We start from the raw sequence: 144,179 nt of genomic DNA on the forward strand, positions 1-144,179 counted from the left end.
CAAACTGTACATTTCCTGTTTAAACGGAGGTGTATTTTGAAAACAGACGATGCCCATAACAGGCTGAACGGATCTTGATGTGGAAAGTCAATGCCCATCGTCAATATGTGACAAGGTCAGGGTGAGAATGTGTTGATGCAGGGGTTGGGGGGGGACAGTAACTGTTTCAGGGTGGCTATGGACCTGCTAGCCACCCCTTAGGAGCACCACTGGCCATAGCCATGTTTCATATTGGTTGGAAAAAATTCATTAACACCATCAAGAAACATCAAAGTAAATTAAAAAAAGTTCAGGTCACCATTTACTGCCTTTAAATTTGGGCACAACTGGTCCAGTAACATTGGTACACTTGATACTTTCAGCGATTTGCCGAGTCTCACAGGTGAACCTGACCTAGTCGTGGTTTTGACCGACAGTTACTTTGTAACTTAGACAATCTGAGTACAGATTACTTTTGTCTGTGCTAAGTGGCCAAGGTCTACGTGCAATAATGAACTCCAAGGTGTCCGTGAAGGCCATTATTTTTAGTCACATGGACACCTTGTCTCAGGCTTCTGCTTAGTTAGTAATGCATAATTACTTCATGTCAGGAAACTAATGTAGTAACTATCAGATAACATGCAAAATGAAGGAGACCACACAAGAGTTCAAAGTAATATTTTCTGGAATGCTTTTGCTTGCATTTTTTTCCCTTGCCAATATTGACTCGTTTTTTTGGTCAATTTTCTCTTTTTATCTCAAAAAGTTCTTTTTTTTCTTTTCCCAAATCCAATTCAAATTGTATTCTTTTTCTTTTCATCTTTTTCTTTTTTTTTGATCATCTTCCAAGCACCCCATTCCTCCATCTTTATTGGCAAAAGCAAACATGCTAGTAAATTAGAAATCCATTTTTTACAAACAAAATACATGAAGAAAATACATCCACATCCTGCAAATATAAACAGTAACAAATCCAAAACTATTATCCAATAAACATTTTACATTATTTTTACACCATTGTGATAGTAGCATACAGAAGATAGTACAAAAAGTGGGAGAGAGACCTCTGAATCCTCACTTACACGAGCAAGAACCCTGCCAGGATTTTTGTCCTACACAACTGCCAGTGACCTCATGTTAAAAAAAAAAAACAATTCATGAGCAAATTTAAAGTACTGAGTGCCAAAGAGAGACGCTTCAGCTTTCCATCGCACACCTGAACCTAATCCGATCGCCACGGAGGTTTCAGTGGGACAATGAGGTCACTGGCAGGAAGCTTGTGAGTCATCAGTCAACAGTGAGATATGCAATCAAAACAAGAGCGCTACTGACGTTGTAGGTGGGAGGAAATCGCGTCATGTGTTTCAAACAGTTCTTCACCCATGGTGCAAGTTCAAAGGAGACAAATTTTCTGTTACTGCATGTAATCCAATGCAGGAAGAGATCTGCAAGCATACTGTGCTTACATGCACATCTCTCCCCGCATGTTTTAATGTAGTGAGGCTGCTACAGTTAACGAATAGGCTCATGTATCTCCTTTGTTTTGGGGCTTCAGTCTGACTGGTTGTGTTACCGGATATGATTAGTTGAGGTGTGATAAGCATACTTCAAACAACACTTCATTAGTCTGCATGTAAACAAAGTTATTTGTTTCAGGGCAGCAACAAAAGTAAAAAAAAGTATTTTCTGTCACTGAGCACATATGAACTTAATAAACGGTATTCCTCCCACCCCAAGGATTCTAAAGTATAGTATTTGCAAAGAAGGCAAAAAACGCAAAATAAAACTTTCGTCACTGACGGTGCACACTTTGGTTGCACTTGTAGAGTGGGTTTAGAGTGCTGTCCGACAAAATTCAGGTGCAGGCGAAGCTGCTCAAATCCTATCATGAGGTGCATGACTCCCACTGCATTCCAACTGAGTGTTTTCCACAGCTTAGAAAGTTGTTGTTTTTTAAAAGAAATGTGCTACGTAGATGATAAATTTAGTGAAATAACAACGTCTGACGGGTTCAACACAAATTAAAAAAAATACACCTTGCGAATAAGCAGAGACGCTAAGCACTCTTGCTTGACCTTTTCTACCTGACTCGACCTTGTCATTTGTTTAAAATGACAGAAAGAAAGAAAACAAAAAAAGTACAACAGTAATTTCTCTTTCAAGCATTTACAAAATTTACAAAAGTAAATCACAAATCTTGTAAAAATTCAGCCATGTGCTGATTGTGTAAGGCAAAGAAAATTATATTATATTAATATATATATACATATATATATATATATATATATATATATATATATATATATATATATATATATATATATATATATATATATATTTTAAAATCAACTGTTCAGTATTACATTCAAACACCTGTCTATGGATCTCACATTTTTTTTTTTTTTTCAAATGGGTGATGTGATCCTTGTCCTGTCAGGCCCTTTAGACGACCAGGAGACAGAATAAAACAAGTGGAAAAATGTTACACACTCTTAGAAAATCTAGAACACCTGTGTGGGTGTTTGTATTTACACAGAGTGGCACTGGACATTTAGTGAGCAACAAAACACACGCGGGGAAAGTTTTAATATTTACTACAAGACTGTATCTGACGTGCATGGACACGGCAATTTGTAAACATAGGTTAGATTTATCTATTGCACTGGCATCCTTCTGTACCTGCACTGGCTCTAATATGGGTATGGTACAGTGTCAGCACCTGTGGGTGCTGGGCAGGGGTGGCTCTGTTTATATAGAACATGCAAACTAGCATGTAATCATGCCAGCAGTGAGTCACTGTCAAAAATATTTGGATCTTTAAACACGTTGGGGCTTAACCACAGCAAAACAAAGTGAACAAAGTGAAATGGAGAACCATACCATACTGTGCCAATATAGGTACGGCACAGTGCATTTACGCAGTGGAAAAATAAATAAATATCTCTCTGGTAGCAACAGAGAAAGTTCTATGGGTGGAGGAATGGCTGTCTCTAAACTAAGGACAAGATTTTTCAAAAAATTGGTGAGAAAAGAGCTTAAATACAGTATGTATAAAAATACTATTCACAGTAGACACAAATGTTGTGCATTACTGATATTAATCATCTGGTATGCACACTGAAACTTACATAGGTTTTTCTATCTATAAGAACAACTTAACATTTATCCTTCTCAGCAAAAGTGAGATGTTTTAAATAACCGAGGGACACAAAAACTGTCGGCCCTCTAGACTTCTTGTGATGTACAGTAAAGACGATTTACTTTGATTAGAGTCTAAAATTACTTAGTTTGAAATACTGGAAAGGAAAAAAAAGGTGAGTTTCGTTGTGTTGATTTTATCTGCACAGGGGGGGATAAAGTAACGATGGATTCTGCTGGGGAGTAGGTCGCGACGAATCACAATGCCTTCATCGTCTCCAGGATCGGCTTTCGTACTCGTCGTCTTCATCGTCGTCTTCTTCCTCCTCCTCTTCCTCCTCCTCACCAGGTAAATAAGAGCTAGCTTCCTTCTGTTTGGATGAAAAAACATAAATGTATTGTATGTATTGTTTACGTTTGAACACTGAAACTGATGAGATTATGTGACAGTTTACATTGTGTCACATCATTGTGTCACATCTTGGGTCAATGCTACATGACATGAGTTTTTCAAATCTGTACTTGGACACATCTATAGGCACGACTTCATGTGTGAAACATAAAATAATTGATTAGCTGGTTAGACTGAGCTGCAGTTCTGAATAACAATAACATAATAATAAGAGATTTTCTTCCACCTGTCTGAGATGAGAAACATATCTGTAGGTTGAGACATAAAAACGAGGCATGAAAGAGGTGTATGTCACTTCCCCCCAGAAAAGTTGTTATCTATAAAACAGAGTCGATGGGAGAAACGCTGACACATGCTTACGAATATTTTGGATATGGAAAAACTGCAGATGGTGAGGTAGAAACTTGATTTGTAGAAACAGTCCAATATTTTTTAGTGCACACCATTTTTCGCTTTGGTTCGTACGTACATTTTTGAATTATGGATCCCTATGTGCTTTCTTATAAATGAGACCCCAGATCTAATATGCAAGTGATCAGACAGAATTTGTGTGCTCAAACATCACCAGGCTATCTGCATTGGTTGCTGTGGTAAGGACGTTTGCATCAGTAACCACATAGCTACGCTGGTGACACGGTTTTCTAAGGTAGAAACGAGAAATGGAGGTTTAGCATTTTGCCATCTAAATAACTGTTGCACCAGACAGACAGACATCCTCAATAGCGCTCTGCTAATCGTAGCATTGATTATGCTAGGCACTTCCATTATTCTGGATTTCATGTCATGGTCGTGTATCACATTGCCAGTAACTCAAAAGACACTTTGAAACTCGATTTGAGTGGACAGAGCGTTTGATTCTGTAGAAATCGGATTGGAAATGCATTTCGAACCCCCTCCAAATGTGGTTTGGATCTGATTTGTTTTGTTGACTTGACTTCATAAAATCAAGCTCTAGATACAGTCTTAATATGCCAAAAATGGATTTGGGCTGGTGGTCTGAATGATGCCCAACACTTCTGTCCCTTTCTCTCTGAGGCCTCAGACACCAGCCTGGCACTGCTATTCATCAATGGGTTCTCTGTTGAAGTATTCTCGTCCCTGTCACACAAAAACTCGTCCCTTCAGGTCATTAAACTCACTTGCACTAAACAGAGACTGCGACCTCAAAAACCCAACCAAAAACAGAAAATTACAGTATGAGGATTTCACCTGACAGTAATGCAGTTTTTACTCAAAGGGCTACGATGCTCTTAGTACTGCGAGGCTTGCCCTGATTTTCCATGGGGAGCAGCAGTGAAAAATTTAAAAGCACTGGAAAGAAATGTACAAGTAAAAAAAATCTGTGAATATAACTAAAACTTCCAAAAGTTCCCCCTCTTAGGATTTCAAGTTGTAATATACATGGAGCTCCTTTCCTGGTTTCTGGGTGGCTTTATGTTACTCATGATAACACGTGACGCCATGTTCGACTTTAAATGCCTGGGTTTTTCTGTCATACCGTATTGTCCTCATCTTTAGCCTCCTCCTCCTCTGGCTCTGTTGTTATGGAGGGCGTCTTGGGCTTGTACCAGGAAATCTGCAGCACACGACCTTTGAACTTAGCTCCCTGGTTAGCAGCCTAGAAAACAAAACAGCAGTTCCAAGTTTTACATTTATATTTTAATATCATTTAATTTTAGGTGATTAGACAGAGAAAAGAGGGCAAGAAAAAAGGTAAAGATGGACTGGTCCAATTTAGAGTCATGTGACTTACATTCTCTGCTTCGCTTCGCGTCTTAAAGGTCATGACGACACTGTTGGCGTCTTGGTCGCGGACATCCTCAATCTCCCCAAATTTCTGTTGAAAGAAAAACAAAAAAAAAAATCTCTATAAATTGCAGTATAACTGTTCAATAATCAACCTAATCATGTTGTCAGTGTAACTCCTGAAGCTGTAACTAAAAAAAAAAAAACAAAAAAAACAAAAAGTAACAGTCCTCACCACAAAGTGCGGCATTAGTTCTTCCTTCTCCTCCTGTGTGACCCCCAGAATAGCCAGAGCTCTGGGTCTGTGGTCAACCACCATGCGGTTTACAGTCCCGCCTCGAGCCATCATCTCCCGGCTTCGGCCCCTGCCGCGACCCATGTGCATCGAACCAGGCTCCAGTGCCATCTTCCCTCGGCCCCGACCTCTACCCGCTGGGGACCTGATCAAACCCAACCGAGTCGCCTGAAAGGGAACAGTTTGAGAAGTTTAAACATTAGAAAACAAGTGACTGGCTGCTGATTTTTCAATTACACTGACAAGAATATCTAGGCGCCACCTGGCTGTGTTAAAATAATCATTGCAAACAGATGTATGAAAATTCACCAGATTGTGTGCCTACTGTGTTTTTCAATGTGAAAAACAAACATGCCGTGATAAAACAACTTATCATGTGTGTACAAAAGAAAAAGAGAGCTTAAGCTTAAACATTGTCTAAACTTGATTCTGGCCTCCTCCTCTCTCACTCTCTGCCCTTTACCATTAGTTGTCACTCCTCCATTTTTAAAGTGACATCTCCTCGCTTCCTAACCACTCAACAGCCTCACAACCACTCTCTCACTTCTCCCTCTAATTGTCATCCTGCAATTTTCTTACAAGGACCAGCAGCTCAAACTTTAATGAGACGCGGCTCCATCAGTGTAGGACCTGGGTCTGATTTGGCTTCGTTAGCGGCTGCTCCTCTGGGCTTGCTTAAGTGGCTTCAGTTTAATGTGCAGAAGAAGGGCTGGGTTTGGATGGATGGAGGGGGGGGGGGTTATGCATTTTTAACAACTAGTTAATTTAGGACCCGCAGGGGTAGAGGAGGAAAAAAAAAAACATGCTAGGCAGGGTGTTGCTAACAAAATCTATGTTCTTGTTAGGCTGATCCTGTGACACAGACGACCTCATGCGCTGCCAGTTTGGAGGGGGGAGGAGATGAGGGCTACATCTGATCTGACTCTCAGCCTTTGATGCAGCTTAGAGCAATTTTCTCTTTTCATGGATAACAAAATAAAACAAAAAATACATTTTCTGATGCACAGTCACAGCAAATACACTCACAGGCCCCTTTTACACTGCTAGATTTTCCACTAATGTTGGGCCGTTTTGCTGGCAAGCTGCAAGCGTTTAGACACACAGAGCTGGATTGGAGAGTTGATCCGAGATGCCCAGTTTTCGACCTCGTAGGGTAGTCATATTGGCAGAACCCTTTTAGTTTAAACAGACCGAGGCGGCCTTCCCCAACGGGAGGGGCTGTTGAAGACTTGTGGGAGGAGCTGTTGATGATGCCACATGTGCGACCCTCTGGCGGTGGATAAACAGGAAACAGCTGATAGTAGGAATTAGCGAGCAGCTAGTAGCAAGAGGGAAACGCAAACCTGACAGACACTGTAAAGATGAGCAACTGGGGAGACAAAGAATTGCGCATCCTCCTTGCCCTCGCAAACGAAGAGGCCATTAACCGTCAGATGACAGGGACGGTGAAGGACGGGCCAGCTTACAAGAGAATGGCCAAAGGACTGACCGGCTGCGACTTCCCTCCCACGTCACTGTTTACGTCACACGCTGAGCTACACGTTTTGTTACTTGCTCGCGCCCCCCATTGCCCCGAAAAAGGCGCATTCTGTATAAACAAAAGTAGGTAGGCGGTATTTTGCTGCACTCCCCGATTTTGTTTTTATACTGCCAATGCTGAAAAAAGTAGTTATGGTGGAATGAAGCCTCATGAAGCATTTTCATTTTCACCCACTAGATGGTGCTCTTGGTTTAAAGAGAGAGGCTAAAGAATAGAAATCTGGTGTGTTTTAAACATTTTGTTGAACAAAAAGCGCCATCTAGTGGGCTCAGAAAATAAAGAAAGTAATTCATGAGGCTTCATGAGGCCATCACTAGAAAAAAGACTGATTGAGCTTTCCTACGAATTTGCACAATTCCTATTTAAAAAGGGCTACAGATTCACGACATGTGAAATGTCAGAAATAATCATGAACTCAAATCTTATAGCATCAATAAGAAGATATGCAGGTTAACATCCATATGTTTCAAATTCCATCAAACCATATTGTGAAATACATTATTCTTACCATGTATCATGAGTATGGAAAACGATATATCTGGGGATTTTAACCCACCTGGATTGATACAATGCTGTAAACTTGAATTCAGACATAGAAAGGCTGTGTGACTGCAAACTGTCTAGCATGTGTCTTTTTATTATTATCACTCTATGCCCTTTAATGCTCATTTGTAACTCACAAACTGATCATACATTGATACCTACATAATTAAACTCTAATAAAATATCCCTGAAAGCATGATTTGCATCCCCTCTTTCAGGTTTAATACTACCAAAAGTGACATTTAAATTGTGCAGAATTCATTATAGTTGCAATGTATGACTTTCTTTGACAAGAAATTTTCTAGTTATTACATTTTGACAAACCTCATAGACTGACTGTGTATGTACATCAGCCAGCCATTGTATACAATACTACCTCACTTAATTATTCAAGATGCTCAGTGTTAGTGTACACTAATTACACAAATTTATTATAATACAACATATACAGCCTGAGTCTACAGAGGCCCATTCAGTCCAATTACATTCGTAACAGAGCACCTGTACACACCGATCAACTGTGAATTGGCTCATTACAGATTAGTGCTCAAGTGTTTCAAAGCTTCCATTCACTCTAACTGAATCTACACCGATTAACCAAAACATTCAAACCACTGGTGGGGAAGTGAATAAAATAAATAATCTCAATACAATGCAATGTTCTGCTGGGAAACCTTCTTTCCTAGCATTCATGTACGTAGATGTCACTTGACACGCTTCATCCACTCAAACACAGACCAAGCACACCCCCTCATGACGACAGCACTCCTCAAACAGACACACGCGCCACGCCACACTGCAGAAACTGAGCAATGTGACAAAGAGCTCAATGTATTGACCTGGCCTCAAAACTCCCCTGATCCCAATCTGATCAAGTATTTGTGGGATGTGGTAGACTTAATAACTAATCAATTAATTTAAGAAACTAATGATTAATCAACAACAAAATAATTGTTAGATACAGCCCTATCTAGATGTGCATGTTATTTTCTCTTTTCTTCTTCTACTCAATCACGCAGTGCTGAGTGATATATGCAGCCATTATCTTGCTTGCTGACTTCCTCTGAGGCATTTCTTGGTATCACATCCTCAAATTCAGCCCTCAAGAAAAGTGCTGATGATGAAAGATGCTGTCACTATCTGTCTCTTTGTGACTGATCCGTTTGTCGCAGTGTTCGCTATGTTTTCAGATTGTTGGCCTGTGGTTATGTACTGCGCATGTGTGTGTGTCTATTACCTCCACCTGTAACTGTCCCAATTTTCTCTTAAGGTCTGTTGTATCCTCTCCGGAGCTCATCTTCTTGTGAAAGTCCAGCTCAGCATCTAGCAGTTCCTTCTGGGCCTGGTCACAGGTCATGTAAAAGGAGGTCAGTTGTTATGTTGCGCACACTTTCAAAACAGATTTACACTGACAGAACAGAACTTAACTTGACTTTCTTTGTGTCAAGGAGATGACCCACACCATCTGAACAGGCCCAAACTTACATCAGTCTTGGTCTTGGACTGGTTGTGGTTGGTTTTGGCACTGGAGACCTGGGAGGCAGGGTTCATTTCATTCTGCAGCTGTGCGATCTTCTCCGTCAGCTCCTTCAGGGTCTTCATGATGTTGGCTCTCTCCTCGGGTTTCATCCCTCTGTTCTTTTCCAGGCGGTTTATCAAGGCCTGGAAGAAGGAGGACAAGCAGTGAGACAGCAGAAAGTGTAAGAGACGGGAACAACTGTAAACGAATGAGTAAAGATTACAGAAGAGTTTCAGAGATAAATGAAAGGAAGGGTCGTTGAGGCCAGACTTACCTTCTGACACTCAATCTGTGTCTTTAGCATCTCTTGCTTCTTCTTCCTCATGTCCTGCTGGAGTTTTAACGCCTCCTAAATGACAAAAAAAAAAAAAAAAATCACAAATAAAACACATTCACGGAGGATGAAAAGACAACATTTGCTGCTGGTGGATGTTTCATTTCTCAGTGGCGGCCTGCTTCTCGCCGGTGGCCCCCATGAGAAACAAATGACTAATCCCAGCTCTGCTATTCTCGTACCAGTCAAAATATGTATTAAAAAATAAAGCCGCATGCCTGTTTCTTCTTGAGGACTTCCTGTGCTTCTAGTGCTTTTCCCGTTTTCCCAAGGCTCTTTGAGGATGACTTGAGGGCTGTGGAAGTGTAGGGACCCTTCTGGGTGTTTGTCAGTGCAGGCGCCACCTGAGTGCCCCAGAGAGAGAGACAGAGAGAGCGAGCGACACATTTAGGTCATCTGAATGAGCTTGTATACAGCTGCAATAGACATGAGCTGTTAAGTGCCAACAAATGATTATTTATTCTCCTGCACTGCTCTTACTCCGATATCTTCTTAAGATTTGTGAGACTGGCTGGGCAGTGTTACTGGACTGCATTCGTCGTGTCTTTGAGGTCTCTAGATTCATAGCAATGACAGTGTTCTCCTATTTGCAATGGCACACACCGCAGGGCTAAGTGTGTTGGTCCTGATATTGGTGTATTAAAAATATTCCACCTACTTTGTGTTGTAGCTTCTTTGACAGACAACTGGCAGACAAAGCTCTCCCTGTTATTTGGAGAGCCTCTTGATGGAGGCACTGACTGACAGTCCTGATAATATCATACTGAGAATGCCAATGCGCTTAACTAAGATAATTATTATGGTTAACATTATACCTGCTTAAACATCAGCATGTTAGCATGTTACTACTGTGCGTAAATACAGCCTCACAGGCCTGTGTAATTTGGTCAACTTAACTTATCACTCAGTGTTCTTGATATTATCTGTATCCTGCTGTAGATATGAACAAGTGTGTGATTTATTTGAAAATGCTTTTTCTTCCGGGGCTGGCATCACCTGACAGACACACACATACACACACAGACTGAAACGTACAGTGACCATGTCTGTGTTTGGGTTCAGGCTGTCCGGCTTAGTTGTAACTGTGACCCCAGGCGCTGCTGGCACGCGATGCTTGGGTACAGTCTTGTTCAACACGTATGCTGCTGGATTGTGCTGCTTGATCCCCTGCAGATAAAAGGAAAGGGAGAAAAATGTCTCTCCGATGAAAGGATGCAAAAGTGTGGCAAGGCTGAGGGATCAGCACGAAAAGACAACGGGTATGTTTCAGCTCTTCATACTAACCTTATGCATGTTGCCGTGCTGCGGCCCCTGGCTGGGCGTGATCCCGGCAGCCTGGCTCCCTGAGCTCTGCTCCTGCTGCTGAAGCCCTGTGGCGTTGGTGCCAGGCTCGCGGTGCCAGTACACACGGATGAAGCGGTTGTTGAGGACTGCCTCGGTGCTGGATATGGCCCGTCTGGCCTCTTCGTTCTTTGTGTACTGGATCAACGCTGCCTCTGGGTCTCCTCCAAACACAACCTGGATTGAGAGTATAGTGTGCAAATCAGTGATGTGTAAAAGACGAGACAAATTCTTCTGCAGAACTTAACTTCGTGAAATTGAGCTATTCGTTGTTTTTGTCCAAAATTCAACATATTCAAATTACAAAGTCATTTAAATATTTATTTTCCAAGTTGTGTTGAGACTCAACACATATGTGAGCCATATATATTCAATGTGATGTCCTGCAACTTCTGTGAATCCTGCATTGTATGTCTGTTATGGGTTATGAGTTCTTCAATTCTCACATTTCCAATAATTCTACCATTACTAATCCTAACTTGTCAAAATGACAACCATGAAAACAAAAGAACTTTGCAGGTTCGCTTAGTGCAAAGTAGCAAATTCTGAATTTTACCTGGATGTTGACGATGGTTCCAAACTTGCTGAAGTGCTCGTTGAGCTTGGTAATGTTGTTGAGCTCACGCGGGATCTTGCGCACCTCCAACTTGGTGTTCACATAGTGATACCTCTTGGGAAAAGTGTTCTTGTGTTGGTTGTTAAAGCCTGGCCTGAAATGAGAAGAAGACAGAGTTGTTGACATCTGATGTTTGCACACAGAATTTGTTTTAAAGAAAGGAATTCTAGGCATGATCACTAACAATGAAACAGGCAGTGGAAAAAGAACCCAGACTGATGACCTCAGGTTCGAGTTTCTGCCTTCATAATGAACTTCCTGAGGCCATATAACAGTTATACTTGAAAGAAGAAGCATATGTCAACCATGGATTACAAGTAGAGCCTTTGCAACCGAAGCATCCTGGTCATGGTGATGTGGTGTGCACCTGCTTCCCACAACTGACACAAAAGATAGGCTCGTGACCTATGAGTCACCCTGGCTTGAAACAAGGCTCCCATTGCAGTGTCAGGAAATGGGGAAGGCAGCGATTTGTTTGATCAAATTTCAACCGGTCAGCTAGTTTCTTCAAATGTCTTCACGAAACAAGAACTTCTTTTGTTGCAACTTCGTTTTATCAGTGTGGGTTTGAGTTGTTGGGATCCTTGCACAAAACCCTGATGCAAGAAGGATTGTCTTAATAGGTAAGACTTCAAATTTCCTTTGATTGACACTTTTAACATGTGTGTTTCTTTTGAAATCCTTACTTCTCCATCCAGGTCTTTTTAGCTGCCGGTCCCTCAGCTGTACTTGGTCCCATTGTTCTCTTCCTGCTGTCCTGCTCCGTGTTAAAACGGGACACATTAGTTCCAGGAGTGCTGGCTGCAGTGGCAGGCTCTGTCTGGATCACTATGTTGGCAGCTACAAGACAAACACACAGACGAAACAAAGAGAAACAATAAGCATGAAGAGCTTTTGCATTTTTCTACATCCACCACAATGCTGTCATCATCATACAGGACTATCATATAAAACTAATTAACTTCTTGTCTTCCTTTTATTACAGAAGCATTCACACTTTTCCAATCAAATCCCAGTTAGTCTAGGGAAGAGTGTGAGTACTAAGCAGGCCATAACTTGTTACCTCTCGAGCCTTGTCCTTCACTGGAGGTGAGGCCGATAAGGTTGGAGCGCTGGGTCTGCACCCGAGGGATGAACTGCCGGTATGGGTTGCGACCTGCTGCAGTCAGGCCAGGCGATTCTGGGTTATAGCCCTCTGGATCATAGTTATCTAATGTAAAGAAATGAACACACACATAAATGACAAACACACTAAGGCTTAGCGGGAATATAAAACATTTTAACAGTCATTAAATAAGTGGAAAAAAATACAAAAATGAACAAAATGATCAACTAAAATTAGTACACAGTGCTGCCTGGCTACCAGTGACTTATCTAGCACACGAAATATTGTTGAGAATGTGGTGAGTTTCAAGTGTCCAAGTGACAGCAACCTGTGACAGTCTATGTTAAATACAGCTCTGAGTAGGGATTAAAATAAATATGTAATATTAAGAATAATATATACAAGCGAAGAAAATAAATTAAGGTACAACTGGATAAACTAGATGAAACTTCATAAGATGATAATTCTTATCCTGAGCCACAGCTTACTGTAAAACAATGGCAACTGAACAAAATGGGACCTTGCATGTGATTGTGAATTTGGCTGTCTCAGTTGAATTAAGGTCAAGTTTGTAATTAACTAAAAATACACCCTCCATTTAAACTAAGCCTTAGCTTCTTTCTGTTTAACTGGAATTATTCATGAGCCAAATTACGGGAAAAGCACTCAACAGAGTAAGATGTAGCAGTGAATGTTAATTGCTCTCAGCTTCTTTGTCTCTTTGGTTGATAAATAGTGCTACCCTCTGGTCAACTGCTGTTACTGCAGCCTAAGGAAAGACGAGCATCCACTATGTCACACATGGACCAACTTATGATAACAGGAAACACAAGGTACCTAAAAGTCCACAACAAAACAACTTAACTCTCACTACCCCAGTCCTTATAGTTCAACTTTGACTTTATAAAGTCATATCTACTATAGTCAAACACAAAAGAAAAAAGAAAAGCAAGAAATAGAGAGCAGGAAAAACAGAACACATTTCCCCAATCTGAATAGGAAAAGCATCGCTGCTTACATTCAGACTGGACATATTGGGGACGAAGAGACACAGATGAGGACGAGGAGGGAGGAGGTGGAAGAGGAGGAGGAGGAAGAGTAGGTGGCAGCCCCACACCCGGCGGTCCGATAGGAGGAGAAGAAGTGATCGCCGTTTGGTGGTTGGGGGTGTCAATCCCACTGGTTGCTATCAGTGGGGGTCCTGAGGGAGACAGAAGCCCAAGCTAGTGTCTCAGGTGTATCGCAGGTATGACAGTGAGTCTTTGGTTTGTGCTACTGAAATGTTTTTCATGCCACAGAGGTTGTCTTGATATGACAGTGAAGGTGGCAGGAAGTGATAACTGTTAAATGCAATGCTTCAACTTTAAGACAAAACAATTATTTTGTTTTAAGTGCCAACATATGTGATTTCTAGGAGTTGCAATTATGCACCTGAGTGGCGGTACTACTTACCAGTCATGGGGAAGACGCCCGGTGGTGGTGGCTGGCCATAGGGTGGCATCGCCGGCATCCTGAGCGGAGGAGGGGGCTCAGTGATCGGAGGCATAGGCAGGCCGGTGGGGGGCATAACAGGCGGGGGAGGGAACGGAATCATGTTTGGTAGGTTGACATCATCGACGATGAGAGGGTCGTTGCCGTGGTCGAATGGACAAAGGTCACCACGAACACAAAATCCCTTTTCTGTATGAGGCAGAAGACAGGCATCATAAATTTGCTTTTCATACATATGTAGATATTTTAGTTTAGGACAGCATAAGCAAACATCCTCTTCTCTGTAACTTTTTCCTCAGATACTCGAGTATCTATTTGTAACCTACTGTAATCCTTCTAAGGGGTTTGGGCCCTTGGAAGTAAAATTCATTCAGAAAAATAAGGATTGAAAGGAAATATGAACAAATGAAAAAAGCAATGAACAAAATGAAAGCTTGTCCAAGTTCAAAGCAGCTAAGACATACAGTATTTACCCTACAGTCTCATTAAGGACCTGGCTCCCTAGTGGCTGAGTTTGAGCACTGTGACAGATAGCAGTGTGCTTCAGGGACAGTGGGTAAGTTTAAACCCTCTTGCGTCTCTGGGGAGAGGTGGGAGCGAGCATGCTTGCTTTCCTGCCTTTCACTGGGGAGAAGAGAAGGCGTGCTAAACACTGGTCATTAGTGATGAGACTAAACAAGGCAATCAATAACCCTCATGGGAAGATAATGGTAGCGTTTATGTGGCAAACTTCAATGACCACATCGTGCACTGGGGAAATAGGCTCGTCAATAAGCTCTGGAAGGAACTTTTCAGCCAAAAACAAGAACTGATAAAAAGCAGGAAAAAAAGGCAAAGAGGAAAAGATGTCTGCCTCTGTTCTTACCATCGTAGTCCCTGCAGCGCTGTTTGAGCGAAGCACTCTTGTTGCTGAACGGCTTGCCAACACCATCTTGCCTCTGGGTGCCATAGTAGCCGGACCAGCTGTCTGTGGTGCTATCGGGCAGGTGAGCCGGTGTTGCTACGGGAACACCTCCAGCTCCCGAGACTCCGGCGGATGACGAGGAGGAAAAGGGGTGCGGAGGCGTGGGCAGGGGCAGGAGAGGTGATGGGTGCTGCTGCTGGGAGCTGGATGTGTTGGTGGAGTTGTAGCAGTCTGTATCCTTCCTTTCTAACTCAAACTTTGATTTGAAGTCTGTTAAAAACAAGCAGAAATAGAGGTTAGCAAAGCGTGAATAATTAGTACAGTAGAATAACAGACAATAGCAGACATTTAAGTTAAAAACAGCTACTTCTTTATCTTGCCAAACACAGATTTAGATTACCATAACCTTGCGGGTGATAAGGCCAATTCCAGACCGTGTTGTTGAATCCAAACTGATGTGATGGCAAAGCTGTCCACATTGCTCCTTTATCGATAACTCCCAGAAACACTGATCAACAATCCAACAGAAAACAATACAAACGGCTACATCCAGGACTCTGGTCGGTCTACTCTCAAAAATCTTGAGCACCTCTGTGCACATTACACTCAGAATGTCTCCTGCAGCACGTCTGCATCACTAATGCTCAGTTCGACTGCGCTGACGGGAGCTTCAGGAACCTCTACACTCCTGGGTCTGCTCCTCTGTGCTGTTGTTATTGGCTGTGGGGGGAACCTTCTCACCTCTGCCTCCTCTGTGCTCCCTGTCCCTGCTCTTTCCTCGGCTGCCACTCCTGCTCCTGCTGCGGCTTCGGCTCCGGCTGTAGCTCCTCCCACGGGGGCTGCCCCTGCGGCGCTCGTGACGCTCCCGCTCGCGGTGGGAGTCACTGCCACTTTTCCCGTGCCGATCAAAGTCGCGGCGCTTGCGCTCATCTCGCCTCCTGTCATCGCGGCTCCTGTGTGGTTGAGGAGTTAGAGGGAATGTATTTGAATAACTATCTTTTTGCCTGTTTTAAATGTAAGAGTCTAACAGACATCACAACGTTCTTGCAGGATTAAATCTTAGAGCAGCTAGGGCAAATGTGTGTCTCTATGACTATATCAAAACACACAACACAACTGTTACTTACAGTATAGCAGTTCTGGTATTGTTGTATTTGTTATTGACTAGGTGTGTTATAGACAAGGGACAGGTTACTCGACACCAGGGCCTTCATCAAGCTAAAACCAGGACTCGTGGGATTTCAGACTATACCCACATGTTAAGATCTCCAAACAACCAGTCAGTGCAAGATGTTTTTTTTTTTAATCAGCAGTAGGAAATCAAGGACCAGTGTATTGGAAATGTCAACACGATGACTAAGGTGCTGTATGTCTTACATGTCTTGAAACATATACATACCTGGACTCGTTGAAGTTCCTCAGAGGACTTCTTCTCCGCCTGTTTTCCCTCTCCTCCTCTGGAGTTTCAGCCTTGAGGGAAAAAAATAGTTACATGATCCAAACTCTTCTCCATTTTATGTTTTTTTTTTTTTTTTTTTATAAAACAGAAGGACATTTATATGCCATGCCCTAATACACAATGAATTATTCATCTAATCCTTTATCCAGAGCCCCTTATAGAAACAGAATCACCCTTGTTTGCTGTGCCTCCTTATCTTTAAAAGTTCTTTAAAGAGGCTTTGATATGTGACATGACTGATTTTCCTCAGGCAATACATTAATTTTCTAAGTCTTATTCTAGTTGATACATTTCTCAACAACTCTTCTTACCTCCACAACATCAGATTTCACTGCAGGTGGTTTGACTTCTTCTTTAGGGACTTCCTTGGCAGCGGGATTTCCCAGGTAGTTCTTAGTTGTCAGACATTCAAAAAGTTTATCGACAAATCCTGTTGTCTCTGTAAAGATAGCATGAATCATGTGAATAGATTTAATCTTTTACTTGAATTATGTGCAGTTTTGCCCATTCCCCCTTAACGAGTATATTTACCCTCAGGCATTAAATGTTCCTCCTGAATCACACTACACTAAGAATTTCTGTGCTCCTGGCTGCACTAAATATATCCAGAGTCTAATAAACATCAAGTAAGTAACGACAGACACAGCAAAAAAAAAAAAAAAAAAGATTAAATAAGGAAAAGCTACTTGATAAAAGCTTAACATAACAAAAAGACACAACGACAGAAGTGCAATCCACAAAAAAATTTCAAGTGCTAATTTGAACAATTTATTTTAATGCAATCTTTAAGTATTTTATTTCAAAGATTGTAGACTGTAGGCCTAATAGTTAAGTTCTGACAGGCTCTAGAGTTAGTATGTTCATTCGTGACCTTGTGCTGTGCTTTTGTACAGAAATAAATAAGGTGTCAGAGAATTTTAACTTCAATCAGCAGCTGTTCGGGGGGAAAAAAAGCTAAGATGTCATTACAAGGGCACAGAACTAAACTTAAGGTTTCAACCCTGAATTCTCAACACAAGTAATGGCTGAGATGTATATTCATCATCAACCCAATCAAATTCTGCAATTGTGATTGTACTCTGCAATTACAAATAAAGTGAAACCAATAAATCATTTCATCCATTCAAGGGTAAAAATCACAATTCAGCTCAAGCAAAACAACTTGATGCTTCATGTGATACAGACTGCAGACATTAGAGGGGGGAAAAAGTACTTTCATATTATGTAACACACCCTCTGGTGGCCATATTGATGATCCACAAGTAGTAAAATTGTGATCATTTACAGCTGATTGCAGCTATAAATCTATAACTTAAAGTAACTAGTAGCTTGTTTGTGCAATAATGGAAATCTCAGCTGGAGAAAAACCTCCTGCCCAACTTTCTTGACCAGCAACAGCATGTTGCATTCACTCACACTGGCAGAGAAGCTCTGCACAGCTTTCATACCTTTTTGTAAGAAGACATCAAGCTGATCGGCACAAAGTGCTTTCAGCTCTTTCTCCGGTTTGTCCTTCTTCACAAGAGCCACCACATAGTTGGCTAATGCAGACGGGTCAGCATCACATCTGTAAGTTAAAATATAAACATTCTCAGTTTCAGCTTCTACAAAACTGAGAGAGAAAATGGAATGCAAAGTCATAAGTAAACCATCTGCAATTTGCTGTATGTCAGTGAAGTGTGCTGTCCAGTGGTGCCGAACTATCTATGCATGCATATCAAAACAAACCTGAACACAACAATACCTGCAGGGAATAACACTGCTGCAAAAACCTCAAAAAATAGCATCCAAACTTTTAAACCAAATGACCAACCATATTCTTTTTCACACAAAATATTTACACGCCAACAGGTCATGCTATAAGTCCTGGTGGGACTATTACAACACCATTACAGACACACAAAGCCACAGGAAAGAAAGCAGTCTTGACAACTCCATGCTAATATATAACCAGCTACACAACTAAATGGCTCATGTATTGGAGAAAACTACCTCCACTTCCACTTGGCCTTTATCAACCAATAGGATCAGAGTTTAATGTGCTTGAATAAGCTGATATCAGTGAGAATTGTTTTTGTAAAGTGGATAAATGCAGCACTTTTGAGAGCATGTCTTTATATGTGAGACAGTAGATGACTGTTGCTGCGTCCCCTCAACAGTGCCTGTGGGCATGTTGCTCCTCTTTATATTTATTATAATATTAAATAAAACATTTAACACATATGAAATCCATGAATGTAGCTATGTGGGTTCTTTGGCAAGAAGTGTATCCTCTTATAAACACAGTGTGACTTTACATGTAGAGAGGGACAAAGAGTCAGAGTGTGTGTAGCTATAGTAACTCAAAGAACAAACACTTCATTATACATCCTTAAACACATCTATGACTCAGTAACGTGGCGCTGGATATAGTCTAACAGATTCAACACTTATTTTAAACTCGAGCAACAGCATACAAGTTATCTGCTGTAGCTTAATAGCTTGCTAAAGAGCTGTGATAAAGTCAGATTACCGTTGGCTAACGACGTGCCTAACTACCCATACATATAAGTGCGCCAAACACTCGACTTCGTGCACAATTTTCATTTGTTTAACGTTAGGTAATGCGAAGTCCCGCTGTCTCCCTTTGCTATGAAAAGCCAGCTAGCGGCAATGGTGGTTTGCTAACTCGTGCAAGAATTTGCCATCAGATTCTAGCAAGCCCCCCCATTGATGGCTGGCTAGCCCAGTGGCTAGCTAGCTAGCGTAGCTACGTAGCGTGCAAGCTAAATGTCATTTCGATTCAACACTCACATTGGCTCCAGGAGTTTTGCCAGCCACGACTTCAAGGCTTCAACATTCTCTATGATCATCGTGAGAAAGACTATAATACTGTCTATGAAATGAAAGTGCGTTTCGATAACCCTGCTTTCATCGTCTATAAATTTATAAGCTTTAAGGCCTTCTGTCTGTCTTCACTGGCAGGTCGGACAAAAGTGTTTTACGGCATGGCAACACAAGTTGAGTTGTCGTAACGCAGGCCAGACGACGGACGTTATAACAATATCGTGTCATTATTCAACCGTCATTTATTTATTTAATATCAGCGGCCCTGCCTTGTGTATTACAGTATATAATATTAAACAAATAATTAATAAATGAATAAAAGTCATAATTCGCTAACGTTTGCTAGATATCTAAAGATACGACTCGTGAAAAGTTCTTCGGACTCCATTTCCCAGGAACCCATGCGAGAAGCTGATTGTGGGTGTCATCAGCCAGGCACCGGTGGCGTGGGTTTCCCTTGTCAAACTGGAAACTATTTCTACTGTTTCTTCTGTCTAAACAACAGACTAATTAGTTGCTCTTAATTTGGGTCAAAATGACGGTAGGTCCAATTCTCACTTTACCTTCTGTACAGAATGATTAATGCGGGTTTATAGGCAGTGGTGGCGTTATTTTTCATTAATTTACTGTAGCTGTTAGCTAAGTTAGCTAACATGAGCTAACGTGTAGTTGTCGAGCAAACTGCAGAAATAGCCTTGAAAGAAACTGGACTCAGCTGGACGAGAGAAAACAGCTGTTTTCTTGTTAAACACGTTCATTTTTTTCAGCTATTTAATATTCTGTTCTCATCTAGTGTTTTCTCGAGCACTCAACAGTTTCTTTGAAGTGTATTTTTCTTACTAAATCACCTGTAATCAGTCCACTTGCAGCTGTAACTGTAATATTTCTCTAATACACTGGGATGTATCTCGTCATTGTATCCCAGGAGCGGAAGGGAACAGCAAAGCTGGACTATTTGAGAAAGATTGAGACAGAGATCCAGGAGAAATGGGAGAAGGAGAAGACATTTGAGCATGATGCACCAACCACAGTTGGGGAAAGCACCAAGTGAGTATCTGTTTTCATGAGAAAGGACCATGTGTTGTATTCCCAAAGAGCTTTGCTCTGTTACACACACACTTGCAATTCACATAAATTGCCGTGCTCATGAATGTCAGAGCAGTTTTTGCAGGTGTACTTCCTTTCTGATGCAACTATAAGCACTCAGTGTTAATAATAGGTATTGCAGTAGGTATGTTGTTGCCGTTGGGAAAACACACAAAACAAGCCATGCAAGTGTGGGTGAAGCTCTGAACTTGAGTAGTGTAGTCAGCACTGGTTGCTGCATGTCATTTCACAGTGTACACCACTTTGCTTGGGAAAAACATACCAGATATGAAATCCTTATGGTCTCAGCTCCATATTTTACATATTTTAACTAACCTTTTTTTCCTTCCAGCAAAACCAAGTACTTTGTCACCTTCCCCTACCCTTACATGAATGGCCGATTGCACCTGGGCCACACTTTTAGCTTGTCAAAGTGTGAGGTAAGGTTACAGACAGAGAGGAATGCTAAGAAATTAACTTCCTCATTTTGCACCTATGAGAGATACTTGAGATGCAGATATTCACCTCATAATCCCTGGTCTCTAACTCACTGCTGTTTTTTTTTTCTTATAGTTTGCTGTTGGTTACCAGGCTCTGAAAGGGAAGAAATGCCTCTTCCCATTTGGGCTGCACTGCACAGGAATGCCAATTAAAGTTAGTGTTTTCTTTTCATTCATCCATCATATGTAGTTGTGCAATGATATACATATGTTAGGGTTGTTTAAGGTATAATTGCCTAACATAATCTTTCCACCTGTCATTTAAAAAACACAAGTTATCACCAACTACAGTCATTCGTTAAAATTAAAGGAAATAAAATGACAAACCCACTGCTGCATTTACTGATATTTTACTCAACATTTCGTACTTCATCCCTGTCTTCAACCCTTACACACATGGCCTTTTCTTTCTTTCTGGTATTCATGAATGATGCACCCATATTGTATCCAACAGGCCTGTGCGGACAAGCTGAAGAGAGAGATGGAGTTGTATGGAAACCCTCCACAGTTCCCAGATGAAGAGGAAGAGGAGAAGGAGAAGCCAAAGCCAGCTGATGAAATCATCATCAAAGACAAAGCAAAGGGCAAGAAGGTCAGGATCTGAGGGACTGGACTGATGACATTTTCCACATTGGGAAGAAAAAATACAGAATTTTGTGAATTATTTTGTCACTTACAACTAGGAGTCATACTAAGCTTTCCTTTTGTTTCTGCATTCACAAAGCGTGTGTCAGTTTACATCATTTTTATCTCTCTTTTTTTATTCCCCTGTTAGAGCAAAGCAGCGGCCAAATCTGGATCTGCCACTTACCAGTGGGACATTATGAGGTCTTTGGGACTGACTGATGAGGAGATTTCCAAGTTTGCCAATGCTGAGCACTGGCTGGAGTACTTCCCTCCTCTAGCTGTCAAAGACCTCAAACTGATGGGAGTCAAGGTGACTAATTATAACCATGTAGCTCTAGTAAACAACTGTCTTTGTTTTGTTTCTGTATGAAATACAGTTTACTGTTGAGCCTACTTGCAATGCCATTAGGCTAAATTATCTAAACGTATGTTTTAAGAGGTACACATTGGAGTGACGTGCCCGTTGCTATTCATTTGTTTGATGCCCTGAATTCACTAGAATGTATTCACCCTGAATGTTATTAAATCAGGTTATTCAGTTAAGTTGAATGTGCCTGTTATCACTTCACAGGTGGACTGGAGACGTTCATTCATCACCACCGATGTGAACCCCTTCTATGACTCCTTTGTCAGGTGGCAGTTCATCACACTGAAGGAGAGAAAAAAGGTCATGTTTGGCAAAAGGTGAGATTGTTTAGAGGTTTCTACACCGAACAGAAATTTAAACACAACACTTTTGTTTTTGCTCCCATTTTCACAGGTTTAAATTAAAGATGTATGACCACTGTTTGCCTCATGTAATGCTCCTTCACATAAGCCCTTTTAAATAGGAATTGTGGCAATTTGCAGGAAAGCCCAATCAGTCTTCTTTCAGAATTGGCAGTTTAAAAACAAAATCGCGGAGTGCAGCGAAATGCCTACTTTTGTTTTTACAGAATGTGCCTTTTTTGGGGCAATGGGGGGCGTGAGCAAGTAACAAAACGTGTAGCTCAGCATGTGACGTAAACAGTGACGTACTCCAAGGGATGCCACGGCTGGTCAGTCCTTCGGCGATTCTCTCGTAAGTTGGCCCGTCTTTCGCCGTCCCCATCATCTGACGGTTAATGGCCTCTTCCTTTGCGAGGACAAGGAGGACACGCAATTCCTTGTCTCCCCAGTTGCTCATCTTTACAGTGTCTGTCAGGTTTACGTTTCCCTTTTGCTACTAGCTGCTCCTTCCTGCTATCAACTGTTTCCTGTTTATCCACCACCAGTGGGTTGCACTTGCCGCGTCATCAACAGCTCCTCCCACAAGTCATCAACAGGTTGGTTCCGCCAATATGCCAACCCTATGAGGCGGAAAATTGGGCACCTTGGATCAACTCGCCAATCCGGCTCTGTATGTCTAAATGCTTGCAGCTTGCCGGCAAAACGGCCCAACATTCGCCGAAAATCTGGCAGTGTAAAAGGGGCTAAAGAGTTGATCAGGTTTTTGAGTGAGGCCTGTGAAGTGTTGGCCTGCTCCTCTTCAATGGCTGTGTGAAGGTGCTGGATCTTGGCAGGAATTAGAACACACTGTCGTACATGCTGATCCAGAGCATCCCGAACATGCTCAGTGGGTGACATGTCTGATAAGTATGCAGGCCATGCAAGAACTGGGATGTTTTCAGCTCCCAGGAATTCTGCACAGATCCTGGCGACATGGGGCTGTGCATTGTAATACTGAAGCATGATGTCATGGTGGCAGATGACTGGCATGACATTGGGTCTCAGTGTCTCATCACTGTATCTCTGTGCATTTAAACTGCAATCAAAAAAGGGAACCTATGTTTGTTGTCTGTAGCTTATATCATACCATATCATAACCTCACTGCCACCATGGGGCTCTGCTCACAGAAGTGCTCACTAACACAGATTTTTACAAATTTGCGACCTGTGAAAAGTGCAAGCAAAAACAAGTATATACCTGTTTTACTTGTTTTATAGCACTGTCCTTCAGAAAAGTAGGAAGTGCCCCACATTATGTAATATGATAATGTCTTATACTTTACCTTTGTTGCTATCGGGATTGGTAAAACCGTCTTGCCTGAAACAATGTCTGATACCAATGTCATTTCTTTCCATGGGGTAACAGCAAACTGAATATTTAAATTAAGACACTGGTAGGTAACTGATGTTAAAGTTATCCGTTTAGTCTCAGGCAGTTTTATTTGCATTTTACATTTGTGTTCTTCCAGTAATATAATGTCACTGTCCCTGACTTCTCTGCAGGTACACCATCTACTCCCCCAAGGATGGACAGCCATGCATGGACCATGACAGGCAGACAGGAGAGGTAAACTTACCTGGCTCAATGAAATTATGAATTAATTGTGGGAAACAAAACTGTGATATGATTGCATATGATAAAGTGCGAGTCCTGCAGCAAACACTAAAAGGAACCATGTCACAATTTAGCCATTTTTTATATGATTGATCTTTAATATACTGCAAATCTACCACTGGGATCGCCAGTGACTTTATTTGTCTTAATATTTTTGCCTATTCCTGCAGTTCACTAGGGATGTAGATAATTCCACATAGTAAATTTTGCAAATGTTTTTTTGCCAAAGAAAAAAAGAACAAGTCCTTTAAAACAGTCTTTTACTTTGAGATCATTTGAGACCTTTATTTAGTCCGTTTTCTTCCAACTAACATTTTCCTTCACCTGCAGGGAGTTGGGCCTCAGGAGTACACTCTCATCAAGATGAAAATAGTTGAACCGTACACAGCAAGATTCAAGTCCAAAGTCTTTTATAGCAGGTAACAAATTACAAACACTAAGCTCTATACTGCTAACATGTTTTTAAAGGAGCAATAAATAAAATCATTTAGGTTTGCTGTTGTGCACTGCCTGTAGAGCAAAACAAAGTGTGTCATGAGCCACTCCTCCCTCTACCTCTGCTCTCCAGCACCCCCCCCCCCCCCCCCCCAACTCAGCTTCACTCAGCTTCACTCAGCTGCCCGATAAACCCGCTGCGTCTTCCCACTTTAACCTGAATAACAAACCAGGGCTCGGTGCTCCGGTTGGATCCAAACGGAGAGACAGTTAGAAGTGTGGGGACGTTAGCGTTAGCACTAGTCGGCTGCCTTGCTAACGTTCTGGGAGCCTGCTTCTCGGCTCTGGCGAGCTCTAGCGTGGGGATGTTAGCGTTAGCACTAGTCAGCTGCCATGCTAACGTTCCGGGAGCCTGCTTAAGTGTGGGGACGTTAGCATTAGCACTAGTCGGCTGCCATGCTAATGTTCCATTAGAGAGGAATGTTAGCGTTAGCTCCCAGAGTTAGCACTAGAGCCACTACGGCTACTGGAGTAGCTTGCAGCTATGGAGCACTTCTACCAGCTCTTCTAGTCACTGACCCTCGCCTCCATCCCAGCAAATATATTACATTTATTACAGGTACCATCATCATTGAAGTAGGCAGGGGAATAGCTAAACACAGCCGCCAGGCTGACTGCTGGGCTACATTTTACAATGCTAATTGCAAATGTTAGCTGGGCTGCCGGGCTACACACCTAACACAACTGTAACGCCTGACCCATTGCTGGGACCAAGCCGCTAATAACTCAAGCTCCGGACATTAACCCATGCTATGATTGTAACATTAAATTTAATTGAATTGACATAGCGACATATGCTTAATGTTACTGTAACACTAATTAAAACAGACATTTGACTTTATTCACATGAACGTACATGAATGCGCACCGGGACCGGCTTGTAAACAATGGGCTGGAGATCAACACAGAGAGAGGGTGTGTGAGGTCATGCTATACTCCAGATGAAATTACACCTCTAGTTCTTCACATAGCAATTTTTTAATTCCTTCAATCTAGAAATGATGAATTTCGCTTATTGCTCCTTTAAAGATAGGAAACTACAGCACAGACAACAAGTTTTACATTTACTTAAGTATAAGACCTCGTCCACATATACACTGGTAATTTTTTCATTATCACTTGTTTTTGTTTGTTTTTTGAGGTGTCACAAATGAGGCAATTTTGTGCATTTAGTGCTGGCTCTATCTCACTAACAGGACTTGCATGTTCACACATAAATGTACAGTTACTCCTTCATGTATAGAGGAACAGAGATACGGCAATGTGAAATGGAAGTCACTGCTACATGATGCAATACTCCCTCAACACAAACCCCACTGCCAGCATTGCTGGTTTTGGATGAGAGGCTTTTGATTGGTCAACATTATCATCTTCTTCTTTGCCTGATTGGCCAACATGGCTTTCAGGTTAGGGTTATACCACCACCTGTTGGTGTAGCATTGACAGTGCTTCAGTTGTATTATTGCATTCTCACTTTTTAAAAATGGTGATTATGTGGACAAGATTTCTTAAATATTTTTATTTTTTGAGAACAAAGGTGGAAAAAAAAAAACACGTTTTCCAAAAATAACAGTGTATGTGTGGACCAGGCCTGATTCTCATCTTGATAAACATCACCACAAACTCAAATTTGAGACAAAAGTAAAGTGCTAATGCTTTGTTCCCCACAGCGCCATGAAAGGCAAAAACATCTTCCTGGTGGCAGCCACTCTGAGACCAGAGACCATGTTCGGTCAAACCAACTGCTGGGTGAGGCCCGACATGAAGTACGTTGCCTTTGAGACAACCAGCGGGGACATCTTCATCTCCACCATTAGGTCTGCCAGGAACATGTCTTACCAGGGCTTCACGAAAGAGAATGGAGTGGTGCCAGTGGCCATGGAGTTACTGGGACAGGTACTAACTTTGGGCATTTCTTGCTTTGAGCTGCAGATAAATTCAAATTCATATCAGACACTAAAGACTAAAACCTAAGAGCCAAATTAGAGGTGCAAAGAGCACAAACAACCTGATTCCTTTTTTACTTTTGCTTTACCCTTTCCTTCAAACTAAATGTGGCACTGCTTCATTTTTGTGTCTTTTTAGGATATCCTTGGTAGTGCCCTGAGTGCTCCTCTGACCTCCTATAAGATCATCTACGCTCTGCCCATGCTCACTATCAAGGAGGACAAAGGTATGAGACAAGAAGTCTGGAAAAATAGCAGAGATAAATTTATTCGGAGTGGCTACAATGATTGATTTTTTTCAAGGTTTAAATTTGTCACATTGGTAACAGCTTCGTAGTTCTTAAAAGACTTCTTTGCCAGCATCGCTCACAGCAGTCAGAATACCCTTGAGTAGGGGCGCTTTACTCTCTCTTTTTTTTGTATGTGCCAACTTGAACTTGAGTTAAATGTATCTGACAGTTGGTGAATAGTTCAACAGAGGCTGCTTGAGATGTGTCGATGTGTTTATAAATGCCCGTGTTTGAAAAAAGAAAATGTAATATATTCCCGCTCACATTGCTCTTGGTATTACTTTCTTTAGAAAAGTCAGAAAATCGGCACTGAGCTTTATCCCTTATTCCTCTTTGTCGTAGATATTCTTAGAGGAGCTTGCGAAAAAATACTGGGAGTCTCAAAATAGCAGGCCAAGGTCATGATAGAATTTATAAAGTGGTGCTCTGTGATGTCAAAGGATGGAAATAATGGCTGCTTTTTTGACCTGGGGGGAACATTAGTAAACGTATAAAATGGATGTAATTGCACCCAGAGTGCCTCTGTTGTGGTGGAAGTCGGTAGTATTTATTTTTCCTGTCTGTAATGCTCGAGGGCTGTAGTTTGTCTGTTTGTCTTCATGTGTCCTGTTGATGAATTTTTGTAAATCGCCTTAATTTGAATTTCTGAATGACTGAGGTGACATGCCAGAATTTCAGTAAGAACGAATCCTTTTATTTGTTTTTTCCCTCTTCACGTTTACTCAGTTGCTCCAGTGTGGTAGCAATGCAGTAGCACTGAATATGTACAATGTAAATTAAAATGACAAAAACATACTCCCCAGTGTGCATTAATACATTTTACATGTTGCCTTGTCTACGTTCTCCTCAGGTACGGGGGTTGTAACCAGCGTGCCTTCTGATGCTCCTGATGACATCGCTGCTCTCAGAGACATCAAGAAAAAGCAGGTGAGGTTGCAGACCTTTAAAAATGTCTAACGTGCTGCCGTTCAGTAAGCATTTATGCCTCAAATGAAGTCTGCTGCAGAGAAACACAGAAAACGGAGCTCAACTGAAACTTCAATGACAATCTTGAAATTTTGATTTTGAAATGTATAGACAAGACCCTTTGGGTCTTAGGCCTTTTTTGGGGTATTTGTACTGCCTTTACTTTTAAGCTCATATCACAGTCATTATAAAGGCTACATACACAGGCTATATCTTGTTTTTGTCAGGACAGTCTGGGCTATCCAGATTTGTCATCATTCCATGTCCTTCTATGTGCCTGTATTTTATATTAATTTTTATGTCAATGAAAAAAAACAAATCTGTGTGACTAAATTCTTACATTTTTACATGTATCTGACCATAGCAAGTTGGAAGTAGACATATTCTGCCATATATGAAGAGGGGAGACTCTCTGGAATCTGGCAATATAAGAACCATGTTGCTGGGACATTCTGTCACTTCACTGTTGTCCAAAACATGTGGTTTGTGCCAGGCAGACATGATTGCCAGTATTTTTTCATTATTGCAGGAAATTCCATTGACTCATTCACAAGTCAAAAATGTGTTTTATCTGAAAGAAACATGCAATATTTACATTTAAGATAATAGAAAAATAGTAATAAGATCTGTATAATGGATTGTGAAGAAATTCGTCAGGTTTTTATTTTGTAGACGATCTGTATTTACAGTGTGATGGGATGACAGCACAATGATGTGTTTGGTATCATCGGAAACCTCTGGTCCTGTGCTTTCATGTGATATGCGTGCCATTTCTGTGCAACCCTGCATTCACGGGTAATCTATCCAAGAGTAATGTGTGTGCAAAGCTGTATGAAAGCTCTGTTATACTTAATTTTAGTGTAACTTCATAATTTTTTTCCCCGTGTGAAAACATTGGAGTATCGACAAGTGCTTGGAATGTGCTCGAACGGTTGCGGAGAAAATCCACAGAGAAGAACAGGTGTGAATTTGGACACACTTTGTGTCGTTCGGGCCCATAGGGTTAAAGACACACCCATTGTTTAGGCATGCACTACCTGTTGCACGCTGCGACCACAGTCTTAACTAAAACAAGGAAAATGGATGACATTACCCCACAGGTTAAGATACTGCACTTGCTATTTGTGTCTTTCAGAATTGATTTTTAAATTGTGAATGAAGCTTTAAATAACCCTGCTCCTCCATACATCGGAGATTTTCTTCCATTTTATGTTTCAGCCAGATCAATAAGGTCCTCTACTGCTTTTCTTTTGAATGATCCTTGTGTGTCCCATAAAAGTAGCAGAGAGAGTGCCTTCTATTTTTATGCTCCTTAACTGTGGCACTCACTGCCACTGGAGAACAGAATGGAGAGCTCTGTCTGTATTCTTAAAAGGAAATACAAGACCTACAAGATCTTTTTAATGTGGATTTCAATTTGCAGTAATGGTACAGCCTTAGTTAAGTTTTAATAATAGATTTTTACATTATTTTATCCGTGGTTTTTATTGACTTTATTTATAACTTGCATTGTTCATTTTTGTTTTTATTTTATTTTTGCTATGTGAAGCACCTTTGGCTACATGTTTGTATGACAGGTGCTGTATAAATTAAGTTGGGTTGCTCTTTATTAATATGGCTCTTAATGCTTGCATTTCCAACAGGCTTTGCGGGAGAAGTACGGAATCGAGGACAAGATGGTGTTGCCTTTTGAGCCGGTAAGCTGATCTGCTAAAGTCAGTTCAATTTCACTCAGGTTGCACTGAACCCACTAATTCAATTAAAAAGACAGGTGAGAACAAATTCAGTCCGAGCTGCTTAATGGAGCCCTGGTGTGTGTTTTGTATATGTGTCAGGTCCCCATCATAGAGATTCCAGGCTACGGGAACCTCTCTGCTCCTCTGGTGTGTGATGAGCTGAAGATCCAGAGCCAGAACGACAAGGACAAGCTGGCTGAGGCCAAGGAGAAAGTCTACCTGAAGGGATTTTATGAAGGGGTGAGAAAACTTAGTGGTTAATGAGTTAAGGCAGCTGCATAGGTCAGCAAAATGCAACCCCTCTGCAACGCCCCCGCCCCTGTGGATTTAATTTTAGTTTTGAAGCTTGTATGATATATCTGCAAGACACAACCCAAATGATTCACAGCTTTAGGTGAGGCTAAATTATTTATTAGCTAGCTATTGGCCATGTGTTGCCTTCAGGCAGTTTGGTTCTGTCTACTATTGAAAAACAGCAGGCTGAATTTGTACAACATGACACACACATATACACACATACACAGACGAGACTTGGAATTTTTCGCTAAGCCCATTCCTTCCTGTCACAACATTATGACATTAGTCATGTTAAAATGTACAAATTCAACTGCCGTAACTGTCAGCAGATTGTAAATATGAGCAAACTAAGAATTTAAATGCAGCCACTGCGAGGGGCCACTCGACAGCACGTCAAGCAGCGCGCATATCATATGTGTACACTGAGTGTGTGTCTTCCCACTGAGCAGTTTATGATAATTTGTGGTTGTAGAATGCACTGCGGAGACATGGCCCACTTCTTGTTGACTGAACTGTCAGAACTGTGAAAGAATTGCATCAGTATGAATGAAATGTTTCCGTGAATGAATTCCCTTATCAGATCATGCTGGTCGATGGCTACAAGGGGCAGAAGGTCCAGGACGTCAAAAAACCCATCCAGAAGATGATGGTTGAGAGGGTAAGACATACTTTGTTTCTAATGCATGTGTTTGGTGTTTCTCATGTCTGTGCACTGTTACATAGTATCTTACAATTCCTCATATGTCTTGCATGATAGATGATTTATATTTACCTGTAACAATTTTGGCTCTGTACCAATTTATCACAGGGTGAGGCCATGATCTACATGGAGCCAGAAAAACAGGTCATGTCGCGTTCAGCTGATGAGTGTGTGGTGGCTCTCTGTGACCAGTGGTAAGTGCCACATGAACAAAGGAAAAATGAGTGAATATTACGATAGCTTTTTTAATCAAATAAGTTCATGCTAATAAAATAAAATAAGAAGAAATGACTACAAAATATGGCCATGGTTGGAGATGGTCAGTGATATCAAGCATAGAATGACATTTGGGCTTTCTTTGATTTTTTTTAAAATTATGTTAACGTTATGTGTGTCTTTCAGGTATTTGGACTATGGTGATGCAGAGTGGAAGAAGCAGGCCAATGAAGCCCTCAAGTCTTTGGAGACGTAAGACACTGACCTATGACATACTGAATTCCAGTCCCTGTCATATTTTGCATTCTGCAGTTATTACCTGTGCTTGTGGGGTGAAGCAAAACCTTATTATGTCTAATTCTGCGTCTACTTCCTGTGTTTTAATGAGCTCTATTTTTGCACTATAGATTCTGTGATGAGACCAGAAGAAACTTTGAGGCAACTCTGGCCTGGCTACAGGAGCACGCCTGCTCTCGTACCTACGGACTTGGTGAGTCTTGTCTCTGTGATTTGTGTGTGTGAATTATTGTGTCAGGAATGCAGCACCTGTTAATGTAGGTGACGTATACAACTTTGTGGCTGCCATCATTACTGCATTTTTCACAAGTAATATTGTTTTTTTTGTGTTAAAATTCTCTGCCAAAGATGAACAGGATTTAAAGATTAGACTAGGGTATGATTAATATTTCTGGTCTATAGGTGGAGACAGAGGACTGATGATTAAGCACCTAGCAACAGTCTGCCTCTCTGTTCATACAGGAATAGATGCAGACTGAGGGCCAGCTGGCATACAGTACAGGCCAGTGCAGTGAAGTCTAGGCTTTTTGTAGACTCCTACTGTAGAAATCTCCCCACACATTTTCAGAATATGAAGCACAAAGTTTCACCAAATAGCATAGCAGATGGACAATCTGGGATGCTACCTGATTTTACTTTAAGGTGCAGGTACGGCGGATTTGTTGTATGTTCTCAACAGACATAGTTTGTGTACCAAAAGCTTCAAAGTGAAGACACAAATGATATTTGTAGTTAGATTAAGTGTTCACAGAGAAAAGATTAGTAGAGCAGGGCCGAGCAACATATTGATATTATATCAGTAAATTAAGTGAGACTTGAGATTTGGGATATTGTGTCCTTTCCCAGTTTTAAAGGCTGCAAGTTTCTGGACTTAACCAGACTGTTATAGCTGTTCCATTATTGCCCTTCACCTGCTCAGTCATTCTGTTTACATTACTGATCATTTATTAAAAAAATCTAATATAGTAGCATTTCAATATCAATATCGAGAGTTTTGGCCAAAAATATCAGGATATTTGATTTTCTCCACATCACCAGACCTAATGTAGATTGTTTTTTATGCAGAGAAACCCATGAGCCATAGACGGACTATACCCCAGTCACAAAGTATATACACTGTGTATTTATGTAGCTACTGCGTCTAAAAGTTTCATTAGTTTAACCTCATAGAAATTGTGTGATTTTAACCATTGACACCTGGTTAAAGATATCAACAGGAGCTTACTGGGAAAAAAAACAAAAACATGAGCTTTGTGCATTTCAGGCTGATTGAGTAGAAAATTACAGTACCCAAATTAATTTTGAGGAAAGGCAGCAAATCAGTGAGTGGAAAAAAAAGAAGCTGCTGGTGTCTGTCAAAGCAGCATGTTGGCCATTTGTGGTTTGGTTGAGTTTAGTTTTAGTTAAGTTCATTTGATGATAAAAGATTTACATCTCGGCTGCTTGCTAAGGATTACGCAACGAAGCCCATGACTTACTCCATTGTGTTAGTGTTTTTCTTGGCACCAGAATGTAACCAGCTTGATAAGATGGCAAACGCAACAAAAGATTTTGTCAGCTCAGAGCAGACAATAATTGTCTTTCTTAATAATTTTGTGGCTCTTGCTTTCCCTCCTGTGGTCGTGTGTGTGTGCGTCTTTCTCTGTGTCTGGATTTGTGGTTGTGTGTGTGTCTGTGTGTGTGTGTATGCCTCCTGGTTACCATAGGAACCCGGCTGCCTTGGGACGAGCAGTGGCTGATTGAGTCACTATCGGACTCCACCATCTACATGGCTTACTACACGGTAGCCCACCTCCTCCAGGGGGGTGTGCTCAGTGGACAGGGACCGTCACCACTGGGCATCAAGTATGGACACATGGCTGCACACAAGAATAAATAAGGATTAAGCCTCCTCTCCTTCTCCTGTCCTTCTCTCTCTGCCTTCAAACAATCACAGATCTGCTTCACCTGAGGGAGAAAAGACTCCAATTTAATCACTAAATGTAATCATTTCGAATGACAAGTGTAGCTTTTCAGACAAAGTCGATTTGTAGCTCGGTATTCATCCGTGAAATAAAATAAATATATAAAATGTCCACTCAATGACAAATGCTGAATTTTAGACACAGTTTAGAAAAATCAATTCATAGCTCATTGTTCATTTAAGTATCCTCAAATTTCTTCCCCAGGGCTGAGATAAAATAGCAAAGAGAAGTGAAACATGCTGTTAAATGTTGCACTTAGTTACTCTTCACTTTGCTTCAACCCAATAGATCCCTCGTTCTACCCTTAACCATTCTTGTCTCTTTCTCCTCTCCCACAGGCCCGAGCAGATGACCAGAGAAGTGTGGGACTTTATCTTCTTTAAGACGTCTCCTTTCCCCAAGACAGACATCCCTAAAGAGTGTCTGCAAAGGCTGAGGAGGGAGTTTGAGTACTGGTACCCTGTGGACGTCCGTGTGTCAGGCAAAGACCTGGTGCCCAACCACCTGTCTTACTACCTGTACAACCATGTAGCCATGTGGCCCAAAGACAAGTGAGTTTGCCTTCTTGATTGGCCAGTGCAGAGAGTAGGAACAAATGTATAATCGGCAAGATTCATAGCATGTATTGTGCTTTGTAGCATTCAGGTGATTTTAGATCCAAGGAGAGTGTCTGTTTTAGAGGAAAGAAGTGCAAATAAACTTTTTTTCCAGCATGATTGTAACTCTTTCTACACAGAAATCATGTGATAGGGCCACTACGCAGCCATTGCTTCTTTTTATACTATACTATACTATACTATACTATTCTAGGTATCATGGAAGCGAAAGAGGCGTGAGGTGTGTGATATTTAACGCAACAGCGTCTGCCTCCAGTGTGACATAGAACATATGCGTTGGCAGTGCTTGCAGTGGGTGGTAAGGAGCCCCGGACCTCATTGTCTCCCCAGTTTGCGGACATTTTCAGCCACCGCGCTTCTTGTTGAGTTAGCTGCTAGCTGCTTTTTAAATCTCCTGGCGGTGGGTCGCACATGTGAGACATCATTAAAATATCACACCCGCCCTGCCCATGGTCCCATCCTGCCAACTTTCCATTTTACACAGACATGAATTCAGTGCTGTTACGTCTGCTGCTGGCTTAGTTGTGAGACAACTCTGTCCCCCCATTCTGTGATCGTATTTTTTTAAGGGGATAGGCGAGGCAGAATAACAGCGCAACATTCCCACCCTGAACAGGCAGTGGAAAAGGGGCTTCTGATTTTATTTATATTAGTGATTATTTGCGCTATGGAGTTTTTAATTGGGACCTACTTAGTTGGTGTTTCCTACAGGTTTGATGGACTCTTACTATTTTTACCTTTTTACTTAAAATTTCATTTAATTTTTTTTTTCTTTCTACAACATGAACCAAAATGCTGACAACAAGAAACATCTTGGGGTGTATTTGCTCTAAATGTTAACAAAGAATTTTGATACCTGTTAATTTTGAATGTTTAGTATTTATCAAATTTGTTTGCACTAGTATGTGACTTTGTGATTTTAAAATGCAAGCATCTGGTTCGGGTTAACTGGATTATATTGATGATGGTGGTAAAAATGACACTAATGACAACACTCTCTCTCGTTAACAGTGGGAAGTGGCCACAAGCAGTGCGAGCCAACGGACACCTGCTCCTCAACTCTGAAAAGGTGTGTCAAATACTAATGTGGGGAAATAATCATCTGTTTAAATTCATCATAATTTTAAAATTTGATATCAAAGGGAACTACGCCCATTTTCAAAATTCATTTATATTATTTCTGTAGTCTAAGACAGTCCAAAATTATCAGTTAACATGAACAACTCTCTACCAAATCCAAAACCTTTAGTGCTTAAACTCAAACTTGCGATGTGATAGGGTGTAAAGTCTGCAGCTGCTCGATAGACAATGAATCAGGAAAGATGTTCGAAACGACACTGAGAGCACTCAGGGGAAAATTTCTGAGTAAATGGGTACATTTTCTCTTTCAGAACTGAGAACACTACAATACAATAAAGCTCATTTGGGTATGAAAAAAGAAAACAAACACTCTGGGGGTCCCCAAAATCAGCCTCCCATTCATTGTCAATGGAGCAGCTCCAGACTTTATACCTGACGACCTCACAAGTTTGAGACTAACTTCTTTTGGGTCTCATTTCTAAAACAGTGTATAGAATCCCTACTAAAAGTGTAAGTGTGAACAAAAGACAAAAATAGCGTGTGCCACAAAATATTCTGATTTATAAAACGGTGTGTACACCTGACAGTGTGCATTTTCCTTTTGTATATCCAAAGTCAACTTAGATTAGCCTCATATCCTGTCGTCTGGATGCCCACATTCAACTGTATGTGGTCAACGCACCCCATTAATGTTGCTACATAGGAATGAGCCTGCTGATTGATGATTCTTTACGGTGAATCATGGCAACAATCCAGTGTCACCAATGTATTTATATGTTTACAGCAATGAGACTGATTTCTTCACACCTTGCCAAAATGATCACGATAATCAGTGTTTTTCCCAACCCTGCAATGTCATTTGAAAATGGAAAAGTTTTATAGGTGAACACAATTAAGTAATTTATTAATTTAAGTTTGTTATGACAGTCTTGTCCTGCTTGTTTTTATACATCATGACTTTTGTGTGGGAAGTGACGTACACCTCTTTGAGGCCTCGTTTTTCGCATACACAAGGCTAATAAATGAGACCCCTTTGTTTCTGGCTTTGATAGAGATTAGCTTATGTTCACAAATATTGATTGAACTTACCTCGGCCATAGAAATAACAAATTTAAACTCTTAATTCAGGAGGTGTTTCCCTTTTTAAGGTTATTTATCAGGAGAAAAGGTCTGGTTCCTTCTGATGTGGTCTTTTGTCTGGGTTGTTGAAAGACTGAGTACCAGTATTAACATTGTTATATTTTGCGGCGAACCTTTGCATTTAAACACTTGTCTTCCTATGTGCCAGTAATTAACTTGTGTTTGATGCTGTAAAGAATTTTAATTACTCTATGTGCTGTTGATTCGCACTTTCCTTTTTTGTTGATTCAAACAGAGACAGTCTTTGACTCGACGGTTTTATTCCACCAAGCTTTGTAATGAACTTGTGTGGGTGGGCGTGCTCGAAAGATTCTGGCTGCTAACATCTGTTTTTCTTTTCACCAGATGTCCAAATCAACTGGAAACTTCCTCACTCTATGCCAAGCCGTTGAAAAGTTCTCAGCAGACGGTGCGCTAACTTTCTTCTTGATTTATCTCCCTCCTGTGTTTTGTGTCTGATCGTTTACTCTCTTATCTCTGCCGTGTTTCATTGAAGTGTGGGAGACAAAACACATCAGGTGTACGTGTAGAGCCCATTACAGAGTGTTTTCATAGTGCATGGGCCATTACACTTGATTGTACTATAAGCATCTTTTATCCCGCACTGAAGATAATTAGAAAACGCCCCGTCTTAATAAGATAACTGAGGTGTTGATAGCGGGTGCTATGAGCTATTGTGTATGCCAGATCCCTTTTACTGCACTGTAAGTAATGAGTATCTGTATGATGGTTTAGAAAGTATGCTTAAATCAAAGTGTAACCAGTAAGACAGTGTATATTCAACCTAATCTCCCCATGACTAATAATTGAGGTCCAGCGACTTTATGATTTTGGAATAGACTTTTTTCCAAACAATCATGATTCGTTTGAGATTACCATGACCTGGATGACTGACACTCATGAATTATTTTGTATATGCATGATCGTCATTCCTGTCTGTCTCTTCAAAAGACCAAAAGATACAGAGGAAAGAAATATAGACTCCAAATCAAATATTTATAGGAACATGAGAGGAAGACAAGATTTCCTCTGAGGAGTTGAGACCAAGAATGAGACTTGATGTGCAGAGGCAGAATTTGTTCCTGAAAATGTAATTTAAAGCAAAAGCCTTATGTCTGTGAGTGAGGCATAATTAATAATAGTAATCCCTTTTGAATATTTGAGGCTTGTTTTGTTCATGTCTATATGTTTATTTGGTTTTCTGTCTGTTTTCTAGCAATAGTCGTCTGATCTTTTCCATCAATACCTGGTCGGGACACAGATTAACCCTTGTTTCCTTCCTGCCGCCAGTATACCTCAGATTGAGTTGATCCATCCTTTTTGTGTGTGTGTGTTGTTATTTCTACCCTCTGTGTTTTTTTATGTTCTGAACAAGCTGAATAATGGATAGATGTGTCTGTTGTGTCTCTGGAAGCTGTCCTGCTGTGGAAAACTTCATAGTCTGACAGCAGATAGACGTATTAAGTTGACTTCCTGTCTAAGAGCTCAGAGTGAAGTCTGCTGGGTATTTGAAGTTTTCTCGGACTGAAATTTTCCACAAAGTCTCTGAAGCTCACCTGGTTGTCAGAGTATTTTGCAGAAGAGAAAAGATGCGCGTTGTTCAGTGTTTGCATGCATACCATAGGTTTTAAGAGGACACATATAGTTGAATATTTAGTTCAAGCAAATTACGAAGGCAGTGGTGAGCAGTGTTTCCCCACAATTTCACACATATTGTCCCTCTTCCACTGGTCTCTATATGTCCTGCTCTTTTAATCACCTCTGCATTTCCTTTCCCAGGCATGCGTCTGGCTCTAGCCGATGCCGGGGACACCGTGGAAGATGCCAACTTTGTAGAGACCATGGCCGACGCTGGCATCCTGCGCCTCTACACCTGGGTGGAGTGGGTGAAAGAGATGATTGCCAACCAGAACAACCTGAGGACAGGACCTGCAGACACTATCAACGATCGGGTCTTTGCCAGGTAGATGCAGGAATTCATTAAGATGGGGTGGTAGTGCAGGTACTGAGATATATAGCTCCCATGAATTATTTAGGATATCACATTAAGCAAGGCCGTATACAGTGCATGGGCTTTGGGATCATGGGGATGGGGAATGCAGGGCTGAATTTCATCTTTGATAACTCAACCCAACATCCTTGAACAACAGGGTCTTTGCCGTGTCAGTGGGCATGGGAATAGATGTAGAGATTTGTAGTTAAATAAATAAACAAAAATTTGAGCATGAATTATGATTTATTTACTGTTTTTTTTAAATCATTGAATTTTAATATCTATAAAGTTTCAAAAAAGGGCAAATGCCAATCATAAGACGCAGTACCAAAGTGTCGTCTTCCAGTTGTCGTTGTTATTGTCTAAATAATATTTCACATTGGTGAAACTGAAACCTACAAATGTTTGGACTTTGAACTCGCAATTAACGCAACAGTTGGCATCTTTTATGAAAATAACTTCGTGACATCTTTGCTGAAACTGTCACTATATTCTGAAAAGCCGTGTTTCCACCAAAAACTTTAGGTATAGTAGCTTGAGAATGAAAAGTAACCCCTATGGACAGGCAGTGAGTCCCTGGATCAGTTTAGCATGTCTACCACGGACGGTACTCTTAAATGTAGGTGGGATTGTTGTCACTCAGCGCTCCGTCCAGCTTTTGCTGTGTTTCCTCTTCACCACTGATGCACAGGGAGGTCTGTACCTCATTTATCGTCCACAGGATGGGGTTGCACACGGACATTTTCAGAACAAAAGAGAACAGGCTAGAGTGAGACTCTCTCAATGGGATATTTAAAAATAGCAGGTTTGTGCATTGAGTCCTTGTTAGGCGAGAGCAAAAGAAAAAGGAAAAAAAAATCATGTCCGTCCTCTTCATTCTGCCTATGATGGTATTCGCTAGAGTGGACCGCAGCACACCAAAAATAACCAATCAAAGCCAGTGAGTCTCTACCACAGCTGTCAATCACTCTGAACTGCAGTCAATCTGCCAAACTTGGCAGCGCTGATCAAATATGAATCAAGATTTTGTAACTGCATTGCCTATTTCTTGTCTGAAATGTTTTTAGAAATATACTTAGCGTACTGTTTAGCTGAAACACAAAAGAGCTTGTGACCTAGCTACCATTTTAGAGACAGTTGACGGACATCCAAAGCCCCACCCATCAGCCAGACCAAGTTTCTCCTTTTACAGCTAAACAGTACACTAAAATCCAAAAACATCTGTCTCATTTAATGCTGTGTTATTAAAGTAACAGTTTCAGCAAATACAAAAAAAGTTAATTTTTTTATAAAAGTTACCAACTACAGCTTGAAGAGATTAGTCTGTTATTAAAATCACTCAGTGGGTTCACAAAGTATTTCATCTCTAGTTTATATTGACAAGAAATGGAATATTGATAGCATGTTAAGCACTGGCCACAAACATTGGATTATGTACAAGGTCGTAAAATGAAGAGGGATTATTTTGAGATTAATGTTGCATTGCAGTGTGAATTTGTGATATCAGGTTAGTTGATTTTTGAAATAAAAAAGTATAAATAAAAAATACTGCGGCTAGTTGGCACTCAAAGGCAAGAGATGAAACCAGGTAAGTAGAAGCAATCTAGTCCTTTAGTTTGGCCAGTTCCCTTAGAAAATCCTGACCTATTTTGTCTCCGTACTTTTCAGTGTTGAAAAGCGAATGTTAAACTGGCTTTGCCGACTGATTGCAAGGATTTTGTGTCCTGTCTGTCTAGTGAGATGAATGCAGGCATCTTGAAGACGGAGCAGCACTATGACAGGATGATGTACAAGGAAGCTCTGAAGAGCGGCTTCTTTGAGTTTCAGGTAAAGAAAATGTCCCTTAGAAAAAAAACACTGTCTAATGCACGCTTAATCATCTTTATGTCTTAAAGACAAGTATTCTTTTCATCCTTGGTAAGCATTTTAAGATGTTATGAATTTCGCAGTAGATAGAGCATAACACGACTGAGGAAATGAATTTCATCCTGAATGTGTGGTGAATTCACTGAGACTGAAGATAGTGTTTGGGATAGTTTAGAAATCACATAACACGATGATGACCTTTACACTGTGTTTTGTGTATATGTTTGCAGGCAGCCAAAGATAAGTATCGTGAGCTTGCTATCGAGGGTATGCACAGAGACCTTGTCTTCCAGTTCATAGAGAGACAAACTCTGCTGCTTGCCCCCATCTGCCCACATCTTTGTGAATACACCTGGGGTCTGCTTGGCAAGGTAAGAAAATATAGATTTGGAATCATAATGTAGGTTTCACGCTCCGAGTTGCCTGTGCACTCTGACGGTGGGTTCAAGTGTGACTTTCATCCTCTCTGTCTTTCCTGTTTATCTCCCTCTTACACTCGCAAGTAAAACACACTGTATGAAAGAAACATTTAATCTTCCTGTGCTCACTTACATTCACAAAACACCTGGGAACAACAAGGCAAGATAACATGCTTCATGTAGGTCTGCAGTAGCGCTTTTTCCCACTGCTCATTTACTCGTGTGAAATGGCTACTTACACGCACACACACACATTTCCTCTGTTGGTGTACCCATCCACCAGGAGCCTGCCTTCACACAGTGGGCTTCTTTTTCTCATCAGTATGAAAGGAATGCACACACTGTTGCACGCTCCCAACAGCACAGAGAGCCGAGAATATTTTTAACACTCGAATTTATGAATATGAAAGAGTGCTGCTGCTCTGGAGGTGTTTTTTTTTTTTTCCCGGTTGTCGCTTAGCAACAACAAAAGCCCCACACAACTAGCGTTTTCTCCAATCATGTGTTCAGCTCCGCTAGCAAAAGAGCTAAGAGGCACTCAGTGGACACAGTGGCACACACATTAGTCTGGCATTCTAACACATAGTTAATACGGTGTGTGTGCCTGGTTTTGTTAAGAAGGTGGTCCGACCTCTGGCTGTGTAGTTAATAGAATTCTGAAGCTCCGGTGGACCTTAAACTTTGGCTGTTTTTTTTTTTTCTTTCTTTCTTCACACACAACACTTCTTGAAACCAAAATACATCAACACAAGTCCTTCCCTTTCACCCGTCCACCATCCCTAATTTCCTCTTCCTCTCCCTCTCATAGACTGGCTCTCTGATGAAGGCATCGTGGCCCGTGGCGGGTCCAGTTGACGAGATTCTGATCCGTTCCTCTCAGTACCTGATGGAGACGGCACACGACCTCCGACTGAGACTCAAAGCATACATGCAGCCCCCAAAAAGCAAAGTAAGGAATCAGCATATGTTTTGTTGCTTCACATGCTACACTGCCACTGCACTTCACTGCTGTAATAGCTTTTTTAAATAATTCTGAAAGTGAATATTGATTTCAGAATTGACTGCTCTGTTTTTTAAATAGCTTTTCTCCAATCCAACACTCATCTCGAAGTGCATCAAGTTTGTTAATTAAATCGGAGACAGACAGAGTTTTTTTCCCTCAGGTGTTGTTTAAGAGTTTCATGGTTGTTTGATCAGGAGCACAATGAGGTAGAAAATAATTTAGAAAAAGCACAATAAGAGGCTTGAAAATATCACTACGCATGCTGAAAGTAGAGTTGAGGGTCAATAGTAATTTATCATATCTGGATCTATTATAAAATCCACTTATCATTTCAACTCACTTATTGAATCTGTTAAGATTTAGAAATGACTAAAACCAAAAACTCAAGCTTTGTTGAATGAAATATTTGCTGTGAGATAAACAGTTACCTGTTTGGGGGTATGTTTTGTTTTTGTTGTTTGCTAATTAAAAAGAGTGAGGGGATATTTATTTGACTTGGAGTTTAATAAATCTGTGTTTATCTGTTTGGAACTAGGTTTTAAAAAGCAGTTTTTCAAGTATAAAGAGTTGCCTTGCCACTATCATAAGTCTCTCTCAGTGTATTTAGTCAGTTTTTGCATTTCCAGGCCACTTTTATTGATCCTGTGTTAACCATGGATACAAAATATCTAGGAAACCCCCCTTTCAATGGTCTGCACCCCACAGGTCGACACATAGCGTTTAGAGATTATCGATGTGCCACTGCATCCTGTAAAGCCAGGGTCTAACGATAAAAGGATTTGTTATTTGTGATATATGGCTGCTCCATGAATAAAATTGACTCAACTACCCCTTTAAATACACTGAAAGACTTAAGTCTGTGCTGCATTCACAGCAGTAAAGTTAGTCTATTGTTTGTTAACAGTTTGGCACTTCGATAAGTGGCTCGAGGCAGCTGGGAGAAAAGCAAAACAAGTATTGACGAGATTCTAGACAGCCGATATCTCAGGCTTCCAGACCGCTGGTATCGATTTGCTGTAAATGTTTTGTTGCCATGGAGGCAAGATGGAAGAATGATGGGGAAAAGGAGACAGGGAAAGATGGGAGAAGCTGTCTTTTTATTGTAATAATGGTAATGTTTTCATACATGTATGTGAAGGAGACAGATAGATTGTGGTGGCAAATGAGGCGCTAACCCTGACTTCTCGCATGAGAGGACATTTTGCCATAAATTTATACACCATAATGGTTTTGTGAAGTGTATATTTTAACAATGGGCTAATTAACAAATAAATATCAGCATGATTAATGATTCTTTTAATAGTAGACATTTCGTCCTGTGGACATGAAACTTCCCTCACAAACACAATGAAATGCACACACTTACATGTAGCAACATGAACACCAAAAGTGGAGTTATAAAATGTATTTCTATTAAGTGTTTTTATCTATATTTTGATCATGTTTAATTTATAGTGGTAATAAACAGTCACATCAAGACTCTTTGCAAACACACATACAGGCATGCATACAGTACAGGACTAGAGTAGACTTGACAGCTGTCACATAGAATAAGTTCAGGGATCGTCTTCATTGTAGAAGAACAGACGCACACACAAACAGCTTACTTCTTGAATAATCTAAACATCCTTTGCTCCCCACACTTGTATTGAATAAAATGAAAAACCATCAAAGTCAAACTGACTATGTAACTTACTGTATGGAGAGTTTGGAGACATGAGACGAACCTGAGATGCTCCTTTTTAATGCCCTTTTTTCCTTTACAGAAAGGTGACTCAAAGCCCCCAGCCAAACCCTCCCATTGCACCATCTATGTTGCCAAGAGCTACCCTCCATGGCAGCACAGTGCCTTATCCCTGCTCGGCAAGCACTACAAGGTGAGAAACTTACACACAACATTCGTACACTACATGTTACATGCAAATGCACAGGGGTCCATGGCTTAGTGATGCACTGGAATACTCCTGCGTCTTAAATGACCATTAGCCATAGCGCTAACCAGAAGGACAGAGTGGATATTCTCTTTGCTCTTGAAGTTGTGACCCATTCAAACTTTTTCCGCATTTGATGCATGAAATTTAACTTTTAACTTTGTCGCAGAGCAGTCAGTTCATTTTTTGGTTGCATGTAATGGTGCATAATTTTTGAAAGTAAAAAAACAACAGTTGACAATGGCCGTGTTTCCCAGGTCGCTCTTAGGGCTAAGAGGCTCTTAAGCCTCCCGTGAAAGAAAATTGCATTTCCCAGATCGCTCTTAGCTTAAGAAGATCTTTCACTAAGAAGGAGTTATAAGATCGAGCTGACCCACTCTTAACAGTCTTCTTAGCAACCAAACGCTCACAGATCCAGCCGCGGCAGGCAGATTAATATTACACTAAGCAAGGAGATGTTAAAACAGTGCTCACTGTATATATTTTGATCTATTTTATACTTCATTTATATTGTTTAGCATTAATTGGTGACAGAAAAGAATGAATTTCATTCTGCAGGGAATGCGTGTCCTCACTGTGCATATGACAATAAACACTTTGAATCTTGAATCTATATGTTTTATGAAGACCCTTTGTGCGCTCAAACCTGTGGCACAAGTTATGCACCGAAATCTGGCGGAAGAATGATAATAATAAGACGAAAAATAAGTATGAGGAATAACAAGTGTGTTCCTGTATGTGCTGTGCACATCAGGCACACAAATAAAATGAATCATCATGACCGTCATTTATCATAATTTGTCCGTACATATCCCACATCTGCATGCACATATGAGATAGTTTGCCGCATCCAAAAAATGCATCAGGGCGCAACAGAAACGCATCCACCCTCCAAACCTGCGACATTCAGATATCAGGCAACTGACAGGTGTAATTGAGCTCAGCTGGAACCTCATCTACTCTTTAAAAAGGCGTTGCCACATCACGCATGTGTGAGATACCATGGCTGCTTTACAGCATATTTTCGCTGCTAAACAACAGCGTCACCGTGTGCGAAGCCAAACCGTATATGTAAATGCATTTCTGCGCCAGCACTTCAGCCCACTCGACATGCTGTCAGACCGGGCTGTCCAAATGAAGTACCGGCTGAGATACAACGCCTCATCAACTAGTGTCTCCACATATCCGGAGGGCAGCCCGGTGCAATTTGGCCCTCAGCCCGGAGGTGCAGTGCCTGGCTGCGCTGCGTTTTTACGCAGTGGCAAGCTACCTGGACGTGGTGGGAGACGGCACCGGCCTCAGCAAGGCGTCTGTGTTTTTTTGTTTAAATATAATACATTTCCTCATGATTCTCTTACCAAGACTACTTGTTATTTAGTTGTAGTCTTGTTTTCATCATGAAAATAGGTCATTAACAAATATTTATCGTCTTAGTTTTTCATTAGAATTATTAGAACACACATACACACGAGCAGCAGGGAATTAGTGCGTTAGGTAGCAGCGTTGTGTGTGACTTATGCGCTGATTAAGTGGTGGGTGATCGATGTGACTGACATCGATTGATTTCGTTTCAGCACCGCGGTAGTGGCCAGCTCCTGTTAAGAGCTTCTTAAAGAGTGATCGTAAGAGCGATCCTAAGAAGGGCATTAAGAACTAGGGGTGTAAATCACCAGCTTCATCACGATACCATATTATATCGATTTGTTTGGATGATGATACGATGTTTGCTGATATCACAAAGCCTGTCACGGTACGATTTTGATTCGATTCGATTCAGGAGCCTGCGATCGATATGACGCGATATCATATGCCCATCTAACACAATCATTTACATCAACTCACAAAAACAACTAGAATATGATTTGACCATTTTATTTCTGAGCTCTGTTTGTTGTTTGAGTGGAGGCGCACTTGCCCAGAAATGGTGACACAGACGTGCTATGTGAATTTCAAAATAAATGTGTATCTTTAAGATGATGATATAGATCGATGTTTTCATTTTGCATCGATATAATCGGATCGTTAACCAGTGGATCAATGTATTGTTACACCCCTATTAAGAACGCATCTAGGAAACACTCGTATCTTAGCGACCCTTCTTACCAAAGACGTTCTTAACTGTGCTCTTAAGATCGCTCTTAACTGGGAAACGCGGCCAATATGTGTTCTAAAATAATAAGTAAAACAAATAAATCAATACAATGTAAAACTGCCTATGTATGGTTGTAATTATGCACTAGAGTGTAATTTCACTACCTACTGACAGGTGCTGTATGCATAACATGTTTTCCCCGTGGGACAGGAGATAACACAAAATCAATGGGCAGTGTATTGACAATTAATCTATTGTGCTGGCCTGAATTCATGGTCCGAGTGTTTGTGAGTGAGAGTAGAATACACACACTGCAGGAGCCAGCAGTAATGGACAGAAATCCAGCGGGAGCAGGAATAAAAAAACAGTCTCACACAGGGCTCTACTGTGCAGTTACCCAGTACATTTGTCTCTGTCTGTCTGTTCCTGTGTTTTGCGTGTCTTACCTACCTTTGGTTTGTTTGTTTTTTTCTCGGTGTCGGTCCAGAGCAACAACGGGGCTCTTCCAGACAACAAAGTGATAGCAAGCGAGTTGGGAGCCCTGCCTGAACTGAAGAAATACATGAAGAGAGTCATGCCGTTTGTTGCCATGATCAAGGTAAATGTGGGGGAAGTGGGGGTGACAGTTAAGTAGCTTTTGTGCGTCTGTGTCAAGGCGCATCATGTCCCCTCTGTATTCTTCTATACCTCTAACGTGGGCGATGAATCAATACATATTTGCCTTTTGTTGGATTAAAAAAAATCTACACATATTAGCACTCATAGTACTTTTTTTGTGTTTTTATATTTTTCTCTGCATTGTTCAAGTTGAGTTTGTTTACCGCCTAAGACGCTGTTTACTCAGCGTGTCCATTAGGACTGCTTCTGATTGGTCAAAAGTCTGTCCTGGTAAACCTGCTGAAAAGTTGGAGTGTGTGTATTCAAAAGCTGCTTTATTTCTTTCTTATTCTTTGTGTTTTTGTGTTCAACAATGGCAAAACTGCAGCCAATACTGTTTGAATGACAGTGTTACATTGAGATTCCAATGAAATGTCTGGAATACGTGGTGTTCAGAGTTCAATGGTTTTATTGATTGAAAGAGTACAAAACACACTTTTGACAGGCTGTCTCAGATTGTTCTTATGTTTGTTTGCTCCATTGATAAATAATAGAAAATGTTTGTTGTTGTTTTTTTCATTCCATCAATAGTTTGGCTGTATGACTGTATGTCTTTGTCCAAAATTCTTATTCCTACCTTTCACACTTTGGTAAATAAAAAAAACAGGTTTTAATCCTAAAAAATCTCATGGTGGTAGCATTAGACTTAGCATATAGTGCTTAACTGTAAACTAAAACATAGGTTCTTCAATATATAAATACTGCTTCCTTACATGCTGGCGTTTTTAATCAAATTAAAACTGAATATCTTAACTTCCTGTCCATTTCTCAGGAGAGTTCATGTCCATCGTTCACACTTGTATGATTGACTCTATTTGGGTTCTGCTTCGTGTTCTGTAGGAGAACCTGGAGAAGAACGGGCCCAGAGTCTTGGATCTTGAGCTGGAGTTTGACGAGCGGGCAGTTCTGATGGAAAACCTGGTCTACTTAACCAACTCTCTAGAGGTATGTTTGTGATCCAACACTCCTAAAATCAGACATGGCATTTGAGGATGACCCCACTCAGAAAGTGTCTGTCCCAGCTGAAAAACACGCCTGAGGCGTCTGCATTTTTGTGAGTCCAGAGTTAGAAACTGATGTTATAATACAAAATGTGTTGAGGCTGAACAACAACCCCAAGCAGCAAAACACATCTCAGCTCTAGCGCTATGTTATAATGTAGTATCCTTTCAAATGTGAGCAATAAACTGCGGTCTCATTTAACACCGCACAAGTCCTGAATGAGGTCAGATTGTAGAAATTATGTGCACACATTTAATTTTACGTCCTATCATACGTTACTTATAGAACCACTATCTGTGCCTGTGCTAGTGAGCAATAACTTTCCATAAGCACCTCTCAGTTGTAAGAATAAAAGCCAACTCAGATCTCATTGAATTTCTGCTCAGTATTTCATCAACGCTGTCTCACCATCACATTCCTCCCCAGAGTGCAGAGGAGAGGGCTGGACTGCATGCTGCTGACACTCATAGCTGTGGAGCGTACCAGAGCTGTTGAAATACACACATCAAATAGCATTAAAGAACGGCAGAGGAGACATCAATAGTTTTTAATAATAAATTTGAATACTGTGTATATGTCACCAAGTACGCTCTTAGTTTTCACATAGTTTTCATGGGTGAAATTGCTGCAGTGAACACCACTGCATGTGCACAGACTGAACTGGAGATATTGCAGTGGCTGCCACACACACACACTCAGCCTTCTCCAGCCACTTTACATACATCTCCACATGCACATATGGACTGTGGAAATTAGTAAAGTCTAAAAATATAGCCAGTGATTGCTCTCACAGTCGAAATTAAATTGTGCTCACCTATCAAACTTCCATGCATCAAAAGATGTCCCACGGTGGAGGATACCACTGATTGTTGCGATCATTTTGGCAAGGTGTGAAGTGATTCGTTTCTTTTCTGTGGATTCTTTATGATTTCTATGCATCAGCATTCATGAGGTGTTTTGCATAAACATTTATAGTTGAACGTGGGAGTGTAGAGAGCAGGATATGAGGCTGATCCATATGCAGACAATTCCAAGTTGATTTACGATTCATAAAGGAAAGAGCGCATTGGCAGGAGTACACGTTTTTTCAAAGCACAATAGTTTTAGCTTTTGTCCGCACGTACACTTTTAGTACGGATCCCAGGCAGTGTTTTATAAATGAGACCCCAGAACAGTTGATTAAGCTCTGTTTGTCTTTACAGCGTTGAGCTGTAGCTTGCAGTTGCAGCATTTTGGTTTCCACAAAACTACCTCAGCTTTAAAGCTGAGTTTCGCTACTTCTGCAGAACTCAGTTGAGACAATCCCGAGCTCGGTTGTCAGTCAGAAAAGCCCTTAATACTTTTGTCTGCACAGAAGCTTAGCTGAGTCGAAAAAGTAAAACCCAAGTCCCCGGGATGCTTTTGTGAAACCAGCACAGATTTAACCGCAGAAAGAGAACTGTACATAATCTACGTCAAACTAATACCCCGAATCCAATTCCCATGTTTCTGATGAATCATAGCTTAAGACAAGCTGCCACACAGAAGAGAAAATGATAGAGAAATATGCTGTGTCATGTCGGACTGAATAAAGGTGATGTATTACTCACCTCACAAGCTAAAGCTATGAATGGGGTTCAACCTATTTGACAGTCATACTCCACCTTAAATCTCTCTTTCAAGAAACACTTGTCTTAAAAGGTGACTGTTCATAAGGATGGTCAGTGCTTTATCCTGCAGCTGGGGTTTGAGATACTTTCTCTGACTTGTTCTTGACTAGTTCCACAATCAGGGATGGTATCTCAGTTTGAGATTGCAGGACTGTAATGTGGGACAGATTAGTGTTAAGCCAGATGTTACATCCCTGATCTCTGCAGGAGCCTGGTTAACACCACCAGCGTTTGCCAGTGTGCATACCAAACACACCTGTACACACAGTATCTGGCAGAGGGACGATCAGCCGGTAATTGTTCTTTTTCACATTGTTCCTCCTCTACAGTTGGAACAGATCGACGTCTTGTTTGCATCTGAGGCTGACGACAAAGTGAAGGAAGACTGTTGCCCGGGGAAACCGTTCAGTGTTTTCAGATCAGAGGTAAATGCTGTCGGATGTGTGCTGGCTTCTCTTCTGTGTGTTGTGTGTGCTTGTTTTTCAGTCACCTATTTAACAGCTTTAAGACCTGCATTTTTTTGCATATTCACAATTATGTTCATGTTTTTGTTTGTTTGTCTCTGTAGGTGCTTGTTTAGCTGTGTGCATCCCTTCTACAGGAGTGTTTGTGTGTCCTTGATGAACAAACTGTTTGCTGTACACTCAAATCAATAATAAAATTGTGTGTTTGTGCGGTGCATCTGTTTCCCTAGCCCGGAGTGTGTGTGTCCCTGGTCAACCCTCAGCCGTCCAACGGCCAGTTTTCTACAAAGGTTGACATCCGACAGGGGGACAGCGGAGACAGCATCATCCGTAGGCTAGCCAAGGTCAACAGACTCATTAAAGGTGAGTCAGATAAATAGACATGCAGCATGAATTCAGACACTCTTGTCAGGAGCTTAAAAAAAGTCTGTTAATTTACTAATCTAAATAGGATGAAAATATACACTGAGTTTTAATGAAAATGAGCCGTTAGGGCGAATTTTCCAAATGTGTGTGCAGATTATTAATCTTTTTGGTGGAAAAAGTTACATCACACGTTCTGGTGGCTCAGCTAACTAACACACACATTATGCAACTGATGTCCAACAGCCGAATCTGGCCTGGGGCTACTGTCCCATGTTATCCCTCCCCTCCTTCTCCATTCTATCCCATCTGCCATAACTGTGCACACGGACTGGGGAAAGGAGTGACCAGAAAAACACCAACTAGCTTTCTCGTTCTCATTAACAGTTGACATTTTCTGTGCTGTTGGTGTGAAATTGTTCCTTTTTTTCATTTTAGAGCTAGGCAGCGTGTCCTGAAATTTAGATCAGTTTTGTAAAGGATGTACCAATGTATATTATGCAACACGCAGTAATTTTTTCCCCTCTTTATTTAATGTGATAAAAATAGTTTGAGGGATGTTTCAATGTTTCCACCCCGTCTGAAAGCCATCCTCTCTATAGGCCCCAGCTCTTTTCATGAGTAGTCCATCTACATGACTTAACCATCTTCATATCCACAACCAAGCTATGTGCTTTCTGTGTTGACCATTTACACCCATTCTATACTGGTAACTACATTATGGGCAAGTATCTTTACCAGTGTGCCATTAGCACAACCAGCAGCATCCACCCTTCAGCATATCTGCACAAGCAACTTAAGAAATAATTCCACTCAGATTCCACCAACGCCAGGCGCTCTGCCCTCTCAGTGTGGTTCTTTATCTGCTGCTCCCTATTGTTTTTCTTTTGTTTGAAGTTTTGTATTTTTTAAGATGCGAGCAGATTTGGGAAGAAAACAACAAAAACAGTGTTAAATTGCATTAGCTTCTGTAAGCACAGTTCAAAGTGTGAGCCAGTTTGCACTGTAGCCTGTCCACTCCTCTTCCTCCATCCTTCCTACTCCATCTTCCCTCCCTGCTCTGATTTCACCATCTCCTCCATCACTTTCCCTGCTTACCTTTAACCTTCTCTGCACCTTTTCCCTGCCATCTTTTCATCCCTCCCCTGTGTCCCACCTCCACCACTTGCCCTTTTATTCTATACTTTCTCCACCCCTTTCTCTCTTTCTCCCTCTTTTGGTTCTCACTTTGTCTCCCTCTCATATCTGACTCCTGACTCTCCCTGCCGCCCCTCCAACAGATCTGTCCAGAGTCAAGTTGATGAGGTACGAGGACCCCGTGCGGGGGCCTCGCCGGGTGCCCATCCTGGGACAGGAGGAGCAGGGCAAACTGCCAGTCTCCAACAAATCTGTGTTCAACGTCAATCTGGAGGAGAAGAGGGTCACTCTGGTCGACAACGGCCTCACTGTGGACATTGGGGACACTCTGGTTTATCTTGTTCATTAGAGTAATCACTCTCTCTCTGTCACACACACACACACACACACACACACACACACACACACACACACACACGCACGCAGGCACTTGGGCACATTCAGCAGTGAATTATTTGTAAAAGGTTCAGATGGGTCATTTCGACTCAAAGCCATAACACAGTGACTCAAACAAATGTGTATGTTTTTATAAATCATGTTTCAGTTCTGCAGCATTCACTGTTGTACACGTTGTTAGATTTGACAGATATGCAGGTTCTCATGTCACCTTTTCACTGTTGAATGCGACCTAATATCTGAAAACTGGTAAGACCTTTAATGTTCGCTTCTATTTTTCATTTTTTAAAAACACCTACGGTTGCAGTACATTCAGATCTGTGTTTGGCCTGCACAAAACAGAGATGGTTCAGGGTCTTTATAATGCTAGTCCTTGGTACGTAAATTTGATTCTTTTATTGGTGTGAAAAAAAGTACAATTTTGAAAAATACCCCAAAGCTTCTCTTGAAGATTAAACACCACAGTTTGTATTCTGTCCGGTCTTTTCGTCTGTTGGATTTACGTTAGCGCTTGTAATTTTTCTCTATAGGTCGCTCTTTCCTCTTTGATATGATGCACAATAAATAAGCAACTATCTGTATTATAACGATTTTTAATAATGTTTTTTCTTCTAAAAGGGCAAACAAACATCAACCATGTCCTATTTTGTCGCTGGCCAACCACTTATTTTGTTATTACGTTGCAAGACTGCGCCTGGATCCCCCTGTTGTTTTCATATAGATGGTAATGTGTCTGCTGTGTTGTTTTATACATTGAAGGTGAGGCATATCATTCCCTCCTGTTTTGTCAGCTTGTCAGACAGCTTTCCTATTTTCTTGCGGCGGATGGTGCTTGTCTGACTTGTGCTTTCCAGAGAAATAATAAAACCTATGAAATATTCAGTTTCTTGTTTCCCCACTATCCTTTCTGTGCTATTTTATTATTTCTAAGGACATAAATAAAATGAGTGTTACCCACAAGAATAAAATGAAAAAAGACGTGTGTCATGGTTCTGGTGAAGCCACTGAAGACTTTTGCCATTATAGTGCAGATAGTGAGGATAATCTTGCAGCATCAGCAGTCTTCTCATGAGGACAGCGTGCACGAAGTGTAGCTGTGAGGGGTTAGACGTTGCAAGGCTTCAGCATAAATACACGAGGGTGTAGGTTTCATCTCAACATTGGGGGAGATGTATATGAAACAGGAAATTTTGAGCATCAAACACTAAATTTCCTTTTGCTCTGGTGAATTTCTAAGCACTATGCGCCCTTTCTGCATTCATTTAAGGTGGAAATTTCTTTCATTTTGAAAGTCCTTTGCTACTTTCATGTTTGTATTGGGTGGGACATGTTCTAAATATTAAGGGGGGCGTGTCCCCTGTGAAATCTGTGCCTATGACGACACGTACAGACAATATTTACGGGTGACTTAGAGTGGGGATATGCAAAGGAGATGCAATAGCCAATACACCTTTTTAGATGACTGAATAAACAAAATATTAGCAGAACTGAAGTGTTTTGCTTTATCACGTGGGTCGATCTGCTCTTAAAGGAAAGGTTCAGCATTAGGCAAATATAATTATTTGCTTTGTTGCTGAGTATTAGATGAGAAGATCGATACTTACATGTTATGTTTATTGAAGCCACACAACCACCAGCAGCAGTCTAACTAAGCACGAAGACTTGAAACTGAAAAACAGCTAGCCTGGCTGTGTTCAAAGGTTTAAAAGTCTGATTACAAACACCTCTACAGCTCACTAATTTACACATATGTAGTTTATGAGTTTAGAGCAGAAACCAAATAGTCTAAACTGACATGCACATGAAAAAAAACAGATGATTGTTGAAGCTCAACTTGAATGTAATTGAATCCAGGCCTCATGTTACAGTCTGGTCTGATATTGACACAAATGACCCTACCTGTGCTCTTCAAACTGATGCTTCATGACTAAATTTTAAAGACAAAATGAGCAGGGTTTACCCCAGCCCATAAAAATACACCCTTCTCAATCATCGCCTGTAATCCACTAGATGAGTGTGGTGGTGTCTGTTTCTGCAGAGACCCTGCCGGCCGCTTGTATCTTCTTATTTTGCTGTGTTTGGAATATTTCTGGGTGTCAACCTATGGGCCCCCAGCCAGTAACAGCGCTCAGGGTGTGAGGGCAGGACTCTCTAAGAACATAGATTCCAGGGGGCACGTTCAGTCTCCAAATGGTGTGCACCATTTTGATATGACATGTTTCCTTGAGATGGTGCAGCACCACTCATTTGGTGGGTGTTTCAGAGGTGCACTCAATCAGCAGCGACATGTATATAAGCTGGATTCAGGTAGTTTACCTACTTAACATACATTTTTTGTTTTTATTTCACAGTGGGGTTCAGTGTGGGTTTTTTCTGGGTACTCCAGCTTCCTCCCACAGTCCAAAGACATGCAGGTTAATTGGTGACTCTAAATTGCCCGTAGGTGTGAATGGTTGTCTATGTGTCAGCCCTGCGATAGTCTGGTGACCTGTCCAGGGTGGGCTGGATGAGTGGTTACAGAAAATGAATGACCTAAAGTCGGCCATATTGAAAGCTGTGCACCTGTGTAATACAACTTGGTGTCCAACACACCACTGTTTCTGTTTAAATAAACATCATGCCATGTTTAGTCGAGGCTAAACGCAGCCCAGGTGCTAGGTTGAGCTGTGAAAGCGAGGCCATCTTTCAAAGTTGTATTTACAAACTGCAGCCAACAAATCCTGCTCATATACTGCTTTAAATTTAGAATCTGCATCTGCCTTTTTTTAATAGCACAGAATACACTGCTATCGTATCTCTCAGTTTCAGAGCAGTTCCAGGGGTTTGCCTCTGCCAGTTGGTCTCTGTGGTCTCGGCTTCAAAGGCTTTTGGGAGAATGATTTTCCATCAGGGATCACTATTAGTCAAACAACTGCCAACGATCAAATGCAAATCAGCTACATTTTCAGAGGAGCATTCCTTTTGATTTCAAAGATCCCACACAACTGTGTATTCTTTTTTTTTTAAATTTTATTCTTTTTGATGTTACTTTCTGGGATGCACACAAAGAATTAATGCCACTATAATACATTTTCATCATGCCGAGAAGGAGCTTCAGTTAAAAATGTGTCCACTTTGCATGTACTCACACCAAAGTTTGTGTGTACATGAGAGTGAACCTCCAAACCCACTCTAGTTTAACTACGTGTCCCTCCACCACGTAAAGCTCCCCTCACTTCTCTCTTTCTGTTACCTTCACACACACACACACTGTACATCAGTCTAAATTGAAAGGTCAATGTCAGAGCACAGGAAATGCTTGAATGCAGACAATCCCCTCTTAGCATGAACCACACGTGTGTCTTTTGTTTTAAAATGCATCTTTCACTTCCTGGCTGTTCACTGTATGAGCGAGTTTCTGTCTTGAGGGTAAGTACGTCTTTTTAATTAGTTTAATAATAACAACAGATGCCTTTGAATGTCATGGGTCAAACAAACAAACTGTTTTGATTTAACTTGTTTGAGCTTCTGTTTGACCTCCATAGTTTTGACATCATTTCTTAATGTGTCATACTTGTGCATGTCTTAGATGTGCAGCGTGTCTCTGTTACACTCTACAAGTAAACATGTAAATAAATAATGACTTTTTTTGCAAGAGTTCTGACTCGCTGGTGTGTTTGCGTTAAGCGTATGCATGCATTCACATCTGATTATTTTTATGCAAGGCATTTGTGTTCATGCCCCCTGATGTGTATCTGCCCTCTCTGCATTTGCTGTATTAGCAGGGGGCGCAGTAAAGTCTCAGACAGAAGACAACTACAAAACTTATCTCTGTCACACAGCTTCTGGCCGAGCCATCCGACTGCTGGTTTATCTGCTCCGACACACACCCTCTCACTGGGGAAGTGTCACTCCGCACCCCCCCTCCACCTCCTCATTCCTGCTGACTCCCTGCTCTCCTCTCTCGCCTCCTCGTCGCCTCGCTCCTCTTTGGATGCCAGTAGCTTCTAGTCATGGAGCAGACAACAGTCACACACCAGTAAGTGTTTGTTTTTGTCCCTACCAGCACACAGCGTTGTCACCAATGAGCACAATGGAATTACAGCAAACGGCTCACTTATCTTATTTAGCTTTTTTAATGCTGCCGTGTTTTTGCTGAATCTTTTTCTTCTTTTTTTCTGTCTGTGACACTCAATAATACAAATTAACAAAAACATTTCTTGCATCTGTTATTGCTACGTACAATTTTTTTTACTTATTTTGATTTTCCTTTGCTAGAATTTGTGGTAATTTAAGTGTTGCTGAAGGCCACATTCTTTATCTCATCCAGTGGTAGTATAATATTAGTTTAATTGTGGTGGCGTGCTGCTAAAATTTCATAGGCGGCCAGCTGAGTACAAAACATGCTTTAGGAAAATAAAATTTGCTGAATGAATGAAATCAGAAACCAAAAAAAAGAGACTAACTCTCTAATTTCAGTCTCCTAACACTGAGCCTGCAGTTGAGTATCAGAGGCCTAACAAGCTGTGGTGGATTTATCAAACATCTATATGAAGTCAGATCCATGCGAAATCTCATTTCAGACCCAGGCTGTCGGTCACCAATGACTCAGCGTCAGCAGATCAAGAGGAGGAAGTGGGGGGCTTCACCGCAGGAAGTGAAGATGACTCGAGGTCAAATGATGTCCCTGCAGCGACGGACCCGGTACTCACGCAGCCCGGCCTCGGCGTCACCACGACAACCATCACCACCATCACACAGACGGGAGGAAGCTGGAGCACAGGCCTGTTTGACGTCTGCGGAGACAAGACGACATGTAACATGAAAACACAGCCAGAAATTCACATGCACAGGGCTCACACACACCAGTCAAAACTCTGTGACTCATAAGAATAAGAAACTTTATTAATATAACACCTTTCATACAGGAAATGCAGCACAAAGTACTTTACAATAAGGGCAGTATAAGCAGTAAATGCTTCACATGAAAATAGACATAATGAACATGAAACAGACAAGGAAATTCAATATAAAAGCATATTTAAAAACAGTTTAAAACATGGTTAAACTGATTCATAAAATCATAGAGTTATAAAACTATAAATCAGAAAATCAAGTAAGAGATTTTGAAGTGTAAAAAGAAAGAGTTTAAGACCTGTATCAGGAAGTCAGAGCTAGTTTAAAGCTAAAGTGAACGATACATTTTTGGCTTTCTCTTCAAAATATTTAGCAAGCTAGCTTCCCTGATACCTACAGGTAGTCTCTTATTCTTTGTTAATGAGTTTAACTTGATGTTTCTGTGAAGAAAGAACAAATAAATCATCATTTATTTATCCTTAGATCAGTCTTGCATTTGACAGAATCCTTTAAATGTGATTTTTGTTCGTCACAAACACACACTGTGCTCACCTGTGCTTGTCAGGTATTCTCGGGGCTCTGGTGCCGTGTTGTTTGGACCTGAGTTTAGCTCACCAGTATGGCGAGTGTCTGTGCATGCCTCTGCTACCAGGATCCACTTTTGCCATGCGAGTTGGGATCAGGGAGCGGTACAAGATACGGGTGAGTGTGTGTACTCAAGTGCACACTTGTCAATAGCAAGTAAAGATTTGCTGTTGCCCTTGAACACACCACAGGTAGACATCCAATATGGTTTTAATTGAATACTTTACCCACAAAATAACCATTTGTTTATCAGTTAGTCACACCTTGTTGCCTTGGATTAGTGAAGAAAACTGTTTCTCTCACATGCCTCCATGGAAAACAACATATTGATTTATTGATTGATTTAAGACCCCATGTATGCTAAGTGCTTCCCACATAGATAAGTTTCACTTTCACTTCAGTTTTAACTTTTAAGGTGTTTGGGAAGTTATGAGCGTATGGCTGGATAAATGAGATTTAGATTATACTGCTCGAGTTTTATGAGAGTTTGTAAACAGATGTTTTGGTACAGTTTTGCTGTTGTTAAAGCGGCCCCCGATCAATCAATAAAACAATGCGTTTGCTGTTTTCCGTGGAGGCATGCGAGAGTAACAAGTTTTCTTCACAAATCCAAAGTAACACGGCATGACTAATTAAAATGCAAATTGTTATTTTGTGCTTGAGGAATTCCTTTAAGAATCCACAGTAGACGGAAAGCCAAAGAAAGTAGATCATCAATACAGTGACGTTCAGTATAAGTTGTGCAAGTAAATATATGTGTGTGTCTTTTCATGTACCTCATTGTCCTGTCTGCATGTTCACCCACAGGGAAGTGTGTGTGAGGACTGGACCACAGTGTGTTGCTGTTATCCTCTGGCTGTCTGTCAGATGATCAGAGAGATGAAGTGGAGGATGAAGACACAGACCTATCATGTGTCCACCGCCCTCGAATCCTCCTGAAGAAACTCTACACAGTCAGAGAAGCCTGTCCTTTTACTATGCAACCGAGACCGGCGAGGGCCAGCTGAGATCACTCGTACTGTATGAATAGCACAAAAAAAAAATCAATACTATAACATTTTAAATGCCCCTGGAGATACCTTGGACAATGAGTCAAGCCCATCCTACAACATTTAAAGAAGACTGGAAAGGACACACTTTGATTAATAGCATAAACGGCAAAAAGAATCACAGCTGTAACGTCTCAATCAGTGTGCAGGGCTTAAAACAGCCTTGGAGGTTGTTATACTCTGACTGAAACCTGCATTTAAACTGCTGTTGGACCGTTCTGGAGAAGGTATTGTGCAGGTAACAATATTCTGCTTTCCTTGCAGAGGCAGAGACACATCAACTCCCCGCATTCTGAGACAGGAGAGAAGCAGGTGGCAAGGCGCACGCTTATTTGGTTTCAGTAGCTGTCACTGTCAGCAAACAGCACTAAACATCTGGCACAACTCTCAGTCACACACCGGAAACTTTCAGAAAGCAGACAGCTTTTTAAAATTCTGAATATGTTTATATGCATGCGGCTTGTTCTATCTCAACCCCAGAACAGGCAGTGCTCCAACTACTGAAACTGACGTAGCTTTTTTGACCATCTTAATCAGGATATAACCATAATCGGAGCCATTAAACTCAGTTTGTACATGTTGTTGAACATTGATTCCTTGAGGCATGATTGCATCATTGACAGACTTCTGTAAAAGTCTGAAATAACATTTTCTTGGACACCACTCGTAGCATAGGGTGGGTTTTAAGTTGACAGCATAATCATTCTAAACGGGCCCCTTTGTATTTCCTGTTGCAATGATTCTTAATACAGTAGCTGACAGGAAACAAACAGGGGCCAAAGCTGTTTCTGTGGCAACAGAATAGCAATGAAAAGGTCCATCTTTATTTGAAACATCAGTCTGAGAAACTTCTGCGGCCACTTTTGTTTGTGCCGCTCACAATGATAAAAACTTAAAAGCTGTCTGTGCTGTGGATATTCAGCGAAGCTCTCTGACTATTCATAGGGACAATTTCTCCAGTAGAAAGTGGCACAAATGAAGTGAATGTGATTTGGGTGAACCAGCCCTTTCATTTTGTCTCGCACTCCAAAGGTCACCAGACGTGTTCGGTCCCTCACAGACGCACGGGGAAGATGAAGTGATTAAACATAAAACTTTCTAGACCTTGAGGCACACATCGTGAAACAGGGACATAACTCAACATCAGGGACAATATCTATAAATCAGACTGTTAAATCTCATTTTCAGCATCATGTTTAAATCCGAGCAAAGCCAGAGAGGCACAGGGAAGCCCAGTCAGCTGTGTTTGATATTAGCCGTCATTTGGTTTTCAAAGGATTTTGAGAGTTGTTTTATTTATTTGTGAGCCGGTCCTTTCAGTATGCAGAACCACTTGTCTGATTACCCGGCAAACAGGCTGCGGCATAGCTCCAATTACAGTCAACAGTTCAAGTACAGTCTGATGATAATAAAAGGCCATTTCCATATTTCTGATATTCTTTTATCCTTCTGTTTCTTAGTTCACCTCAGGCATTCAATCTTATTATTAATCCAGCCCTGATTGCTGTGGTTCCCTGAACCCCCAAATGCCAACCAGAGAGAGCGGATGTGGAAAATGTTATTTCGACACAAAGTTGGTCTGGTCCTCAAAGGGCAAATGTGTAATTTGTTAACTCTCACGGATGTGGGCCCCTACCTGCAGCTGCCTCAAATGAAATGGGGGGAAAAGAGAAAGCTGGTTTGGTGTGGAGGGATGTGAATAATAACATTTAATCATATTTTGCATACTGTACAGTACACTGCACATTTAAAGGACTTAATCTGCCAAATGAAAATAAATATTTTTGAATCATTGCAACTCTGCATAAGTTTTTTTTTGAGTGAACGAATGAACTGAATCACTTCTGGAACTGATTCGTTCATTTCTCAGTTCAGTTTAGCTCAGCAGCGAGCGTGCAGGCCAGGAGTAGAACTGCCGATTCGGTTCGTGCGAACGATGAATCACACTCTCGATTCGCGAGGCAGCCAGGGTGCAGAGAGGGACTGCCTACTGCATGACGAATCACTCGGTGAACGAATCACTCGGTGAACTACATAAGCCAGATCCCTGAGTGATTCAAATCATTTCTTCTCAGCGATACACTTTCATAGGGACCGTTTTCTCCAAGCTAACAGCTAATGTACCCAGGAGTCAAGCCACATGAACACAATCACACACCTCCCCATTGTTTTAACAGACTTAGTTTCCAGATAAACAAACTTAAAATGTTAGGCTGGCGAGTAATGAGACTCACCAGTGCAGGGCAGACGCAGCAGCAGCTCAGCCGTGTATCAGTTCAGTGAGTCGAACTATGCAGTACACAGTCAGGGCTCCTGAACGATTCAGTGAACGAATCTTTTTAATGAACTGATTCTAGTGATTCAGTAACATCTAAAGAACTGCTTTGCCCATCACTACTTCCTCAACCAACAGCGTGTTATTCAAGTGAAGACAAATAGAGTGTCAGAACGGCAGACTAATGCTTCTTATGTAAAGGTGATTCACATTCAGTGATGACAAGTGATTATAGTCCTCGCACCATACAATTGAACACATGCTATTTTTGCCTGTAAATGTTCCTAGCTTTGTTGAGACTACCACTTTGCTCGGCATTATGGGGGATTTCACCTACCTCTCTATGTCCCACTGTGGCCATTTTGAATTCAATCTCCACACAGAGGACAAAGAACAGGCCCTGCTGTGTACCTATGCACATCAAAGAAACATAAGCAAGGAGGCAAACATTTTGCAATTCACAAATTCCCAGTTGAAAAACACGTTAAAAGACTAAAATACAGTGCAGTGGCACAGATCAGTAAAACCACACCGTGTATGATAAGCTCTGTTGCTTTATTTCCAGTCTTCACTTGTTGAGAAAAGAAGAAAAAAAAACATTCATGTAAGTTTCATGACAGCTGAGACATACCGTGAGTTCCAGTTGGCCGCGGCGGTAATAAGGTTAGCGATGTCTTACTTTTGTCTGCATTAGGCTCCAGTGTTTCCTGAGCCGCCCTGGAAGGATAAATCTTCCTGCAGCTCCACTACTTGCTGCCTACTGGGGGTTGTTAGTGAGCGGGATCTGCCTGGAGCAGAGCTGCCTCTGGGCGCTGTGGTAACATCTTTCCCTCCCTGTGCAATGACCAAATGTTATTGCTTCAGCATCAGTAGCTTTAAATTGGGTTGGTAAATTGGAAATCTATTTGCTTTGCAAATCAAATACACACTAAAAATGTCCTACATGCTCTTTCAAACTTTATATCTATATTTACTCAGACTTCTTTTTTTCTCTCTTCCAAAGTAGTGACTGCCATTAAAAGGGGACATATACCATTTCCCCAAGCCACATATAAACTCAGTTTTTCCTGCCTAAGCAATACATAATGCATGTCTTATAGTCCAAAGTAGGCACTAAATTTTTACTTTTCAAGACTGAGTTTATATTTTCTGTCTAACTTGGGGTGAACTCTCCCCCCAAAATATGTCATGGATGTGTTTTAATGCTGTCTCATGGAACAATATTGAATATAATGAATGAATGAACTGCCGCATGTGCTTACAGTTAAACCTGACACCCATTCACACCTTGCACATGTATCAGCACACACACTAACACAGCCTGGCCTTACGTCATCTCCACCAGATACACCGTTGTGTCTGAACCATTGGGGGGCAGTGTTGCTCCGGATCTGGGCCCCCACTTGTCTGTTTTCTATTCCCACAGCTGCTCAGCTTTAAGTGCTGATCTGGGGTCAGTGTTGGGATTTCCACAGCGGTAGTAGAGGTCAAGATTTGGAACAGTGAAGCCCATCCTAAGTCAGCAGTCGGACAGGGACCATAAAACATCTCTGCTGATGTTCTTTCCTGCTGTTTCAGCACGGAGACAACTCTCCCCGCAGATGCATCAGGTGTAGAGTACATCGACAACAGCCCCTCAGGGAGCTGTGTTTGTGTGGGTGTGGAAATGTGTGTGATATATGCAGATGGATCCAGAAAGGCTCTTCCTATGATTGTGCTCATTGGGAAACTGGTACGGAGAAACCACCAGTAAACAGATAAAATACAAAACACAGCACAGGGGGGAAATAGATCATACCCTCCCAGGCTGCACACGTGACTGAATAACAACCAGTTGAAGGTGGAGTGTTTGTGCTTTCCAAAACTACACACTGACATTTCTGAAATGGTTTTTTAATGCATTTCGCTCCTCTCCTCCTTCCCTCCTCCTGCTCTCGATCGTCTCCTTCATTCTTCCTTCCCTCCATTTCCCCTCAGTAATCCCACATCTTCTCCTCCCTTCACCTCTCCTTCGCTGCCCTCTTTTTATTCATTTCTCTTCTCCCTGACTCCTGCTTCTGTGTGTGTGTGTGTGTGTGTGTAAAAAACAGGAGAGGAGGGAAGGAAAGAGAGAGGTGTGTGGAGAGACCTGCTAAGCTGGAGCAGTCGTCCCCCCGGTGATACTTCTATCCAGGACAACAAGCACCACCTGGGGTTTACATAACACACACGTCCTCACGCTCTCTCTTCATATCACTTTCTCTCTGATACTCTTTTGTTTCATCCTCGCCCTTCCTGTGTCTCGCTCTGTTCTTCATTCTGTCTTTCTCTCACAAACATCATCATCATGGAGGGGTGGAGGGGGGCAGCTGCTGGTTAGCCTGCAGCTAGAAGCCTTGGCAGTTTGTACAGGAGTCTGTGTGCTCTGCGACTGAGTTGAGTCGTCTTGGTTTGGGTTGTGTGTTTGTGTGTGATGATGGAAGCTTGGAATTTGTTGGCACCGCTCTGCTCCTCCGTGGAAGCAGGCGGTTTTATAGATTTTTCTTCCCCAAGACAGACAGGAGGAGGATTTCATTGTATGAAATGATTTGACTTCAAAAACCACTGTCATACACGGGGATTATAATACTAGAGATTTGGCTGCTTTTGTGGTTTTTGTTCCTCGGCAGGACTTTATTCCTCCCTGCTAAAGAATTTATCCTTAAATACCTTGGATGACAAGAAAAGGGAGGGTTTTTTCACAGTATATATATTGTGTGTCCTTTGAGGTCATTAAAATGAGGCAATTGCCAGAACTAGGAGACATGGCAGATGGCTTTCTTTTCCTCGAGCATTAATTAAATCAACAAATATGGGCTATGTTTACAATTATGGCATGGATCAGACTGAATTGTATGCTTGTATTTTAATACAAAAATATGTTTTGAAAACACCAAACCATTTGATGATTAATTCAGAAACAACAATACATTACTTTTATCAATATTTCCATGTTAGTGTTGGTCACATGTGTTAAATTTTGACATCCTGCCCCGAGGTGAAAAATTTATTTGCACATCATAACTAAATGTTCAAACAGTTTATATATAAAACTAAGCAGGAAGACCAAATTTCACTTCAAAGTTAAATTTCAATTAGAGGTACAACTTCAAAGCAGGTCTGATGTGACCACATTTATAAGTGAGCTGAAGCAATATGAGGCAAGAAACAGGGGTCAAAATAGGTCAAATAGTTTATCAGGTTTCTGTTTTTTTTTTCATGTGCAGTCTCAAAAACTCAAAAAAAAAAAAAAAAATTATTTAAAAAAAAAAATCAAAGATCATAACCACAGACTGCACAAAATAATGGACGTAGCTAGCATGACGTCACCCATTAGTTTGGTGAAACCTCAAGTTTGGCATTTTGGTCATCTTCTTGGTTCATTTGGAGCCAGAGGTGACCAAATTCAGAGGAGACAGTAGAGCTGTGGGTAGGTCTGACTTCACTTCGGCCCTCCCTTAATTATGCATAGTTTTATGCCTTAATAAAATGTAAACAGGTGAGTAATGAAAAGAATTTACACCTGTACAGTTGTCAGGACCAAAGAAATTATCTTTTATACCAGGTTGTAAACATGTTTTATTGTGGGTGTCTATAGGCATTAGTCTCGCTCACCAGACTTTTCTCAAGAAAAGAAAGGTCTGGCTGGGCCGACTCTCACTTTAAGATTGGAGAAAAAATGCCCTGGCTCTTTTTATTTCTTTCAACCAATCACAATCGTTCTAGGCGGTGCCACAGCAACGGTGCGCTTGCAAAAATATTGCCGGGGGGAAACAGGTTTTGGTGTAACACGCCCACAAAAATATTGCCTACAGGACTCGAACCATGGCAGAAAAATGGCTACATCCCCGCAAGATCAAACACAGCAAAAGTTAGTAAAGGACGTGTTGAAAACTGCTACACAACCGGAGGTGGTAGGGCGGGACTTCAGTGGGTGGCTCATTCTGCCCAATGAGAGGCTGATCTATGCAGCAAACTTCCGCCCACTCAGAGTAATAGGCATTGACTCACTTCTGGAGCCAACCTCAAGTGGCCTTTCAAGGAACTGCAGTTTTTGGCACTTCTGTGTTTGCTTCCTTTTTCAGCCCTGGAAGTTGCTGCTTAATCAGGACATGCTAATTGCAAAAAAATCCACACAGATAAGAAAAGATCATCATCAGGATAAGTGTGTAACACTTCAAAAGCACAACATTAAAACAGACTGTGCAAAAATCCTCTGTTATTGTCTGTGGTGCTCAAGGAAATGGTGGTAATGCGATAGACAAGTGCATTAAAAGCCTCTATATTTTTAAAAAGTGCATTTTTTTCAGGTGCTCAAACAGAAATGCCTCTTTGTTGAATGTCAAGAATGTCACTCATTCTTGTTTCGACACCCCAAAGGTGCTATATCAGGTATTTTCTTGATTATTCTTGCCCTCCTGCACAGATTCTATCAATACTCACAGCTGTGTCAGGATACTGCTTTATACACTTCTTGCTTTTCTTGCAGAGGTGTAATTTTCCACCATTTCTTTGAGCCCCTGTGGAGTCTCAATACAGAAACCCAAATGCACAGACTACCACTGGCTTTTTGAATCTTCCTCTTGCAAAAACATGCATATTTTGATGTGAGCATGGATTATGATAGGACGGGTCCTTGATTTCACCCTGCAGGCTTGGGGGGACAAATATTTCATGATGTCAGTGCGCAGTTCTAGTCCTAAACATCCAACAGAAAACCTGAGGGGATGAACACTCCCTTTGAAGGTGTCATGATGGCTTCTTTCTTGTGACAACTTCAAGTGAATGTTTAGGCCAGAGGGACTTTTTGGCATTTCACTGTGCAATGAGAAATCTTAATAGCAGTCACTTCACACAGACTCTTCCTTACAGGGGCCCCTTAACCCCCAGGTCCTTTGCTGTGTGCCTGGTGGGCCTCTCAGAAATCCATCTATGGATGGGAGAGGAAATGAGCAATGAAAATCGGTAACGTGGTCTGATGAGTCATCTGTTTCCCACTCAACACATTCACATCTTCAGCACACTGTCTGCCAGCTGTGATGTATCTGATTGTTCTGCATAATGCCTAAAGAGCTTCAAACTGTTTAAGGGAGCCAACACTTCTTTACTCCGAGCTGATAATACCCCCCCACACTGCACACACCCAACGCTAAACAATTCAAATATGGTTTTGTAAACACCCGAGTGATACCAGGTGTCCTTCATGCCTCCCCAGTCACCAGATGTAAACGTAATTTCTAAACACTGGGAACTAGATTTCTTTCTCCATCATCCCTCAAATACCACACATTTTTTTGCCCTATGAAGATAGTCGAATATCCCACACACAGATGAGGATTTGACGTAAATCCAAGTGGACTGGAATTGTCCTCAAGGAAAATGCAGACACGGTCCTTTATGCATCTTATATTCATTTTTATTTTTTTTTCTGATGGGTCATTTTATCACATGCAGGTATGTTTTTGTATTCACTCATATGGCAGGCTCTGAATTGTAACTATTTCTTGGCAGACATTGGTGAGTATCTATCTTAAAATGTTTACAGCTCTGTTTGTGTTTAGTTTGGATCACTCCCTGGCTCCACCTCCATTTTTAACACACAAACATAAGGGTGGTGCCCTCGGAAAGAATTTCCAAATTGTCCCACAACTTTGTCTTGTTTTGTACATCTGTAATAATTGTTGATCATCCTAATTCCATTAAATATTGTAAATTATTTATGATCATAATGTACAAATGTGTAAAGGCTTCTAGTGTGCGGGATTTAGTGGCATCTTGTGGCGTGTTAGAGAACTACAGTGGCCAACATGGAAACACGAATGGCCCTATCTAGAACCAGCGTTTGGTTTGTCCATTCTGGGCTACTGTAGAAAAAATACGGTGGACTTCATGGACGAGGACCTGCTCTACGTGTAGAGATAAATGGCTCATTCCTACATAACGAAAACACAATTCTTAGTTTCAGGTGACGCTAATGAAAACATAGTTATAAATTATATTCCATTTCTGCCAATAGATGCACATGAATCCTACACACTGGACCTTTAAACCTGACATATTTTGATTCTTTAAAATGTGCAGTGAATTATTTTAGTGTTTATTTGCTACTCATTAATGCAACTGACAGAGTAACTTGGCAGCAAATGACAAAGCACTATTTTCAAAGAATATTTTATTACCATCAGGATGAAGTTAATGTAAAAAAAATGCTGCAGTGTGCAGAGATGGCCAGACTTGCATTGCAGCATTTTGTCATTTATTTATTAATTGTTATAATTATATTCATATTTGATGTATTTTCTCACATTTGCATAGGAAACAGAAACCAACCCACCCCCACCTCATAAAGGAGAAAATTATTCAGTATGACTCAACAAATATTTTGTTGCTCCACATAACACAGCACAGAGTGGTGGAAACTGTCATTGCAGACAAGACCTAACAATGTCTCAGGAGATTTACTTCTCATTATCCACTCTATTTACTGCTGGCTGATGTGACATAGGAGGCTAGATGGCATGCAGCTCTGACAGAATGATGCTTCACTTTAAGCTCTGGGGCTTGTATCCCGTAATATCTCTGTACAGTCAGTGGAGTCAGTCTGACAGTCAGGCTGCTTGCTGGAAAAGGTCAAATATGCCGCACTGACTTGGATAAATAAAGGTTTAAAAACAGCTCTGTCGCTTGCCATCTGTTAGATAACACCAGCAGGCTGCTTAGTGTTATGGGGCATAGTGGCAATTTACGCAGATCCATGCAACGCATTAGCAGCTGACACCAGAGAAGCATTTTGATCGTGTATCCTCGACATTTCTATTAAAAACATTAGATAAATTTGGATTTGGCCCAACCCTGTTCAGATTAATACAGCTACTGTACACTGTCCCTAAAGCATGGTCAGAGTTCGTGGACATATATGTCTCAGTCTTTTGGTCTAGACAGAAATCGGCAATAAAATCCATGAAATTTCTGTATATGCGGACGACATTTTAGTTTATATATCAGAACCTCGAAGCTCAGTCTCAAGTCTGATGGTTTGCTCAGTCAAACTTGGAAACCTTTCTAGATGTTAAGTCAGTGTTAATAAAAGAGACGCTTTGGATACCACAAGGCTTAGGTAAGTTATATAAGCCAAACAATAAGAAATAAAATGAATCAATAAGATATCTGCAGCTCTTAACAGATGTGCACACCCTTACTCTCTGGGGTAGAAAAAGTATCAAAAAAGTATTAGAATGAATTTTCTGCTCAAGCTGCTATTTCTTTTCAAACTCTTCCTTTCACACCAACAAAAAAAAAATTCCAATTTTAGATTGCCTTATCTCCAGGTTTATTTGGCAAGGAAGGTGTTCACATGTAACAGTTTTGCTCCCTCACCTTAGTCACTACTGGTTGGCATATCAGTCAAGGACACAGACTATCTAGATTTCAGACAGGGTTGAAACAAGGTAGCTTTAGATTGAGAGGTCGGTCTGTACTCAAATGCCCTCATCAAATGCCCCAGTTACTGCAGATAAAGCCCAAGAAGAGATCTCTGGACTTCCAATCTCCATCTCTTCTTGAATATTGCAACAGCCTTTATTTGTGTCTTAATCAAAAAACCTTACAATGACCTCAGATTGTACAGAACTCAGCCACAAGGCTCTTAACCAAAACCAAGAAGCATGACCACATCACACCAGTTTTAGTTACTTTACATCGGCTCCCTGTTTGTTTTAGGATTGATTTTAAAATCTTATTAATTACTTTTAATGCTCTTCATGGCCTCACTCCAGACTAATTTCAGACCTGGTAGTCTCGTATGAACCTTTACGTAGTTTGAGATTCGCGGGCAGAGGTCTTCTGCTTGTCCCAGAGTCCAGGCTGAGGACCAAAGGGGACAGAGCTTTTGCCACCAGGGCCCTGAGGCTCTGGAATGACCTGCACGAGGATATAATGTTGTCTGAGTCACTGGCTTCGTTTAAGTCTCTCCTAAAAAACATACTTCTATTGTAAAGCATATCCTGACTTTATATGAGGTGTCTGTCTATTTTATTGCTATCTTACTGACTTTAATGACCTTTTATTATCTTGATTTTAACTTTGGCCTCATTTTATCTTTTGCTAGTCGACATTTTATGACATTGTAATAATAATAATAATAATAATAATAATAATAGCTTTTATTTATATAGCACCTTTCAAGAGACCCAAGGATGCTTACCAAACAAAACAAGACAGAGCAAGATAAACAGACTAGCTGCCAAAGGCCTGTGTGAATAAGTGTCTTTTCAGCGCAGACTTGAAAGTGTCCAGAGATGGAGCATGGCGAATCTCCGTAGGGAGAGAGCTCCAGAGGGTGGGGGCCGCCACACTGAAGGCTCTGTCCCCAAAGGTCCGCCTGTTGGTGCGGGGGATGGAGAGGAGGCCTGAGTCAGAGGACCTCAGGCTCCATGATGGGGTATGCATGACGGTATCAGGTTCCCGCATTGAACGATACCTGATAAAGATTTAAGACGAGCACACCAGTATCCAGTCTACACAGAGCATTATCCTGTGTGACCATGAAAACACTCTTCATATCAAACAAAAAGGGGACCTTGAGTTAGGAATTAGTGAGCCTCTCTTTAGAAATGTATAAAGTCAATAATGCAAACGTATAGACACTGGAAAATAGTTAAGTTCTTCAGAAACCCTCACATCCTCTCCAAAGCAGATCTCGGTCAAACAAGTGCATATTAGAAGTGTGTAAAGAGGAGTATGCAAACCATACACATATGTTTTTGAAGAGCCCTCTCTTGGATACCTTTTGGAGGGAGATATTTGATTTATTTCATAAAATATTTGATTCTTTAACTATCCAGGCACCCATTGCTGGCCATCCTTGGGGCCACCCCAGAAGCAGTGATGAGCGTAGCAGAGAAAAGAGATACTTACTGCTTCTTGCAGCAGCTAAGAAAGCAATGACACTGAGCTGGCTTAAAAAAGACCCTCCAACCTATGACACATGGCAGTCAGTAGTTAAAAGAATCATGCTGAGGCTGCAAAATGCACAGTTCACAGGCTGATGGTCACCTTGGCGACTAAAAGTGATGGGAGGGGGATGGAGCTATGCTTGGGAAACTTTCATGTTTCATTAATTTATGCTGTAGATCGCTTTCTGGAGATGTGCTGGCTAATTGCAGGAGCTGATGTCAGTGGTATGGTTTTTATATTATTTCTGGTGTGTATGTTACTTAATTTTTTGTTTGTTCTGTTTGTTGGTTGTTTTTTATTGGATAACTAATGGTTTCTGTTTCTGGATGATACTGCCTCATAGATAGAAGTGATGATATGGTGATTGATTTCCCTGATAAAGCCTGATATTATGAAGTCTTTTTCTTTCCTGTCTGGCCTCACGCCTGCCTACCTGTCAGTCTCACACTGCTTATTTATGCTATGCTATGTATGTGTATATGTTTGGTTTTCCATGGGAAACAAACATGCCTATATTTAATCCACATTATCCGTTATTTACATCATGATGCAGCCTTAGTCAATAATTGTGTCTCTGCCCATCATCTCTGGAAACTCCTACAGGCCATTTTTCAATGCCAGTCCTGTCACATTTGTTTTTTATGCGCTGCAGGTCTTCTTTATGTTTCTCCAGACCTAATATTATATGACCTATAAGAGTGTAAACTGTATATGTGTGTGTGTTTGTAGGGTGCCTCATAGCTGACATGACATGAAGGCTTGTTGCAGGCTGGCATGTGTTGCATAATGCTTTTATCTCTACGACACACGCGCTTCCACAGTCCTGCCATTGATGTAGGTGTTCTTTCATCTGGCACCTCAAACGCATGTGTGTCTGTGTGTATATGTGTATGTGTGTGTGTGCGGGAGCTTGTGTGTGTGTGTGATTACGACATGTCAAAAGTCTGCAGTGCCTCAGTAAGTGTGGAAAAATGTGTAGGTGTACACTGTGAAGGCAGTTGCAATGGTGCGGAGAGGAAAAGAGAGCGAGTGTGAGAACGAATGATGCAAAGTCTTTGGGATTCATCTTCTCCATCCTCTGTCCTTCTCCACACTCCCTCCCTCCATCCCTCGCTCTCTCCCCCACCCTCCCCCATTCCTCACATGCCAAATTTGTGTAGCGGCTTCAGATGTGGTCCAGCAGAGACTTTTTTTTTATCTTAACTTCAAACATATCAGCTTTAAAACACTGATGATTAAATTCTAAAGGCCTTCGACTCTTGCATGTCTGCAACTGCTGGCATTATAATCATATAAAGTAATAAAGAATCTACACCATAATAGCCATTACACGCATGTTAATTTAATTGGTTACACACATGACTGCTCTGAGACTATGAGTGAGTTGTTTTAGCGATGTCTCGTGTTCCTTCTGCAAATAATTGGCCCTTATGACAGAAACAAGTCACTGTCATTCTGTCACTCACATTGTAAGTCACTCAGCATTAAATTCGCAAACTGCTATGTGTGTTAATGTATACATATCTATCAAAGAGTCTATTCAGAGACAGTCAATATTTTTTATTATAATCTAATATCATGCTACTTGTGTCACATGAAAATATAGCCAGTTAGTCATTTTACATGGTCCCTTTGGTGTTCTGATGTTTTCACACACTGTCAGTGTGAACAGCCAGCAAAGAACACTTACTGCATTATGGGAAATATTCACTTTTTTGCTGAGAGTTAGATGAGATGAGAAGACTGTGTCACAGTTCTGCTCTGCATCCAGAGGCAATATATGTTTTAAGTTGGTTATAGTAGTACCCGTCTTTGTTTTCACATGTTCAGTTATCATGAGGATTTTGTTTTAGGTTTGGGGTTTTGGTTTTACCCTGTTGCATTCAGTTATGTTTAGTGTTTCCTGTCTTATTTTGTTATGTTCTCCTTATGTGCTATGTCTTGCCTAACTTCCTGTCTTTGTGTGTTTTCCCGCCTGTTTTCCACCACACCTGTGTTCACTGAGTTCATCAGATCCACCTGTGTCTAATCACCCTGGTTTCCTTTGTGTATTTAGTCCTTGTGCTCTCAGTTTGTCTGTGTGCTCCAGCCTGTTTCATGGTTTTGTGTTTCCCAGTATTTAGTATTTCCAATGTGCTGGTTTATTTTGGGATTTTCCTGCTTTCAGTTACGTGCCTGCCTCTGGACCCCTTGAGTTGAAGTTCCTGCTGCTTCCTCAACTTTTCATTCTGCATTTAGGTCCAAACCTGCTATCCCTGAACCGTGCCACTCTCATGTTTGCGGAGGTGATTAGCCTAGCTTTGCATAAAGACTGGAAGCAGGGGGAAACAGCTAGCCTGGATCTGTTCAAAGTTCCTGCCCACCAGCACCTCTAAAGCTCAATATAACATGTTATATGTAGCTTGTTTCATTCATACACAAACAGAATGTAAAACTGACAATTTTTGGGTTTAGTTCCGAACACGTTCTGAATCGTATACTTTCTCAGGGATGGTTGTAACATGGGTTAGTTGTAACACTTTCAATTTATCCAATCAGGAACAAGTTACAAATCATCTGATTCACTCTGCACATGCTCAGTTTAGTCCTTACTCCACATGTGAGGAAGTAGCACCTTGTGGCAAACACAGCTAATTTTAAAGGGAAAAAAACAATTCTGAGGTAAGAAAGTATTTTTTTCTGCTTCATTTCTTTTTGTAATAGCATTGCCTCCTTTGTACATAAACTCATCAAACTTAAATCATGTTAATTATGTGTTTGTTTACATATTTTCCATGCAAGTTGTTAGTGATAATGTTTTAGTTGTTGGTCTGTAACACAAGTGAGTTCATGGCTACAACAGTCTGGGTTAGTTGTAACAACATCAGTATGGGTCAAGAAACAAGACAAATCAACTCGCACAAACCAACAACGACCCAGACTGTCAAAGAAAACATCAGGAAAGAAAAAACAGAAAATGCATAACATCGTGCCACAGGACACATATTCCTCAGATGATGATGACACTTTTTGCATTGTGTGCATGGAACACTTCAAAAACTCAAAACCAAAAGAAGAATACCCTTGAGTTCAGTGTACAGCCTGTAGTCTGTGGGCCCACGAAGCCTGCACTCCAGGAGGGCCATACATTTGTCACCACTGTGACTCCGATAGTGACTAAAATACTTGGCGTGCGCACACACACACACAGCCCACTAATGTTTAGTTGTTGATTCTGTTGCATATTTGTGCATTATGTTCAGTTTTATAGCTGTGTATAAATGCTAGCGCAAGACACACAGAGAGACAGATGTTCAAGTTTCGAAGCTGGAGCACATTTGCAGAATTTGTTTAGTTTTAACATTATGTTCAAATATTAGCGTAACACACACACACACACACACACCATTTATGTAAGTGTTAAATAAAAAGTTTTTAGTATCTTTAGTTCTTGTTATACCCTTTTTTCATAATGTTACATTTCACCCCACGGTCCGTTACAACTAACTCGGTCTATGGGGTAGATTGTAACATTTCACTCCTTGGCCCAATTCCAATCCGATCCCTTACAGACTCACTGACTTCGAGGCGCGTTCATGTTAAGTGCATGAGTGTGTGAGGGCTGTCCCACTGTCAAATCGTCAAGTCAGTGAGTGAGCCCTTTATGCCCCCTTACCGTAGGTCAGCATCGATGCGGACTTACGGTAAGGAAATTACCCACAGTTCATAGCGTTGTGACGTCAAATACAGGGGTTGCCCTTGGAACACTGGAAGTAACACAGTCGGCAGATATGCAAACGTTAAAGTTCTGGAAGGAGAGCGAAAAAACAGATAGGCCTAGATAAACAATGAAACATTACATTAACAAGGATTTAAGATGACGCCAGTGTTAACAACATTTTGTAGAGAGTGGGATAAGTGCTGTCCCATTCCTATTTGTAGCATCCGTAGCCCTTTCAGACTCTCACACTCAGTCACTTACAGCTGATGTCAGTTAAGTCAGTGAGGGTTCAGGGCTTAAGTCTTTAGGGGCCGGATTGGAATTGGGCCCTTGTGTTTGAGACTAAACCATGGGTTTTCAGTTTGACTTGTAGAGACAACAACTACACCATTTAATAGCTGACACATGTAAGTAGTTTTTATCACATTTTGAATGCACTGGCTTAAATGAGACCCGAGTTACAGACAGAAATGTCAAAAATGTTACAACCATCCCCGGTCTCCCCTACTTTTAGTAGGTTCTGCAGCTGCCTTAAAAAGTTGTACTGTTGCATGCCATATGCACACAATCAGGACATACTACTTCCTCATAATGTAACACCCTGAACTTTGACCATCTTAGTCATATATACAATACTGTAGAGATAAAACAAAATGCCGTTTACTGAGCTTGCCAGAGACAGAACTTCTCAGAACAGCTCTGATGTTATTTTGCAGTAAGTAATGACTGCATACACTGTAGGCATGGTAGTAAAATCACATTTATTTGTCTGTCATTGTTATTTAAAATGTCCTGTGGTTGTTGGGTATATTTCTGATTATTTTATTCAATTAAATAATATTCTAGTTCTAATAAACTGGTCATCAGTCACCTGAATGCGTTGTCATCCATCATTGTGACTTCTGGCAGTCGATGTGACGCATCTTTTGTGTGGTGTCTAAAAACAACAATTCTCAGAAGTCAGAATATCCTTAAAATATCCATTGCAAAAGCAACTGTTTCAATTTCAGATTGAAGTTTAGGGCTTTCAGTAAAAAAAAAACAAAAACAAAAATCTCCCAAAGCCTTTCTACATTAACCTCGACATCCAGCTGCAGTGGTTTCTGCCTGTGCCTCACGCTTGCCTGTCTATTTGGGGTGTGATTGTTAGCTGGTGCATGACTTCATTCCAAGCCAGTTTTAAAGATCTAATTGCATATGGCATGCATTGCAAAATGAATGAGGGTAAGTAGAGCTAGACAGTGGCTATGTTTACATGCAAATAATAATCATATTATGGCCAATAATCACAGCCAGGCATCACTCCAATTAGGTTGTTTACATGGGTTGACTGTTCCATTAGCAGTCCTGTGTGCTCCCATCTTACAGACTGAGATTAATGGCTGGAGACGTGTCCTGCACATAATGGTAAAATGTCACTGTCTCTCCACACTATTCAACCGCAAGCCTAATGTTTCTCCCATGATGCCACAGTGGTTGAGATTGTTCATATACAGTGTAAGGGTTTGACTGACCTTGATCTGATGAAGTGCCCTTTAATAACATTCTGAGTATTCTTATCAAAGTTCAAGCTGCCCATTCAGTCACTGTTATGTATTTATTGATATGGATTTTTTTCCAATCAAATATTCACACAGAGTGATGAAACCAGATTCACTGCTTCGTTAATGCTTTTCTAAGAATTACCCTGGAATCAAGCTGTATGCTGCCTGTTCTATGTTCTTCAGAATAAGCTCGTTTTTTATTTCTCCCAGGACCAATACTGCACGATGTCAGCATGGAGCACTAGTCCTAAACGTCCAACAGAAAACCCGAGGCGATAAACACTACCTTTGAAGGTGTCATGATGGCTTCTTGCTTGTGACAACTTCAAAGTGTATGTTTAGGCCAGAAGGACTTTCTGGCATTTCACTGTGCAATGAGAAATCTTAATAGCAGGCACTTTGCACAGAGACTCTTGCAGGGGGCCCCTTGAACCTCTGGGCCTGTGCTCTGTGCCTGGTGGGCCCCTCAGAAATCCATCCCTGAATGCGAAGGGAGCAAACCTGAATCCATGAGCACTGAAAAACTGTCTGATGAGTCATCTATTGCCCACTCGACACATTTACATCTTTGGCACACTGTCTGCCAGCTGTGATCAATCAATCAATCAATCAATCAATCAATCAATCAATCAATCAATTTTATTTATAAAGCCTAATATCACAAATGACAATTTGCCTCACAGGGCTTTACAGCATACAACATCCCTCTGTCCTTAGGACCCTCACAGCAGATAAGGAAAAACTCCTGATGTATCTGCTTGTTCTGTATAATGGCTAAAGAACTTCAGAATTATGTACTTAAAGTTACCTTTCTTAAGTACATTCATGGGTGGACTATGAGACAGAGATATGCAAAGGGCCCCACCACCTCTCCTACTTAGGAGCAAGACCATAGACTGTAGTAATAATAATAGACGTAGCTATCTGATGTCACCTATTGGTTTGTGGACTCCCAATTAGAAGTCTCAAATTCAGCAGTTCTGCTGCCGCCATCTTGTGTTTTTGGAGCCAGAAGTGACCATATTTTGGCGAGAGGCGATGGCTGTGGAGGAGCGAGGGGTGGATCTGACTGAGAAGAAGACACTATCCGCAGACAGCCTGTCACTCAAAGCAGTCCTCTCTGAATTATATGTAACTTTAAGCTTTAATGAAATGTAAACAGGTGAGTTATTAAAAAAATCCCTCCATATAGTTGTCAGAAAGGGGAAGTAGCCATAGAGACCAAAAGCATTTTTGTACCAGGCTGTAAACATGTTTATTTCTGCTGTAAAGTTGGACATTTTAACATGCGTGTCTGTGAGGATTGACTGGTATCTGGAGCCAGCCTCAAGTGGCCATTTAAGGAAGTGTAGTTTTTGGCATGTGCGCACTGGCATCATTTTTCAGCCCCGGAGGTTGCCGCTTGCGCAAGACACACAATTTGTGGTGGGTTTTATTCTCGTTTTAGTTGTTATGCATCTTTTTGTGGGTTTTTGTCTCTTTCAAGTAATTAGTGTCTAATGTGACATTTGACATTTTGCAAGTAAAGGCCAGGGTACCCTGACAATGGTCGGCCCGTTGAGGAATCCATTCATGAGTACATTCTGCGTATCCTTACCTCTGTTCTGTTTACCTACAGCGCAGGATTAGAGGATAACTTTGCCTTTTTTCAACAATAACTTCATCTAAACAAGTTTGGGGTATAGTGTGACACATTCTCGGAACCCATCGGCTGTATCACCGTCTGACTTCCGGCAGACGGCGATACAGCCTCTGGGGGCAGACCCCTGATTTTTTGGCATGCCGGTTTGACTTGGGCGGAGGAGGCGAATTTCCGTTTCCGACTTCTGTTTATATATAAGTAAATATGCTGAACCATTGCGATGGATTCAGAGTTTGCAGTGACGAAAATTATGTTCCGCCTCGTTAGTTCACCGCACGGACCGTTCAACCTGGCAACAACTGCAGCCGGCTCAAACGTGATTGGTCAATATCAAGCGGACTACAAACAGCCTACAACCGGAAACCAGGGCTCTTCCGCTCTTCTTCCGGAGGCAAGATCTCCGGGGTTTGCCTACAGACTCTACATTCACTCAATGTAGAGTCTGTATATAGAGGCTAAGTGTGACATAAAACAAAATGGTTTTTTTATAGTTCTCTGTCTCTGGGAGCTGCTTTAAAACCTGCTGTTCTGCGAACCACTGACATCAGGGGTGCTCGGAAGAACTACAAGCTATTTTGGCTGTATTTCTAGTCTGCACCTCTGGGTATCCAAGGGGCATGCTCCAGATGCAAAAACAAAATTTCCCTCTTGTCTCGCATTGCAAACTAAATATGTGTTCATGAAAATGGCATCCTACATTATGAGCGCAGACGATTATGGACCAGGATATTTTTTACAGTGTAATTGCTAAGGGTGGGAAGGACCCACAATAAAATATTATCACGATGCATAGGCCACGATACGATATTATTACGATATTAAAAGGTGTGCAAAATACTGAGTTTTGCAATAAAATATGATGCGATAAATACAAAAGATTGATACTTGACGTCTATGTATTGATACAATATCGCCATGCAAAATATTGCAATACTATACTGTATCGATGGAGACTACAGTTCGACTATTGGACAAAGATTTTGACAACTGGCTGAGTCTGAGTTTCTGTCAAGTATAAAATGAAGTACTAAGTATAGAATGTACAGGGAGTATATGGGTTTGGGGAGTATTTTGGGGTTGAGCATCAGGACCTCTGGTGCAATGCATCCTGGTGCATTTAGGCACTGAACTTAAAGGCTGAGCAAAAAGGTAAACTCAGCGTCTCTGTCAATACAAAACATACTGAGGAATGTATTGCTTCAGTTGACTGCATTTAGCACCAACACTGACTGGATATCCACTTAAACTGTGGCGAATTTCTCCTTTGACATTCGAGTGGCCCATGTAACCACTGCTTTATATTTGCTGATGTGGGTTTTTCCAATCACATATTCACACAGAGTGATGAAACCAGATTCTCTGCTTCTTCAAGGATTTTCTAAGAATTACCATGGGATCAATCTGCAGGCTGCCTGTTCTGTGTTTTTCAGAATAAGGTCCTTGTTTGTTGATTTGAATTTCCTCCGGGACTATAACTGGAACATTAGTCGATCGGCTTCCATGTCCAAAACAGCAAAAAATTAATTAGCAACAAATAAAGTGCCTATGCATGTTTATGCACAAAGAGAGATGCAGATGCAAACAAACACGCAGATACGGATACACACACATACACAAAAAGCACAAAAAAGAAGCAATGCGCATGGTGCCAAATGCACTAGATTTCAATAGAATAAACAATAGAATAAAACATCAAAACAAGTAGCTCTGTGGAGCTCATTAAGACACACACACACACACACATATGGACGCACACACAATGACAGATGGACGATGGCTTAATTCAAAGACTTCCCACAATAAATGTCAGAAGCCCCTCTTCTGTGACAGGTGTGTGTGTGTGTGTGTGTGTCCGTAAATGTTCCTGACTCTTTTGTCTTTCCAGATCCAAATACTTTCTGAAGTAACCTGTCTGTCTGTACTTAATTATTCTGTTTTATATTTTTTATAAAGCCTTCAGTAGTCTTCAACCTCTGCAGAATCATGTATAGCATTGAACCAGAACAGGATCTCTCAAACCAAAGAACTATTTGAGAAGCTGTGATTGAATTACATTACACCTGCCTACTGGCTCAGGCTGAAACTGCTTATCTTTGTGGGGCTGAGTTTTCTTCTCACCACCTACATATAGTCATAAGCTGATTAATCCTTGAAAATGATAAAGTGTGTGTGTGTGTGTGTGTGTGTAAGAGAGAGCTATATGCAGGGGGAGAGAGTTGAAAGATGAAAGCTGGTTTCCATCATTCAGCATGATAGCAGGATACTAGCCCCCACCAGTAAATGGATTACCTTATCACAGACCTCTGGATGAGTGTGTGCGTGCTTGTCACAGTTGTCACTTGGAGATATGACCAGAGAATTTTCCTTACAGGTTGGTGGCTCACTGCTCTTGTTCAGCCGTCCACATCCCTCACTCTCCTCTCACCCTCAATCAACCCACATGCCTCAGAATGATCAGAAATGATATACTGTGTTCCTCAGGAGGTGATGTTGTTTTTTAAAGGTTGGCTCACTGGTTCAGTTGGTAGAAAGTAGCTCCAATGGCAATGGCAAAGGCAATTAGATTCATATTGAGGTTTTGATATTGCAGAACATTGCACAGCCCCTCCAGGATGTTGTGACAATTGACACAAATTCAACCACTCCCAGTCAATTTTACAACTATTTCGCAAATTTGACCAATCATCGTAGTTTCCCGTGAGTTTCACCAGTCATAGCAGTGCCCCGCATAACGTCACCAAACTGATTTCAAACAGTAGAGACTTGGTTTTATAGTGAAAAGAATATTTATTAACATGTGCAAATTAGATGAAAAATGTGAAAAGTCTTTGGCGAGTAGACCCCATCGAGATGGTATGATATAAGGAGGGTGACGAATCCGTAGTTGAATAGGGAACCCTTCAATGAGCCTTTAATGAGCTTGTCCTGGACTCTGGATACGATGGCTGGAGGTGAACGGGGTGGAGGAGGGCGTGACACCTCTGCCTAAAATGTCAGCTGACAGCAGCAGAGGAGGGAACAGATTTATAGTAATTGTAGGAATAATTTTGCAGTAGCATCCTGATTGGCTGATAGAGATTGTGGCAAAGTTGATTGGATAATTAGAAGAGTGAACACCCATAGTCAGCTGATAGGGGAAGCAGTGGGAGTGGGAGAGAGAGAGAGGGTCCGTCTCAAGTCTCTTATTTTTATCGTGCTACTGCTAGCTCCTTGCTTGAACCGGAAGTCGTTCAAGGTCCGCCATCTTCTAGGCCGTCCCAAGTCTCTTATTTGTGCAGCGAGGAGCGCCAGGAACTAGCAGCAAGCTTTAAACAGCTACGAGCTAGGATGGTCAAGAGCTTCCTATCCAGAAGAGTTTTTCAGCTGAACGCCATGATGTATAAATACCCGCCCTCTACATCTGGCTCATTTGAACGAGATGGCGAAGAAACAGTACAAGAGTAAGTACCCGTTACATGCATTCTTTGCAATGAATCATTGTAATTCACGTACCTACTTCAAAGAGTAATGATATTTCATGCAAGATTGTTATGTTGCAATTAGGTTTATTTCAGTCACAACCCATTGCGTTGTTCATCGGACTGTCGGTGATGTGCGGCTGCTACATATAGAAGTGTGTGACCAGAGTCATGACGGCAGGGGGTGGGGGCTACTGTTTTGGTCAGCGAATATAATGAGACTTGGGATGTACCTATAGTAACGCCAGACGCTAGCTGCTTTACGGAGCCGCCATCATCAGGAATGGACGTCGCTTCACGTGACGCTTCAGTGGAAAGGACGTCTCATGTCTCTTAAACCGGCAATGCTCGCTCATCGCTCCCAGCGCTAGCTCCTCGCATTTTTTCCTAGGTGGGAGGGGCTAAACAGCTAGCACAGTCAGCCAGGTAAGATAACTAGCAGTAATTTAAGAGACTTGGGACGGACCCAGAATTGTGAATGGATGAGCACAAAGAAAGTCTTCCTGACTGCACTTACACTGAGCTTCATTTCCTTGTTTCTGGTTGTGAAGATGCAAATATGTGCAAGACCAGCGTCTCACATTTACCAACAAGAATTACCACTCAAGACTGTGCAAGGCTATTCCCTGATGTTCTGCATTAAAACAGGGGTAAACTGATTTGCACCTCAAAACATGAACAAAAGTAATTAACTGACTTTTCTACCACAAAACACACCCAAAAAACGGCTGAAACGTGTGGATAACAGACAAGACAAATCATCATGAGAGAGGCTGTTGCATCCGGATCTTTTGCAAGTGCTGAAAAGATCAAAGTGTGTTAGATTAAATATGCATGGTAAATGGTAACTTTAGTGTAGTCTCACAAACTTGAACAGTGTGGTTTTTATTCCCACAGGAAATTATCTTTGATTTAATGAATTACACACAAAAAAAGCAATTTTATTTGCAGTTTTTATGTCATTGCAAAAAAAAAAAAAAGTCTAAAACATTGCTACATGCATGACAATTATTTAGAAAAGCTGCTGTGAGATCAGACATTTTAGGTCTCAACAATCCCAGAAAAGCCAACAAAATCCTGGAGGGACTGATGGCTACAGTATTTGTTACCTGGAACTAAAGACAAATTACAGAAGAGGCTGATGGGGATGACACTAGTTCTGCAGGTATTTCGTCATAAACAAAAGTACTGGATGAATTAATATGTTGACTGAGTGAAAAGTTAAGTAATGGCCAAAGCGAATGTATTTCATCCTGGAGAGAACATGAATGTGTGTACCGAATTTCACTGCAATCCATCCAATTTTTGTTGAGACACTTCACTCAAAACCACGAATGTGAAGCTCGTGGGCAGTAGAGGAAAAGTCAGAGGATCACCATCGGCATTAGGATTTATCCACTGGGGATCATGAATATATGTACAAAATTTCAAGGCAATCCGTCTGGTAATTTCTCAATAATCTCTATGAAAATGCTGATATAGTGGCTAAAAAAATAAAAAATATTAACATGGAATTCATTTCTTGGGGATATATTTCTGATTGAGTCAACATTCATCATCTTTAATAAAGCTAAGTAGTGCCTTTTAGCATCCTGGTACTATGACCTGGATTATTTTACATTCTAAAGTAAAGTGAGTGATATCCTATCCTGGCTGTCTATGTTTCAGTTTGAAGTGACCTACTTGCAATTTGTGAGGTAGTTGCTAATTGATTTCAATGTGCACACTGTACTCCAATGCAATGTGGTGTGCTGTGGTTATGTTAAAGAACAAACACAAACAACAAACATTAATCTCCGGCAAGTTTGTACTGTCTCCCTTTAAAAGAAAACTTTCTAGAAATGACTGACTTGGCCTGATTTCACTCACTTTACCAATCCGAGAACATTAAAACAAATACTGCAAATACTACAGATAATGTGTAACTATTGAGGCCCTGATCTCCCCATGTGAGACGTCTAATCAAAACATAGTCTCCAGAGTGTGAACAAGTGTGGGAGACTATAAATAAACCAGAACCAAACTGCCTGTCTTTCTTCAAACACAGCCCAGGCTGGGATCGCACAAGCGTGTCCAATCTAGAGTGCCTAGGCGATGCAAACATCTTTTGAGGATGACATGTCAGTCAGACGAACAGGAAAACAATGAAGAGCGATGAGGCATGGAGGAGACCGACTGGTTGAGGTGTCATTCAGAACGCAGAGGACACACACATATGCAAGACATAAATGAGCACAAGTAGAAATGTGTGTGTTTGCACTCACAAATGTTTTTGCACAAGTGGTGTTCATGACCACATGCAGAGAGATGGACACTGATATATATAATTTCACCCAGTGGAGATACCCGACTCATAAATGTGTTGCACACTTTTCAAACTGTGAACAGTTAATGAGAAATCCTCACAACTAAACAACTCTCACTGTAAGGCTCTCCACACACACTCGGCTCCACCATTTCCCCTTATGTTTGATTTTTTAAAAATGTCAACAATTTTGGAGTATTTTGGCGCCTTATGGCTGATGTAAAGCTCCACAGAACTTAACGCTGAGCCTACGCAAGTGTCCATGCGGTGGTGTGTCTGTGTCACTCTGCAGTTACACCTATAAGACTCTACTTGGTTTGACTGATTCAAAACACACCACACACATAAAACATGCCCTAACAGCGACAATATTAATCACAAGTACAAAATTTGGCCCTGTTATAACTCACAATGTTCCTAGACAAAACATTTGTCTTACACTAAACATGCTCCCCCCACTTTGTGGCTAGCAGACTTTCCTCTACTCATATAATGCAAGGATAAATTACTCACTAGACTTAAAATGCTATTTTGTGGAGGCTATATTTTATTGTCTTCACACTTTATTGTTTCTTATCTGTGAGATAAAAGTAATTTAAAGTTTCCACTAAGTGAAATGGTTTTCAGCTTACAAAAAATAAACAGGTCTGCATCGCCACAACATGTAGTTACATTTCCCAGGAAATGCATGTCAGGCTTCTGTGTAGGGTATGTGTATACGCAGAGCCTCAGAGCGTCAGTTCAGTGCAGGAGTATAAATCCCACTTTACGTTCACACCAAAAGCTGCCAGAGCTGCAAAATAGCTGAATTCGCTCTAGCAGCGGAGCTGGTAAAATATTTGTGGCAGCGAAAGCAGCTCAAGTCGCTCATGACGTCAAATTCTGAACGTTCGATTATGCTTCTTAATTAAACGAGCCGCAAAGCAGGTTACTGGCTGGAGCACAGAAATGTGACTTCGTGCATTTGCCTGAGTACAGAAACTTTCACGTTTGGACAATGAAAACGAAATAAAATGTCTAAATAGGTCTGACATTAAACATTAAACACACACAGCCTGTGTTGCCTTCAGGCGTTGTCAAGTAAATAACAAATTCCAGTACTTGAATAGGCTGTAGCACAACACAGCAGCATGTCAAGTGGGCTGAACCCGAACTGAATATGAGCAAAATTTTTTGATTTGTTATTCCCCCCCCGAAGCTGTAAACCTAGGGGAAACACTGTCAGTGGTTTGGGTTCGAGTGCCTACAGTGCGATTAGTTAAACTGGTGGTAAGAAGAGCAAATGAATTGCATTCCCGCTACTAACAAGCCAGAACACAAAGAAATTGTATAAGTACGTGCGCTTGTCCACACTTGTGTATCGATTCAACACGGAAGAAGACACTCTTGTAATTTGTGCTGCCGTGTGGTACCTGCGTGGATGTAGTCGCCATCGGGTCTGGGTCCACGATATCCTCTGGGGCCGTGAACAGCACGGGGAATATCACTGGCTGGTGCAGGAGATGCAGCTGGATGGGGAGAGCTTCCAGCGCTACTTCAGGCTTAGTCTCGCTCACCAGACCTTTCTCAAGAAAAAAAAGGTCTGGCTGGGCCGACTCTCACTTTAAGATTGGAGAAAAAAAAAGTCCCGGCTGTTTGTATTTCTTTCAACCAATCACAATCGTTCTGGGCGGTGCCACAGCAACGGTGCGCTTGCAAAAATATTGCCGGGGGGAAACAGGTTTTGGTGTAACACGCCCACAAAAATATCACCTACAGGACGTGAACAATGGCAGAAAAATGGCTACATCCCTGCAAGATCAAACACCGCAAAAGTTAGTAAAGGACGTGTTGAAAACGGTTGAAAACTGCTACACAACTGGAGGTGGTAGGGCGGGACTTCAGCGGGTGGCTCGTTCTGCCCAATGAGAGGCTGATCTATGCAGCGAACTTCCACCCACTCAGACTACTTCAGGCTGAACATAGATCAGTTTGACAGCTTGCTGCTTGTTTTGAAGTAGGAACGAATGTGTGGTAGGAACTAAAAGTTTACGAGGATGTTCTCTGGGTTCCACACAAGCGATGGACATCTACATTCCGATTGGTTGCTGGTCATTTGAAGCTCAAATGCATCATAGCTAATTTACATAAGTTACCCAGTCTTCAACTTTCATTTGCAGCTCAATTCGCCAAACCACCTCCGCTCATCGATTTTGCAGCTCAAAACGCCTCTAGTCGCCACATGACCATTGAAAATGATAAGACCTGTCGCCTTGGCAGGTCTGGCAGCTTTTGGTGTGAACGTACAGTTAGACTTCTACTTATGCTGTCTATAGGAAGATATGCCACTGCATGCAAATAGTGAAAGCAATTCTGACAAAACTAACCTCTGGAAGCCAGAGGTGTGGGCTCCAGTCATATGACTTGGACTCGAGTCAGACTCAATTCACAAATATGATGACATTAGACTTGACTTGACAAAATCAAAAACGACTTGCATTCAACTTGGACTTCACTTGGTTTTCAGCCTTTTGAATTGCAAGTACTTGATACCTTTGCCCAAGCCCAAAGATAAAAGTATGTGCCATAAATCAAATTATTTCCCTTTATTTCCTGCATTGCTTCACCTTTATTTTCTGCTGCTGCTAAATGATTAGCGCCACTGCTACAGTCAAGAGCCGATCAGATAACGCAAAACACGCAACACAGTTTCTCTATGTGCAACTAAAATAGCGTCACTCATCTGGCAGTTCTTACAAACTTTATAGTACGTCCAGATCACCTGCCTGCCCCTGTGCAGACACACTGTCCCTCTCCTGGCTCACCTTACACACCTTACTGAGAACTTCTGTAGTGGCTGCAAGTTGCCAAATAGTCTGCCGTTTGTAGTTTCAACCCCCCAACAATTTTATCCTCCACTTCATTAGTCCACCAGCAAACCATCCAGATCCCAGGCATCCATCCTCAGCAGCACACAGGCTGAAGTGGGCCTAACTGCGGTGTTCCCGGAGCTTCACTGAGCTTGACTATTAGTTGCAGGAGGCATCACTTGGTTTGTTTGGTTGATTGCTCTTTGAATGTTTGTACTTGCGTTATTATGTTATAATATTATCATAATCGGTTGTTTTGCAGCAACGTAATACTCACAATATTGACTGAAACACTAGATGTGAAAAAATTACCTCTGCCCCCACGTGCAGTAGTGATTATTATACAATATATTTACAACAAGACAAGCCAGAGACACACAACATTAATTCTGCTGTGGTTAATAGTGTTAGGAAAGTGCATTGTCAGCAACACTTTTTTTATGATTAACATCAGCCACACTTGTTTTAACAAATAAATACCACTTTTTAAAGCATTGTAGATTTACTCTGTTGTGTAAAATGCCATTACATTTGGTGAAGAGTGCATAACGACTTGCTTAGGACTCCAAACTCAAAGTTCAGGACTTGTAACATGACTTGAGACTTACTCATTTCTTAAAAAGCAATGACTTGGTAACACCTCTGCTGGAAGGGCACAAAATCTGAAGGAAATAGGGACGAGAGGGAAAAGACCAGGGCCAGGTAAAGATATATACAGAAGGAAGAAAGACAGACGAGCTAAGAGGCAAACACCCTTCAAGAGTGAGGATGACTGTGAGAGATTGTTGCCACAATAAGAGAGAAGGAGTGAGGTACACGGTGACAACAGGGATTCAATTACAGGGTATTGTTTTGACTCCCACTCCCTGGGACACTGGCAAACATCAGTCTGTCGGTGGCAACAGCACGATCAGAGCAGTATGTGTAGTCTGTTTGTGCATATGTATGGATCTAGTATTATACCATACAAGTGTGTGCTATTTCAGCATGGTCTAAAAGCTTGTATAGTAATAGGAAGTAAATAAGTAAGTAAAACTTTATTTATATAGCACCCATCACAGCATGAATGCACAGAGTGCTTTACATCAATAAACAATACAATAGAATACAGGGTAATAAAATAAAGTAAGACAACCAATATAACGAGAAGAGGACGGTGGTTGGCTATAGGTGGGCGAAAGCCTGCCTGTACAGGTGAGTCTTCAGCTGCTGTTTAAAAGTGCTCTCAGGTGGGACTGAACGCACAGCCAGGGGGAGGGCACTCCAGAGCCTTGGAGCCACTACCCCAAAGGCTCGGTCTCCTTTGGTCTTTAGTCTGGTCCTGGGGACCACCTGAAGCTCCTGGTCGGCTGACCGTAGTGATCGGCTGGAGGAATATGGGAGGATGAGATCAGATATGTAGGAGGGGGCATGGTCGTGGAGGGCTCTGTGGGTAAATAACATGACCTTGAAATGAATTCTGAATTGGAAGCCAGTGCAGAGCAGCAAGGATGAGTTTGATGTGGCATGATTTCTTGGACCTGGTGAGCAGTTAGCAAGTTGGCTGACGGATGATTTGTTGAGGCAGGTGAACAGAGAATTACAGTAATCAAGCCTTGGTGAGATAAAGGCATGTACAGACATTTCTAATTCCGAGTTGGATGTGATGGACCGTAGTTTTGCAATATCTCTGAGGTGAAAGAAGCAGGTGTGGGTGAGGGATGTGACATGCTTGTCGAGATGCATAGACTGGTCAAATAAGACACCCAGATTTCCAAGGTGGGTGTGAACATTGTAATGTATAGTATGTGGTCGAGGTGAGTCTGGCCTCAGGCAAGCCCCTCGGAAAAACAGAAAATAAATGACAGGTTCCATCTCCCAGCCAACACCTACATCAGTCATCCTTTCATTAGTACAGCTGAGAGCGGTGTGGGGAGAGAAAGCGAGAGACAAAGTAAAGGACAGAAAAGCGAAAGGGAAGACCAAAAGAACAGACAGGAAGAAAGACAGTGATAACAATAGCGAGACAGAAACAGACAGAGACGAAGACCGGTGGACAAATATTTATGCAAAAGAGAGATGAGAGGGGAAAGGAAAACGAGGCCACCAACATGCTCTGTATCCTCTTCTCAGAGTTTCATTGACAATTTGAAAGAGGGGGGAAAGTTGACGTTTCAAAGTAGACATCTGGTGGAACAATGTGTAAAAGGGAATGAGCAGGCGAGGATCAGAAAGAAAGAAGACAAGGATGAGAGGCAAAGAAAAACAGAGAGACTCAGTGTGAAATCAAGTGCAGGGAAAACAAATGACAGCCATAGTGTATGGAGCTCCTCAGATCTTACACATGACAGACAGGAAGGTGGGAACACTAGGATATTAGTGTGTTTAAAGCACTGATGTGTTCATTTCCTCTTCCTCCCTGCCTCACCTATTTCTGTGTTTCAGATTGTTTGTTCATCTTCACAACTAGTTTCTCATCACAGCTGCAGTTTATGCCAAAATGAAGAAGCGAGACTATCTTACGAGCTTGGAATTTGAACCCACCTGCCCCAGGGCACAGTCTGGTATGGTTTAGTTTTGGAGTTTATTGACCTTTAAGTATCTGGCATCTGCGCTGGCATGCACTCAACTCAGCCTCGTTTTTTTTTTTTTTGTGTCTCGGCAAGACGCATCAGTTCTTTTTGGGATGACAAGACGATATGATGATGTGCTGGGAAGGATGCACTGCTGTACGCATCAGATTTAGAAGAGTCATCATAAAACGGATGACTGAAGTGTTTTTCTGTGATCCACAACATACTGACAACATGAAATGCTGCTGCAATAATTGTACTCATTTCAAAGAAAGTTTAAGGTGACAGCACAAGTTTAAAACACATAATTAGGGCTTCCAGCTTTGCCTCCCAACGTGATGACAGATTAATAACTGAGCTGCCAACCCTGTTGACTGTAAACCCATGTTTAACAAATCATTTATAATGGTTTATTAATGGAATATAAGTGTAAAGAACCAAAGTAGGAGTAACAAAAATAAAGGTGCAAGTAAACTTATGACAACCTGGAGTCTAGCTCAACTACAGCTTGTAAGGCGGCAGGAGTTGCTAGCAACCTGATTGTCAAGGTGCTGGCTGAGATATGAGAAAGGGGTTGTCGGAAAGGTTGGACAACATTGAAAAATCCCTGAAAGGTGTGAAAGCGCAAATGCAGGGATGTAAAAAAAAGACTGGATGAGGTTGAGCAAAGATTGAGCAACATAGGCCTTGTCCTGACTGCCAGCCCAAGTCTGTTTTTTGGCATATCCAGACTGTATTCAGGTTGGTTTACAAATACTGAAAAGCAAAAAAAACACATGTAAGATTCACAGATTGGATCCAAACTACATTTGCAATAGCCTGTCTCCAGCTGAAAACACATGGGTGACGCCACTGCGCATCACGTGACACACATCAAGTGCCACCCCAAGCACACACTGGACATGTCGCGCTGCAGCTCGTCAACAGACAACCACGCAAAGTTATTACTACTTTTACCAAGAAATCTGTCCTTCCTCCACCTATGCGTTAGCTTAAAATCATGTGTGGACAGCCCCTAATTAAACTTTATTTCTCGCCTAAACTGCCCATTTCCACAGCTATGACTCGCCAGGCAAAATCTTTTTGGCTGTTGTCTTTATAACGACTGCACTGTGGGTCGGTTAGCTCAGGATCTCAACATCAACAACGAGCGTGTCTTCATCTCGTCTTTGTCACACATGAGACACAGCAACAGCTGCCGAGTTCTTGTTATACTTCAGTGGTGAGGAGAGGAGTCGAGCTGCCATAGGAGCAGAGAAAAAGAGCTGCTATGGGAGTTGGTATGTACAAGCAGAGAGTGAGGGGGGGAAAGTGCATTTAATTCCGGGGCTGGCGAGGCTGGATGCAGGGCAGTGCGTCCAGGACACGTGTAGCCACCACCAGTGTGGGGTTGCACACTGAAAATAACAGGGGCATATTTTTTGACGAGCAGTAATTGCCTCTGGTGTGTCCTAGTCTTGCCCCTTTGGTCTCACCACCAACCCTTTAACAGGACTGATGAGAAAAATCTGACATACCAGACACTATAAAGGTTATTCCTGGGGCTGATGATGTCGTATGCAACATAGCATTAATAAATATCTCTGGAATGCTGCTCGAAAGAGAATTAATTTTGCCCAGAAGCTAATGTTAACCTTCATGCAGCTCCAACGAGGGCTACGGTGTGATCAGATTCCTTTCAGAAGTTTTGCAATCCAGCTATGAGCTGCAGCCTCTTTTGGAGGCTTTGTGAAATAAATCCATAATGATAAATCTGGCACTGAATGTTCTCTGTGATTTTTTCATCCATTTTTTCTGTGCTGGAACAGTTGTTGTTGTTTGCCTCCAATTCTCATGCTTGCAAAATGGAGCTATGTAGCTACTCAATGTACCCTCGTACAGTAGTTCCTCTGACATCTCACAAATTAGTGCCCAACGAATGATGTTACACTCTTAACATAAAGTTAAAAGGGTTAGGTTTAAGAAAAGAAACATGGTGAGGATGTGTTGTAAAATGATTAAAAGTTCACCCATTGTAAACACCAGTGTCCTGGGTGAAAGTCCTGTTTTTTGTGACCCATCCACCACCCCAACCTACCTCCACACAGGGACTGCTCCTTCTTTACCCCATCAGGGCATTGGTCATGCAAGCCCAGCCTTCCAAAATACATGGGTTGTGCATGAATTACTGGCTCATGATTACAAGGGATATGTATGAATTTTGGTGCATAATTTTTCGTAGGAAAACATACACACAGCCTAAGCCTAGTTACTGACGCCATATTGTTACCTCAGCAACCCATGCAGATAGGTTGGTGCTGTCTGGATACACAAAGATGCTCTGATCGCTTGCAAATAACAGTGCAGACAGTATGACTTTAAGGTCTGATTTGAGTAGCAAGTCTGATTTGCCTGCAGTCTGAAGGTAAGGATCAAGGAGCATGAGCTTCAGCAGTCAAATCAAGTATCTCCTAAAATTATAGTGCATTCTTACAAAATATCCTTTGTCTTTCCACAGACCGTATTTCTTTGCTGAGTTGTGAAGTGTCGCTATTAGCCTCTTGCCATTTTCCCCTCTCAGCCTGTTAATTTAACTGCATATCAACTCTCCCGTCAGACCCTGTCACTCCCTCCTGACCTGCAATAGCCCCTGTTTCCTTGTTTTACTGTTCCGCATCACCTGACTGCCCCATCCACCTGCTCATCTGTTCCCATGTCTCCCATTACCCTTGCATTATATATACTAGCCCTTCTCCACCTGTTCTTGTCTTGTGTCGTCCATTAAGTGTTTTACCACTTCATCTGCCTGTTACCTGCCTGCATGATCTTCTGCCTGTGGCTGGTTTCCTGATCCATGTCTGTTTTTACGTTTTATCTGTTATGTTTACCCGCTTAACCTGGATTCACTGAGGCGTTACATAGAGAGACAACGACACATATTTAATGACAACATTTGTATGAGAAAAGACCGTAGCGTAAGAAGATAACCACTTGAATTGTATGACTCAAAAAGTCAAAGCCTCAAATTATGTGTGCATTAGGGATTTCAGTTTCAAATTGACATATGGGCACTTAATATTGCTTTAATGTGAGATATAGCTGTGGATAAATTTGCTCTATTCTTGTTTTGAACACCACTTTCAGGTGTTGCATTGATGAATAATTTCAGATTTGACTTTCATTGTTCTCACCCCTATTTGAGCTAAATCCCACCCTGGTTGACTCCAGATGTACATATAAATACACACGCTGATATGTCTAGCCTTGAAAGACCACATTACCTGCTGCACTGCGCATGACAAATGTAGCTGAATGGAGAGAATGTGGCACGGAAGGCTTTGCGGTCCATTTTCCACTGGAGACAACCATGCCAGAAATATGGATTTTGCCCTGGTACTGCAAGGCATTTTAGACTAATGCTCCCATGAAATGCCCTACGCTGTAATTTATTACGAAGACACCACCTTCTCTCCCCACTATGGCATAGTGATTGCAAGCTGAAAGAGATATCCACAGACAGTGCGTGAAGAATAAGAAATGGAGGTGAGGAAAGGTCAAGGAATTAGATAAAGTCAGGAGGAAGGGATGATAAAGGGAAGGCAGACAGGAAAATTAAAAAAAAAAACAGATTAAGGGATAGAAAAAAATGTTTCCTTGCTACTGTTTAATGTTGAACGCGTAGTAATTAAAATACATGGGATCATCTGTAAGCTGATGATGGGTACACTGTGGTACGCTCCTTGGTTGTTGATATGAACAGCACAGCAAGGTCATTTAAATGAGTGCTAACACAAGGGAAGGGGGGGAATCAATAACTTCAAACAGTGCCTTTCAAAACACCTGTCCTTGAGCATCCTTATCTGCTCTCTTTCTGCCTGAACATGATCACATCCCTGCAACAGTTTAACCCTGATTAGCCCTTCAGAACGGGAATCTAAGTAGTTATAGCTGCCCTGGCTAAAATTAGGCTGCTATGTAAAAGGGCAGTGTCTCAGTCTTTCGTCTCTGGAGTGTGTGATGAATATAAAGCATTAACATAATGCACTTCTACTGTATGGTGTAGATTTTTTTTTCCTTAAAATGACAGCTGCTTGTTTATTCTTTTTTTTTCCAACCAGGAAAGATATGAGTGTAAACAAATTTTGTCCCTCAGGAATCGATTCAAAACAGGAGCCATTTAAAAGTTTGGAAGAGTGGTTTTCTGCATGCCAATTTTCTTTTATTCAGTAACAATTCCATTATCCTGATCCCATTGGGTGTCACTGTAATATTCTGTACCGCATCCAGTGCTAAGTACATAGTGATTTATTCAGCTAAAACTCAGATCTAACTATGCAGGATTCCTGTGAGGGATTTTCTGTTTGGACAGCACAGTAAGGAAATAGAACAGAAGATATAGGGGGGTAAAAAAAAGTTTTGGTGACATGGCAAGTTGAGAGTACTATTCATTTCAACAGCCAAGGTCAGGTATATGATAAATTTTGGTGCAGAAACCTGTTTGTGGATAATGGCATAATCCATCACCTTTGGTCTCCCCCTCTCTCTGATATACAGGACCATATCTTGGGAATAGTTTGGATGAAATGAGCATCCAGATTCGATCAGAATGTGAACACACTTGGCCTGTTTTTTCAAGGTGCTTGAGACAAAGTCAGGAAATATATTTGGGGAGGTGGCTGCTTTGTGCTAAAGGTTGGAATCTTTAGGAATCTCTCAATTCAATTTCAGAATTCAAAACTGATTCCTTTATTCAATAAATAGAAAATGGGGCACTGTTTTCAGTAGTGCGCCGAGGGCATAAACCATTCAAGTCCACTGGAATGCAGTTTGTATGAGGAAAGTGTAATTTACTTAATTTGTTGTGTGCACTAGTCTTTGTTTTACTGCTTGTATTTGAGCCCTTAGTATCAGCTTGTGAATCATCTGTAAAGCACTTTAAGTTGCACTAACCTGTACCAAAGGTGTTACACAAATAGTTTAATTGATTTTAACTGGTCAGTATTTATATTAACTCATCACACTGCCTACAAACAGTCTCGCAGAGCTTCTATAGACCTTTAGTTTTTTTGTTTTTTTTTTTATCTATTTTTAGAGAAAAGCTTTAAAGCTTTTATGTCCTCTAGAGACAATCTCTCACACAAACAGCTGGCAATAGAGGTGAATATTAAGTACAACAATAAATAAAATGTAATCCATACAATAGATACAATATAGACCTACATAAACAGGCATACACAGGTTTATGCTACTGTTGTTGTAGTATTTTGTTACGAAACAACGGAAAAGAGAGAGACACACGCCTAATCCCATTTTGCTTAAAAAGTCAACAGCTGATGAAATAAAAGTCACTATGTAGAGGATGCTGGACGTCCAATAAGATTACCTGAGCTTTCTGTGTGGCTCTGACTTGGTACAAGTGGCAAAGATAAATTTACACCAGTCACTTCACGGCACACATTAACGTTTTTCACACAACTGGATTTTGTTTTTCACACTAGCAGATCATAGTGCATGTTAAAAATAACCCAATAAAAGAAGCAGAGCACACATTAGAAAGAGACTTGTCAACATTATCTTCCAAACTTCCTTAAGAAAAACAGTCTTTGGTTTAATTTTTATTATAAAAACTGTGTTGGCATCAAAGGTTAGTATGTCATCCAGGATGGTTCCCAAGTATCTGTTTGGTTGAGCCCCATTTCCACCAAACACTTTAGTACCTCTGGAACCCAGAGCATGTGGGCGGAGCGGAGCGGGTGAAAATTTCCGCTCCTCGCTCGCAGACCTGTCACTTTGCACCTCTCGTCTGTTCTGCTTGGTTCTGTGCATTCTTCACTCCGCTCCGCTCCATCATAAATTTTATCCCGCTCCACTCGCTCACCACTCCGCTCAAAAAAACTGCGTCGTACTACCCTAACCTGTAATCTTCTATTCACAAATAAAACGGGGTCTGCACATTTTTCTGACAGCCCATTGGTCCGACATCCCATTGTTCTGACCATATTAAACTCATTGTTCCGAAGTCCTGTTGTTCCGAAATCATCATGATGCCCTGTGGTTAAGGTCTGGTTAGGTTTAGGCACAAAAACCACTTGGTTAGGGTTAGGAAAAGATCATGGTGTGGGTTAAAATGAAAAAGAAAGTGGCAAACACATAATCTGTGAGCCTGCTTCACCTCAAGCCTTTCCCAGCTGACCCAGAGCTGGTCGCGGCGCACCATCAAGGCAGAAATACGCCCGCCAGGAGCCGTTCAGCACCGCGGAGAGCTCCCCATACAACCCAGACCCCAGAGTTAACAACAGGAGGTTATGGTGTTTCATTCTCTCTTCTCTATGACACTTGTATCTCGACCAGTGGCCTACTTTTGTTGCGTTGTTGATCCTCTATGGTACACAAATAGCCTACAGTAATAATCACACATCGGAACAACGGGACGTCGGACTAATGAGAGGTCGGAACAATGCTACGGCACCAATAAAACATGAGCTTGGTAGATTCTTCGGGGAAGCCCTCTCCCCGCAGTTACGGACCGTTCTCCAAGGTACCGCTGCTTCTCTTCTCAGTTTCTTTTCTGAAGTACACCGTAAACTCCATAGTTTTAAAAGAAAATAGTGTGGGTGTGCGCAGGTGCAAAGATGCATTCTGGGTGGGGCATGAGCGACCGGAGTGAAATTGGAGCGAGAGATAAGGCTCCACTCCACCTTTTAAAAAAATAGCCGCTCCTCGCTCAACACAAAATCCTCCCGCTCCCCGCTCCCCGCTCCGCTCACATGCTCTGCTGGAACCAAAAGTGCTAGGTTATTCATGTTAATGTTTAATGTTTGCTGGTTAAACACACAAGCAAAAACATGAGCAAAGGTCAGAGAAAAAGAGCGTATATATAATGAAGGACGTGGACCTTAATCACAGATCCCTCCGTAGCTGATAGAGGAATCAGTCATTACTATGCTGCTACCAATCCTTCTTGGTTTTCTTGCCTTCTCAATTGGAGGTCTGTACCTGCTGGGGGTGTTTCGACAGCAGCGACCAGGAGAACCTCCTTTGGACAAGGGGCTCATCCCATGGTTGGGTCATGCCTTAGAGTTTCGCAAGGACACAGTTAAGTTCCTAAAGAAGATGAAGAAAAAGCATGGCGATGTATTCACGGTACAGCTGGGAGGCAATTACATTACATTCATTATGGATTCTCTCTCATTGGTGGCCTTTGTTAAGGAAGATCGAGAAAAACTGAACTTCAACAAGTTTGCCAGGCAGCTTTTGCACCGAATCTTTGGTTACAAATCTTTAGGAAATGAGCACCAGACTCTCATGGTGACAAGCTACAAGCACCTGAGGGGGCCTGGGCTGGAGGTGTTGACACAGTCCATGATGTGTAATTTGCAGAACATTATGTTGCAGAACACTGACTCATCTGCAGTTCGGAAGACCTGGATAGAAGACAGTCTGTTTAAATACAGCTACAATATTATTTTTAGGGCTGGTTACTTATCTATTTTTGGCAATGTGTCACACGAGTCTGAAGGAAGTGTAGACAAAGCCAGAGAGAAAGACAAAACTGAATCAGAAGCCTTATTTATTGAGTTCTGTAAATTTGTTGACTTCCTCCCTGATCTGGCTTTTGGTGTCGTGCCCCTGACGAAGAGGAGGGAGGCAGAGAGGGTAAAGGCATTCTTCTGGAACGCTCTGTCAATGCAGAAGATAAGGAACAAGGACAACATCAGTCGCTGGCTGTGGGACATGCAGCTGGCCAGACGGGAGTTGGGTATAAAGGAGTCAATGATAGACAGGTACATGCTTGTGCTTCTTTTTGTTTCCCAAGGCAACACAGGCCCTTCTGCATTCTGGCTGCTCCTCTTCCTCATGAAACACCCTGAAGCCATGACGGCTGTGAGGGGGGAGGCAGAGAAGGTTCTGAAGGAGTCTGGCCAGGAAGTGCTATATGGTGGCCCTTTGATCAATGTGACTTGTGATATGCTGATGAAAACACCAATCCTGGATAGCGCTGTAGAGGAGACCTTGCGACTCACATCTATGCCTCTCCTCTCCAGAGTAGTGGGCCATGATATGACTTACAACATGGCTGATAGTTGCAAATACCATATTCGCAAGGGTGACAGATGTGCAGTCATTCCTTGGATTACTGTCCAGACTGACCCAGAGATCCATCCTGATCCACATTCATTCAAATATGACCGCTTTCTGAATCCAGACGGGAGCAAGAAAACTAATTTTTATAAAGCAGGGGAGAAGGTGCCGTATTACAACATGCCTTTTGGTGCTGGGGTCTCCATGTGTCCTGGGAGGTTCTTTGCCATCAATGAGCTGAAACAGTTTATTTTCCTCATGTTGGTCTACTTTGAGTTTGAGCTGAAGAATCCTCGTGAAAAAATACCTGATACCGACTTCCATCGAGCGGGCTTTGGAGCGCTTCATCCAGTAAAAGACATCCAGTTTCAGTACAGACTCAGATTCTGAAAACATGTTCTGATTTTGACTGTCTAAGTAAACTTTAGTTTGACAATTAAGATCTTGGAAAATGAGATTCCATAATGGAGATTCTTCATTATCAAGCATTATCAATAAGTCTGTGTTATGTAGTTTTCTTTTTTGGGGTTCAGGTTTTGTTTTGCAATGTTAAAACTTTCAAGATGAGTGCAAATAAATATAACATTACCATATATATTAACACTCAGATCAGATGACTTCAATCACCCTTGACATGAAATAACCTCACTGTAACAGCTCCACTGCTAAAGTTACTGATTAATCTGTATTGCATGAATTATTTGCCATCTTACACTGCCTGTTAATAAAGTTGAAGACCTCCTGTTGAGAATTTCTGATTTTTTTTTTCTGCATTGCGTATCAGCTTTTCAAACCATGCAATCATCTCCCTGAATAATAACAGTCTGGGGTTACCCCTTGTAAACCCGCAGCTTCTGTGTTATGGGTGTATTCAGGGTTGCAGTGCTTCCACAGCACACCAGAATGATGCTCCGCCATTTTTTTCTCGAGGTGAGGAAATAGAATATTTGCACTTCACATATTCAGCTGAAATGCATGTACATTTTTAAAGCACTTCCAAATCAAATCATTCCTAAAGCATATGTTATGTAAAAGAGGCCCTATTTACACCTGTCATAGCTGCCAATTCTCACGCATTCGCCGTGAGAGTCACGCAATTGGTTGATTTCACATGGTCTCACGCCACTCCTCCAATTTCTCACTCGGAAAAAAAAAGAAAGTGCTGGTAGTCATTCCACTCTTGTAGGGTAGGTGGCGCCACCTTAAATAACTAGGCTACTAGCACCTACAGTGACGAATGATGCCCTCCTGCTAGTACGAAGAGGAAGAAGAAATATTTCAAGTCTTGCATTTCTCACCTCCAGGTATGTTGGCATGTGCGTTGTGAAGAAGTTAGTCCTTAGCTTTTAATCTCAATATTCAGGGGCATCGTAGTGGATAGTGCCGGCGCCCCACATACAGAGGTGATGCCTCACTGCAGCACTCGCGGCTTTGACTCCGGCTTGCAACCATTTATTGCAAGTCATTCCCCCACTCTCTCTCTAATGTATTAATATGTGTAGGCCTAAACGACAAAATTGTGGTTGGCCCCGCTGAATCTCACTCCAAGGTTTTTTGAAAAGTTGGCAGCCCTGTTAACATGCATCCAAGGTGATCAGATCACTAAGTACAGGTATGAATGCACTGAATGCGTTCTCAATGTATCTTGACATCTGGCTGCTCAGACCAGATTCAGAGGTGATCTGAGCTGCATATGGTCACGCTGAAGGACTGCTTAGCTAACATCCTTACTTATCCAACTCAAACTGTGTGTTGCTGCCTTTACAGAGTTTAGATGCAGCATGAGGGGACTGTCCCCGCAGCCGCTCTCCTCCCAGGCTGGGGAATGGTCAGTTCAACATCCGCCTCGCAAACCAATGACAGCTGGGATAGACTCCAGTCCAGGCTTACAGTCTCTTGTTTATGTAAACACCACCATAACCAAACAATCTTTCTCGCATCATGCTAGTCAGTCATTTAAATATGCACAGAGGTTCTTTACAACAGTCTTGTGCTGGTTGTCCAACAAACAGATCTGCTGTGAGTAATGGTGGCTTGACAGTGACATCATCACTCCAATTACAGACTGTAGATGGAACAGATACCTACAGCCTTCAGATGGCTGTAAAGAGAGTCATCAAGTCAAATGAAAGGCTGTATAGACTGCTAGCTGTGCTGGATGACAGATGCTGAGAATCACTCATTAATCTTTATTCTGTCTCGCTGGCATTTGTGCCATAATCAGAATAATCAGGCTGGCTCAAGTGAGGCACAGAGTAGTGCAAGCCGCTCTCTGGACATGCCTCAAGTCACTGGTTGGTTGAAGAAAGTTGAAACCAGGCAGGGGTTTGTGTGACTTTAGAAAGGTTCATGTGTCACTTTACCAATTTAAAGTGATAGAAATATGACAGGACACAGGTGTGTGGAGCTGTCGACCTGCTCTGGGCGGATCACACAATATGTGTCTGTCCTTGGCACTAAGATTGCAGTGCACCTCAGGATCAGCAAACCCTCCACATGCTTCTTCTCCCAATGGTATGCTTAAACAGAGCCCATAATGTCCATTTTTTTTGTGTATCAGAGAGATGTTAATTCAGATTATAAATGTTTAGATATTTTTTTCCACCTGCACTTACATTAATGGTCAGAAACAATATTTGAACACTCACACACACTTTCCTTGTACCCTTTACACCTCACAGTTTGTTGTGACTGTTCAACAAAGAGCTGTGAATCATTCATGTGGTTGTTGATCAGAGAAATATACTGATATTGTCATGTGTCTGCCCAGCGAGCACAAATTAAGTGAAATTATTTGAATTACAAATGTTCAATCAGAGTAGAAATCAAACCTATACTGCTGAACACTTACCTCTAAAGAGGCTGTTTGTGTTTAAGGCCAAAGTACACAGGATCTGGCTCATGGCTGTGACAGGTTGTTAATGATTAAACATGCCATGGCTTTGCTATAACCAACTCGAGTCCCCATTTGGGTGCCAAACTTGTTGTCTTGAAGTTAAGTATGAACTGTGTATGTGACACATGTGTCTAATAGATTGTATTATTGTATGGTGTCAGCAGCATGCTGGTAAGACAGTCACATAATAGAAAAGTTTGCTTTTCTTGTGTTGGAAGTTTGCCCAAACTTTAAATGGTGTATGCATATCTATCTTACTACCTCACCTGCCTGTGGCTCCATCTCTATAAGACAGGCCTAGCAGCCTTTGCCTTAGTGTCATGGATGGATTATGTGACCATGGGCCACTAGGCACAGATATGCAAAAGGTCACACCATCTCTCCTACACAGGGACAAGACACACAGATTTTTCTCTTTATATAGTTGTTTTGCGTGTCATTATGCATCTCTTTGTGGTTTTGTGTCCATGGTGATTTTGTGTGGTAATTTTGCCTCTCTTTGTAGCCCTTTTGTGTCTCTTTGAGGTAATTTGTGTCTTTTTTGGTCATTTTCTGCCTCTTTGTGGGGTTTTTTTCCCCCCGTTTTGTGTCTCTTTGCAGTCCCTGTGCATCTCTCTGTGGCCCTTATGTGTCTCTTTGTGTTCATTTTGAGTCCCCTCCTGGTCGGTACATGTCAATTTGAGTGACATTTTGCAAGTGAAGGCCAAGGGGCGGGCCATGACAGATGACACAGGCCTGTTCGGTAATCCATCCATACTCTGTATTTGCTCATTGCTCTGTCCCTCAAGTCACCTCTGTCTTCTCCCATGCCTTTCCTTGCCATCATTGCTATTCTCCTTCCATCCACCAGATGCCCTCGCACTTTTCCACCTCTCCCAGTCACCTGACTCTCACACCCAGCCACTTCCTCCTCCTCCTCCTCCTCCTGCATTCACCTGAACTCTCTCACCTGTTTCCACTTTCCCTCATCAGCCCTGCAGTACATATACCAGACCCTTTTGCCTCATGCCTTGCTTTCAAGCTACACGTACCTGTAAACATGAAGCCTGCAACCCTGTAACCAGTGTCTGTACCTGAACCTAATCAGAATCTCTATTGGCCTGCATGTTTTTCTGGCCCCTGTTCCTGTTTATCCATGGACTCTGTAAGTTCTGTTTGGACTTATCTACCCCTGTCCAAAAGCTCATGTAGGGAAGACCAGGGTTGGCTGGCACACTTTTCACTGTCAGTCATATTTCTCTGGCATAATTTATGTTAGAATAATCTAATCAGCAGCAAATTAAATGTAAAGGTCTTAGCTATATATGTATATGTTTTGATGTGCACAAATGTTTTCTAAAATTAGGTTACTCATGATTAAAGTCATGTTGTGTGTTTGTGCCAACTAGCCCCATCATGAGGTTGGCTGGCACAATGTTAGAAAAAAAAAAAAAGAAGAAGAAGCAGCAACCCATTGAAACTATTTAAACACGTTTAATTAAAACAAGAACTAGAGAACATGAACATGTAGTAGAATATCTTCCCATTTTTAAAACCAAACAACATTTTTAAGCAATCTTACTGTATAATGACAAAAACTCTGTCTGTGTGTGTGTGTGTGTCTGCTCCACGTTTTTCTCCTCACTGACTTGGTCAATCCATGTGAAATTTGGCACAGTGGTAGAGGGTCATAGGAGGATGCGAATGAAGCAATATTACATCAATTGGCCAAAGGGGGGTGCTATAGCAACCGATTGAAATTGCAAACTTTGAATGGTCATAATCTCATGCCCCGTATGTCGTAGAGACATGAAACTTTGCACAGAGATGCCTCTCCTCATGAGGAACAAATTTGCCTCAGGAACCAGTAATTTCTGGTTATATAGATTTTCCGCCATTTTGAATTTTTTGAAAAACACTTCAAATGGATCTCTTCCTAGGAAGTTTGACTGATCTGCATGAAACTGGGTGAACATAATCTAGGGACCAATATCTAAAGTTCCCTCTTGGCAAAAGTTGGAAAACTTACTAAAACTGAGCTTCTATAAGGCAATGAATATTGTGGAGGGCGTGGCTCATCACATAAAGGTGTATAACATCTCAAGGGTTTCACCGATCACCACGCAACTTTGTAGGCATATGACCACACATAATCTGAGGGGACCCCTCCATTATTGACCCCATCAAACAAAGTGGGGGCGCTAGAGGGCTAATTTCTTATCTAGGCCTAACCACCATATCAATTTTAACTAAACTTGGTAGATATGTAGAACAGGACGCCTCAAGGTGACTGGAGAAATTTAACTCTAATTGGCAACTGGGTGGCGCTATAACAACAGAAAAATGCTTAAAAATGGCTAAAATGCGACCGATCGCTGTGCCTCCCCCTATGGACCAATGTTGTCTCTTTTTTTTCAAATTTTTAGTATGACTAAGTCATGGTATGGTATGCTGTACATAATCACAGAAACTGTCAGTGTGTCATTCTGTCAGTCAGTCAGTCATTCTGTCTGTCCCACGTTTTTCTACTCACTGACGTGGTCAATCTATGTGAAACTGCACATAGGCATTGAGGATTGGCATAGGAAGAAGGTGACAAAGCTACCCATGGGTATGGACTAGTAATAATTATCCAACAATATGAACATTGTTTTTACATTTTTTGTGGAGAATTTATTGTTTGCCGGCTCCTCTGAGACATTCAGGTCTTATCTCAATATGTGGCTGATTCTAGTCTAGTAACTAGAAGTAATACATTTTCAATGTCTCTATCTAACACACTTTTATAGTATGTTTGTTTTTTTTTAATTTCGATACTCTTACACTGAAATGACACCCTAAAGTGACTTTCAGATGTTTTAGAATAGTAGATGAGTGCAAGTCAAGAAAGCAAAGATTTTGATGTTACTTTTTTCCCCTTGACCTTCAAACAACCAGAAAATAGCTGTGTGCCAACCAACCCCAGTCCCTTTATTGTCATGAAATCCCTGGTCTATTCCTTTCTGCATTTGCGTCCTTCCCCTGTTGCCTCACGCTCACACGCACTTGACAATATTGGCTTGTTACAAGCAAATGAAAATGAGCTTCTGCCTTCAAATGGCAGACTTTTGCTAAATAGTGATACAAGGGCAAAGTTACAATACCTGTATGAATCTTTTGGAATTAGATCTCATATTATTAACAGACATGCTTTCCACATCTTTTTTAGTGTGATAAAATGAAGGTTATAGCTTTGTCTGAAAATCACAACATCTCTGTGAAATTAGTACACACACTTGCAGAGTCCAAAGCCATTTAATAAGGAACATATACTGTGTGTTACCCTCAATTAATGATGATGTAATGTTTTCTAATAGCACACAGCTCGAAACAGTGTTCAGCAGAATGCTAATGTCTGATTCATAGTCAGAGCCATCATCTGGTTCTCTGCCAGGTAAGTCAGAAGTTGTTCAGTGACAACCTTCTCTTGTACTTTAAACCGGTGATATACTTTGTTTAAAGTAGGTAAGAAACCGTAGAGTGTATTAAGTGCTTCCCTTGGTACTGCTCATGGTACTACTACACTGCAGCGTACCATTTATTGTGGAGCAAATGGGCCAAATGAAAAAAGCAACCATTATAAATGATATTGAGAATCAAGTATGACTTCTGCTGCTTTCTTCTGCCTTTAAAACATGAAGCAAATGTTGTTCAACACAGTCCTCATGCCCTGCCAATCTTCTGCTGTTGCTAAAATTGGCAGCCTGTAATTGACAGAAACAATATGCTCTGAATAAGACAGTAATCCAAATAAAATAATGTGGTTAAGGTGATATTTGACGGCTGCAATAATCAGAATATTGCCTCAGCCTGATTAGAGTGCATGTCCACGTAGTTTCAGGGACAGAAATCTAATCAATTGGAAAAGGTAACTGTCAAACCCTGTAGATTATGAGTATTTGTTTTATGAAATCAGAGCTGATTCAAACTTTTTAAGGACCTCAGGGCAAGTATTTTTCTCTTAGTCCATCCTCCATCTCTGTCTGCCTCATTTTCTCACCATCCCTACCTTCCTTTCTCCCCTACTCCCCCCTCACTACGTGTTCTGTCACTACTGCTCTGTGTCATACTCTGTCTGCGCTCAGTAATCATGCAGACAACCATGTGTAATTGAAGCTACTTGTGTGGGAGATGGCTTGGTGCAATACTCAGCCTGCACCCAAAGAAGCCCCAGCTTTGTAAGGGAAGACCCAGAGTATCAAATAAATCAGATGTCGGAGTCAGGAGAAGGCAGTACAGTTGTGTGTGACTAAGAGTATGAAAAGAGGTGGAACAGGACTGAGTGAGGAAGAGAGTAGAAAGAGGAGGCCTGAGGGATGTGACGTGTGACAGGAAAATCTGGTTTAGAGGGAGGAGAAGAGAGAAGGATTGGTGACTGAAGGGAGGAGAGCAGGAATGGAGGTCAGGGTGGGGGAGGAGGTGTGGAGAGGAAATGAGCTGAGAGACAACATCATCCGGCATGGTGTTACATGAGTGTTTTCAGCACTGTTCTGTCAAAATTTATCAGTGGACTAGAGAGATGATCAACAGTAGCCAGTGTGTATGTATTTAAGACGTGTATTCAAATATGCAGGTGTCAGTTCCTGCTTACATCCTGAGCAGCCCAGGCTCCAGAAAAAAGGTGCATTCATTGTTAAGTGAAATCAAAGTTATCCAACACGTTCTCATTACCAGGTTGTCAAATATTGACACTTTGTCACACCCCATGGCACCTGAGGGTGATGCACAGTGTATCTATGTGACGCATAGCTGTAACAGATTGTAACACAAGGTTCTCAAACAGTTGTGGTTAGGTTTAGGCGACAAAACTACTTGGTTAAGCTAAAATAAGGATGTTTGTTACTCGACATAATGTGCCATTAATACATCACATCAGTTATGTCAGTTTGTGACATCAGTGTGGGACGAGCGTGCTGTGATTGGCTAATAATATATAAAAACAACATTGATTTTTTTTTATTTCTCATGGGACATGAACTGCAGTCTCCTGGATAAAAGTTAAATTTTGTTTAACCCATCCACCTCCCCTCCCTCAAAGTCTATGCCAACTTTCTCTCTCTTCTTTAAGCCCAATTCAGATCACAGATTCGCGATGAGAAGAAACTATTTTAGAACGTTGCTGAGAAAATTTGCAGCGGTGTGAACTGGCCGTCTGAGCTCGACTCAAGCCGGCTGATGGTGTCACCTGGAACTCAGCTGGTCAAATTGCCAGGGGCTGGTTCAGAACATAAAGCTCGTCACCTGTTTCTACAGCCAGTCGGCTTGTAGTATAGTCACTGGACAAGTCAAAATGAAAGCAAAAGGCGTGTTCACTTGCTGCAGGAGGTGCACCATCTCCAACGAGCCTTCTGTTTCCATCTTTACGTATGCCGGTGTCGGACAGAGGGTTGCTGCTGCTGCTGCTCGCTGTATGTGTTTATGCCCCCTCACTCACACACATGTTCTCATTGACTGATTAACTGGTGCTGCTAACTTACATTATTGTGGCGTATTTATTATGAATACAGTCCGTCTGATGCTCGTTTTGTTTCTGTTTTTCGCCCTTAATCACCACTACAAATGCAGCTGTAGCCAGTATCTCACTATCACTATCCTCATCTTCATATTTTAAGAAGCTACAAATTATATTCAGCCACAAAAAGTCTGAAAAGTTGGAAATCAGAACAGAAGTACAGAGAATTGTTGCATAGAGATGATACACCGTCTCATCTAGTTGCATTGGTGTAAATCGTAAAGTTTTTGGAAGGTTGCAGCACGGCAAGTAGCTGCATGTTTCAACTCGATTCGTCACAAATCTTTGGTCCAAACTGGACTTTATACTACATCAGTTGCCCTCAGCATTAAGTTGTGAGGCAGAAGGGTTTACATTATAGTTACTCAAAAGCCTGGTGCATCTCATAAAGACATTTAAAGGGACATTTCGGTTTATTTCAACCTGTCTCCTATCGTCCTAAATTTGTTTCAAGTGACTAGTGACATAGACATAATAGTTAGCATGTTAGCCGTTAGCCTAGATACAGCCGGGGCGCATAGTAGTGTCAGACCTGTTAAAACGTAAGTGAACGGGCAACCTTCAAGTGCAAAGTTAGGCCACTAAACAAGCTTTTTCTCCACAAAGACCGCCTCATATCGTTAGGATAAATGTCAGAGAACATATAGAAAACGACATGTAAACATGTTGTCTTACCTTACCGGTGTGCTGCCATGTTTGTTTACACTTAGCTCTGCTTTCCAAAGCGCAGCCGAAATATCTCGTGAGCTCTAGATAAAGCCCAGCTGAATACTACTCCAGGTGGAGGTGTCTCGTCCTCGGTCACATCCAGACCTTGAAAATAAGGCTGCAACCGGTCCCATTCCTTGCAACAGAGGCATTCCTCTTCTGTGGGCACTGGGGCACAGCATTCACAGGTACACCACCAATCTCCAGAGCTACACAGCCTTGCAGCAGCCATTCCTCCTCTCTCGTCCTCTACCTGTTGCACCTCTCTCTCCTCCTCCTCCTCCGTTCTTCAATTTCACGAAGCTCTTCATCAGTGTATTCTGGCTCAAATAAGTAAGGGCAGCCATCAAACTCTGCAAAATCAAATTCCTCCTCCACAAAGTCGAAGTCTGGCAAAAAGTCAGCCATTATTCTATAAATCTTTCATAAAATAAATGAATGAACTTTTCAGGCTACTGTCCAGTTCTGCCTTCCAGCTGTTGCTGCTTGTTCTCGCGATATTTCGGCCACGCTTTGGAAAGCAGAGCTAAATGTAAACAAACATGGCAGCACACCGGTAAGGTAAGACAACACGTTTGCATGTCGTTTTCTATATGTTCTTTGACATTTATCCTAACGATATGAGGCGGTCTTTGTGGAAAAAAAGCTTGTTTAGTGGACTAACTTTGCACCTGAAGGTTGCCCGTTCACTTACGTTTTAACAGGTCTGACGCTACTATGCGCCCCGGCTGTATCTAGGCTAACGGCTAACATGCTAACTATTATTTTTATGTCACTAGTCACTTGAAACAAATTTAGGACGATAGGAGACAGGTTGAAATAAACCGAAATTTCCCTTAAGGGTGCCTTTGGTGTCGATATCACACACCAAGGGGTGTGACAATGTTGTACCATGGTATTGACATTCCGGCAAGGACAATGGGCTGGGTTGACATTAATGGTGTTTATTTATGTTATAAAACCAGGGTTAAACCAAGATTGTGTGATAGATGTCTTGGTAGTGGTAGACCCAGATCCTTTGCTGATTTTTTTTGCTGTTGCTGCACCATCATCTATATTTCAAAGTAATAGCAAAATGGCAGCCAAAATTGCAGACCCTCTTGTATTTTCCAATTTCCCATCAATGGGCAATGACGGCAAAGCATCAGCATCTTTGCACTGCTGGTACAAACTGGCCCATTACTGCCTTCCACAATGTTTACAGTTGATGTTTTATTGTTTTGAAGCCCATAAAACTTTTACAACATTTATGTCAGCGTTGTGAAAATGTAGTGGTGAGCTATTATTTGTGATACGCTGTTGCATTGTTTCATTTTTACATTACCCAGCATGTTTCAGCAGGCAGGCAGAAGCTTTTTAATTGTCCTTGCACATATTTCTTTTCGGCACACCAGAACTTGCTGGGCTATAGCTGCTGGTTCCATTGTTGCAGGTCTTCCTGAATAATTTTATTCAGATGTTCTTTTGTGCGTGTGTATTTGTTCGTGTTTGGTGACATCTCTTGTTTTGGGCTTATGTACAGGATTCAGGAGGAGATGGACAGGCTAAGTAGGCAGAATGTGCAAGCAGACAAGAGAGCCAACCAAGAGATGGTAAGCTGCTTTTTGTTTTGCAGAAAGAAAAAAAAAATATGAGCTACAAGAACAAGGAAAAGAAACACACACACACACACACACACACACACACACACACACACACACACACACAGAATGACTTAGTTAGACAGGGAGTATAAAAAAAATAGCAAACTGCTTGCCTCACTGCTTTGTCGCTCTTCTAAGCAGTCAAGCATCGTGGTTCAGAGGCTTACCAGCTCCAGCATTATTTCTCTCTCTCTGTTGCTTCTTCTTCAGTGTGTCAAGGATTGAGAAATGTGTCTCATGCATACAGTTTTTAATCACTGATATACAGGAATCACAAAACAATTAATATAATAATAATGTACAACACATGTGATATCCGTGTTGTTGCATCCTGCACTTTTCGATTACTGTGTGTGTACAGTACATGTGTTTTTGTATTGTACTTTGGGTTGAGGATTACGAAGGTGAAATCAGATTTCCCGAGGAGGTTGAAACCGAAAAACCCCTGCAACGATCAGATTCAGGAGCCTCTGCTATAATAAATATGAGGTGATGCTTGTTATTTTGTCATTTCTCTGGCATAATCCTATTGTGCATGCTCATGTTATTATAAATGCACAATGATATCCCTCTAAAGGTCATCACTGGATTTGTTTGGATCCTATAATAACTAATAGGATGTAAACACAGCAGAGAGGAAGACGAGTATCCAGACTATTTTTTCTTGTCATGCAGGGAAATGAGTTTTTAAAAAAAAAGACAAAATGTGGATCTTTTTGAATAAGAGAGATTTGCTCCCCACTCTCGCGCTGTCTTTCATCCACCTCTAATGCTTATCTTAAAATAAAAAGAATGACGTAGAATTGTGCTTAATGGTCTTGTGGATGTGAACAAACAAAAGTAAAAAGTCATCTTTGAAGAGGGGCCTGCAGAGAGAGCATTATCAGTTCTCCCTGCGATGAATAATGGAAATCCATGACAGGTTGAAGCGCTGCGCTACACTGAATACACTGAGCACAGAGCCCCAGCCACGGGCTGTCATCTACGCCATTATTAGACCAATTATAATGCTGGATGGGGAAGGGGGGAAAGGGAGATTGGGAAAGACAGAGAGGGTGAAAAACAAGCGTGACACCCCAGGGAATTCATTTGCAAAAATTGCATAATCACAAAGTACATTTCCAGAACTTTGCAGACTTGTTGAGGTAGACTATGTGTGGCAATAGAGTGCAGGTTCTGCAAAAGCTCTGATGAGCCCATAATCTAGGTTAATTAATTTCTGACATTCATTGTGTAACACTTCCTCTCACGTGTATCTCTTAAACAGGAGCCAGATGCACCAGCTGTTTATTGTCTTTTCTCTTTTTGTGCATAGTAATGCAACAAAACGATCATTGGTCATGGCCAGGCACCTTTTTTAGGCTTTGAGTGTGAGTGCTGACCATGAATTTAGTGGGGTTAGAGAACTAAATTCATAGCCAACTCATAGCCAACCAACTCATAGCCTTAATTTCTCGCCTCAGCTCCGTACAATGGGCAGTAATTTCCACTCTGAAGTTGGTCACGATAGCTTCACAGGAGAGCTGAAGTTCTTTCTGGAGAAGTTCAACTGTGAGCTGGCTGCCTTTTGCCATCTTGTGTCACTCCCCAGTCTTCATCGTGAATCGTAAGAATTATATATATTAACTGCTATCACAGAAATAATTCCGCTGTGGTTGTCCAAATGTGCAATGTAAGTAAAAAAAAAAAAAGGACATTGGACATATTAATTGGTAGTGTTTTACTGTGTAGAGTACATTCAAGAACAGATGAGGAAAGAGACCAGAGATGTTGCATTGTAGCAAACTCAAACATTTCTAGCATCAGTTATGTAACTTTCAAAACGAATGCTTTTGTTTCCGAAAGTAGACGAGCTTTTGATCGACTGAAGCCATAACATGTTCATGTGAGCTTTTTGCACACAAATGACGTCTAGAATCTGGAATTGCTAGTGGACGCAAATATGTCATGGCAGGTGTATTGTTCAGGACCTAAGGCAGTGCAATGTCAGATGTGAAGTTCTTTGGACGAGAGGCCGAAGAATCAGCCCGTTGAGAGCATGCACTGCATTAGCTGTAGTAAAAACACAACACATACCATTTGATTTAACTATAACTGACAGCTGAAGCTTCACATTAGCTTTGGCTAAACTTTGAGATGCATTTTTGCACAGAACAATGACATTTAAATTTGCCCGACATCACTTATATTAAAATCACATTAGGAAGTGATCTCTATGGTCAGTGTGGACGGAGTAATGATTGAGGTGCACAGACAGTCTTTTACTGCACGTATGGGTTTGTGAGTGTTTTAAGACACACTTGAAAAACTCTGCACCTAAAAATAAGTACTAAAGTTTCAATTTTTTTCAGCCTGATTTCACACATAAGTATAAAACTAGCTGGTAGTTACAAGAATATATGAATGACTTACACACACATTTATTAAAGAGTTTATTGACAGCACAAAGAATGAGGGCTCCCACTTCAACACATGGCTTTGGGTCTTCTCACCAGCTGCCATGACTGAAGTATCAATGGTAGGAAACAGATAAGACATACCAACAAAGTCATCCATCATAACAAAACAAAGTTTCTTTAATTTATATAATACACACGCAGAAATTTATTCTGGATGCCATCATATCAAAATATATACAAATGTTCATATCTCCTGGTATTTCAATCAATGCACTTAGTGTCACTGGGCATTCAGTCTAATCCTCATCTTTCTGTGGGCCACCATTGTTTTCATATTTGATTAAGGACTGGCTCTACTTGATTTCACTCCAGAGTAAACTCCCTCTTCTCAAGTGACATCTGCCATAGGCCTTTCTCTCTTTGCAATGCAGCAGGACCCTCTTGAAACAAGGGCCTCCTGTAAGAGCCAAGAAAAACCATTAGATGGAGAGCATTTGGCTGCCTCGGTTTCCTTTGCTCCTTTGAGTTATTTTTGGAAACAAACAGCAAAACTCTGGTATCTCGCACAGAACAAGAACACACTGACATTCAACTGAACAGGATTAGTTTCACCTCACCGAACTTGACCTTGCCCGCTGGTTATTTCCTCCCCTCCTGCAAACATGTCAAGTCTTGTGTACCGCTTAATCAGCTCAAGTTGCCGTATGGATCAATATTGTTTGTTAGCGCGTAGTTATCAGCCAAAAAGTTATCAGCCCACTCTTATTTTTCCCATATCCACTATTGAAGTCCTTCCTTTATACAGCTAATCTGAGCTGCTTTCTCATTCAGAGAGTAGGCTCTTCAGACAGGTAATCTGACTGGCCAGAGACATGTTCAGGGCATGCTGTTTATTCGCATGATGCTTGCATTTTATTGCTCCATGGTAGGCAAAGCGATAACACATTTTAACCCCGATACATGTTGTCAGCTCGTACAACTGATATCAAATACTGTAGTCTTAGATACAGTATCAACTCCTGGGGTGAATCTTACTATATAATGACGGAAACTCTCTGTGGGTGTGTGTGTGTGTGTGTGTGTGTCTGTTCCACGTTTTTCTCCTCACTGACTTGGTCAATCCATGTGAAATTTGGCACAGTGGTAGAGGGTCATGGGAGGATGCGAACTGAAGCAATATTACATCAGTTGGCCAAAGGGGGGCGCTATAGCAACCGATTGAAATTGCAAACTTTGAATGGGCATATCTCATGCCCCGTATGTCATTGAGACATGAAACTTTGCACAGAGATGCCTCTCCTCATGAGGAACAAATTTGCCTCAAGAACCCATAACTTCCGGTTATATAGATTTTCCGCCATTTTGAATTTTTTGAAAAACACTTCAAATCGATCTCTTCCTAGGAAGTTTGACTGATCTGCATGAAACTGGGTGAACATAATCTAGGGAGCAATATCTAAAGTTCCCTCTTGGCAAAAGTTGTAAAACTTACTAAAACTGAGCTTCTATAAGGCAATGAATATTGTGGAGGGCGTGGCTCATCACATAAAGGTGTATAACATCTCAAGGGTTTCACCCATCACCACGCAACTTTGTAGGCATATGACCACACATAATCTGAGGGGACCCCTCCATTATTGACCCCATCAAACAAAATGGGGGCGCTAGAGAGCTCATTTCTTATCTAGGCCTAACCGCCATATCGATTTTTACTAAACTTGGTAGATATGTAGAACAGGACGCCTCAAGGTGACTGGAGAAATTTAACTCTAATTGGCAACTGGGTGGCGCTATAACAACAGAAAAATGCTTAAAAATGGCTAAAATGTGACCGATCGCTGTGGCTCCCCCTGTGGACCAATGTTTTGGGGTTTTTTTGTTTTTGTTTTTTTCAAATTTTTGGTATGACTAAGTCATGGTATGGTATGCTGTACTCAATGGGTGTGGACTAGTTCTGAGTATTCATGTTAGTTTTATTGTGCTCCTCACAGAAGGCCTGAGTGTTATTAAAATGATGTTGGAGGCAGCCTTTTGCATTGTACCTTGGTAGGCAGTAAGAAGGGGTTGGCAATTGGGGTTTTGTACATCAAAACTAATTGGATATGATTAGGAAAAGATTGTGGATGTTGCTAAAAATACCCTGGTTTGAGAGGCACGAACACAGCGGTAAGAAGGGGCCAGTGGTTAGGTTTTATGCAACAAAAACATTTGCTTATGGTTATGAAGAGATTGCGGATGTTGCTAAAAAGCACCCCATTTTGAGTTCCTAAAATGCCACTACCAATGTTGTTTTTTGGTCTGAAACATTGCTCTCCTGGGTCAAAGTCCAGTGTTTGTTATACCCATATATTCCCTTCCCACCCACTCTGAGCAGACTTTCAAGCGTCTGTTGCTATGAGCATCTAATAATGACATTGATGGGCTTATATTGGAATTGGTGGAAAGCATGATGCATCTCCAACCTGGTCTCACTTTGGAGTCATCGAAATCTGATGCTTGGGCAGTGACTTGCGGCATCAGACACTGACCAAAAAAGCTGTCCTTTAATGTCAGCATGATAGGCGGCTGGTTGCCATTATAGTTTAATAGTGCTGGGTGGCATCAGGGGGAAACATGCTGGAATAAAAACAAAAGTTAAGGAGGCAAAAGTCCGAGTAGGGGGGCAGGAGTGATGGTAGACAGGTCCTACAAACACCGACTTTCACCTGAGAGCAGCGTTCACATCATGTTAGATTATAAAGCCAAACCCTGTTCTTTTTTCCTAAACCTAACTTTGTTTTTTTTGTTGCCTAAACCCAACCTAGTGCAGTAGTTGTTGGAGCAAAAAAAAAAACGTCAGTTCAAGTTGTTGTACTGACTTAGTGCATTTATTTTGAAAGAGACTGTAAATGGTCGTTTCCTGTGAAAATGGAAGTGTATTTTGAAAGACGACAATACATGTAAGAGGCATAACTTTGCACAGCGTCCCAGAACTTCAACAACCAACGTACCCAGGGTACCTTACACATCGTATCTGGATGTGGAAAGTACATGACCAAACGCACCAAAACCAGAATGGCTTTTGCACTGATCCATTAATCAAATAGTTTTTCAAATATTTAAATAGATTTTTGTCTCTGCCTAAATGTACTGCCTGATTAAGTTTTAACCATCTGAGTAGTTTCAGGTTTTGTCAGTACAGAGATACTTCACTGCACATTTACATTGCTTCCAAAAATGTTCTAAATTGCCCTACAAAAATAGTGTGACATTTTAACACCCAGGTTCAACTATCATGGATTATGCGCTGGTATCTGATGTCCTTTATTATGCTAATAAGACAGGTTTGCCTGTCTCGAGCTTCCAGATTCATTGTGACATGACAACGGCACAGTGGTTTGGAATAGAAGGATAAAAATAATCCCTGTCACTGCTGAAAAATAGATATCTATCATTTGGATAGATCAACGGTCTTCTTTCTTTTTTTTGAAAGTGAACATTTTCATTTTTCTTTACAAAAAAATGTTGGAGTTTGTTCAGTTGTCATGGAGATGATTCAGTCATGGTCACATGACATAAGCCAGTTCATTCAGTCTCTTGCTGCTCCTCTGATGTAGTGCTCCCCATAGCTGTCACATGTGATGACATACCCAACTGCAGCCGTGCTCTCTGGGGGGTCCTGTCGGTTGTCTGTGGGGTGAAGTAGCAGAGATCTTGTTGATTCCTTGTGACTTTAGGACTCAGGCTGGACGTTTTGACAGCTCAACCGTGTAATGGCATCCCATTGGAGTCCCTTTGGTGGGGTTGGAGTAGGATTGTCATTCTTCATTCTTTGTACCCACTGATGCAGTGGGCACCTCTTTCTCTCTGTCGTCCTCACTGAGCTTTAAAGTTGTAATTTGGTGATTAGAGGTACAATTAAGATCTGGTCTCTGTGAGTAGGTTTTCTGCATCTTTATTCTCTTGTCAGCCTCCAACAATCATGTCTAGGGATGGAAGCTGAACATTTTCCTTCTTCCTGCCCAATTCATGTTGTTGTTTGTACTGGAGTAGTTTCCCACGTAATTTCCAGATGTCAGGTGGGGTAGGAGCCATTTTAGAGCAATTCGTTCATTTTTTTTTTTTAATGCAGGAATGAATCACTAGGAACTCACTGTTCCTTTTAGTTTGCTTTTAAAAAAATACCGAAATGAGTTTCATGTTGTTGTTCAGCCATGCTAGAGGCACTTAGCTGTGATCTGAGCTGCACTGCAGGGTCATGAAAATGGAGCCCTTTGTCTTGTTAAAATTTAAACCTCTGTTTTGTACAGAAGCCCTAGGAGGCAAGTGAGAGGAAAAAAAGGGATACATTTTTGTAAGTCTGATCTAAATTGTTTTCTTTTGATCATCTGTAAAACAGGAGGGGAAAAAAGTTCTTCCAGATGGTAAAAAAGAAAATTTTGGCAGGTTTTTTTAAGTTCATTTGTAAGAAAACAAACAAAAAACAACAACAGGTAAAAAAACCAACAGTCTGACAGTCTTTTTTTTTTTAAAGGGGCAGCATGGTGGTGCAGTAGTAAACATTGTCGCCTGATAGCGAGAGGGTTCCTGATGATCCCACATGAGTGTTTAGTTGAATTTTTAAATCATGACGCACCAGTGCGAGCTGCAAATATTAATATCTGAACTGGAAACCTGTTAGTTTGTTTCCCACTTACAGTGAATAAATCCTCCCATTTAATGACACCCCTGTAACATTTTAGCTTTCAGCTAACTGCTAACAGCTAACTTTTGATCAGAGGCTTCAAGTGCCAGGTGCTTCTGAATAAAAATGAAATTGGTTCTGCTTTGATTTATTTTGCTACAGCAATACTTTATGTGGCACGGTAGTGCAGTGTTTAGCATTGTTGCCTCCCGGCAAGAGGGTTCTTGATTTAAACTCAGGGTGGAGGTTTCAAACCAAGGATAGGGGAGCCCTTCTGTGTAGAGATTGGCATGTTCTCTGCCTGTCAGCGTGGGTTTTCTCTGGGTGCTCAGCTTCCTCCCACAGTCCATCTATCTAGATGATTATCTAGATAATCTAGATAATAATCTTTCTAGATTATGAATCTAGAAAGATTATCCTGGCAAAACCTTCTTTTCACCTGTTCTGAAGTCATGAACACAGAAGAGCAACCAATTTAGATCAGACGGATCAACAGACTTTTTTTCTCACTTGTGTCTCAGGGCTTCAGTAGTTCTGTGCTGTTGCTAAATCTCAACAGTAGATTGTGTTTGATAGCCACACCGCTCGGCCAACATGGATTTCTTTTTTAGATATTTAGATATTAGATAATATTATATTTCTGCTAAGCATACTGGGAGTATCTGCTGATTCCTGCCACTTCCCTGCCCTGATTCCCCTGCTGCTCTTCTCATTTCTGGGTTTGCAGTTAGTGGAGACAGTCACGCATCATTTCAGAGAGGAAACCTTTTTTTCTGATGATTAAATTAGAGCGGTGTGGAGAGGTCACAGGTGAAAGCCTGTGTAGCATCCCAGCCACAAGTTTCTACATGTGCTTCAGGTTTCCTGTGAGCCGAACACCATGCAGCTAATTAAAATAAGATAGGAAATCAGTCCCAATGAAATATTAAATATTAACTTGACTGTGACTTGCAACATCTATCATTTGATAGACACTGTAATTAAGATAATGAAGTTTAAATGCATTAGTAGTTCTATTTAAAACATCGCTGCTGTGGGACAGAATCTTTTAAAATGACAGTTTAATCTAATTCAGTGTTGAAGGTTTCTGCTTCGTCATCAGTTAAGTGCCTTTGTGAAGTTGAACAACTCGTGCTGTATCCGTTTTTATTTTATTTTATCACAGTTATTAAGGCTGCTTTTTGTGGCGAAGTGATATTTTACCTGATTTAGTCCTGGACAGATAGTAATGAAACATTTCCAACTCAAGCTACTTAGAAATTGTAGTCACACATCTACTCATAGTCATCATTTTTACTTGTTGGAAAAAGACTGTCATTTTTTTATGGCCAGAGCATTTTTGGCATTTAGTGTAGTGTCAAAAAAATGTTTGTGGGAGGTTTTTAGGCCAGACATATTGGAGTAATCAATGCCATCTGTAACTTAAATTGCCTCACTTTATTTTGTTTATGACATGATGTATGATTGCAACTTCATTATTAGCTTTTCAGACAGTCAGACAATGAACACTGGAGAAAGTCATACATACTGCCAATGCATTCTCTACAGCAAACTCTTCAGAGACACCCATAGTTTTCACCTGTGTATGGTTTCAGATTCTTATTTTTTTTAAAAAAAATGCCTTGTGTAGGATTGAAATATTTGTTTTAAAATGTCCTGAGGCCGTCCTCCCAGGAAGAACAGCAGCGCCAGTAGTTTCAGCAAGTGCCCCGAAATGACATCTGCTTCGATCCAAGATCCAAGTGACAAAACCCTCTAGCGACAGCAGTAATCATGACAGGTGCAAAAAAGGAAGCAAAGCAACTGTATTATAGAGCGACACAGTCCACAAAGAGAGGAAGAATGGATCAACAAAACGTTGGTCTTTAGCATGGAAGACTGTTGTTTGTGTCCAACAGATGCATGATCATTAACCTTAACTAAGTGCTTATTTTAACCCAAACCATGGTCTTTTTTTTTAACCCTAGCAATGCTTTTACCAAGCCAAACACAGGGAACACTATCCCTGACTTAAACCTGACCAAACCTTAACTATATTGTCACATCATAAAACCAAATTCTTTTTCGACAGTCATTTGCAACAGTTTTAGAAAGCACAGATGAATTATGTTCTGCCTTTCTAGAGTGTGTGGACAAACAATCTAATCGCCAGCAGAGTTGAGCAAGCTACTTGGAAAATTTAGTGAGCTAAGCAACTAATTACTCTACATTTCTAATAAAGTTTTACTACTCTGAAGCAATCTCCAGAGAAATGTAGCAAGCTAAGCCAAGAGAAAAGGGCAAAAGTGGCTTCCTACTTGCAAAGCGACTTTTATTTTTTTACTTTCTGGCAAATCAGCGTTATCTCAGTGATAAGAAAAACTGTTAGCCAAACAAATAGGCAGGCAAAGACATGTTCAGTTTAACTGTTTACTAATAAATGACAGACTTAAATTAGAGCTTTCTTCTTATCTTTTTTTTTTAAGACTTTAACATGTCCTCCAATGACATGACATCAGCAGTCTGCCTATTGCTCTCTTTATGTCTCTTTCTCCTCTTCCTACTTAATTTATTTCCCTGTCTCTGCCTCTTTCAGAAAGCTATCTGGCTATATCAGTAATTCAGTAATTCCAAAATAAAATATGTTTTTCAGTCAATAAAACCATAATAAATAAAAGACAGTAATTTAATAACACCAGTATGTCTCCTACTTAATACTCTCTGTCTCTCAGCTCTTTTCTTGGGTCCATGTCATTGGTCCGACAGCCCATTGGTCCAACATCCCATTAGTCCGACATCCTGTTGTTCCAATAAGTGATTGTCACTAACCCTAACCCCAACCCTAACCCTAACCCTTTAACCCACACCATGATCTTTTCCTAACCCTAACCAAGTGTTTTTGTGCCTAAACCTAACCAGACCTTAACCACAGGGCATCATGATGATTTCGGAACAACGGGACTTCGGAACAATGGGTTTAATATGGTCGGAACAATGGGATGTCGTCGGACCAATGGGCAGTTGTTCACACTTGTCTGTCCTGTCAATTAAAGGCCAAAATGCCCCAGAAAATCTTTTTTTTTTTTTTTTTTTTAAATTAGTAACGTTACCATGCTACTTAGAAAGTATAGTTAACGTTGCTACTTGTCGTGACACTACTGCCCAGCGCTGATTGCCAGTAAAACTGTTGGCAATGTACATTTCTGCAAATTACGAATACATTATATTTTCATGTTTTTATGTAGCAAATGCATTAAAACTTGGTTAAAAAAAAAAAAAAAAAGCTTTTCATGTTTCATGGCACTATTGGTGGAAGAACACCAACAGGTTGCTACAAAACACCCACATATAAACTCTAAAAAGCTGCTGGAAAAACACAGACAGGTGACAAATTCAGCTTATATATTACATCATTTTACAAATGTTGATGTGCATATGTGATGTATTCATGGTTTGCAAAAAGACATACATTACCAACATTCTCCTGGTGACTGAGCTAGGACAGTGTATTCTTATTATTTATTTGTCAGTGCTTGCTGAATGTCCCCTATCGGATTATTAAAAACTCTTATTTTGAGAAAAAGATAACACATAAACTTAAGTTCAGCTAAAAATAGCATCTTGTATTCTCAGCCCAATAAACAGCCCTGTCCATGAGGAACATGTGGATAATTATATTCCATTTGGTTATAGCTGTAACAGAGGTAATAAAACTATAGTGAGAAAGACACTTGTGAATTAGACGAACCACAGCCCTAATATATTGTCTGAACTGCCGACCGTTTGTCCTTTTTTGTCTGTAACCTTTAGAGAGGATGTGACATTAGTGTCTTCAGATATGATTTAAGACAAATATGGTCTTTCACATTCATTTGTAGCTGCGTCGCTCCTCCCTTATCTCCCCTTGGTTCCCTCTCATACTCTCATCCATCTCTAATTCCAGCCTTTCACACTCTCCCTCCTTCCAGTTCTGCCCCCCCCCCTCCCCTCCTTTCCTCTCATATTCCTCCTCCCTGCTGCCTTTCAGCCACCCGAGGGCAGAGCGAGAGAGTCAGAAGGTACAATCTGAGGTTGGTCCCGAAATGGGCAGAGGAAGAGAGAAGGGGGTGTAGAATAGTAGTGGTTTCCATTTAAAATGGCAAAACGCCAGGTGATCATTACCACCTCACTGCTGACCTGAGGGGACAGTTCATCGTTAGAAACTTCTTGTATGACACTCTGAGTAATTCCACCTTTCCCCAAAAATCTGCCTCCCACAGGCCTTCAGCATGATGACCGCTATGGAGAATTTTAAACAGTGTGTTTGACTGATCTCTGTTCCATTGTTGCCTGAAAAAAGACACTGCTGATATGAGAGTCAGTCAATACTATTCCCCTTGGGAGGGCGTCAGGAATAGTGCAGACAAAATAATGAGTAGGTGTCTTTTAAAAGTGAGAGTTTCACCTTCCTGCTTTTTTTTTATCTTATACAGGGCAAAAGTTCAGAGAGAAGAGGGAGCGACAGACAGAAGAGGGAGAGTACAACAGAGAGTACATTACAGACATGGGTGGCAGGGATGTATGTTGCCCCCAGGCCTGAACAGAGAGACTTCAGAGTATGATATACCTCCTTAGGGTGCTCTTGGACCCTTGGGGAAGTAGTCAACACACACACACACACACACACACACACACACACACACACACACGTGCTCTGATAAATGCAAATCATCTACTATAATGAACATCCACTGATGCCAGAATAAGGTAGGATGTGCTACAGTAGCTGCAGAGGGTTTGAGGCGTAAACAACTCGGACCACAACCAGAAGTAAATTAAAAAGATTCAGCACTCATCATACCTGGTGCATGGATACAGCAAAAGATAGAGTTTCGATTCTAATTTACTCATCCACAACAGTTAGCACGTAGACATTGCATCAGGCCACCTAGGGGAATAGACTTCCATTTGGGTTTAAATTTGCAGCTCAATGAGGCTTGTCTCTGCGCGCTCAGGTCCAAATGTATTACCAACCAGCACGGTGAAAACCAAAACTATTATTTCTCAGTTTCGATCTGTACCATCAGAGCATTGAAAATGGATTAGATGAAGATCTATAGTTAGCGAGGGAGCGTGCGCTGTACCTGAGCGATGAAGCTCATATTGCATATTGTATTTAGGGAGGATAATGGGGATGATAGAATATACATGAACTGTTAATGTGGAGACACAGAGACAGATTTATAGTGGCAATCATTTAAACCGAAAGCAGCGAGAATCCTGGCACATTAAACGATTCCTTCACTGCGATGCACCCAAAACAATTTCTCGCTTGAGTGGCCGTACTTGCTTGTTCTGCAATCTGATTAAGCCGACGCTCGGTCAGAGAAGAGACAAGAGAGGTTCTGTGTCTGTCCTCCCGTAGTCTCTCTCCGCCTCTCTCTCTTTTTAAACCATCCGTTCCCTCTCGGCTTAATAACAGTCATCTGTAAGGATAATTGTAAGATTGATCTCGACATGTATGGGGCTAATGGCATCCATTTGTTAGATTAGTGTTTGTTCTATAAAATGGCCTCTTGAAGATGCAGGAAAAAAAGTTGCTGCTGCCATCAGCACTTTCAAAATATAGACAACACTTTGCAAACCCTGTAAACGGAATAATTCAAGTGCTGTATATATGCGTTTATGAATCGGCTATTGCATACATATTTACAAAGATGCACACACCAACTCCACACACACACACACACACACACACACACACACAGAGAGACAAAGATCCGTCACATGATGCCAGGATGTGACCTAACATTGACTCGGGAGAAAGTGATGCATACTTCAGAACTGGCACTCCCAGATGTGATTGAAATCTTAAATGAGTCCCCGAACTAGTGATAAAATGAAGCTTAAAAGAATGCTGACAGCATGAATCATACCCTATTAGGCTTAATAAGAATCAGACAGGCCAATTCTGGAAATGACAAAGAACAAAATTAGAGATTTGAGCGATACTTTTATATGATGAGGACATCAAATAGGAAAAATCAAAGGCCTATGATTAGACTATTATAGCTTTATTTGGAATATAGATATATAGAGAAGCTTTATGAGCAGCATAGTGCTTCACACATTGTAGCCTATATACACTCACAGATCAGGGAGCTGCTTGTTTAAACAGTATTTAAAGGTCATACATTGAAACACTGAGTTACTTCTAATTCCATAATGTGTTTAACAAATGGTTAGAGATTACATATAAAGGTACTCTCATTTTTAAAAGAACAGACTCCACCACATGGGTCATTTGACTGTAATGTAAAAGTTGTGTATCAGGTGGCTTTGTGGTAGAGCAGGCGCCCCACATACAAGACTGTTGCCGCAGCAGCCCGGGTTCGAGTCCAGCCTGTGGCCCTTTGCTGCACGTCATCCCCCTCTCTCTCTCTCCCCCTTTCACACTTGGCTGTCCTATCCATTAAAGGCAAAAATGCCCAAAAACATATCTTTAAAAAAAAAAAAAAAAAGTTGTGTATCAAGCTTATTAATATTAATTAATGTACAGCTCACTGATGAATGACTTCAATCACAAAAGGTTTATCAAACTCGTAGACTCCACTGACAGCATCCCCACTACATTTAGTAATTTACCAAGGAGTGATTTTATTCTGCTAATCAGGGGCATAATTCACTGGGGGGGGGCATGACCTTAGACTTTTTCAGAAGGCAGTATTGGACCCCTCCACTTTTTATGGTCTAAAAACCAATAGGCCCATTTCCACCGCAGGAACTTCAGGGTAATTAACTTTTACAGGGGCTAAACAAGTCCCTGCCTCAGAGTAGGTACTCAGAACGGCCCCGTGAAACTCCTGGCTGGGGCTTGGTGATTACTTGGTGCTGATTGGATATACTCAAGGCGGGATGTGCTTTGTAAATAACAACATGGTTATCGTAGATTAGCTGGGCTAACCGTTAGCTGTTAGTGGTGTCTGTATTAACTGTCACGATCCGTGAAGCATCAGCTGACAGGGACAGCTAACAGCAGCAGCAAAGTTAACATCAGGACGTCATCTGTTAAAAGCCTCCTGTTGTCGGATACGACATGAAACTACTCCAGTTAGCTCAATCATGTTGTAACTAAGACATCCGCTGGAAAAAATATTTTTTTCACGGACCGTGACCGGAGTTATTACAGACACAGCTATCGGCTAACAGCGTCCCAATGCCACTACGTCGCCCCGGTAAATGGTCGCGCAACAATTACATCACATCCAGAGCCCGTAACTTTACAGGAACCTTCCTCCTACTCCTACTCTCAGTGGAGACACGGCGGTTGAGAGGGCCGAGCGAGAGGACGTTCTTGTAGTAGTTCCTGCCCCCCAAATAGTACCAGGAACTTCTTCAGTGGAAATGGGCCTATAGTTATGTTAAAACACTGCATGTAGAATGAAACCATCTCCAGAGTAGTTTTATTCTGCATTTTTTGGTATATGGGGTGAGTTAATGCACTGACCAATTTCATTTATTTTGCAGCGTAAAATGATTTTTGATAAGTCTATCCATTTCATGGGTGGCAAGGTGCTGCAGTGGTTAGCATTGTCACCTCACAGCAAGAGGGTTCCTGATTCGAACCAGGCCCCTCTGTGCGGAGTTTGCATGTTCTCCCTGTGTCAGTGTGGGTCTTCTCTGGGTACTCCGGCTTCCTCCCACCACCCGGGGACATGCAGACTAGGTTAATTGGTGACTCCAAATTGTGTGGAGGCATGGTTGTCTGTCTCTGTGTGTTAGCCCTACGATAGTCTGGTCACCTGTCTAGGGTGCCCAGTGTCAGCTGGGATAGGCTTCAGACCCCCTGCGACCCCCAACAGGATAAGCGGTTACAAAAAATAGATGAATGGATAAATGAATATCCATTCCATGAAGGGAATAAGAGATAACATTTAAGTTCTACCTTGGGTTATCTGAAGCCCTTTTGAGGATATTTGCCTGTACTAACTGTGCCCCCCTAAAAAAGCCTGTTTCATGTTTGGTCTAACAGGAAAAGTCTTCCATGTTTTCAGACTTCCCTTAATCAAGTCATTGAAACACAGAGGACCATGTCTTTGGAACAATGTATTTCCATCACAACAGTCAACATCGTCATTATCGTCATTTAAAAAAATGTCTGAAAAGGACTATAATTTACAGCTACTCCTAATACTTTATTGGCTCACTTGTGATGAATTTTAGCTTGTAAAAACATTTTTGTTTTTTATAATTTGTACATTTCAGTTGAATTGTAATACTGCGAGTGTGGAAACTTTGATTAGTTATGCTATTTCTTTTTTGTGTCATTATTGCTGTTTAATAGGGAAGATATCTCCATAAGACATTTTTGGCTTCTAACCACTCCTGCACAGTGTTTGAACTTTTAAAATTATTACTGTCTTACCTACACACATTCATATGCAAATAGAGGAGCTAAACTAAAATGAATTTCTACCTTATCAATTATGAGGGTCCAGGGCTGAAGCTGAATATATATTTGTCGCCTCTGTTTTTGTTCTAAAACACTGTCTGGCTGGCCTAACATATGTACATGAACTGTTTCTATCCTTGGGCTTTACTGAATAACAGTTTAAAAAATGTTTGCAAAGAAATTTCTTAACTTCAGTATGAATGTGATGATTATTTACCTTGACTTGAACAGGGTCACACGTCTGTATATAATTTATACTTATAAAAATGTAAGTAAGGTAAGTTAAAGGAGAGTCTGAAGTAGTCTGAGTCTAAGCTGTACTTTAAAAAAAATGAACCTATCCTTCAGTATCACTATACCACACCATGAGTCCTTACACTGTGTCTAATGCATGGTAACCCCTCCTATTAGTCACACTAAGTAGTGGGTAATTTGAAGTTAAACGCAAAATAAGGATACGTAATTTACCAAATAATTGAAGCCATTGCACTAGACAGGAAAACACTTAGCACGTGGTGATTTAGTTAGAACGCTAATTGTATGACTCATCAGCCCAAGTAATTACACTGTAGGATAGGGAGAGGAAGACTTTAATTGTATACTTTCAAGGATGTCCTTAAATTGAAATATTTTTCTGTAGATTTTTTCCCCCAACTCAGTTGAATGACTATTCTTAATATCTTTTCGTTTCTTCTTGGTTGCAACATGTTTCATAATGTTTCTTTCTAGTGTTTTTGCTATAAGAGGAAATGTTGCAAATGATGTCGGGATGAATTTTACTTTAAAGACGACCTATTATGATTTTCCATTATTTGAATTCCATATGAGAGATGATCATCTTAAACATGGCCAAAGTTTTAAATAATAAATACTTTTTCCAACTTTTTTTTTTTTTTTTTTCCTTTTAACTCTGGCTACAGTAGCAAGTGCTTACATCAGTAGCTTACACTGCTACATGTAGCGACATGCTAGCATCTGGGAAACATGTAATAAACTTGGTTGCAAATGTCAATAATTTCTCCCAGATTTTGGATGATATCCCTGCTGGAACATGGCTGTTTGTGTTTAGAAGCGTTCATTGGTGATTTTTCACAGTGAAAACCACCACTACTCTCTTTTAAAGTCATTCGTCACCTGCAAATGTGCTAACATCCATGTAGCTACACACTTACATCAGGGAAAAATGTAGTCTTGGTTGCTGATGTTTATTTTTCCTTGATTTTGGATCCTATTCCTGCTGGAACATGTCTGGTTGTGTGTAGAAACTTTTATTGGTGATCTTCCAAGGTAGAAAATGTAACTATTCTCTGTTACAGTCAGCTGCACTGACGAAGCAGAGATGTTAAGCTGTGAAAGACTCGGAAATGCTTAGCAATCAGAGCAGACTGGGCTTTTTCGGGGTCCGTGTCAAAGTCCTGTTGTTCCGATATGTGATTATACTAGGCTATACTGTATTTGTGTACCATAGAGGATCAGCAAACACAACAAAAGTAGGCTACTGGTCGAGATACAAGTGTCATAGAGAGGAGAGAGTGAAACACCATAACCTCCTGTTATTAACTCTGGGGTCTGGGTTGTATGGGGAGCTCTCCGCCGTGCTGAACGGCTCCTGGTGGGCATATTTCTGCCTTGATGGTGCACCGCGACCAGCTCTGGGTCAGCTGGGAAAGGCTTGAGGCGAAGCAGGCTCACAGCTTATGTGTTTGTCATTTTCTTTTTCATTTAAACCCACACCATGATCTTTTCCTGACCCTAACCAAGTGGTTTTTGTGCCTAAACCTAACCAGACCTTAACCACAGGGCATCATGATGATTTTGGAACAACAGGACTTCGGAACAGTGGGTTTAATATGGTCAGAACAATGGGATGTCGGACCAATGGACTGTCGGACCAATGGGCAGTTCCCCTTTTTCGGGAGGGGGGCTTAAAGTGACAGTCACTAAATGGAGCATCTCAGACAGAGTATGAATACAGGTGCTCTAGTACAGACAGTATGAGGAGCATTAAAGTACGTACACATATTCTGGTAGAGACCTTGAGTACAAGTATGAACCTAAAAATGAGCATACAGTTCTCTACATATAATTTTGAAAGCATTCTTCCAGAAACAGGAGCAGATCCACAAGTTACAGGTAAGTTTTGGTGGGGTTCACCTCAGTTAAACATCTGGACTGAATAAACTTTCTCATCTTTTGTCTGTGACATCCAAAGCATTTGTGATATAAGCCTGTTTGATTTGTCTTTGAATCTTCTCAGATTCCAGAGGAGCTCCCTGAGCGCTGCCTGCTGGAGAATGTTATATTTCATGTTTTACCTCAGACCTACTGGAACGTCTTTTTCTTTAGGTTAGACTTTCAAAGAGTCTGACTCAGATTCCACTGAGTCATGAAGTAAGACTCTATAAAACACTAAAGATTTGGTGCTACGAATGAGACTACTCACCTTGGACAGACACATCCAGTATAGAAATGTATATATAAACTAGAAAGACTTTCGAAGAGTGCAGACCTCCCCCATGCCAAACACCCCATCTCACAATGTTAACAAAAGTGAGAGATAATTTGTGTATCCATGATGCGGAGCTCCTCGAAAATTAAATGACTTCTGCCCTGACCCATGCTACAGCCTTCCACCAATGAAAATTGAGCCAGTACCTTTTTTCTGTAATCCTGCAAACAAATAGAACCAAAAAACATCCTCATCGTTGGAGGTGACAATACAAAGAAGCAAACTGAAAACAAAGTGTTATTTCAGTGTAATACAGCTCTGAACTTTGTGATCATAGACATATCTGTTTTTTAGTATGACAGCAACATACATCAAATGTCACGTTACTGTTCAACACTGATGCACTCGGCTCCAGTCCAAAGACAGGCAGCCCTACAACTATCTAACAACTCCCACACACACACAGACTCACTCTCTCTTTCTTTCCTTAACACACACAAACACACAGTGCTCCACACGGACTCCAACTACCTTCTATTCTGGTGATCATAATTATTTGATGAGGGAGCTTCTGGTTTCTCAACCACCCTTTTGTACACACGATCTCGCTTTGAATAATTTAGCATGGGGAGCCAGAAAGGTGGTTCCTTAAAACAGCAGGTACAGTCAAACTCAGGAGGCAGGACAGGCGGAGAGAGCTTTATCTCATCTAGTCATCCACCCACCCCTTACACGCAAGCTCTTCAGTCGGGCTCTCATACCCTTTGCTTCAGTCAAGCTGAATATCAGTCCATTCTTTTATCCGTCTATCCGTACTCTCTTTTATCGCACCAGGCACCACAGTGTCCAGCTGATGTCAATTCGCCCCAGGTAAGGAGCTCCTTGGATGGACTGACACTCCCTCGGCGTCCTCTCCTCAATCAGCCACCATGGAGGAACTCCAGAGAAAACTGAATCAGCGCTATGAAGGCACCAAGCCCAGAAAGGTGAGTTATTCACAGATCACTTACTGTCAGATTCATGGGTTTTGAAGTACTTTAATAAATTATTTCACTGTGTTGAGTAAAAGACATATTGAGGTCATTACTGAGCTTCCTGTTTCAATTTCTTCTTTATGCAGTTGCTTTAACATCAGTGGCATATTGTCTTATATTAAAGCACACAGCTAGGTGAAACTGGTGTGCTTGAAGATCTAGCTTCTTACTGCATCTGTTGTCAAACTGCAAGCCGAGAAATGGAACAGCATTAGCTTGGATGATGACACGGAAATATATGTTGACATGGAAATGTTTGTATGCACCTCTCCTGTTTGATCAGTTTTTTCTCTACATAAAAATCTTAACAAGCTGTGCAAATTAGTCATCAACACCAGTTCAGCATGTAATACCTTCTGGGGAGTGAAGTAAAACCATGTCACCTTCAACTCAAAACCACAGGTTAGGTTCAAGTTGGCGTCATCCTACAGCGGCCGGGTGCTGAAGCACGTGTATGAGGATGGTCAGGAGCTGGACAGTCCAGAGGAGAAATACCCTCACAGCTTCGTTCACCGCAAGATCCCTCCCAGCCACCTGGAGGTGGAGCAGCTCTGTGGGTTTGAGGATTCTCATGGGGACCAACAAGGTGGGTTTTTATCACACACTACCACTACGTCTTACTCGATATGACTGCACTGAGGTTTGTTTGTGTGGGCGCTAAGCCAGTATCCAGGGAGACCAACGAGATGTGTTTATTACATTTGCATATGGCAACTACAGCCCATATGTTGGAGTGGTTTCCATGAAATTGTTTGGCCATGTTTGCCTGAGAATGTTCCATGCTTTCATAGTAATGGCTGTGCATGATTGCGACCCTGCTGTACAGTGTATATTTATTTGTGCGTGCGCAGTAAGACTGCCAGTGTGCTAACAAACATCTCAAATACTGAGGGTTACAGCAGTGTGTGTGACAATGATGGGGAACATCTCAAGGCTACACAATTACATGCTCAATAGCTCACCTACGTGCACTGATCATGTTGTTATCTGCAATTGTTAAGGTGTGTTCTATAGCTATACCTATGCTATGTTTTTCCAGTCATTTTTTAACTGGTGGAGAACATGCTGAGCTGAAACATGTTCCTCTCATCCAGTTGTGCAAAAAGCATATTTCCTTTAAACTGATGATAGTAATCAGCTCGATTTTATTTTAGCCAGACTTCTAACTCTAAGTTCAAATGTTATAACGGTCCACTGTGTTGGCAGTAAATATGTAGGAAATGGTCGCAGCATGCACCAGAGGTGGTCGGTCATACTGTGAACTTGGAGCACTACCAATTTCAAAGATAAAATGCTCAGCTATAGAGCTATCTTAGCATGCCCACAATATGATTTATTTCCCAAGTTTCTACTGTTGTGAGAGTGAACAACTTTAAATGTTGTTAGAAATATTGTATGGTGTCCAGTTAACGTAATAAGTTGACATTTTGGAGGAATACAGTTATTTGCTTTGTTGCAGGGAGTTCTTGAGAAGACCGATGCCACACTTGAAGGCCTGTCTGTAGGAGCTGAAGCTACTTCCAGCAGTCACTTAGCTTAGATGAAGACTGGAAACAGGGGAGGGATCCAGCCTGGCTCTGTCCACATGCTATTAATAATTCAATATGCACAAAAACTGAATCTAAAAACTGCAACCAGCTGCTTGACCAATATTGTGTTGAAGGTATGGACCAGTAACTTGGAGCCTGGAGCCTCATCTGGTTGCTTGGCAACTAGTCCCATCTGCTCATTTTTATTTATTTATTTATTTATTTATTTATTTATTTTTAGTTCAACAGAATAAATGTTTCCGTTTTACATTTCTGCAATCCACAGATATGTTACATTTGAACATTACATGTGTAGCAGATATGTTGAACCTTAAAGCCACAGTGTGTAGGAATTTCTCCCATCTAACGCTGATCATATATTGTATTCAAACAGATGGCGCACTCTAGCGCCTCACTGTTTCAAACACGTATTGCAACAACTGTAGCCGCTGTGTACCAAAAAGCTATGATAACACTAATGAAACCATGTCATCCAATACTACATGGAGTATTCATTCAGGCTCCTACACAGACACACGCGACGCGAGTTGACAAACCCCCTCCTCACCATGCTGGCTGTGTTTACAATGTAGGACTGTTGGGGCGGATGTAAATTGAAACAAACCAATCACGTCTTGTCCTTTGACAACTGACAAGTGGCTCAACCTCACACACCTCATCCCTCTCCTCGCATTACTGCACTGCTAACAGCTGTTAGTGGCCAGCGGCACTACTGCCGCATAACAAAGTCCCACTCTTTGAGCATAATGCAGGATCATGTATTATGCAGCATCACGGGAGACGAAATCCTCATCGCCAAGAAAGTGCAAAAGGGAATCAAAAAGGCGACCAGCGAATTAAAAAAACAAGGGTCAGCATTGGGGTTGCCTTTCCCAGGTGGAGAGAGCTGCTGAAGGAGAAAGGTAATACAATCACAGGCCAGCGGCTAACAGCGGCTAACAGCTAACAGCGGCACAGTGATGCAAGGAGAGGGATGAGGCTGTTAGTGACTGGCCGCTAACAGCGGCTAACAGCCAACAGCGGCGCTGGCCTGTGATTGCATTACCATTCTCCCTCAGCAACTCTCTCCACCTGGGAAAGGCTGCCCCGATGTGGGCCTTCGTTTTTTTAATTCGCCGGTCACGCTGCCTTTTCTATTCCCTTTTGCGCTTTCTTGGCGACAAGGATTCTGTCTCCCATGATGCTGCATATGCATGATCCTGGATTATGCTCAAAGAGTGAGACTTTGTTTCAAATTTGCCAGGGTAGTAGCGAAGCGCCTCTTGCTCCTCTCCTTCGGCTCCTGAGTCACGCAGTGCTGGCCTGGCTCTCAACGAAAACGCCGAAGGCGGTGCTGTATGTCCCTTGCTGGCGGGTGTATTCTCAAGATGGCGAGACGTTATGGAACCCCACAGACGACTTACCCGCACAATGTATAAACAAATCCAAAATTCTCCTTTTACGAGAATAAGTCAGATTATTGGTGGAGGTAATAGTACACCAGTGATGACATATTTATGAATGCAGATATCGATTTTTGCCAATAAACAACTGAAAATGTTACACAATGTCCCTTTAACATTTCAATTTTCAGTTTTATGTTTTGAGAACCTTGCGGTTAACGTTTGGCTAGGTCAAGACAAAAACCACTTGGTTGGGATACGAAAAACAATATTGGCTTAAATACTTGCTTCTGTAGTTACAAACATTGCTGGCAATGTCCCAACCAGTTCTTAAAAATTATTTGCTTTTGTTGGTCTCAATAAGATACTCAGCTGAGACCTGTGTCATACATATGAAATGTTCAAACGTACCTGTGGTAGAGTTGGGTCGGTATGAGGAAAAAACCCCAAAACGGTCTGGTTTTTGTGAAAAAGCGCATCAAGTCGGTAATACCGGATCAAAGCCAAAGTGTTGCCATATTGGCGCATACTTTGATTTCTTCGAGATTAAACTGTCCGCCATTATCGACTCCCCGTCACTGTTAAACAAACTCCAGGCTACAGTTGAGGCCTCGGTGCATGTGCACTCACACCTCCTAGCTCAGTCCCTACCCCACTCCCACCCCCCTCTCTCTCCTGCTCGCTGTGCGGTTGGCGAAGAGGCAGACACAGGCTGTAAAATAACATATGCGGTCCGGTCGGTCTCAAAAAAAAAAAAAAAAAAAAATCCCGGTCCAAGACGGAGTACTGAACCGAATTGGTATTACCGAGAACCGACCCAACCCTAACCTGTGGTTTGCAGAAACGTACAATACCAATATTTTTTCTTGCAACTGGGCTGGAATGCACCACTCACTCAAAAACACAAGTACAGTTTTGTTAAGATGAGGATTTGTTAAGGCTAAGGTGCTATGCTGGCAAACAGCTAGCTTGGGTAATTGCTAATCAGCTAACAGCTAGCCCTGGTAATCAGTGCTATGCCATTGTTCCGAGCCCCATTAATCTGATAAGTCTCTGTCAGCCTGTTATCCCAAAAACAAACGCCAAATGCGATGTATCCGTGGCCTGCAGAATAAAAATGTACACATTTTTTCTGGTGATTGGGTTGTCTAACTGCAGGGTGTATTTATGGAGAAACCTATTGTATGCACTGTATGGGAGAAACATAAGAGCAATGGGCGTTTGTTTTGGGGATAACGGAATGTCAGACAAATGGGCTGTTAGTCCAATGGGACATTTTTCGGATGAATGAGGCTTTTAAATTTTGGGCTGTTAGAGCAATGGGCAGTCCCCTGGTTGTCATAGTTACTGATGTACACACCTATGGTTGGTGGTTGTAGGCTGTTGTCTCACAACCTTCCACGACTTCCAAACATTCAGACAAGCACATGGACGATGGGTATTCCTCCACTATGCTTTTTTCACCACAATACGAGCATATTCATCTGGTTTCCTGTTCTTTTTGTGTCCAGATGGCAATAAAACAGCAGCCTCTTCTGTTTCATCAAAATGATCCATGCTAATATTCACAAACTCCAGCCGGTTTTACCCCGAAAACTCCGCTTCAGACTCCGGTTGCTACAGATGCTGGCGCCACTATCTTTGTATCTTGGTCTAAACGTGCTGCGCTGATTCACTCAATGGATTCAACAGTGGCACTTGCACCAAAACATATTTTGGATCTGAAAACAGCTCTATGTAAATTGTTAATTACAGCTCTCAGTTCATTTTTTACCAGAATGGCGTTTGTCTCTTTTTGCAAATTAACACTTCACTTGTTGGTGGATGAAACCTGAATGCCTCAAATCTCTGGTATAAGTTCTCACTTCATCCTGACAACATGTTTTCCTCTGTACGCAGGTGTCTATCCTCCAACAGGGCTCATTGCCCAGAGAATAAACGTGTACAGAGGAATGGGAAGCTACAAGCCTGCTGCAGGCCAGACTGAGGAAGCAGAGGATGGTGCCAAAGTAAGCAATGCAACTCATTTTGATTTTGCTAAATTTTGATATTAATCAAGATCAACTTAGATTAGATTTCCCACTTGGGGTGGCAGTTTTGTCTCTCTGAATGTCAAGTACTGAGACCTATCTTAATTGTCTTTATTAATTCGCCAGCCCTGTTTAAATGAACTGTAATCAAAAAATAACAAGACTTTGCTGAATGTTAATTAAAATGTCCATCAAAGCAACAGTTTACTTTAATGCGATCTTAAGAAACAGCAGTTTAGTAATGGAGATTGTGATGTAGCACCTGAAACATTGCCAGTTCAGCATATATACTAAAATATGCATGTTGTTTTTATAGAGTTATTGTCTGTGATTTTAAACAACACCCACACAAAAAGTTGTTAACATGTTTTAAGTGTAATATTTAGTGTTTCTGACACCCTTTGTACGGCTGCTAATTTTGGACTATGATTACTGTGAAACATCTCTTTGTACATACTTACATAAAGGGAAGTATAATAAAGTTTTGCAGCTCCTTGGAAGAGTTGGTATTTATTTTTCAAACCCCACAGAGTATTGCAAGTCTACATATGCTGAAAAGCAAACAGACACGCCAACATAAGCACATACACAATTACCAGCCAACGCAGAGTAATTTAATAATTAATTCAAACATCTTTAGAACAGAACAAGCAATCCAGACTTAAAATAGAAAAACCATGGGCAATTAAAGCACCTACTGCATGCTGTTCTGTGAAAATTGTACAACAATTAAAGCCGAACAACGACTACAAAATTGTTCATCTGAAAGGAATAAGCCACTGTTACTGTGGCACTGGCTTCATTAGTGCAGCAGGCTGAGAGGGAGGTCAGCTACATCGCCTGCTGGCTTAGTGTCAGTTTCATTCTTTTATCCTCTAAACAAAGGCAAGCTTGGCCCTGGTGACCAAGGCCTGTATTTATCACATTTATCAGCAGAAAACAGCAATCTGGATTTAGTCTATCCTTTTGGGGCATTATTGAAAGGATTGTGTGGTGGTCCTAGAGGAGCACCCCTACTGTAGATGGTCTAATGAGTTGGTCCGAGTATGACTTCAGTGCATTCTCTGTCTGTTTTATATATAATAAGGGAGTTATACTGGGAAGAAAGAAGCTCTTTATCTGATTTTTAATTATGAATCTTTTTAAAATGAAACCCAACAGATCAATTAAACAGTTCCAAAACGGGCCAGAAAGTGAGTTTGGAGAGTCAGAAATGTCAGGGATTAGCAAAGTAATCACTGAGTCATTGGCGATCAACAGTTCAGCCCTGCCGATATGGATCTGTTCGTTTTTCTGATTCACTTTCCTCATAGACAATGTTGACTCACTTCTGAAGCTTGGATCGGCATGGAACTCTCCCAGTTAAACTATCAGTGCAGAAGATAAACAAAACGTGCAGAAAAATATCTGTTTCTTGAATAACAATTTGAAGATACACGTTAACTATGAATCACAAGGTCCACATTGATCCAACCATGGAGCTTAAAATTCTGTTCTGCTCTCTTTCTGGTACAATAATTCAGCAACTACGGTACTATGTTTTCTCAGTTACAACAATGAAGCATTTTGAATTTGCTACAGCCATAACTCTAGCTTTACAATGACACTTGTGGTCAGGTGTTTTAATATTTTGAGCTATCCACTATGCCAGAATGACCTACATCGTCACATAAATGTAGCCTAAAAATAGTTACCGGTGGTTTATGTTTCATCTCTGCATCAGTTTTCATATGTCACAGTTCTAAGAAACCAATCTCGTCAATTTGCCACAGGATTGGTGGGGTATTAGATGAGATGCCAGGCTACGTATCAGTATTTTGCAAGCCAAGTTTCACTTTCACTTCAACTTCATAGAGCTGGGGATAAGGAACAGGGTCTAACATAGCAACACATTAGCCTTGTTTACACCAAACACTTCTCCTATGCTATCTTTGGAACCAAATATAACCCTTCAGACATGGTCCCTAGACCCTTGGTCTGCTTAGCATTTCCACCACAAACTCTTTCATGTAGGCAGGGTTGTTGTCACTCACTGCTCCGCCCAGCATTCACTGTATTTCCTCCTTTATCAGTCTGCACCTCTTATCATCCACAGAATGGGGTTGCATGCCGACATTTTCAAAATAAAATAGAACAGGCTGCAGTGAGAGTCTCTCTCCATGGGAAAATTAGAAATAGCAAGTTTGTGCATTTAGTCCTTCTAAGGCAAGCTCAGGGGTTTAATGTTGCCGGAGCCCACAGGAACAACCCACAGCGACACTTTCTTTTACTCCCGGTGAGGACTATGCATTATGCATTTCACATAATCTGGTCGAAATTAATATATATAAATGCTTGTGGATCCACTCATTACTAAAAGTGTATGTCACCCAAGAGAGACAATGAAAACTAAAGTAATGGTCAAAGTTCAGTTAAAATTTAAGGTGTGCTGATTCACATTGTCACCTCATGCACCTCAGTTGAAGTTGACTGAGTGAAGTAACTTGTTTTTTCTCAGACTACACCTGCTGCCTCATTTTATAGTTACAGTTTACTAATATATGTAAAACTCGCCACAGTATGAATTAGCCTCAAAACCAGCCACAACTCAGCCCTGAGCAGAGTGACTGTCTACTATTGACCAATCAACGGACTGCAGTGTTCACAGCTCCACCTTTTAGTACCAGATCTGTGTGCTAGGTACCCCAACAGAGGGGGTGACCAATAATGGGGACGGTACAGAACAGCCCCATTGATACCATCCACAACTTTGTACAGTGGAAATGGAAAAAAAGTGTATCAAACTGAACTGAACCGTACCGTACTGCTCAGTGGAAACGGGGCTATTGTGAATTGTTTGATATTGTGGTTAAGGGGAAGGCTTATGTCATCTATTTCCTTTTCATTACATCTTGTTGTAGAGCACGATGAGCATAAGGTGAGCAAGTACGCTCGAGCTGCAGGCAAGTGGCAGAGTAGTGGGCGGAGATCAAGGAGGTGACCAATTTGCATATTCATGTTTCTGCATATACTGAGTAAGGCAAAGGTCTGAAATGATATCTAAGCAGTCTTAAGGCATAAAGGTGTTGTTTTAATGGACAAAACCTTTGAATATTGAATTTTGATGAACAGAGATGAGTTTTTAGCCGTTTATTCTGCACTCTCCTCAAGCACACTCAAAGCCTATAGCCCATAGACTTATTGGAACTATGTAAACACAAGTAGAGGCTAAGTAAATTACTTAATCTTAGGATGCACCCACTGTTGTTAATATTAACTAATATAGGATTATTTTGGTTTCCTTCAGTCCCCAGTGTTGGACTTTGGCAAGATCATCATCTACACCAGCAACCTGCGCATCATCAGAGCGCCACCGAGGAAGCCTGAAGCGTTACGGCACCACACAGTGCCTCCTCTGGACTTTGAGGGATACCCAAAGGCCAGGGAGAGGGGCAGCAGGAGGAGGGCTAAAGCTCTTTGCACACAGGAAGGGGAGGAGAAGGAGGAGAAACAGATCAGCGACACAGAGACCAAGGTAATGATCCTTGGCCAAATTATTCTCAGTGGTGTGGTAGGGTTTTTATCACCCTGCTTCTCTTTCTCGGTAGTCTCTCTCTCACCATGTCCTTCCCCTCCTCCTCCTCCTCCCCACACGTTGTGTCTCTGCATATGTCTTCAACCATTTTTTGTTCACATTATCTGTGTTTTCGAGAGCATAACTGCAGGATCGTCTGTGCAGCCATATTGTTGTAATTTGAAACTGTTCACAGAGGGGTGTTTATTCTCATCCCACAGTCCCCCCTGTGTTTCCTTGTAACTGCCACCTTATTTGTGCCCCTTCTCTTTTCTTTTCTTGTGCCCCCCTCCTGCTGCTGCTGCAACAACCACCACCCCATTGTCCTAGTGTTATCTGTCAACTGTGAACACATACTGATGAGTCCACAGTTTTACTCTGCCCTTGCAGCATTTGCCTGCCACTTGCCAGCCCGCAAGGATACCCGGCTTGCTATTATCCCTTCCCTATCATCTCCTCGGCTGATTACTGTTCTCTTCCCTTCACTCCCTCCATTCTTTTCTCACCTCTCTCGTTATTTTCTCATTTTCTCTGCCTCCAGAAAAAAAAAGTTCATTCTCAGCTCCTTTTTTTTTTTTCATTATTTGGCAATCTCACTGCTCTTTGTTACTTTCTTTTCTTTATCATCTTTACCTTTGTTGGCCAAACTCTAAGGTAGTTAATTTTTCACTGTCTGTGTGTTTTTAATTTCAAACACAGACTAAGGTTTATACATTGTATGTGCAATTTGGTAACTGTTTAACCAATCTGGACTTTGATTTTCAGCCCAATTGCCAGAAGAAAAATGTTGCAATCATATGTCTCATAAGTTTTACTGTATCATATCAGCATTTGTAAAGTTACATATAAGATGACTTCGTCATAAGGGAGTGGAGGGGATAGTAGTTGGCGTGTTCCATAGGTGACATGCTTGCCAAGCTGCAGATCACTGTTCAAGACCAAAAAAAAAAAGTTGTGATTTAGCGATGTACCTAGCAGCATTTTGGCTCCAAATGTGGGTGTTTCATAGCAACCTGTTTGTTTCTATCCATCAGCTTTTTAAGCTTCAAACATGGGTGTTTTGTGGCAACATGTCAGTGTTTTTCCCAGCAGGTTTTTAGCCTCTAAATGTGGGTTTTTTGTAACGACCAGGGTTTGTACAGCAGGGATAATGCCATGAAAAGCAATAGTGTTTTGTTTAGACATCACTGCTTTTCCTGCCAGGAGTTCTCCCCTCTAAAATTGAGCACGGTCTTGCGCAGAAGTCATCAAAATCCAGCGCTTGGGCAGTGACTGGCGGGGTCAGAAACGAACAAAAAGAGGCATCCTTTAACGTCGGCATGATGGTGGATGGGTCTAACAAACACTGACTTTCACCCGAGAAAGCGGTGTTCACGTCCTGTAAGATTCTAAAGCCAACCTGTGTTCTTTTTTACTAAGCCGTATCATGCCATGATGTTAAAGGACACCTTTTTTCGTTGGTTTCTGATGCCGCAAGTCAGTGCCCAAGCATCGGATTTCGACGAGTACGGAATGAGACCGGCCTCGCCAAAATGTAATCCTTTCCTAACCATAACCAAGTGGTTTTTGTGCCTAAATCTAACCACAAGTTTACCACAACATTGTTGATTTTTAAAGTTGCAGTGTATCTGCTACATAAAAACATGCAAATGTGAACTTTTTTTTTTTTTTTTTTGTGGTGACTGGGCAAAGATTTCACTATCGCTACGATAACTGATCATCACAATGCAATCCACTAAGCCTTATGTGCAGTCAAAGCACCAACTTACATTAAAAGGAAAATCTTGTGCGTATTGGAATTTGGTGAGAGTATGTCAGCTGCAAACATTTGCTTGTAGGGTAAGCATGTTGAGTGGGTTTTGATGGCAGTGCTGGTCAAAAGGTAACTGATTATCTTGCTTAAAGTGTAACCAGTAATCTTAACAAAAGCAGTATCCAAACTGAATAGCATCTCACTTACTTTTAGCCTTTTTTTTCAGAATTAAACTGTTAAACAGGAGCTTAAAAAACATGCCTTTTAGTTTCATGGAGCATCTTCCTCTGATGCAATCTAGCATGCTTCATTAAGCAGGCCATCTCTGTTTTTTTTTTCTTTACTTTGGGACTCCCACAGGAAAATCCTAAAGGGTCAGAGATGAATGGCATTTAGTTTGTGGCACTTAAATATTTAAATGCACTTGCAACCTCAACAGCAACAACATGCTGCTTCCTCCAAAAAATACACAGGCCTTGCTGTGCAAAGTTTTCCTGGAAAACAATTTCCTGCTGATTTAGGACATCCAGTAGTTTGTAAAGATTTACATCTACTGTTAGTATCTACCCCTCGTGTCATCGTTACTCTACAGGCAGCTGCTCTTTATTGTACATTTAGTTGCAATGACCAGCTGGCTGTATAAATGACCAGCTGGCTGTACATTATCCCGCAAACACAGCTACTTACCAAAGGTGTTTAATTATAAATAATAGTGGAAAAATCCTCCATGTTGTTACCATTGTTTAGTGTGTGTCAGCAGGCCAGCCAGTTAAACTCGATAGCTGTGTTAATTGTCACTGTTCATGAACTGTCTAAAGGTGTTGCAAATTAATCAGCTTTGAAACAGTTGCAGTGTGAACATGTGTACTATATTGTGATGTAAAAATGGTGGTTTATTGTAGATTATTGATGCACTGACACAACATATAAATATATCCTCCCTTCCAACTTCTCTTTTCAGTTCTCTATACATATGTTTCTTGTCGTTCTCACCCACTCCAACCTCCTCCTCCCTTTCTTACCCTTTGCCTAACCTTACAACTCCTCTCTTTCACCTCCTCTTTCTCCTCCTCTAATGTGTTTCTTCTGTCTCCAGGAGGCAGACAGCTGCCAGGATTGTGGCGGTTCGGGCTGCGCTCCCTGCTCTCTGTGTCACGGTAGCAAGCTGTCCATGCTGGCGAACCGCTTCAATGAGTCCATCAGTGATCTGCGTTGCCAAGCCTGCTACCCCCATGGTCTGGAGAAGTGCCAGTCCTGCTCCAGCAAATAGCACTGTTTGGCTGACACCCATGTCTGGCAGAGAGAGTGAGTGAGTGAATGAGAGTGTGTAGCTGTGAGTGAGTGTGTGCCCGATGTGCTATGGGTTTGTCACAATTGTCTCAGCGGCAATATTGCTCTAATCCAAAGTGTTCTTGGTGGGGCGTTTCGAAGCACTACTAGGAAACATAAGCCATCACTGGAAAGGGGGAATTATGAATTGTGCAGCGGGCAAAAAATCATAAAATAGAATTACTGTGTGCAGTGAACATGGCTTGCGATAACACAAACGCATAATCACTTTTTTGTTGTCAGGTTATTTTGCATCTGCACCCTTCTTTCTGACAAAACCGGGTTCCACGACAGAGTTATCAGTTTAATTAAAATGATGCAAACATTTTGCTCTTTATTTCATCTACTGGGAAGGCTGCCCTGTTCCTATCTCCTGTCTCTGTTCACCAGAGAGAATGAAGCCCTTTGTATCCCAACATGTTGTACTATACCAGGGTAACTGATGCTTTAATTTTTTTCTTTGTCAAAATAGGGGGAGAGGAGACAGGGAGATAAAGAGTTTTAGATGGAGGGATAATAGGAACTACAGCCAATATGAGAGATGAGAGCGAGTCAAAAGGAGACAGCTGCATAAATGGCAATAAAATAAATCAAGTTTGATCAAGTGCACTCCACCCACCAATGGCAAAATGCACTCCAGCTTTAAGGAAAGTGACACAGAGGCACTATTTAGCAAGCTACTAGTGTCAGTGAAGAGTCAGTGTCACACTTTTTAAAGCCACATTTAAAAAAAAAAAGAAATACTGACTTTGGGTTGCATATCACTTTATGATGAGATGAGAAGAAAAAGAGAACAGTGAAATAGTTGATAATATAACTGTAGGCCCGCTCAGGAGGTTAAATGATGGCAATTATAATGTTTTCTTTTATTATTTTTTTAATAATCTCATTCTCAGGTTATTGCCATTAAAATTAGTTTCAAAGCTTTACCCACAGTTTTGGTATATGAATGAAATAAAACACCTATTTAATTTTTACTGCCTCCTTTTATTGTGTCCATTAACTGCTGAAAGTTGTGCTTTATTTATTTGTATTCATAGGCGCAGATTTCATGGGGGATGCAGGGGACAGCCTCGCCCAAATTATAATGGAAAGGAACAGAGGACTTTTAAATTAAAGACATTTACACCATAAATTAATGCAGAAAGTGCTCAAATGGGTGAATTAAATATTCACCAGAGAGCAAGAAATTAAGTTTTTAATGCAAAATTTTCAAGAAGTGAACCCCCAAACCGTTTTTTACATATGTGTCCCACCCTGCGTTGTAATGAAGCCTACGTCCCTGTTTGTACTGTATTACTAACACACACATTATAACAACAACACTCTTAGGGGGCGTACACATGCCGTGTTTTTTGCACCCTCAGACTCAGTGTTTTCAATGTACACGTGCGGCAGGCGTGCCCAAACGTGAGAGAAATGCCATCGCGACGCGCACAAGTTCCCAAGCGCCTATTTTTTAGGGCGCAATGGCTGCTCCCCAAGATAAACAGAGTTCAACTTTTGGAACCCAGCAGCACACACCGCATGTCATGTGATGAGCAACAACCAATCACAGCCGACGTTTATCTTTGCCTTCTTCCATAAGTATGTGTCAGTGTTAAATATGGAAAAGTGATCATATTGGTGCAGGGCTGCCAGAGCTTTACATCTGTCCCATGGACGATATGCCCACACACTTATAAACAGCACCTGGAAGAAGATCAGCTTTGCACTTAGGATTTCGGCTAAATAGGCTATGATAAGGTGCTTTTAAAAATTGCTTAGCAACTTCAGACGCAAGCTGTCACCGCACTCTTAAAAGCAGGCTCAAAAAAGGCACAAAAGTAGCACTCTGTGTCTGACCTCAAGTTTTCCAGGTGGTTAAGGACATGGAATTTGTACAGCTCCATAGACTGTATGTAAAAATGGACAACACATCTCCACCCCCACTGTACAAAAAATGAAGCCAAAAACTTCCGGATCCAGCGGCTGCCATTTTATACTGGTGACCTTATTTGGAGCCAGAGTGTTCCCAATAGTGATCCCTGCAGCATCAAGCTCCAACCCACACACCAGTCTGACCAATTGTGAACAGCGCCATTGATCATGAGTACACTGATTGATACACATAGCTGTCAGTCATGACATCAGACCCCCTTTTTATAGCATCAAAAAACTCATTAAAAACAATTGATAAAAATAAGCCCAAAAAAACAACATACATCAGCGTGATAAGAACTATCGAAAATGACAGAAACCATCTTTGGGAAAAAATGATTCAACATGTACTTTGGTCTTTTAGTGTGGCCCATGTCCCATCTGCTAACATAGACGGGGCAGGGTTTATGGCCTATACTGCAGCCAGCCACCAGGAGGCGATTGAGATGCTTTGCTTTTGTTACTGGGAGCTGTCATGTTGTCCATCTTTATTACACAGCCAATGACAACACCCCTGACTGACATTCTTGACATGATTAAAATGTAGCTTATCTAGTCAATAAAGGTCGTGAAGGTCATGGACAGTCACCTTATGTTTTCTTGCAGTGTGCATGAGAATGAGGAATCATTCTCTTGTGTCTTCTCTGAGCCTCATAAGTCAGAAGTGTCTGTACATCAAACATGTCTGATTTTTATGGCTGTAGTCTGGACAAATCTAAATGTAGACAGAGCTGCATCAGAATTCTAACAGCAACGTCTGCAACTGTAATGTGTGAAAGTCATTCCTTAAATGTTTGAAGTGTTTTCACAGTGGGTTAGGGAGTGTTTATTTGTGTGTTCCCAGCTTGAAAACCAAACGAAACGTAACAATAAACACAAATGCAACACGCTGCATAATTCCCAGTCATTACATTTTCATCATTAAACCTTAAATCAGCTGCAATCAAGCACAATGTTTTGTATTGTGCCATTAAACAGGATGATTCAACAGAAAAAGCAAACTAAAAAAAAAAAACCCAAATTAAATAATATCGCCTCAGTAGCAAAGGGTTGTAGAGTGATAGTTTTCAGCTCTGAGCGATCACCTTCATGCAATTATGCACTTCATCTGTGGCGACATCAGCATTTTCCAGGATGACTAACCCATTACAAGCTACCATAAATCTGATTTAAAACATCAGATAGTGATGTTAACCACATTAATTTTGCATTTGTCTTGTGTTTGCAGATGGGTGTAGGTAGAGTTACAAGTTTTTGAAAGCAATGCAGTAACAAAGCCCCTCTAATATCCCTACCTGCCTTGTATTCGGATGTGAATTGCACTGAGCCATAGGATATTTTGCAGTGGCTGCTGAAATGGCATTTTTTTCTTACCACTATCCTTATGCTGCAAGACAGAGATGATCAATCAAAATCAGTGTTAGCAGCTGAAAGCACTGACCACATTTTCTACAGTGTTGGTTGCCCAAAGTCGTGGCAGAACAAGCACCCCCAGACCATTACAGCCCGCTATCTCTGCCCCTATACCTATCTTTGTGCTGGCATTTCCATTATTTTGTCCTATTATGTTAGATAGCCTCACACTCAGTTAAAAACCAGACTGTATGGCTTATCAGCAGCCTGGCCAAAAGCCCCATCAGCAATCAAATGCCTGCTATTTCTGGGATGAGAGGAGGAACCTGAATCTCCAGTCTCCCTCTTTTTCATTCCACTTTCTCTCCCTCCCTCTCTCCCTCTCTCTCTCTCTGACTGGTCTGCTAAAAAATCTGCCACCCATACTGTTGAAACTGAGCTTTGTCATTTCAGCTCCCATTCTCACTTAGTATTCCACAAGGGAGCCAAAGTGAGGCAAAATTGGGTCACAGAACTGTTCTTGGCCTCGTCTGTCCTGCAGGACCAACAGTAGGCTTATAAAGGTGCAGGTAAAAAACACACAAGTGTTTATACTATATACTGTGGGTTTGCAGTGCATAAAGCATATCAATAAAATCTCCAGACATGCTCCAGATGAGTCTTACAAGAATAAAAAAAGTTATCTCTGGATTCTCGGGGTTTTGGTGCAGTGCAGGAAAGGGGAGATTATACAAATAGAGGAATCTGGAGCATGGTAGTATGGTAGTTGTATGCACATCAAATTCAGAGATTCAGTCTTCTATCAGCTCAAGTAGTATTAATAGATGATGTTTCAACTCATCAGGCAAATGACCAACATGACAAAGTGCAAGGTGTATACAAGCACAAAATATACTACATTATGCTGATGATCAACTAATTAAACTCTTTGAATAAGTGCAGTTCAGGCAGGACACAATGTCAAGCTCAGCTCACATCCCAGCTACATCAGCTGATCTCAAACAGCCGCAATCAACTGATGGAGCAGCTGATTGATGGAAGGGAGTCAGCTGATAGATCACATGATTCCTTTCCATGCAACCAATTGGCAAATCTCTGTCAGGGCGCCCTATTTAAACTGCTCTGGCCTGCCTACTGTCGCTGCTTCCTCTGCAAGCTGCTTTGCAACCCGCCTCCACCCCAGCTCCTCCTTTTCATGCTGTGTCTGACTTATCAGTGTCATTCCTGTTTGTCATTGATGCTGCTCTGTTCTGTTCTGTTTTGTTCTGTTCTGCTCGCACATGGAAGGGCAGGGAGGTTTGCTCTCTCTGCCTCAGGCTTTCTCGTTCGCACATGGAAGGGCAGGGAGGTTTGCTCTCTCTGCCTCAGGCTTTTTCGTTCGCATATGGAAGGGCAGATAGGTGTGCTCTCTCTGCCTCAGACTTTCCTTGTTTGCACGCAGACGGGTGGAGACGTATGCTCTCGCCACCTTAGGCTTTCCATGTAGGCACGCAGAAGGCTGGAGAGATGTGTTCTCTCTGCCTTAGGCTTTCCACATAGGCGAGTGGAAGAATCCTCGGTGAGTCGATTAGGAAACAGGATACTGAAAAAAAAAAAAAATTCTGGGGGTCTAACACTGAAAACACCTTTTTGTAATCCACTCCTGTCTTTGGGCCTCTTGACCTCTGTGTACCTACGTGACAAAAATTGTCTTCTTGACAAAGTTACTCACAAAGTTTGGGAGCTGTAAACCAGCCTGTGACATAGACATATTCACTGACTTTTGTTTGCTACTATAGGTGGACACATACCACCCACACATGTAACACCACTACATCCGCTCTTCATATGATATACTGTATTGTGGAACAATACATAAAATTGCCATTTATTTGATATCTCCATTATCAAATAATAGCCTGTTTAATCACAGCAGCCAGCAAACAATGGCTTATGAATATAGAGGGAAAGGCTTTTCCCCGGTGGCAGCACCATCATTTATGATGCTTTATAGATATATCTGCGATCTCTTAAAGCCCATTTGTAATATACGACACAGGAAGCAGACTGGGAACAGACTGGGTACATTAATCATAAATTCTCATGCAGGAATATTTTGCACAGTGTGGAAGTGAGCCACATTTAATCTGCGACCGCGTCTGTTTTACGCTTTCCCTCTCCATCACTTTCCTTTTGTTTCTCCACACACATCATTATAATGGATGGATCTCTATGAATCTCTCTTGCGTAAATCACCAGCAGCCCACCTTATTGAGCTTATTATTTGCCATTAATGCAGAGTTTGGTGTTAATCCTGGTCTGCAGGCCTTCCACGCTGCCGAGAGATAAACAAGAGCTAAACAAGAAGTAACAGACCTCAGACACGTGCCTGTTCTCTTGGGTTGGAGCAGCATGGTGGTGTAGTGATTAGCCACACTGCCCTTGAATGGATGGATCGGACTTTAAGCCTCCATCACAACAAGCATCATTTGACAGAACACGTCTTTTTTACTGAACCTGACCTCTGACCTGTGTTGTGTTATTGCATTCATTATTATCTCACATTTCTTACAGTATTGTCAAAGTAAATGTATGAAGAAAAACTTGATATTCTGACGTCAAAGAGGATCAAGAATCAAATACAGTACATGGTATTCATTTAACTATCATGTTCTGTTTAAATTAAGTAATGAGGGTTATGATTTTGATACATTATATAGCATGTGTTTTTCAGACATTTTCCCACAGAGAAAACTCTGGCAATTCTCCTCTGAGTTTAACACATCAAAAGTGAAAACATCAGTTTCCCATAGGCTGTATTTTCACATGAACTTAACATGTCACATATGATTAATTCACATACTCTGTTAGCACATGTAGTATTTCAGATTTTACATTTTACAAAACAAGTCTTACATGTTGACAATTACAAGTAAGCACAGAAAAAGCATCTCCAAGATGTAACAGGACACGGTTCTCTTCCTCTGGGGTGTTGGGTGTTCTGCCTTGTGGTATAATTGTACTTGATGCATTATGTATGGTAGGACCACACCATGTATTAGCAAATGAGATGACACTATCAAATATCACTATGTTTGTATAACATTGACACTTTGACATCATGTGTCCTGCATGGTTGGTTGGTCTGGTGGAAGTATCAGCTTATTCACTTACAAAGACCACACCAATAAGGTAAAGATTTCGAATGGTTTATTGCGTATGATGGATTATGGGTTCTGAGTAAAGCGTGAAGGGGTGAGGATGGAGGGATGAGAGAATGAAAGGATGAGAATGAAGGGATGATGGTCGAGGGTCGAATGGATGAATGATTAGGGATGACAGGATAAGGATCAAGGGATGAAGAGTGAGGAATGAAGGGTTGAGGGATGAAGGGGTGAGGGTCAAGGGCCACATGGATGAAAGGTTAGGGATGACAGGGTAAGGATTAAGGGATGAAGAGTAAGGAATGAAGGGATGAGGGATGTAGGGATGAGGGTCAAGGGCCAGATGGATGAAAGGTTAGGAATGACAGGGTAAAGATCAAGGGATGAAGAGTGAGGAATGAAGGGATGAAGAGTGAGGAATGAAGGGTTAAAGGATGAGGGGATGAGGGTCAAGGGCCAGATGGATGAAAGGTTAGGGATGACAGGGTATGGATCAAGGGATGAAGAGTGAGGAATGAAGGGATGAGGGGATGAGGGTCAAGGGCCAGATGGATGAAAGGTTAGGGATGACAGGGTATGGATCAAGGGATGAAGAGTGAGGAATGAAGGGATGAGGAGTGAAGCAATGAGGGTCAAGGGCCAGATGGATGAAAGGTTAGGGATGGCAGGGTAAAGATCAAGGGATGAAGAGTGAGGAATGAAGGGTTAAAGGATGTAGGGATGAAGGGATGAGGGTCAAGGGCCAGATGGATGAAAGGTTAGGGATGACAGGGTAAGGATCAAGGGATGAAGAGTGAGGAATGAAGGGTTAAAGGATGAAGGGATGAAGGGGTGAGGGTCAAGGGCCAGATGGACGAAAGGTTAGGGATGACAGAGTAAGGATTAAGGGATGAAGAGTGAGGAATGAAGGGATGAGGGATGAAGAGAGGGAAGACTGAGGGTTGAGGGATGAAGGCTGGGTTTCTGAGTAGCAAGCGAGCACGATGATGGATATGTTGGGTCGAAGGCGAGAAACCAGGAGGGATCCCGGGAGTGATACTGAGTGGGGGAGTTGTCTCTTCGTGAGATTGGATTCAGCTTGGGATAGAGCCCCCACTGGTTCCTGGATGCAGAAAGGAGCAGAGAAAAAGATGTAAGAAGCAAGAAGGTATTGGGTGGGTGGGATGTGAGAAATGTGTCGAAGAGAAAGAGAATGCATCAGGTGTGTTTAAATACTTTTGGGCGATAAATGGGATGCGTTTGAGGCGTGGTCTTTGTTCCAGAACCTAAAACTACATGAAGTGAATTTATAAAGCAATTCTTCAAATTCACCCCAAAACACCAGGGGTGGAAGTAACAAATGACATTTACTGTACTTGTACTTTTTTTGGGAATAATTTTACTGTCCTCAAATATGCTTAACCTCCATTATTCAAGGCCGTAGCCAAATGTGCCAGGGGGTCTGACACCTCGGCAAAATATCATTTATTTTCACAATTACATTTCCAGCCCAAAATGATGTATTGACATTAACGTTACCTTTGATGCATGTCCTGACGGAGGTGAGGTGTAATTATTGGTACAGTCTTAAAATAGATTGGAAAGTGATGAAATAAAGACACAGTACAGTGTTCGTCATTGATTGTACTCACAGCAATTAAAATATTTTTATTTTTCTTAGCAATAAATTTGAATATTAGGTAAATATTATAATTACTGCCCTGTAAGATTTGCTACTTTCTTTATCTTACTGAGTAAAATTAAAAGTAAAACAAGTCCTGCTAAAGTTAGGGTCCATCTGTAGCTCTGTATAAGTAAAACAATGCAATGTAAAGCAGAATTATCATGAGTTAAGATGCACATTATTGCACCTCAGCGTAGTTTAAAAAGAGCAAAAGGTTGCATCTACCATAATTACAGTAATCAGTGATATAATTCAGCACCCTGTCAGCATGCTGAGTGACCCAAATCAAACACACCTGACAGGTGCATGCTGGGTATAGCTACAATCATATAGCTGTGATACCAGCGTTCACTGAGGGAATTTTAATGAGGCGCGTGAGGCCTTTGTGAGGGACAGAGTGGAC

General features: G+C 41.4%; 5 protein-coding genes across 7 annotated transcripts; 4 read left to right on the forward strand and 1 right to left on the reverse strand.

Moving 5' to 3' along the window:
• Window positions 1–2,318: 2,318 nt before the first annotated feature.
• Window positions 2,319–19,529, reverse strand: rbm27 (RNA binding motif protein 27). 2 transcript variants are annotated; one of them, XM_049591788.1, is made up of 21 exons: window positions 19,216–19,529; window positions 17,871–17,989; window positions 16,734–16,861; window positions 16,363–16,433; window positions 15,705–15,916; window positions 14,925–15,233; window positions 14,021–14,248; window positions 13,587–13,769; window positions 12,527–12,673; window positions 12,150–12,303; window positions 11,404–11,557; window positions 10,791–11,024; window positions 10,542–10,673; window positions 9,725–9,850; window positions 9,447–9,521; window positions 9,139–9,315; window positions 8,891–8,995; window positions 5,511–5,738; window positions 5,283–5,366; window positions 5,028–5,147; window positions 2,319–3,488 (listed from the first exon to the last, which is right to left on the reverse strand). In XM_049591788.1, the coding sequence occupies exons 1-21, from the start codon at window positions 19,272–19,274 to the stop codon at window positions 3,387–3,389; spliced, it is 3,147 nt and encodes a 1,048-aa protein (XP_049447745.1). In that variant the 5' UTR covers window positions 19,275–19,529; the 3' UTR covers window positions 2,319–3,386. The 2 variants fall into 2 exon arrangements, with proteins under 2 accessions (XP_049447745.1, XP_049447746.1); XM_049591789.1 differs by lacking the exon at window positions 13,587–13,769.
• A 116-nt stretch (window positions 19,530–19,645) lies between these two features.
• LOC125898116 (leucine--tRNA ligase, cytoplasmic-like) lies at window positions 19,646–51,421 on the forward strand. Its single transcript, XM_049591786.1, has 32 exons — window positions 19,646–19,789; window positions 20,174–20,295; window positions 20,687–20,774; window positions 20,908–20,988; window positions 21,289–21,426; window positions 21,610–21,771; window positions 22,033–22,145; window positions 23,712–23,775; window positions 24,154–24,242; window positions 25,989–26,214; window positions 26,404–26,491; window positions 27,405–27,481; window positions 29,164–29,217; window positions 29,356–29,496; window positions 30,134–30,211; window positions 30,362–30,447; window positions 30,656–30,721; window positions 30,877–30,959; window positions 32,473–32,611; window positions 33,069–33,281; window positions 34,359–34,416; window positions 35,913–35,976; window positions 37,347–37,530; window positions 39,297–39,387; window positions 39,657–39,797; window positions 40,654–40,794; window positions 42,615–42,725; window positions 45,359–45,469; window positions 46,369–46,473; window positions 48,509–48,604; window positions 48,874–49,006; window positions 50,287–51,421. The coding sequence occupies exons 1-32, from the start codon at window positions 19,784–19,786 to the stop codon at window positions 50,490–50,492; spliced, it is 3,555 nt and encodes a 1,184-aa protein (XP_049447743.1). The 5' UTR covers window positions 19,646–19,783; the 3' UTR covers window positions 50,493–51,421.
• Window positions 51,422–53,881: 2,460 nt separating this feature from the next.
• On the forward strand, window positions 53,882–58,795 carry plac8l1 (PLAC8 like 1). Of its 2 annotated transcripts, none has more exons than XM_049591989.1 (5): window positions 53,882–53,947; window positions 54,361–54,557; window positions 55,102–55,334; window positions 55,941–56,077; window positions 56,768–58,795. In XM_049591989.1, the coding sequence occupies exons 2-5, from the start codon at window positions 54,532–54,534 to the stop codon at window positions 56,897–56,899; spliced, it is 528 nt and encodes a 175-aa protein (XP_049447946.1). In that variant the 5' UTR covers window positions 53,882–53,947; window positions 54,361–54,531; the 3' UTR covers window positions 56,900–58,795. The 2 variants fall into 2 exon arrangements, with proteins under 2 accessions (XP_049447946.1, XP_049447945.1); XM_049591988.1 differs by having other exon boundaries at window positions 53,886–53,947; window positions 54,304–54,557.
• A 34,382-nt stretch (window positions 58,796–93,177) lies between these two features.
• LOC125898267 (5-beta-cholestane-3-alpha,7-alpha-diol 12-alpha-hydroxylase-like) lies at window positions 93,178–95,119 on the forward strand. The gene has a single exon (XM_049592026.1). The coding sequence runs from the start codon at window positions 93,229–93,231 to the stop codon at window positions 94,756–94,758; it is 1,530 nt and encodes a 509-aa protein (XP_049447983.1). The 5' UTR covers window positions 93,178–93,228; the 3' UTR covers window positions 94,759–95,119.
• Window positions 95,120–105,022: 9,903 nt separating this feature from the next.
• LOC125898300 (glutaredoxin domain-containing cysteine-rich protein 2) lies at window positions 105,023–136,652 on the forward strand. The gene is made up of 6 exons (XM_049592071.1): window positions 105,023–105,094; window positions 123,901–124,052; window positions 124,503–124,686; window positions 128,932–129,041; window positions 132,349–132,576; window positions 135,465–136,652. Exons 2-6 carry the CDS (start codon window positions 123,996–123,998, stop codon window positions 135,636–135,638), a joined length of 753 nt encoding a protein of 250 aa, XP_049448028.1. The 5' UTR covers window positions 105,023–105,094; window positions 123,901–123,995; the 3' UTR covers window positions 135,639–136,652.
• The last annotated feature ends 7,527 nt before the right edge of the window (window positions 136,653–144,179 follow it).

Source organism: Epinephelus fuscoguttatus, linkage group LG12 (genome assembly GCF_011397635.1).
Source record: "Epinephelus fuscoguttatus linkage group LG12, E.fuscoguttatus.final_Chr_v1".
NCBI lineage: Eukaryota > Metazoa > Chordata > Actinopteri > Perciformes > Serranidae > Epinephelus > Epinephelus fuscoguttatus.

Coding starts and splice junctions, on each gene's coding strand:
- rbm27 (XM_049591788.1), bottom strand. CDS start 19,274: ATGATCATAGAGAATGTTGAAGCCTTGAAGTCGTGGCTGGCAAAACTC. Junction 11,558..12,149: donor AAAAAGACCTGGATGGAGAA/GTAAGGATTTCA, acceptor TTCTCATTTCAG/GCCAGGCTTTAACAACCAAC. Junction 10,674..10,790: donor AGCACGGCAACATGCATAAG/GTTAGTATGAAG, acceptor TTTTATCTGCAG/GGGATCAAGCAGCACAATCC.
- LOC125898116 (XM_049591786.1), top strand. Junction 23,776..24,153: donor ATGACAGGCAGACAGGAGAG/GTAAACTTACCT, acceptor CTTCACCTGCAG/GGAGTTGGGCCTCAGGAGTA. Junction 42,726..45,358: donor TGCTCGGCAAGCACTACAAG/GTGAGAAACTTA, acceptor GTGTCGGTCCAG/AGCAACAACGGGGCTCTTCC.
- plac8l1 (XM_049591989.1), top strand. CDS start 54,532: ATGGAGCAGACAACAGTCACACACCA. Junction 55,335..55,940: donor CTGCGGAGACAAGACGACAT/GTAACATGAAAA, acceptor TGTGCTTGTCAG/GTATTCTCGGGGCTCTGGTG. Junction 56,078..56,767: donor GGGAGCGGTACAAGATACGG/GTGAGTGTGTGT, acceptor GTTCACCCACAG/GGAAGTGTGTGTGAGGACTG.
- LOC125898267 (XM_049592026.1), top strand. CDS start 93,229: ATGCTGCTACCAATCCTTCTTGGTTTTCTTGCCTTCTCAATTGGAGGT.
- LOC125898300 (XM_049592071.1), top strand. CDS start 123,996: ATGGAGGAACTCCAGAGAAAACTGAATCAGCGCTATGAAGGCACCAAG. Junction 124,053..124,502: donor AAGGCACCAAGCCCAGAAAG/GTGAGTTATTCA, acceptor TCAAAACCACAG/GTTAGGTTCAAGTTGGCGTC. Junction 124,687..128,931: donor TTCTCATGGGGACCAACAAG/GTGGGTTTTTAT, acceptor CTCTGTACGCAG/GTGTCTATCCTCCAACAGGG.